The 141,180-nt window shown below is 50.4% G+C and overlaps 4 protein-coding genes across 8 annotated transcripts in view; 2 read left to right on the forward strand and 2 right to left on the reverse strand.

The window, feature by feature from the left end:
- The first annotated feature begins 14,734 nt into the window (after positions 1–14,734).
- Positions 14,735–27,122, forward strand: ARID5A (AT-rich interaction domain 5A). 3 transcript variants are annotated; one of them, XM_054728222.1, is made up of 7 exons: positions 14,735–14,812; positions 21,701–21,816; positions 23,514–23,652; positions 23,949–24,001; positions 24,398–24,495; positions 24,760–24,940; positions 25,540–27,122. In XM_054728222.1, exons 1-7 carry the CDS (start codon positions 14,809–14,811, stop codon positions 26,773–26,775), a joined length of 1,827 nt encoding a protein of 608 aa, XP_054584197.1. In that variant the 5' UTR covers positions 14,735–14,808; the 3' UTR covers positions 26,776–27,122. The 3 variants fall into 3 exon arrangements, with proteins under 3 accessions (XP_054584197.1, XP_054584198.1, XP_027988427.2); XM_054728223.1 differs by having other exon boundaries at positions 24,760–24,913; XM_028132626.2 differs by lacking the exons at positions 14,735–14,812; positions 23,514–23,652 and having other exon boundaries at positions 21,752–21,816.
- Positions 27,123–35,467: 8,345 nt separating this feature from the next.
- Positions 35,468–76,705, reverse strand: KANSL3 (KAT8 regulatory NSL complex subunit 3). Of its 2 annotated transcripts, XM_054727842.1 has the most exons (22): positions 76,671–76,705; positions 75,502–75,766; positions 72,080–72,250; positions 61,912–62,002; positions 61,632–61,817; positions 56,312–56,443; positions 55,952–56,068; positions 55,608–55,709; positions 55,427–55,498; positions 54,393–54,467; positions 54,061–54,218; positions 52,444–52,507; positions 51,811–52,011; positions 51,437–51,593; positions 49,923–50,000; positions 48,138–48,329; positions 47,615–47,699; positions 47,072–47,202; positions 45,863–45,972; positions 45,238–45,457; positions 44,756–44,889; positions 35,468–37,872 (listed from the first exon to the last, which is right to left on the reverse strand). In XM_054727842.1, exons 2-22 carry the CDS (start codon positions 75,714–75,716, stop codon positions 37,852–37,854), a joined length of 2,712 nt encoding a protein of 903 aa, XP_054583817.1. In that variant the 5' UTR covers positions 75,717–75,766; positions 76,671–76,705; the 3' UTR covers positions 35,468–37,851. The 2 variants fall into 2 exon arrangements, with proteins under 2 accessions (XP_054583817.1, XP_054583818.1); XM_054727843.1 differs by lacking the exon at positions 49,923–50,000.
- A 9,819-nt stretch (positions 76,706–86,524) lies between these two features.
- FER1L5 (fer-1 like family member 5) lies at positions 86,525–137,592 on the forward strand. Its single transcript, XM_028132721.2, has 53 exons — positions 86,525–86,610; positions 92,059–92,111; positions 92,664–92,755; positions 93,472–93,580; positions 94,714–94,768; positions 95,217–95,326; positions 97,686–97,814; positions 98,466–98,528; positions 99,269–99,319; positions 105,165–105,195; positions 106,050–106,165; positions 106,351–106,474; positions 106,915–106,967; positions 108,086–108,154; positions 110,682–110,725; positions 110,819–110,901; positions 110,972–111,066; positions 112,598–112,726; positions 113,865–114,042; positions 119,659–119,783; positions 120,867–120,967; positions 121,627–121,804; positions 121,877–122,032; positions 123,098–123,229; positions 124,067–124,230; positions 124,545–124,659; positions 125,409–125,511; positions 126,066–126,274; positions 126,348–126,497; positions 126,726–126,873; positions 126,975–127,052; positions 127,953–128,134; positions 128,308–128,487; positions 128,820–128,906; positions 129,823–129,969; positions 130,046–130,208; positions 130,311–130,333; positions 130,948–130,998; positions 131,102–131,203; positions 131,512–131,631; positions 132,139–132,300; positions 132,521–132,612; positions 133,025–133,195; positions 133,362–133,510; positions 133,726–133,865; positions 134,979–135,067; positions 135,297–135,392; positions 135,588–135,729; positions 135,925–136,024; positions 136,100–136,293; positions 136,452–136,561; positions 136,822–136,969; positions 137,077–137,592. The coding sequence occupies exons 1-53, from the start codon at positions 86,526–86,528 to the stop codon at positions 137,281–137,283; spliced, it is 6,183 nt and encodes a 2,060-aa protein (XP_027988522.2). The 5' UTR covers position 86,525; the 3' UTR covers positions 137,284–137,592.
- Positions 137,593–137,994: 402 nt separating this feature from the next.
- LMAN2L (lectin, mannose binding 2 like) overlaps positions 137,995–141,180 on the reverse strand; it is a 27,019-nt gene continuing 23,833 nt past the window's right edge. For both annotated transcript variants that reach the window (XM_008156495.3, XM_028132637.2), the window contains 2 exons: positions 140,048–140,167; positions 137,995–139,735 (listed from right to left, as the gene is read on the reverse strand). In XM_008156495.3, coding sequence (XP_008154717.2) covers positions 139,593–139,735; positions 140,048–140,167 — 263 coding nt within the window. In that variant the 3' untranslated portion in view covers positions 137,995–139,592. The remainder of the gene's footprint in view (positions 139,736–140,047; positions 140,168–141,180) is intronic.

Below are 141,180 nucleotides of genomic sequence, written 5' to 3' on the forward strand. Positions count from 1 at the left end.
AGATCACCCCCTGGCTTGAAACCACTTGTAATAGTGACCGACTTCAATATCAGTGTTAGCTGCTGCTCCAGGCTCCTAGAGTGGCCTCGCCCTGTAAAGGGCCTGTGTGCGTGCTGGGGGGCCATCTGTGTCCTCCTCACACGCCCAGCTGACCCTGCACGCCCCTGACCTTGGCCATGCTCTGCACTTGTCCTTGTGAAGCAGGCCCGCCATGCCGCCTCGCCTCGCTGTCCATAGGGCTCTTCCACCTGAGAGCAGCTGCGCCCGTCCCGCCTGTGAGCTCACAACGGCCCTGCTGACAGGGCACATTTCGCGCTGAGTCAGCGAGCTGGGCCGAGGCCGCGGTGCAGTGGGCCCAGGTGTTCTGGGCAGCTCAGCAAGACGAGCCAGCAGCATCTCCTTTCTACACCTGTCCCGAGGTCAGAGTGAACTTGAGTCCAGCACGGTCCCTGAGAGTTTCTGTGACTGCAGAGGCCGGGCAGCTGGGTCAGGGTCTGGAGGGGTCAAATCCACACCTGTGTAAGGCTGGGCAAGTTGGTGAGGAAGCCCCGGGGCCCCCACCTGGGCAGTCAAGCCTGAAAACATGATTGGCTACTATGTATAGATCAATGCTTCTGTGAATGAGTGTCAGCTCACAGACACCCTGCTCGTTTGGGCCTCAGGAAGCTGGCGAGAGGGCTAAGGGGCCTGGGAGTGAAGTTGCTGGTAGGTCACTGTGTCCGGGATATTGAACCAACTGGGTGGTTCTTTTCAACTTTGTTTCAAGCAGGTCCCCATGATAGGAAGCCAGCTCTGTGCCCAGAAGGGTAGAGACCTCAGGAGTGTGACTATGAGAATTCGGGAAACTTTCTGAAAAGCTTCACACCTCCCCCGCCCTTCCCCCCACCCTCTATCCCCCAGAACGAGCGCGGGAATTTGCAAGCTGGTGGAGAGGAAGCAGAGGCTGGAACAGAGGGTGCAAATGCAGAGGCAGGAGGGGCTCTGGAAGGCGGAGAAGGGTGGGAACAGGCAGGTAGAGGGAGGCCCCAATCCTCGGGTCTCAAGGAGGGTCGGGGTCCCCCCCCCTCTCCCCCCCGGGCACTCAGCAGGGCCTGTGGGCTGCAGGAGGCATGTTCCCAGCCTCAGCTTTTCTGCCCTTGGCCCTCCTTGCCCCCTTGCTGGGGAAAAGAGGAACTGTGTGGGGACGCAGGGGATTTCATCGAGGCCCCAAGGACCAGCGGCGTGCCAGCCCTGGGGCTCCCTGCCTGGCAGTCACCTGGGCCCAGAGAAATATTGGCGGCTTTGGCTAACCGAATTGTTCTTTCGGTTTGAACCAGCTCCTCATTTTGACTCAAATCCGGCGGGGAAAGGAAAGCGCTTCTCCGGCTCAGCTCGGCGAGCCCAGGGGGCAGGGGCCGCGGTGCGCTGCTGGGACAGACTCCGCGCTCTCCCCTCCGCGCCCACGGGGGGTGTGAGGGGTGTGGGGGGGGGTGTGGGAATGGGGGGCGCTGGCTGCCTCCCTCTCCAGGGAAGGGGGTGTGGCCCTCTCCTCCCCCCTGGCGGTTGAGAACAGGGCGCGACTTGGTCCAGAAAGCACGAGCTTCAGGCACCAAAATAGAACCAGAAAAATGCTTGGAAAGAATTTGCTGTTTCCAAATGAGCGCCATAATCGCCGTGACGGGAAAAGTCGGTCTTGTGGGACTTCCTTACACGAAGTTAACAGTTCAGCCTGCTTTTATTCCAAATTCCCCGGGGCATGGGCATGGTGACCTTTTTTAGGGTATAGTGTCCCGCCCCCCACCCCACCCCCTCCCGGGCCCTCAGGCCTGGGTGCCTCTCCAGTGCACCCGAATAGTTTTGAGCCCCCTTTTCAAATCCCTGGGGCCACAGGGCAGCCAGCTGTTATTTTGCAGAATTTCTCTCACCGCATCCTCAGCAGTTCTGCTATTACTGCTGCCACTGACTCACAGGGAGGAGGGGATTTCTGAGCTGTTTCAGAACTTAACCAGAATATTAGGGGTTTCAAGCAGCCCTTGTTTATTTTTTTAAAAAAGCCCCCAAAACTAACAGTATGTGACACACGGGAAGAGAAGGAGGGAAGGTGGCGTGGGCAGGGGCCTTCCAGGACCCAATGGCCCCGTCTGCTGTGTGCTCTGCCCCCTCCCTGGCACGCTGGCCCACCCCGCACCCCGGCTCTGTCCTGGGCCGTGGGGAAGGGCTGGTGCTCACAGAGCTTTCTCCCCTTGGGCAGGCGCTAAGCCCTTTAGAAGAAACAGCTCATCTAGTGCGCACACTGCACCAGGAGGTGACGGCCGTTGTGCCGCCCTCGTTCAATAGACAGGGAAACCGACAGGAAGGACTTCGCAGAGGACCTGTGGATGTCTGCTTCCGCTGGAGCTCGGAGGACGAACAGACTCACCAGGTGGACCTGCTTACCCAGGGAAGGGCTCTCAGGCACAGAGGGAACAGCACATGCAAACACAGTGTCAGGAACAGAGCGTGGGCATGGAGAGGACAGGTTTCTCAAGGCGGGTCGAGGCCAAGCATGGCTGTGCCAGGAGCTGGTGCTCGCCCAGGCCCAGCACCCGGAGAAGCACCTCCATGCAGCCCTCTGCCTTCAGCTGGGCCAGTGTCAGGCAGGCAGGTCTGTGCGGGCCTACGGAGTCCAAGGCAGGGCGGGAAGGCAGTTGTCACTCAGCGACCAGCCTCGTGGCTGAAGGCACAAGGATGGGCAGCTGGGGAGACAGAGGTGCCTCACGTCTGTCCCCTTCAGGGCGTCCAAGGCTCAAGGTGATGCTGGAGGTGGAGAAGGAAGCCTCGGAGGTGTGGCCTCTTTGAGGAGTTCTAGGGGAGTGTATACATGTGTGTTTCTGTGCGTGAGCTGTAGGCTCCTCTGCAAGCAGGGTGCGTGTGCAAACACACAGCTGTGTGTCCACAGGTCTGCACACGCGTGTCTGGTGTGCAGGGACAGACAATGTCCACCAGGTGTGGGAAGAATTTGAGCTCCTGGAAGGAGGGCCTGGGTGTAGACAGGCCTGTTTAGACCCGAGTTCCCCTGAGCTCTCCCTGCCCAGTGCTCTTTCAAACACACCTTGTTGGGATGTCAGGGGGGGAGGGCAGCCCCCCACCTCCAGGCGTGGCAGTCACCGGGGATAATGCCCAGGTGACTGATGACAGCAGAGACCTGGACTTCAGGTGTGGGGCTGAGTGTGGGTAGAGGTGGAGCCAATGGGCCCAGATAACTCCACGCCTGGAAGCTTTAGGTTTGATATCAGCCAAGTCCCATGAGTGCACCGGGGAGCAGGGACTAGAGCAGTACCCCCAAATCCTGGCTTCCAGTATTGAAGGGGTTCATGGGGCCCACTCGGGCTGGAGCTGAATCACTTGCCCACAATCCTTCCCAGCATCTTAGTACCATGGTCAGGCCTTAACCCTTTGCACTCGCTTGCTTTTTTCTCGATTCCTTTATTCTACTCGGGATTTAATTTTTTAAATACCCCAGATTTTACAAAGCGCGGCAGTAGAATAAAAAACTGGAGTTTCTTTTCATACAAACTTATTTATTTGGATTTTTTATATTTCAAATTATTGATACATTCACAGAGTAATTTTAATCTCTATAATTTTTCATGGTGTGATATTTTTTGAAACATTCACCCACATGAAGACCTGGTTTACATTCACATGTTTCACAAATATAAATCGTCTCTCTTCTTCCTCCTTTGATTTTTCTGTTAGAACAAACAACACAATCTTTGTGTCTTTTGTTAGGGTGAGGTGTGATTATATGGAGCTTTCCATCTAAACGTTGCTCTAAGTTAGTGGATAATAATCTACCCCTGGCAGTTAGTGTACCATCTATGAATTCTCCAACAAGATCATGTACTAGTTTCCTAATAAATTTCACATGCGTTATCGGTTTTTCATTTTTTCTTTTTTGGCATCAGTTGAGACGGCATTTACATTTTACTTGTCCTTTCATGCTAATGAAAACAAGAAAAGATACTGGAAAAATAGACAAAAATCCCACTTCCCCCCGAGATGAAACTACGTGTCAAGTGTGGCTCGACATACGAGCTGCTACCGATGCTAACCGTGTCGAGTCACACTCGACATCCGAGTGCAAAAGGTTAAAATCCCACCAGCCTGAGAACCTGGAAAACCTGATAGGGAGGGAATCTTAGGATCCAAGCCACTGAGACCGGGGCCTGGGCAGCTCAGCCTGGCCTCCCTGTGGTGCACACAGGGCAGGCTGTGCAGAGGGCGTGGCGGCCAAGGCTCAGGCCCCTGATAAAGGAAAGATGCCTGTGTGCTAGGAGATATTTGAGTCTGTGATGGGTTTTTAAGTCTCAGCTTCTTCTTCTTTTTTTTTTAATCTGAACAATAAAGATTTATTAAATTAAAAAACAAAGAGTGATAGATAATCATCATCCTATCCCAATACAGCACAGTGCCTGGTGCACAGTGAGCTCTCACTATATTTAGCCTTTTTATTTTTATTACCTCAAATTATTATTAGTAAGCAAGATTCCAAAAAAAGCACAAGCCACAGCATAATAGTATATTTCAAGGAAGGCTAATGGGGGAAAAAAAAAGGATTTTTTTTAAAAGACTAAATTCAAAATAATCAAACTTGTCAAACAAGTCATTGGTTAAAAAAAAAAAAAGTATAGCTGATCAAAGAATGTCTATTGCCTGCCTTACAAACACCAACATCCAAACATAGATGAATGCTTTTAAACCTGGAATTTTAGCTGCTCTGTTTCTAATCTCAGGTTTTTAAAAAAATTCCATTATTTGTTAAAGTCTCTGAGAGAGATAGGAAACATTTAATTAAGTAGAGAATAAGGATGCATGTCAGGTCTTTTTTCTGTTTTGTTTTTACTGATTTCAGAGAGGGGATAGGAGAGGGAGAGGGAGAGGGAGAGAGAAACAATGATGAGAGAGAAACATCAGTGAGCTGCCTCCTGCACAATGCCTACTGGGAATGGAGCCCACAACCAGGGCCTGTGCCCTGACTGGGAATCGAACCTTGACCTCCTGGTTCATGGGTTGAGGCCCAACCACTGAGCCACACAAGCCAGGCAGTATCTACTTCTTTACTTATTTCTCCCACAGGCTCAGAAGCACACAGAATCTGCTCAGTTTTCACAACAGAATGACCATTTGTTGAAGGCCTATGTGAATTCTAACCCGCACAGCAATCTTGCAAAGTAGCTATGGCTAACCCCGTTTTACACGCGGGGAGTTGAGGGTTAGAGATGACGAGTAACTTTTTTATGGTCACCTGCAAGTGAGGGTGCCTGGCTGTGAGCCTGGGAGGGGCCTGTTCCATGGACTGGCTGAGAGTGAGTACAGCCTCCTGGGAAGTTGTGAGCCTCTGTGCCTCCCCCTGCCCTTCAGTGAAAAGGGAATTTAAAAAGTACCGAAGTCTGCGCTGGACGTGTGGCTCAGTTGCTCGGAGCATTGTCCCGTACACCAAAAGGTGGTGCGTTCGATCCCTGGTCCCAGCGCCTACGGAGCCAAGCAATCAGTGTTTCTCTCTCACATAGATGTCTCTCTCTCTCTCTCTCTCTCTCTCTCTCTCTCTCTCTCTCTCTCTCTCTCTCTCTCTCCCCTGAGATCAATAAACATATCCCTGGGTGAGGATTTTTTTTAAAATATATATTTTATTGATTTTTTACAGAGAGGAAGGAAGAGGGATAGAGAGTTAGAAACATCTATCAGAGAGAAACATCAATCAGCTGCCTCCTGCACACCCCCTACTGGGGATGTGCCAGCAACCAAGGTACATGCCCTTGACCGGAATCGAACCCGGGACCCCTCAGTCCACAGGCCGACGCTCTATCCACTGAGCCAAACCGGTTTCGGCGGTGAGGATATTTTTTAAAGTAAAGAAAAAGAAAATATTTTCGAATTGCATAAGTCTGCCCTGGCTGGGTGGCTCGGTTGGTTGGATAATCCTCCCGATGCGCCAGGGTTGCAGGTTCGATCCCCAGTCAGCACACATACCAAGACTTAACCAATGAATGCATAAATAAGTGGAATGACTCAATGTTCTCTCTCTCTCTCTCCCTCCCCCCCTCTCTTTAGTTTTAAAAACTAAAATTAAATTTAAAAAATTTAAGTCATTGCAAGAATGAATGTGTGTAAGGTGCTTAGAGCTGGGCCTGGTCTGCCTTGAGGGCTCAGCCACTGTAAACCTGAGTTATTCCGTTCTGCCTTGGGGACCAGCGTGAGGAGCCGGCGGGGAGTGTCAGGGCCCCAGTAGCCTTTTCTGCCAAGGGCCACCGAGGATGAGATGACACCTGTGTCTGGCTCACAGCTGGGGTCCAACTCATGTTGGCCCTGGAGGGGGTTTAAGGGACAGGTTCTAGCGGCCAAGAGGCAGCTTCTATTTTTATTTTTTTTTATTTTTATTGAGGTATTATATGTGTACATATCTTACCATTGCCCCACCCCACCCCACACCCATACATGCCCTCACCCCCCAGAGTTTTGCGTCCATTGGTTATGCTTATATGCATGCATACAAGTCCTTCGTTTGATTTCTTATCTCCCCCCCCCCAAGAGGCAGCTTCTAGATCAGCTTGCCCTCCCAGTTCAGCACAATCCTGCCCTCAGGACTTCCCTGCAAGTCTAGAGGAAACCTGGCACATTCCAGGAGGTTTGGGTCCTCCCTCTCCTCTCTCGGTGTCAGGTGGGTCTCCAGCCCTTCACTCAGACGGTGGGACTGCAGCGGTCAAGATATGAACTCTGGAATCCAGGAGAAAGGGGAACACTGAAGAAAGGGGGCCCTGGTCCCCTCTAGCATCGTCCCCTCCCCTGCATTCACATCGAGGGTCACCCCCATTAGGGACACTGAGAAGGCAGCTCCAAACTTTCCTGACGCCCTTAACAACGAGGTAAACTGAGGCCTGGCTGCCGATACTGCTCGAGCCCATGGCCCAGCTGGCAGGCCCTGGCACCCTGCCCTTCCTGGCTGTGCTCCAGCCAGAGCCCGCCTCTGCCCCTCTGATGTAAGGTGATATTTTAATTTTCTTACAAGGAACAGTGTTTAGAGAAATGACTTAACCAGATTACTCATCGCTTATAATGACTTGGCTTGACTCCGAGACTATTCCTAGACGTGACGCCCAAGGCTTTGATTCTTACTCTCTTTCTAATACCAAGAAATGACAGCCTGTTGCCGCCGGCGGCCCCGCCCCCACGCCCGGTGCAGCATGCTGGGAGACGTAGTTCTCACCCCCCCCCCCCACCACACACACACACACATACACACGTCCAGGGCATCTCTGCGGCGTGCGGGTTTGGGGCGGGGTCCTGGGAACCTGATGTGATGAGGAACCCTACAGCCAAAACCGCGGTGCGGTCAGGTGACAAGTCATTTAAGTCTGCATGCCTTGGTTTACTCACATGTAATGGGAGACAGTCATAGAATACAGGGTTGAAGGGTCAGCTAAGACTTTACGTAAGAGCGCTACACAGACCCCAATTTTAAAGAAGTCTTTGTCCAGGCCATTTGTACTGACCTCCAGCCTAGACTTACCACTAGGTGTCACAAAGCGGCACACAGGCCAGACGTGAGTTTTCAGGGCCTCCAGGACGGACAGGGCCAGGGCGGGCGCACAGCGGCCTTTCCTCACTCCTGGCTGTCCCGCACGTACTCTCGGCTCCTCCACGCCCTCAGCTGGAAGGGAATATGGGGGTCAACAGCCTAGTGCCCACTTCGCAGGGCTGGGGTGACACTAGCGAAATAATCCTCTAAGATGTGTGGCGCGGTGTCTGATAGAGGAAACACCGGGCAGGGCGCCGGCACCCTTCCCAGCACCGGGCAGCTCGGTGACTGTCTGAAGGAGGAATGGCTGATGCCCTGCGGCCTGTGAGGTTGGCAAGGGCTACACCCTCTGCATCTTTGCCTGGTCGTGACTATGTCCCCAGGACCTAGCCCAGTGCTGGCACATAGTAGGATCACAGCAGATGTTGGATGAGTGAATAAATGAAGCATTACCCCTGCCTTCCAGATGAGGGACCTGAGGCTCCGAGAGGTCAAGTGACTGCCCGAGGCCACACAGCTGGGCTGTCTGAGTGGAGGTAAACACCACATTTTCTCTCCTCGTCACCATCACACACACACACACAAAGGAATGGGACTTTCACCCTTCAGGCTCAGGAAGTGCAGAATTTTGGGTGCCAGCCTGCTGGCACCTTGGTGAGAGGAGGTGCTCCCAGCCCATCCCAGCCTAACAAAGAAAGTGGGTCCAGATTCAGCAGAAGGGCAGGGCTGAGGGGGTCGGAGGGGAGAGGAAAGAGACGGCCAGTTGTGGACTGGCGCCCAATGTGGACAAAGCTGAGAAGCGAGTTTTCACATCTCATGGGGCAAGGCCTTGGCCGTCTGGGCTGGAACCCTACCCTAGCACCACGCCTCTCCACTCTCTCACCCCCAGCGGTTCCCCAACGGCCCTACACTATTCTTGGCTTTTTCTAAAAGAGGCATTTGAGCCATGAGCCAATTTTTTCCATTCCTGAGCGGGGTATCTCTATTTTGGGCGTTTGTTGTTTTCCATGAGTGGCGAATGCTGCTGTGAAGCCGGCCTTTCCTGGACAGCTAGCGTGAGGGAGCCGGGCAGGAGCAAGGCGGGCCAGCGGTTAAAAATACTTCCCGCTTCATTTCTCCTTTGAAAACAAAGCCCTGGGGGCCTTGTGCAACAGCTGAGCCTGGAAACAGTTTCCCAGGGCAGAAAACTGTGCTGTTTCCTGAATGCACTGGGTCCCAGAAGAAGCCACTGACAGTGACTTGCTGTGTGACCTCTGGCAACTTGCTTAACATCTCTGGGCCTGGTGGCCTTCTCTCTAAAATGAGGCCAGGGGAGAAGAAGACCTTGAATGATCCCCCAGGTCTGAGAGCTCCAGAATAAGAACCACCCCCAGGGCCAGGTTTTCTTCTTAGAACTGAGCCAGCAAGGGGTGCTAGGACTCAGAGACAGGCGTTATGAGAAGGCAGTCTTTAGCTTGGACTCTGGGAACATTTTGTGAGCTCCTGAGCCCTGAGAGTATTCTATGGGTTCCAGAATGTTCTCAGAGGATTCATGTGATTGTAAAAAGGTTAAGCACCACCTAGCCGGTTTTGCTCAGTGGATAGAGCGTCAGCCTGCGGACTGAAGGGTCCCAGGTTTGATTCTGGTCAAGGGCACGTACCTCAGTTGTAGGCTTCCTGCCCTGGTTGGGACCATGTGGGAGGCAACCAATCGATGTGTCTCTCTCACTTCGGTGTTTCTGTCTCTCCCTCTCCCTTCCACTCTCTAAAAATAAATGGAACAGAAACCAAGATGGTGGCATAGGTAAAAACCTGAACTTGCTGCCTCACACAACTACTTCAAAACTACAACTAAAAGAAAATGGGTATCATCCAGAATCACGGGAAGGCTGGCTGAGTGGAAATTCTACAACTAGAAGGAAAGAGGAAAGCACACTGAGACTCGGAGGAGGAGCAGAGGTGCAGAAGTAAAGTGCAGAAGTACGGAGGCGCGCGCAGGGAAAGGGCTGGCAACTGAGTATGCAGTTGTCTTTTTCAATCGGGAGGGAGACACAAGCTCCCAACTACTCTGAACTCCAGTTCCGGGCGGGACTCTGGGGACCCAGACTTATACAGGGAGAAACTGGACTGTCTGGCCTCGAGGGCGGCTTTCTCTCAGAGGTGTTTGCAGCCATCATTGTTCCTGCACAGTGCCACGGGACATAGAGACACAGGACCTCTTCCAGGCAGGGCTGACGGTTAGCCATTGCTGTTTGCTCCACCCTGGTGATTCCCTGAGACCCCGCCCCACCCAATTTGTGCGCAGAGGCTTTTGCATATGAATGGCCTGGCCCTTTGCAATCTGAAACCTAATGTACTGCAGCTAGGTCAAAGAGCCCCAGAGCCTCCAAAGAAGACCCAAGGCCCTACAGCAGCTTGCATTGCTTCACAGCTGGGCCTCATCTGGCACCTCCAAACCCCAAACAAAGAGAAGGAATCTTCAGATCTCTCTGTAGCTCTTGCTGGGTGGCCTCTCCTTGGAGATCCAAGAGCCGATGTACCCAGTGGTCAGAGAGAGACCATCCAGATTACAACTCTTCAGATCCATAAGAGACACACTCAGGGGGCAGACTCAGTGAGCACCAAAGCCCCACTGAAGCAAGTCTTGCCCCATAAGGGTGTCTCCAGCACAGAAGTTCTCCCATCATAGACACAACTGATCCTCACAGCCAATTGGCCTGGAGGTCAATTCCTTCCAGTGATACCAACAACAATCAAGGCTTAACCACAAGACTGTGCACACATCCCACAAAGGGGTGCACCAAGACTGTCCACCTCAGGTAATTAGGGAGGCTGAGCCACTGGGCCCTATAGGACACCTAGCACACAAAGCCACTCTATCAACACAGGGAAGCAGCAAAATGCGGAGACAAAGAAACAGGTCACAAATGAAAGAAATGGAGGAAAGCAAACGACTGGATATAGAGTTCAAAACCATGGTTATAAGGTTACTCAAGAATCTTCTAGAAACCGCCAATAAATTTAGTGAGACCCTTGAGGATATGAAAAAGGACCAACTAGAAATTAAGCATACACTGACTGAAATAAAGAATAATATACAGAGATCCAACAGGAGACTAGAGGATCCCAAGAATCAAGTCAAAGGTTTGAAATATGAAGAAGCAAAATACACCCAACTGGAAAAGAAAAAAGAATCCAAAAATATGAATGTAGTGTAAGGAGCCTCTGGGACAACTTCAAGTGTACCAACACCCAAATTATGGGGGTGCCAGAATAAGAGAGAGAGCAAGATATTGAAAACCTATTTGAAGAAATAATGACAGAAAACTTCGCCTACCTGGTGAAAGAAATACTTACAAGTCCAGGAAGCACAGAGAACCCCAAACAAAAGGAATCCAAAGAGGACCACACCAAGACACATCATAATTAAAATGCCAAGAGCAAAAGACAAAGAGAGAATCTTAAAAGCAGCAAGAGAAAAACAGTTAGTTACCTGCAAGGGAGCACCCATACGACTGTCAGCTGATTTCTCAACAGAAACTTTGCAGGCCAGAAGGGAGTGGCAAGAAATATTCAAAGTGATGAACAGCAAGAACCTACAACCAAGATTACTCTACCCAGCAAAGCTATTATTTAGAATTGAAGGTCAGATAAAGAGCTTCCCAGATAAGAATAAGCTAAAGGAGTTCATCACCACCAAACCAGTATTATATGAAATGCTGAAGGGTATTCTTTAAGAAGCGGAAGAAGAAGAAAAAGGTAAAGACAAAAACTATGAACAACAAAGTGACAACAAATACATATCTGTCAACAAGTGAATATAAAAATCAAGTGAATAAAAAATCTGATGAACAGAATAAACTGGTGAATATAATAGAGCCAGGGGCATAGAATGGGAGTGGACTGACAATTCTCTGGGGAAAGGGGTGTGGGGGGTGTGAGAAGAGACTGGACAAAAATTGTACACCTATGGATGAGGACAGTGGGGGAGCGGTAATGGCAGAGGGTGGGGTGTGGGGGGGGCGGGTAATGGCAGAGGGTGGGGTGGGAACGGGGTGGAGGGGAGCTATGGGGGGAAAAAAGAGGAACAACTGTAATAATCTGAACAAAGATTTATTAGTAAAAAAAAAAATCAATGGAAAACATGTCCTCCAGTGAGGATTAAAAAAACAAAAAAGAACTGTGTAAAAAAAAAAAAAAAAAAAAGGTTAAGCACCATTTTAGGGGGATTAAATAAAGACATTGTGGTAACCACACCAAGTCACACAGCCTGTCTCATTCGAGAAGCAGATGTGTTCTGAAGTGGAGGAATCTCCAAAATATACTGATGGGGGAAAAGCAAGTTGCAGAGTGCAACAATTACAATGGCATCATTTATTTTAAAATACGTACTCATAAAACAAAGTTACATATTTTTCTACACCATGGATGCATGTATTTATGAAAACACCTCGGGAAAATTCTGGAAGATTTCACCCAATCTGATAACAGTCCTTATCTCTGGGGCAGGGAGGAAACTGAATTTGGAGTGATGCCAGAGAGCACTGACTGAATGTTTTTATAGGAAGAATGCATTTATTAGTGGCATGTGGTGGTTGTGTGTGTGTGTGTGTGTGTGTGTGTGTGCGTGTGTGTGTGTGTGCGTGTGCGTGTGCGTGTGTGTGTGCGCGCGTGTGTGTGTGCGTGTGTGTGTGCACGCGCGCGTGTGTGTGTGTGTGTGTGTGTGTGTGTGTGTATTGAGACATACAGAGAGACACCAAGACAATAAGGGCCAAGGCAACTGCTCTCTAGCGGGATCTGGTGGTTGGAGGCTGGCTGTGGGCGGGAAGTAGAGGTATGTTAGTGGCTGAAGCAATGAAGTGTTTATGCCTTTAGGGAAGCAAATGAAGATGTCATTCCTAGGCGAGATTTATTGGCCGTTGTAAATTACTTTCTACTGCGAACAGTTTCCTCAGGAGACAATTAAGTTTCGATGGTATTGTTCCCAGGTTGGCACAAGCAGTGTTGCCTCTGAGGCTTTGCACAACAGTCACTGTCTGTAAGAGTGTGCTTGGCTGTTTGGATGGCAGAATAACTCCATCCCATGTGGGATGAGCTGCTGCTGTGTAAGGTTGTGAGTTCCTCATAAGAGGGGGTATCCAATCCAGGAGGGAGGAGTTGGTCGAGACTCTGACCCGGAGGGCAGCAGCCATGTCTCCATCCAGAACCGTAGGCAATTGAACTTTATAGAATGGATAAAGGCAGGACTAGGAGTCTGTTAAGCTTTCTGATAGCATTTCATCGTAGTGTCTGCCACCACAGTCTCAGCTCTCTCGGACAACTTGTAAACGGGGAAGTGGGTGCACTATTTATCATGATCACCATTACAATGACTATTGGGGCAGTTAGTAAATATCGTCAGTGATGCTTCTGCTACCAAATCTGCTGGTGCTGCCTCTTACAAACCAACCCATCCAACCCATTAGGAGGTAGTAGGCCCCAGTGTCACCCACTCTGGGCTGAGCCTGGAGAGGTCTTCCATCCTAGGGCCAGAGAGTGAGGCAAGGGCTCCAGGATCTCCAACCTGCAGCCAAGGTCCTTTGTTTAGGGTGACGGCTGGGCGGAAATAGTTGCAAACAGAGTTGATGGATGCCTGGGTATGAGGGCTCCTTAGCCATCTGTAATTGCAGTCTGTGCTTGCTCCTGTATTCCAGGCCTCAGTTCCAGCTACCAACTGTACATCTAACTGGCTCCCCGCTTCCTCACCAGGGCTCAGGGTTCCCCCTTATGCTCTCCTCCTCCTCCTCAGGCCGTGATCCTGATTCTATTCCCAGCACTGCCAGGAGATGCCTGAGGGGAGTGGTTAAGGAGGCCTCTTCTGGAGCCGCAATGCTGGGTGTAGCTCAGGCTCCACCACTTACCAGCTGTGCCAGCTGAGCTAATGAACCTCCCAGAACCTCAGTTTACCCTATAAAATGAAGACAGTGATGGTGTGGAAGGCATAGAACTGTTGTTTCAAAACTAATCAACAAAAAATTGTGAGTGCTTGTGTTGGGGAACAAAGTTCAAGTCCTAGCTGGCCACACGCTGAGACCTTAGGCTCTTTTTCATAATTGTGGTAAAGTAAATATCACATAAAATTTACCACTTTAACCATTTTTAAGTGTACAGTTCGGTGGCATTAAGTACATTCACATTGTTGTGCAACCATCACCACCATCTGTCTCCAGAACTTTTTCATGTGGCAAAACTGAAACTATACTTATTAAACGCCCCGTTTTTCCCTCCCCCAGCCCCTGGCAAATCACCATTCTATTATTTGTCTCTATGAGTTTGACTTTAATACTTCATATAAGTGGGATCATACAGTATTAGTCCCTTTGTGTCTCGTTTATTTCACTCAGCATAATGTCTTTGAGGTTCATTCATGTTGTAGCATATGTGTTCCTTTTAAAACTGAGTAATATTCCATAACATTGTCTACATATACACCAGTTTACCCATTCACCCATCAGTGGACACTGGGTTGCTCCCTCTTTTGGTTTTTGTGGATGGTGCTGCGAGACCAGGGCTCTCAGACCCGAGCCTCAGTTTCCTCTTCTGTGATGTGCACATGGCCAGTGCACATGCCAGGCAAGTTGCCCTCCTCAGCTGGCTCCGCATCTCCTCTGGCTCCCCTCCCCCAACTAAACCTCATCCTCACTTCTCCAAGCAAGGGCCATGGCACATGTAGCTGACACGCTCTGTCTTCATGACATATGTGGACATTGGCCACCAAAGGCAGGTTTCCTGTTCTAGGCATTTCTAGGACCCCACAGAGCTTTGGCAAGGACTTGCTAGTTTGGGCTGGGGTCCTTGTTGAGCTAACTAACACTCACCACCTCTACTTCAATGTTGAGCTGGACCCAGTTCAAGTCAGTCAGCAGCACTTTGCTTACGCCGCCCACCCCGCAGTGGTCTGCTGACAGGAGGACTTTCCCAAGCCTCCAGATGTGCCTCTACAAGCAGCAGTGACACCGGGGTCCTGCTGTAAGGTGAGGCGCCTGGAGAGAGAGCACACTACAACTCCCAGAGTACTCCGGGCTCAGGGGGCGGCCCCTGCTCCTCGCGGAGACTCGGACCCACCAACCAGAGTCGGAGAGGGGAGGGGGTCAGTGCGGTGTTGGGGGCGGGGCCGGGCCGGAGGGGCGGAGCCGGCCGTGGGGGGCGGAGCCGGCCGGGGCGGGGCGGCGAGGCGGCCAGTGCGCCGGGAGCGCGGGGTTCGGGAGCCGCGCGTGTGGAGGGCTCGGCGCACCGCGGGACCCGGCGGGGCCATGGGTAAGCCGCTCGCGGCCGGCGGGAACGGGCTGGCGGCCCGCGGGGAGCGCGGGGCTGCTGCTCTGGGTCTGCCCGGGCCTCGCGGCGTGGGCGCCACTTCGGGGAGCAGAGCGGAGCGGGGCTGGGGCGTGGGGACCCCGCCGGCCCCGGGACTAAGCCTGCCCGGGGCGCCAGCGCCTCCGCCCGCCCGGGAGGGAGGCCGGGTGTCGGCGCGTGCTCTTCGAAAAAGGAAAGACAAAAAGTTCTGGCGGCGGGGCTTCCCGGCCGTTTATCTCGAAACTCTTCTCGCCGTCTCCTGACCGAGACGTGCAGTCCTCACGCTGTCATCCCACTTCCTGCTGCGGTTTCAATCTCGCGCTGGCCTCAGCTAATTTGTTGTGACAGCTGTCCGCGCCGTCTCCGCTCCCCGCCCCCGTCTGCGCCCCCATCTGCCCCCCCCCATCTGCTCCGGGACCCCATTTGTCCGCGCTCCCCACTCCCCCCCCCTTCCATCGCTCCCCGTCTGCCCCCGCCCTCCTATCTGCCCCCGCCCGGCCTCCCACCTGCCCCCCACCGCCCCCGCCCCCGGCCCCCCCTACCCGCCGGCCCCAGTTCTCAGAACCCGCCGCGCGGCCGGGAAAGGCTCGGGTCCGAGGCGCGCTGCCCGCCGCGCCCGCCGTTTCCTGAAAGTGACGCTGCGCGGGTTTTGAAGAACTCGCTCGGCGCACTTTGAAGAATCGCTGGTTCCTCTTTCCGCCGGGCCGCGCGGGTCCCCGGCGCTCGCCTGCTCGCCCACCCTTTCTCTCGCTTTCCCCTTTCCTTTCCGGGGCTCCCGTCGGCCCCCGTCCACCCTCCTCGTCCCCGCGGCGGCCAGGGGGTCGCCGCCCTCCGCCCTCCGCCCTCCTGTTCTCTCTCCTCTTTACCCCCCTCGGGTCTCCGGAGGGAAAGGCTGCCGGGAGGGATCGGGTTCCTCCGCTGCGTCCAGGGGCGCCACCTACACCCCCAATCCTGCAGACCCCCGAGGGCCCCGGGTGCGGGTCGGAGGCGCCGCGCTGGCCAGGCCCGCGTCCCTTTGCGGAGTCGTCGGCCGGCGGGGAGGGTCTCGGGTCGAAGGGAGGAGAACCGACATTTCTTACCACCGTGCGCCTGCAGGGCACGGGAGGGGTGGGGATGGCGGCCAGAAGGTCGGCCCGCGGAGTTCCAGAGCCGCTAGGAACTTGGAGTCGCAGAGATCACTCCAAGGCCTCGGAGAGACACCCCTCCTTTGATTTAGCCTGGAGACCACGGGGGTCCCGCAACGAGGAGGACAGCGCCCCCCCCCCCCCAAGCTGCCCCTCCCTCCCCTGTCTCCTGTCTCCCGTGGGAGACCGGCTGGCTGGGATAGCCCGCGCTCCCGCCTGGTTCCCGCACCTCCCGCGGGGTCAGGCGGTGCCTGTCCTGTTGGCCACGACTTGACAAGCCCCTGGCTGCTCTGGTTCTCGCGGGCACAGGAAACAGGCCGGGGCTGGAGCTGCAACTGTTCTCATCAGATGTCACCCAGACGGGGGACAGGGGCCTGGGGATGCAGCCCTGTCCTGGAATAGGGCCCCAGGACAAGGCAGAGCTGCTAAGAGGGACCTCGTCCTGATGGGGCCTGGGAGGTGGTCCCACATTCGGTGCCCCACACCTCTCCCTTGTATGCTCTCCAGGCTGTCATGCTGGAGCCAGCAGCTGGCAGGCCTGTCCCCAGCTGGGACACTGAGGCAAGGCTGTGGCAGAAGCTGCACGCTGAGCCTTCGGGGTCCATGTCCAGCTGTCTGTCCTCAGTGCTGGCTGGAGAGCAGCCCTCCAGAAACCGCCCCCTGGAGCAGTGCCACACAGGACTCGGCCAGGCTCCTGGGCCACGCAGTGGACTGGCTGCTTCAAAGGCTGCCTTTGTATGGGCTCCAGCTGAAGCTAAGGACAAGCCACACATCTCAGAAGGGATGGGGCCATGTCTGCGGGCTGTTGTTTGGGCTGCTGGTACCATTATTGTTAAGTTGACACAGTGCTCTCAGCAGGTGACTTTTCATGAAAGGAAGTGTCACTTCCATCACACCACGTGTGAATTGGGTGGGGCTGGAGTGGGAGGGGTGGGGGGGTTGGGCAGAGGTAGTGTGGCCTGGCACTGACTGGTTGTATGGCCTTGAACTCGTCACAGCCCAAGCCCCTCTCTGGGCATCAGGAGTGTCTGTGATCAGGTGGCTCGTGCTGGTCTCTGGGGCTGATGTCTGTGGAGCACGGGTCCTGCCATACACTGCTCTGGGCCGTGGAACATGGGAGCAAGCAGGACACAGACCTCAAACCTTGCAGAGGGGTGTGTACTCACACTCATGCACACATGCACTCACACTCATGCACACAGGCCCTCACACACACAGTTGCATAGTTACACATGTACACACAGTCATACACACAATCCACTATACACTCTCATAGTCACATTCATACACACAGTCTCACATGCACATTCTCATACACTCACACTGAACATGCCACACACACTCACACGCACATCCATGCTCTCACAAGCTCACACACACGGTTGGCTGTGGTTTGTGGGGAAGCTCATTTCTCACTTTGTTCTGCTCAGCACCGTGGGCCTCTGGGGTCTAGCACAGCCACTTGATAGATGGGGACACCAAGACACAGAAGCTGTGACTGGCTTGATAAAGATGTGCCTATATGGTGGCAGAGTCCCCTCCCCGTCACTCCTCTGCACCTCATCTGATTTCAGCAGGCTCTTGTCAGCACATTACAGCATGATGGCATGGGAGGCTGCAGACTGCTCAGGGAATGCAGGCAGCTTTGCACCCCTGAGCACAGATAAGGAACTTGGGTCTCCCTGCTCCTGTTAACAAAAACCTCCAGACCTCAGGGTTCAGTGTCTTGGGACAGTCCAACTGCTCTGGTTCTGAACCCCACCTGTGTGCCCCAGGCAAGTTACTGAGCCTTTCTGAGCCTTAGGTATTGTGTCTGTAAAGAGGGAAAATATCCACTGGTGGCTGGGAATCATCGTGAGGTCATGTGCCAGAAGGCCGAGTGCCAGGCCGGCCAGGGCACTGACGAGCTGCTGGAACGCAGAGTGTGGAAAGGGAGGAGGGAATGGCTGCAGGGAGTACCCTCTGTTGGAGTCGGAGGCTGAAACCACCTTCTGCATGGCTGTGGTTTAGGTTCTGGGATGAACTCAGATTCCTACACGGGGAGGGTCTTGAGCGGCCCCCTGCCCAGTGAGGCCAGGTTCACCTGGCCCAGCCTTCCTCTGTCCTCTGCTCAACCGGGGAGCGAGGGCTGTCGGGGATTGTGGAGCCAAGTCCTACCCTCGATTATCAAGGCTTTCCTCACACTAGCATCTCGCTTCAGGAAACGGGAGGAATACGCTTAAAAGGGAGGACACACAGGGCCTTTTACCAGGACCATCTGAGGCCCGCAAAGGGAGCCCGCCCGCCTCTGGGTCCTGAAAAGGAAGAGGCAACCCCCAAAGGTGTTACTTCTCCTCAAAGTTGTTTCTAGAGTTAAATGCAATTCCATCAAACCCAGTGGGTATTGTGTTTTTCTTAAGGGAATGTGACAAAATTATCCTGAAGTTCAGATGGAACCTCTTGTAAACAGAAGGATAATGCCGGGGACATGCCCTCTGGATAGTAAGTGGTTCCACCAAGCCACAAAAATGGCAACAGTGTGCACGGGTCCCAGCATTCCACAGTCAATGGGACAGAATTGAAAGCCCAAACCCGTCCCAGATATCCTCCCTGGAAGCCTTTAGATCGTGGGAAAAGCAGCATTTCAAATTATTGGGGGGAAGGAGGTCACTCAGTCACTACTGGGACCACCTAACCAGTGGGGAGAGGACTATGGTTAGGGCCTGATTTCATACCTTATAGATTCCAGATGTATTCAAAGTAAACAGTGAGGCCACCATCACCATTATTGTCATTATTGCTTCCTGGTGGAAAAAGCAGGGTCCTGTGGGGGGCGGGGCTGTGGTCCTTGAATCTGCCTCCTCTGTTACAATAGGGCATCGAGCTTTGTGCTCAGAGGGGTCTGTGCCTGTTACAAGCTCAGAGCAAGACAGCCATGCAGGGGCTCCCTGGCCGCAGCGTCCCTCAGGGCAGGTGGGCGCTGCCTCTGCAGCGGGATGTGGCTGGGAGACCCATGGCCCTGCATTGGGAAGTGTGAGAACTGGAAGCTGGGCAGGTAGGAGGGCTCGCCCAGCACCATGGCAGGGGAGTTTAAACTTTCTTTTTGCAGCAGAACCCTTTTTGCAAATGCAGTTTTCCTGGAGCCCCGGTCTACAAATGACTGGGAAGGAAGTGATTAGGGCAGCCGGCCAGGGCCAGGCACCCTGGACTCTCCCTCCACCATCCAAGGCTGCGGCAGCCACAGCCGGGCCCTGCCGGGAAGGGAGACGTACAGGCCCTGGTTGGGGGAGAATGGAGGCCGAGTTCATGTGGGGACTCAGCTGGACACAGAGGTAAAGAGAGTCCCTTTGTGGCTCTCGGCAGGCGCTCTATCCCTTTGCCACCTGGGGTTGAACAGCTCAGGTTGGTGACCTCCTTTCCAGGTAACCGGAGCACCCGCCTCCAGGTGTCTTTCTGAGTGTGGCCCAGGCAGAGCACCAACACTGAACCCCAAAGAGGGGACTAGAGATCCTCTGGCCAGGGGGCTCAACCTGACTGCCCCCCCCACCCCCGTCCCTTGGGGAGCTTTAAACTCCAATGCCCCCGGCAGGACCTTGAATCAAACAGGTGGGGGTGGGCAGACAGGCATGGGTGTCTTTGGAATGCGCCCCAGGTGATTCTAACGGTCCCTGTTCCCACCACCCGTTTCTCTGAGCCCAGGGCAGCAACTGGCCAGGGTCACAGAGCCAACTGCAGGGGCTCCCATGAGAAGCCCAGGCCCCTGGCCAGAGGGGAGGGGCCTGTGATCCTGAGGATCTGAGCCCGCAGGACAGAAGGGAGAGGACTCGCCAGCAGAGTGGAGAGGCGGGAGGGGAAAGGAGAGAAGCTGCTGGCAGCAGGTGCTCCCGTGACCCGGAGACTTCGGGAATTCACGGACAGCTGGCGGAGGATTTGAATCCGGAGGGAAGACAGGCACAGAGTGGCCTGAGGAAAAGTATCAGTCTGGGGGGCGGGGGTGTCATTGTTGTTGTTTAATCCTCACCCGAGGACATGTTTAGAGAGAGAGAGAGAAACATCAATGTGAGTGAGAAACATCAGTTGGTTGACTCCCATAAGAACCCTGATGGAGGATCAAACCTGCAACCTGGGTATGTGCCCTAACTGGGAATTGAGCCCACAACCTTTTTATTTTAAAATATTTTTTAAGTCATTATATTTTTATTGACTTTAAAGGGAGAGGACGGGAAGGGGATAGAGAAATAGAAATACTGACGGGAGAGAAACACAGACTGGCTGCCTCCTGCGCGCCCAGTAGCGGGGCTGGAGCCACAACCTGGCATGTGTCCTGACCAGGAATCAAACCCATGACCTCTTGCTTCATGGGTCACCGAGCCACCTGGCCAGGGCTAGGGTTGGGGTGTCATTGTTAGCAACTGGTTGTTTCTGGAGATCAGCCCTGGCTCTGGTGGTCGGAAGCCAGCCCGAGGGGAGGGCTGTGTCCCTTTCTGACAAGCATTAGGACGGTGTCTTTCCCAGGCCTCGTTAGGCTCCTCCTCAAGGCTTTGCAAACGGCGGAGGCAACCACAGCAGCCACAGTGGTGGCCAGGTCAGTGGTGGGTGGGGTTCAGCCAGACCTTGTCTGAATTCTGGTTTCCATCTCGGCTTCCGCTTTCTCCTCTTTAAAATGAGATTCCTTCTGGGACTGAATGGGAGAGCCAGGGGCCACAGAGCCGAGGACCCACGCAGTGAATGACGGCAGGCGTGAGGCGTAGCGGCCCTTCGGTGAACAGCCCGGAGGGGACAGCATCCAGTGGCCAAAGGTTCTAGTAGCCTGTGCTCTGGGGGCCCGGCCTCGTGGGCCCAGTTGGCGTGGGTCTGTTGTTAAGGAGACGTGCTAGCCTCACAGGTTCCCAGCAGTCCCTGGAGCGGACCAGGACTACGGAGCAGTTACATTAGAGAAACGAAAAGAAAAAAGGAAAGGAAAAAAAGGAAGGAAGGGTGGTCAGAAGATGTGGCTTCCTGGTCTCGGGGCTGCTGCCAGCCTGCCACGTGGTTCGGGGCAGTCTCCATGGCGGTGTTTTGGCAGTGGCAGGGGGGTTGAGGTTCTGCACCCGTCAGCTCTCGGCTGTCCTGAGTGAAGGGTCCGTGGCTCCCCCTGCATTCACCCTCACCGGCCGCCCGGCGCCAGTTAGGACGGTGGTGAGGAGTGAGGAGGCCAGACAGAAGCAGGAGACTGAGCTTGGCTGGGAAGGGCCGGGCAGAGGACGTGATTATCGGGAAACCGAAGGGTCGCCAGGACCCTTGCAGGTGCGGGAAAGGCCGGGGGGGGGGGGGGGGCGCCTGCAGAGGCTCCGGGAAAGGCCCAAAGCGGCACAAACGGGAACTTACTCTTTCCTGAACTATTCTTGGAGGACTACGGGCCCAGCACCCCTGTGATGCTTTGGGGGCCCACAAACACGGCAGCTCAGCTGAGCTGCTGGGAGAACCTCCGGCCTGCGTGTGGGGCAGACCTTGGAGACAGGTTTCCCCAGTGCCGGGGCCCAGCCTCTCCGACTGCATCCCCAGCTGGTTAGGGTTTCCGTCGGAGATGTGGGGAGATGTGGAACAAGGAGGGACGAGTGGCAGGTGTCTGATGGGGTGAACCGGGAGAGCAGAGGGTCAGCCGAGGAGGGAGAGGACCTTCAAATCCGGCGCCTGCCCTCGCCGCCTGCTCCTCCCTGCCTGCATCTCATGTGTCCCCTCCCTCTCCCTCTTCTCCCTCTCCTCACAGCATCTCCTGCCGAAGGGAAAAGGAAACAGTCAGAGGGGGACGACGCCCTAGACACACCTGTGTCCCCTCAACCCAATGGTGAGCAGAGCAGGAGCCAGAGCCCAATCCAGCTGGAGGTGAGTCAGGTGATTCCCCGGGTCCTTTCAGGTGAACTTGGAGACCCCCGAGTTCTCAGGAGGGAGGTGTGCTCCCTCCCCCAATGCTGCCGAGCCAGGAGAGGCCCGGCCCTGCCTGGGCGGCGTGGGAGCCAGGCGGGCAGGAGGGCTCGCCCTCACCAGGGCGGTTGTCAGGCTTCTTTTTCATGGCGGACCCCTGTGCCAAACGAAGCTGGCCTGGAGCTCTGATCAGACGACAGATAAAAGCACTGTCCTACGATGTAGAACTGCATTCACACCCACCCGTCCGCCCACACGTGTAACGGGGACATGGCGTCACTGGGTGAGGTCAGGGCGGCTGAGGAGCTGCGGGGCCACGGCAGAGGGGCCAGCTCGGCACCCGCTCACCTCGGCTGTTTGCGGTGGTGGCAGGCGGGAGTGAGAACCCTACTCCACGGAGAAAAGTGGTCCCAGTTTAATGGCTGCGTGGAGTTCAGAGAAGCACAGATGCATGTGACGAGCTTCTTTCTGGGGCAGCACCACCCAGAGCCTTGGTCTCCAGTATGTTAGTTTCATAGGTAACGCGTGAGCTAGCGTGTTTTTATCAAGAACACGGCAACGGCACTTGGTGGAGTGTCTGGGGAACCCATGGCTCTCTGTGCTCTTCCAGGTCCTTCTGGTATTTGGGGCCTCCCACCCACGACCTGGGAGCTGTTCCCTGAGCCCCAGCCCCAGCCCCGCCGCGCCCCTGCCCTGAGCCACTAGCCAGGGGCACAGCACCAGCAGAAACGCACCTCTGAGAGCAGACGCCAGAGGTCCCGTGTGTTGGACAGTGTGCCAGGAGCCCAGGGCGCGCTCCTCCGCCCTGAGGTCGGCACAGACTGGCGGGTCAGGGAGGGAGGCACCACGCAAAGGCCGGCTGGGCACAGGCCCGGCTAAGCAGCCCCGGTGCCGGGAAGCACAAGCACCTTTGTCCCTTTACCTTTTTTTATTTTTAATCCTCAGCCAATATGTTTATTGATTAGAGAAAGGAGTGGGGAGAGAGAAACATTAAGCTGCTGCCTCCTGTGTGCACATCCTTTTGGTGTTCGGGACGATGCTCAACCATCGGAGCCACCCGGCCAGGCTGCCCCTCAGCTGTGACCCCGGGGCCACTGGGGGCCGAGGGACACAAGCCTGTCTCCAGGAACTCAGTTTGGTGGAGGAGCTGAGACAGATGTAACCGATCTAGAGCCAGATAAAGAGGTGATCTGGCCTGGCCAGCGTGGCTCAGTGGTTGAGCATCGACCTATGAACCAAGAAGTCACGGTTAGATTCCGAGTCAGGGCACATGCCGGGCTGTGGGCTTGATCCCACACCGGGAGGCAGCTGGTCCATGATTCTCTCTCATCACGGATGTTTCTATCTCTCTCTGCTCCCTTCCTCTCTGAAATCAATAAAAATACACGGTTTTAAAAAAGACAGAGGTGACCTGTGCCTGGAGAGAGGCCTGGAGAAGGTGCGAGGCCACGGCCGTCTGGGGAGCAGCCTCCGTGGACCTGGCCCGGGGCTGGGCAGCAGCATCTTTCTGGCACCAGAACAGTCATCCAGCCCGAGCAATAGGCTGGCTGCGAGGGGCCGGCTCCCTCCTGTGGGGCCTGGGGTTGGGGCCCAGTGGTTCAGCCTGTTCCCAGCCACCCACCGGGGGCTGATCCCTATGCCTCCTGCTCTTTCCCTAGGACTCCCCCGAGGCAGGCGGGGAGCGGGAGGAGGCGCAGGAGCGGGAGGAGGAGCAGGCCTTCCTGGTCAGCCTCTACAAGTTCATGAAGGAGCGACACACGCCCATCGAGAGGGTGCCCCATCTTGGCTTCAAGCAGAGTGCGTCCCTGGGGTGCAGGCAGGGAGGGCGGGCCCGGCAGGGGACCCCAGCTAGGCAGGGCGTTGGGGCAGGCACCTCCACTCCGGTGACCCTGACACTACCAGCCCACAGGGTTACACATAGGGGTACCCCCTTCCCGGTGCTGGGCTGGCAACGGGCGGGCCTGGATCTCCACCCTCACCGGCCACTGGGCAGCAGTGCCCAGGGCCCGCCCAGCCTGCTGTCCATCGCAGTGGCCCTGGTTCTGTGCCTCCTGTGGCAGAGACTGACAGCGCCTCCCCTGTCTTTCCTCCAGTTAACCTGTGGAAGATCTACAAGGCCGTGGAGAAGCTGGGGGCCTATGAGATGGTAAGGAAGGCACCTCTGAGTCCTCAGCAGGCTGGTCTCCCGCACATCCCAGCCGCACCCAGGGGCAGCTGGGAAAGAGGACGAGCCCAGTGGAGCTGCCCTTGCCTCCAGACAGGAGGAGGCAGGGCCCGGGTCCTGCCCCTCCCCAGCGCCCCTGCATGCAGAGGGAGGGAGGGAGGGAGGGCTCGTCTTGCCCGCTGGTACTTTGCTGCTCAAAGCAAGTTTCCTCTTTCCCCATCTGTTCTGCCTTCCCGAGCTCAGAAAGCTGCTTGGGCCAGCAGTCCGGTGGCAGGGGTGGGGGATGGGGTGCTGGCCTGCCGCCAGATGAGCCCCTGCAATAACCTCAACCTGGCCCCACTGCTAGCGGGCACCCTGCCTCACCTGGTGCCCTTGCAGGTGACCGGCCGCCGCCTCTGGAAGAACGTGTATGACGAGCTGGGGGGCAGCCCAGGCAGCACCAGCGCGGCCACGTGCACGCGGCGCCACTACGAGAGGTGCGGCCGGGGCAGTTCCAGGACGGCCCTGCCCTCAGGGTGTGGTGCAGGGGTGGGGGCCCGGGAATATACTGTGGACAGGGGTGGGGCAGGATGAGCAGTGGGGTGTGGGGCGTGCGCCCTGCCGCTCAGGGGAGCCCCGGCCGGCGGGCAGGAAGAGGCGGCCCCGGGCTGCCGCGCTGCCCACAGCAGGGTGCGAGGCTGGGGGAGGGACGAGGGGTGCCTGCGGCCCGGCCTCCTGGTGGACGTGCCGCTCCTCCTCAGGCTGGTCCTCCCATACGTGCGGCACCTGAAGGGGGAGGATGACAAGCCGCTGCCCCCCTCCAAGCCCAGGAAGCAATACAAGATGGCCAAGGAGCCTCGAGGGGACGACGGGGCCACTGAGAGGCTGAAGGCCAAGGAGGAGCAGCTGGGCCAGGTGAGCCCCGAGCCCCAGGGCCACCAGGTGAGCCAGGGCCTCCCTGTCCTGCCTCTCAGCTGCCCCCCCCCCCGCCCCCCCGCCCCCGGCCCCTGTCCTCACTGTGCATGGCCGCACAGCTCCCTGCCCGGGACACCGAATCTGTTGGTGTAAGTTCTCTGTTTGAGGCCCGTGGGGTCTGACTCCAAACTCCACTCTCCGGGCCCTGTGTCTGGACACCAGGCTGCGTCCATTCCGAGACCCGGGCACCTTTTGAAAACGTCGTAAGAGCCCTGGCCGGTCTGACTCAGTGATTAGAGGGTCAGCCCATGGAATGAAGGGTCTCAGGGTTGATTCCGGTCAGGGGCACGTACCTCAGTTGCTGGCTCGATTCCCGGCCCCTGTTGGGGCGCCTGTGGGAGGCAACCAGTTCATGTGTCTCTCTCACACTGATGTTTCTCCCTCTCTGTCTCTCCCCCTCCCTCTCTGAAAATCAATGGAAAAAATATCCACAGGCGAGGATTAACAGAACAACAAAAAAGGGGTGCACAGAGGCTGCTGGGTACCCTGGGCCCTGCCAGCACCACTCCCCCAGCACAGGATGCATGGCTCACGCCCAGCCTGAGGCCTCCCTTTTCTCATTTTAGATGATGCCAGGAAGGACCAAGATTGACCCCATCGACCTGGCGAGGCCCCCCAGCCAGGAGCCACCGCAGGACAGAACCGAACAGCCAGGCCCAGCTCCCGGGCCCCCCCTGCCCTTCGTGGGTGCCAGCGTCTGCCCTGAGGCCTACAAGCGGCTCCTGTCCAGTTTTTACTGCAAAGAGACACATGGCATCATGTCACCACTGGCCAAAAAGAAGCTCCTGGCCCAGGTGAGCAAGGCGGAGGCCTTGCAGTGCCAGGCGGAGCGCTGTCGCCACGGGGCAGGCAGCCCTAATGGGGAGCCCCGGGCGTCCCCGGCTGCTGGCCCCCCCGAGAGTCCCCGGAGCCCAGGAGGGTCACCTGAGGACCACAGGCACCAGCTGGCCCCTCAGGAGGGATCACAGGGCCCTGGTGGCAGCCTCAGGGAGGAGGCTCAGGCGGCCCCCCACCCGCCAGCCCCCACCTTCACCGGCTGTTTCCACGCCTACCCCACCAAGGTGCTCAAGCCCATCAGCCAGCACCCCCGGGACTTCTTCCCCCATCTCAAAGATGGGGTGCTCTTGGGGTCCCCTGGCAAAGAGGAGGGGCTGCCAGTCAAAGAGTCGGCGCTGGTGTGGGGCGGGGATGTCAACCGTCCCTCTGCATTCCACAGAGGTGGCTCCAGAAAAGGCAGCCTCTGCCCCAGGCCCAAAGCCTGCTGGGTGTCCCCCATGGCCAAGGTTCCTGCCGAGAGCCCCGTGCCCCTGCCCGCTTTCCCTGGCAGCCCAGGCCTCAGCAAGCGCAGCCGGGAGGAAGAGGGCTTTGTCCCTGGCGGCAAAAAACTGCAGGCAGTGCCTCCCTTTCTCAAGGAGGCGGATGCCAAGGAGTGTGGGGCCAAGTCTGTGGGGCCTGGCTTGGCTGTCTCCTGCTTGCTGGGCCCAGCCCTGGGGCCTGCCCTCCCAGAGGCCTACAGGGGCACCATGATGCGCTGCCCACTGAACTTCACCGGCACCCCGGACCCCTTAAAGGGCCAGGCTACGTTCCCCTTCAGCCCCCTGGTCATCCCAGCCTTCCCGGCTCACTTCCTGGCCACTACAGCCCCCTCGCCCGTGGCCGCTGGCCTCATGCACTTCTCCCCAGCACCCTTCGACAGTGCCCTCCGCCACAGACATTGCCCAGCCTCATCTGCGTGGCACGTGCCACCTGCCACAACCTATGCAGCACCCCACTTCTCTTTCCACCTTAATACCAAGCTGTAGGTTGGAGCCCACAGCTCTGCGCTACGCTGTGGAGTCTGATGCAGCCCGAGATGCCAGCGGGCTTCCAGCTCATTCCTCAGGAGAGCTGGCTGTGCCCAATGCAAGAACGGGCCCAGCCGTGGGGGGCAGCCTGGCCCAGAGGGTGGCAGTGGGGTTTGTCTTGGTAGCCTGGGGCCTGGGGGTCCAGTTGTAGGAAGGCCTTAGGAGAAGCTGGTGCAGGGCAGGGCTGGCAGCACCCCGCTGGACCCCAGAGTGGAGGCCAAGAATAGGGTGAGGGGCTGAGAAGCCAGCTAGTAGCTTGAGGCATCCAGATCCCCACAGCAAATCCAATAAAATGCCCGTGTGAATCCACTGCCCTGAGGTGTACATGGCGTGACTTCTCAAGGGCTGGTGAGGCAGGGACGTGTTTGTGGGTGGGGCTGCCAGTGGGAAGGCAGTGCCCCTCTTGGGCAGAGAGGTGGACACCGGGGTAGCAGATTCCTGACTTCTGGCCTCAGATTGGTCAATGGGTGGCCTTTCCTAGCTCCCCTGGGACTCACCCTGCCCTCTGGGGTGCTTATAACCTCAGACCTTGGGAGGGGCAGTTAGTGTGACCACCCCTGTTACCAGGTGAGAAGGCCAGGAATACAAGACCACTGAGTATGACAAACCCGGACAGGGCACACTCAACATGGCTGGCAGCAGGGGGTGGCTGCCAGGGCTGAAGGCCATCCTGCCCAGCCTCCAACTCAAGTAGCTCAGATGGCACAGGTGAGGCACCTGCCCTCCAAGCTGTGGATGGCGATGGGGAAGCGGGGGGCGGGATGGGCACGGCTGTTGGGAACACTCTCAGGCTCTGCAGGGGGGAATGTCCCAATTCTCCACCCCCTCCTGGGAGCTGCCGGATGCCAGCCCAGGTACCTGTGAGTAGCTGCGTGAGCTCCAGCTCCCGCGCACACCCACGTAACGCCTACCTCTCCAAGCTTCTGGAGTCTCAGTGGTTGAGAAAGTGGGGTGCTGGGTCAAGTCCCCTGGTAAGGAGGGGTGTGAGAGCTACCTGTTGTGTGCAGGGTCCCCTTCATCTGCAAAGCCACAGCAGCCTCTCGTGGCATCCACTGGCAGTGGTACTTGGGTACAGGCTTCTCAGAGCTGTGGTAGCGGCGCCCTCTGGAGGCTGCTCTGGGGGTTACACCTATCCACTTGGAGCTGGACACAGCACTGTGCCTTGCTTGGGTGTCAGCAAGAGCCCAGGGCTAAATGTGAGCGTGCTGCCACGAAAACCTCCGAGCTCTGCCCTGCAGCTCCACTCTGCACGATTTCCTCCTCACAATCCCGGAGGAGGGACTGACCTCATTTACAAATGGGGAAACAGCCCTGAGCTCTGGAACTTCAGACACTGCGCTGGGCTGAGCGGGAGCGCTGGCTCCTGCAGGGGCAGCCTGCACGCCCTCTGAGTTTGGAGCAGAGTGCGGGAGGGTGGGGCTGACCGGGCACTGAGGCTGTGTATATAGAGCCTTTCAGATCTCAGAGTGAGCTGGGAGCAGACGAGGGGCCTGGCCTGGCCTGGCCTAACAAGAGCCCTGAGCTTTTGGGCACAGAGAGGCTGGCAATGGGAGGGAGAGGAAGGGGTAGCTGGGGCCCCCACAGGTGAGAGATTTGCGTGGCTCAGGAGAATTTAGGCTCAAGACAATGGCCTGAACATGTATTTGGTTTGATCCGTGAGGTTTTTTTAAAAAAAGTTTCTGTAACGTTGCCAGCACTTAAAAATCGAACGATTGCACATAAAATTTTGGATATTGGGCTGCTCTTTAGAAACCAGAATTTCTGGCCACGTGGTACGACTGCCAGGAGCTGGGTAGTAGCTGCTACCCCTTGGACGGGGGTACCTGCCCATCCGCTTCAGTCCCCACTTGGCCCCATTGGTCCCCAACCCTGAAGGACTCGGCCAGAGTCCTTGAGCTTCCGAGTGTCGCTGGCTCCCCATGGCTCATCTCTTCCAGGTCAGCATTTAGTGGTGCCACGCTGGTAGCTTGAACAGGGCCAAAGTGAGAGCACTCACACCCTCAGCGAATCAGCTGCAAATAAGAGGTGCCCTCCCTCTTCCCTGGCTCCCAGCCTGAGCAGCGCCCCCTCCTCCCAGCGGGTGCAGCTCCAGGACACATTTTCAGGAGGATCTGGTCTGTCCTGTGCTACCTGTGTTCCCGAGGAAGTGTCCCTCCGAGGAAGTGTGTGCATGTGGACCACCTGGTGACATCAGGCGAAAACACGTCCCAGGCCCCCATGACCTGTGGCATGGAGATGAGTGACTCCTGCATCAAGAGCTATGGGCACTCTCTAGTGACAGTGCTTGGCAAATGAGCCCTGGATGAATGTGCATCACCGGCTCGTTCCGCGGTCCTCGTGGCCAGCCTGCCCTGCCCTCACCTTGCAGCTTCTGAAGTTCCATCATGTGACGCTGTTGCTGTCCTATCTGGCTGACTCGGCCTAACCCTGACCCAGGTACCAGCTCTGAGCCGCCTTGGTGTGAAACTGGTGCCATTGATTGGCAATGTCTGCCAAGGCAGCCCCAGCTCTGCTGCCAGCCCCGCCATGCTGACTAGCTGGTGACCGCCTGATGACGGCGGCGGGCCTGGCCTCAGTGCCACACCTCAGCCCCAGGTCCCGTGCAGAGCTGTCTGGTTTCCCACCCAGAGGAAGGCTGTGGGGGAGCAGGACCTGGGTGGGATCACTTGCCCGTGAGCTACCGAGTTGAATGCCTGGGTACTAATTAGGGAGGCAACTTCTCTGGAGAAAATCCAGGTAGGCTGCCTCCCCCGCCCCCCAAGTGGTCTTTCCTCCTGGCTGTGAGGATAGGACTGGTCTGTGATTGACACCAAGGGTAGAGTGGGAATGGGACAATTGCAGTCTCATTTGTAAACTGCAATGCCTGTGGCTTTGGGTGTGGGGGAAGCAATAGATGACGAATGAAAAGAAATCATTCCAAATCTCTCTTTGTCCTGTGGGCAGCTGGGAGCCCTGACCTAGCCCTGTCACCCCCCAATTCATATGTAAAGCCCTAACCTCCAGATGTGACTGTATTTAGAATTAGGGACTTTAAGGAGATAATTAGGATTAAATGAGGTCATAATAATGTGGCCCAGCCCTCACCAGTTTGGCTCCGTGGATAGAGCATCAGCCCTCCGATTGAAGGGTCCCGGGTTCGATTCAGGTCAGGGGCATATGTCTTGGTTACAGGTTCGATCCCTGGTGGTGGTGGTGGTGGGGGTGTTGAAGACAACCAATCAGCATGACTCTGTCACATCAATGTTTCTCTCCCCCGCCCCCACTCTCTAAAAATTAATGAAAAAATATCCTCGGGTAAGGATTAAAAATAAATAAGGATGGGGCCCAAATCAAATATGACTGGTATCCTTATAAGGGACACACTGTGCCCTTTTGGGGAAAAGGGGGTCACCACGGCAGCCTTCCAAGTAACTTGCAAACTTGTTCTTGACAAATGGGGCTGCGAACAGTGGCCCAGTCTGTCTTCAGCGGAGTCCAGCCTCTGTGTCCAGTGCCCCCCAGTGCCCCCCAGTGCCGCCCAGTGCCGCCCAGCCCCGGACTGCCACCCTATGCCACGTCTCCTGCCTGAGTTCCTGGAGGGCTGCTGGCCGTAGGATTCCTAGTGTTCAAGCTCTGAACCGGTAACAGTTCCTGCCTGGCTTTGTGTGAATTTGCATCACCTGGCTGTAGACTTGAGACATGCTCCCCTTCACATGCAGATGCCGAGCCTTGGTCATGATGATCGCACGCTCTCGTGACTGTTGACATCCGTGTGGCTGCAACAGACAGCTCACGGCCACCTCCAGAAGGTCCAGCACAACCTATCCCCTGCCAGGGCCGGCACAACCTAATTGGACTCACGAAGCGGAGTCAGTTATGGCGATGGTCCAGGAGACCCTGCATGTCCTGGGCACCCCAAATCTTCCTTGGAGTCTGAAGCATTCCCAGAGCCTTCCCCAGGAGTCCCTCTTTGATTGTAAGCCAGCTGACGCAATGTTTGCTGCCTGCCACTCCAACACCATCAGCCGTCCAGGTGTCCTTCCTTCATGGTGAACATCCAGGGCGCCAGCCAGTCCCAGGCGGCAGAGCCACGTCTAGCTGACATTATAAGCCATCTTCCCGCGGTACAAGCTAGACGTGGCTCGGCCGCCTGCGACTCTGGATAGTCACCACGAAGGACACCTGGACGGCTGGTGGTGTGGGGCTGAGCTTGCTGCCCTGCCACGTCAGCAGTGACTGAGAGGACTCACTGGACCTTGTGCTTAGCTGGGGGCCACCAAGCAGGTCGGCATAACAGCTTCCATGACCCACGCAAGGGTACTGATCTTTGGGGGCCAGCACCTCTACTCCCTCACTTTTGGATGGGAACAGCCCTGAGGGCCAGGAGCTCACAGCCCTGAGCTTCCTCTCACTGGGAAGTGAAGGGCTCTGTCCCAACCGGAAGGCAGGCCCCTGATTTGTGATAAGGGCAGGAAGGCTTGCCAGGTAGGATATCTGAATCACTCCGGAATTTTCAGGAAATAGTTGAGTTCAGCTGCATTCAAGAATAGACCACGGATGTGAGGGCGATCTGGCTGCGACATCTGTCACCCGTTGATCGCCAGGGTTGGTTCGGCTGCTCTGGCTGGCTGGGCGGGTGCCCCCTCCTCCCTCACCGATCCATGTGGGTCCCTCCGGAAGCTGCGTGCTCCGTTGAAGAGGACAACCTTCCCCGCAGAGGAGAGGACCGGTCTTGGGTCAAGGGTGTACGAGTAGCTGCGCTCCCCTGCTAGAACCTTCAAACAAGAACTGGGACCAAGGAGACGGACTGGTGCTCTCCAGAAAAGCCTAGCGTGGTTTGTCTGCAAACAGTGCTGGCAGCTGCAGGCAGTCCTGCAGGCTCCTTGACCCCATTGTCTTGCCTGGTCAAGCTTATGCTTGTACAGGAGGCAGGGGAAGTCACATCGGACACAGTGGAATCTGGAGTCTAAGTCAGACAGAGGGAGTGGGGGAGACAGATGAGACCTGCCCCCCGCCCCTGAAGAGGTTTCCACTGACCAGCGAGGAACGAGGGAAGGTGATCACGAACACCCAGAGGGTGTGCAGGGAGTCTGGCTACCCAACATTCTTCCAAGTCATCTGGGCCCCTTTGCTTTGGTCCTCTCACATTATAAACCATCTTCCCAAGGCAAAAGCTAGAAAAAATCATATTCACAAAGGCCCTTGCTGTCCCAAGCAGCCATGTGACTGACCTAGGTGCCACCAATCAGACAGGACACCCGGATGGGCGAGGCAGCCGTGGGAGGAGGGACCAAAGGGATGTGCTGGTTTACAGAGGTCGTGCTGCTGTTGGCGAAAGACCGGAGCATCTAGTTTGTCGCTCTTCGGTTTGGGCGCCGTGAGCTCAATCAATTAAGCATTCAGACCCACTGGGAAGAGAACAAACGGCTCATTGAAATGTTTAAAGCCGAGTTTTGTTTTTCTGTGTGTTCTTCACATATGGTTGAAATTCTAGAGGCAAAGCTGTAAGGCCTGTTTGTATGTTTACGTGTCTGAGTATATAGTATTTTCTTACCTTCAGATTAGATTAGATTAAATTAGGTTAGATAACAGATCTCTTAAAGAACCTCTATTCTCATTGAGATTTATTTATTTTAGAGCTAAGAAAAAATATTGAAAGCACAAAGAAAGAAACACCACCTTTTCTATAGGGAAAACTTTTTTTGAATGATAGATTTCTCATTAGAAACCAAGGAAGTAGGCTAACATTTTTCAAGTGCTAAAAGAAAAGAATGGTTAACCCAGAATTATATACAGGGTGTCCCAAAAAAATGTATACACACTCTAACAGCTGATAGTTCAATTTTGAAAATGAAATGTATTTTAATGAACACTGCATTTGTTTATTCAAAGTGCGTGTGCACATTTTGAGGGGCACCTTGTATATCCAGTGAAGACATCCTTCAGTAATAAAAGGGAAGTTAAGTCATTGCCAGATGAAGGAAAATTAAAAACATTTATTGACAGCTGACCTCTATAAGACTGCTAACAGGAAGTCCTCTAAACAGAAAGGAAATAATAAAAGCAGGAATCTTGGAGCATCAGGAAGGAAGGAAGAACATTGTAAAGAATAAAAATATGGGTCCATACAATAGATTTTCCTTCTCCTTTTGAGTTTTCTAAATTACATTTGAAACAAAACTTATAACACTGTCTAATGTGCTTCTCAACGTACAGACAATTATACCAGAAATGGGGGAGGGGGAGGGTAAAGGAACAGAAAGGGAGGCGAGGCTTCTCCACCTCAAACTACTAAGTGTGGACACCAGTAGACGGGTAAGTTCCGTGTATACATAATGCAACATCTAGAGCGACCACTAAAAGCTGTCCAAACAAGCAGACACTCAAAAACACTACAGAGAGCCCTGGCCGGCATGCCTCAGTGGTTAGCGTGTCGGTCCGCGCACTGGAGGGTCTCGGGTTCGATACCCAGTCAAAGGCATGTACCTGGGTTGCAGGTTTAATCCCTATCCCCAGTTGGGGCACATGTGGGAGGCAATCAGTTGATGTGTCTCTCTCACATGGATATTTCTCTCTCTCCATCTCCCTTCCACTCTCTCTAAAAATCAATGGAAAAAATATCCTCACTCCTCAAGTGAGGATTAAAAGCAAACAAACAAACACTACAGATAAATCAAAATGGCATCCTAAAAAAATGTTCAAGTTAGGCATTTGAAGGCAGGAAAAAAACAAAAACAAAAGCAAACAGAAAACAAAAACTAAAATGAATGATAGATTTCTCATTAGAAACCAAGGAAGTAGGCTAACATTTTTCAAGTGCTAAAAGAAAAGAATGGTTAACCCAGAATTATATACAGGGTGTCCCAAAAAAATGTATACACACTCTAACAGCTGAGAGTTCAATTTTTGTAGCTATGTTAGGGCTTGCCCCACGTAAGCCCTAACATAGCTACAGGGTGGAGCAAAAATAAAGTCTACAGTTATTTGTATGGAAAATAATAAATAATTACTAAATAAAATACAAGAATAAACTGTTTTATGTGCTCACAACTGTAAACCTACTTCTGCCCCACCCTGTGTAATTACATTAAATGGAGACAGTCTAAACACACCAATTAAAAGACAAGAGATTGACATCAGAGCTGACATCAGAATGTCAGATAAAATAAACTGCAGGGTCAAGAAAATTAGCAGGTAAAGAGACATTACATAATGACAACCCACAAGACACAGGCATCTTCGCTGTGTACCATGCACCAGATGACAGAACCGCCAGCTCTGTGGCCCAAGCACGGACAGAGCTGGAGGAGCACAGCGGGTCACACAGTTAGTGTCAGAGTTCAACACCACGCTCAATGCAACTGTCAGAACGACTCAGCTGGGTCAGCAAGCGTGAGGCCCGGCCATAGTGGGCTGCGCAGTCAGGGACTGAGAGGCGGCCATCGTCGACGAAGGGCGGCCATAGTGGAAAGCCTGTAAAACAGGGCCACACTGGTCCTCTGAGAACGCCCACCGAGAGAAGGCGTTTCCCTTCACAAACTAATTTGGGTGGTGAATGGTTTCTGCTTCCTGCAACCACTAATCCTAACATGCTTTAAGAAAGGGAGCTAAGCCCTGGCTGGTGTGCTCAATGGTTAGAGCATTGGTCTGAACACTGAAGGTTGACTGACATTCCCAGCCAAGGGCATGTAAATGGGTTGCAGGTTCAATCCCCGACCCTGGCTAGGGCGCATGTGATCCATGTGTTTCTCTCACATCGATGTTTCTCTCTCTCTCGCTCCCACTCTCTCTGAAAATTCAATGGGAAAAATATCTTCAGGTGAGGATTACAAAAAATTTAAAAAGGGAGCTAAAGATACCAAAGATTTTTCTGCATCACAATTTGCTGTGGCCCTCTCCCTCCACTCCTGAAGTTTAAGACAGCTATCATCTGACACCTAGTCCTCATCTCTCACTTCATCTGACTCCCCCAAGTCAGTGAGACTAGATTTGGAAGGGAGGGGAAGAACACCTAAGTCTCCACCACGGATGGTGACAGATGAGCCCACCGTACAGGACCCACGCGGCCCACCACACCATGGCTTCCTCCCACAGAGGGTGCCAATGCAAGCACAGGGGCCTGGAATTTAAGGGTCGGCAGGAAGGTCCTCTTGAATACAAGCTTACAAATAATCTGGTGGTTGGAATCCATTTATTCACCTCACTACTTATTGGAGGGGGTGGAGGTATAGGATGTGAAAAGGGATTTCAATTTCTCAGGACCAAGGGCAAGGAACCCCACCTACTGAGTCAGGCCCAGTCAAGAGTCCCGCCATGCCAGCAGCAGTCACTGTAGACCTGGTGGGACGTAAACCGAAAAGGGTCACATGAAGGCCAAGCCACCGTCTCCTCACCTCCTGGCCTAACCTCCACTCTGGCCTCCCATCTCAGAACCCCGGCAAGTGCACAGAAGACACTGGCAGCAGACTGCCTGGGTTCTAGTCCTGCTCTGCCACTTCCTACTGTGTGACTTTCCTGTGCCTCAGTTTCCTCACCTCTAAAGGAAGTACAGTACCTACCCCATGGCACTGGGCGTCAATGAGATGAACTCGGGCATTACCACAGGATCTTAGCTTTCATTTCCTGGGTAGTCACCAGAACAAACACAAGAAGCCAACTGAAAACGAGCTGGAGCGATGCAAAGTTGTTTTTATTTCTGTAACTGTTCTTACTAATGTGAACAGAACCGTCACAGGGGCTCAGTCTGTAACCATCCAGCCCAAGATTGTTCCTGTGGGAGGGCCCCAAGAACAGACAGAAGGTCTTCCTCCATCTTCTCCCACAGGGCATCAACATACACCTGTCATCCAAGAATTTACCCAGAGCCTTTTTGATCCTTCTACGTTTCGGCCAGCAGTATCCCATCTGAGGTTACAGACCCAGGTCTGCTAGATGATGGGTAGAAGAAAGCTTCCTTTTACATTTCAAGCAGTGTGGTTGGAGAAGACATGTGGAACCGGCGCACATGACTCTATGGACTTCAACGACGTCTCCCTTTAGCCTGTCCCTCTGGGGTGAAGAATCCATGTCCTTACAACTCCCCTTCTCCAGTCTGGCATTCTTCGGGGTGTGCAACCCAAGCCTCAGGAAGTCATCCGTGGGAAGGACTAGGACTCGCGTGACAGCAGGAAGGTGCGTTAGTTGTTGCTCTGGCCCCAGCACACACCAAGCCAGCATCTTTCAGGAGCAGCCCTGCCTGCGCTGTCCAGGCGGCACTGCTACGTCACGAATGGCTGTTCAGGACCCTCTGCCTGTCCCAAATGATTCCTAAAAGCTTCACATATTCACACAGTCCCACTAGCCTCAGGTCCTGTTGGTATGTTATTATTCTACCTGTAAAGTTATCAATCCCCTGACCTATGGATGCCTCTTTCAGATTTCATATCTTCTTCAAACTTACTAAATGCCTCCTGAATTTCAGAAAGCAGTTACCTACCAGCTGATGCAAGAATATAGCGCCATTCTATGAGTCACCAGAGACCAGCTCTGCGGGAGTCAGGGCATGATGTTTAAGATGCCCTCTCCACTCCTATTTTACACATGCCCAGATCTGTCTCCCGACTCCTGCACACTGTGCACCCCCTCCTGGGTGCCACTCAGACTGGAAGGGTGACACTCCTGAATTGAATGCAGGTTGTCTGGTTTGGGTCAGGACCCTGGACCACAGTTCCAGCCATGGCATGCTGTGGGTCCTCCCTGCCTACAGATACTGCACAGAGTCCCATTGGGTGCCTGACTCATCACCATAGCTGGAAACATTCTAGAGTATGAAAGGGAAGGGAGGCTGCTGTGGACAATGTGTTCTAAGCCAAATCTAAAACTACCTTTGTACAAAAGTACTGTGAGGAGGGAAGGAGGGACTCCAAGCTCCATCTTCAGCGATTACTTGTCCAGGAACTTGCTCCTCTCGGGCTCAGGCTGGCACCAAGAGCAGGAGTGCTGCACAGGAGCGTCAGTGCCAGCGATTCCCCCACTTCTGAGCAAGAAGGCAAATTGCATGGGAAACAGAAACAGAAACACGGAAGCACGGCCTTTGTAGTCTTAATGCCTAGGCTTCCTGGGACGGCCCAGATGTTAACTGGTTATCCCTGTTTCACCTCCAAGCACTGGGCAGAGAGGTTTTGGGGGTAGGGCTTTCTTCCCCCTGACCTTGCAAATTCTTCTCATCTCTAGTTGACTCTGCAGCTCCTTAGGACCAAGAGGCAAAGCCTCAAGCCCGAATCGTTTTAGCAGCAGGACTTATTGACTCATCCTTGAAGCTACTTCCTTTGCTGGTCATTGGTCTTCTTCGACCTTTCTGGACCCGCAGGCTTTCTGCATAGAGGAAGTGCCCAACCCATGATAAAAAAGGGGGCCTGTTTTCATCTCTTAGCTACTGCTGCTCTCCACATGTACAGCGGCCAAAGGGACTGAGAGAGGACAGCCCCGTCTGCTCTGCCCTCTCATGGATCTGAGTTAGGTATTCTCAGTCGCAGCAGACTACTGATGTGATTCCTACGAGGGAGCGGCATGGGGAGCACTCTCCCATGCTACTCAGTGAAGGCAGCAGAATGTCCAAAACAAGTCCTTTTAATACTGACCAGCCAGCTGGTGGGCCAGGATGACCCTGGCCCTCAGCAAGGGCTCGCAATCTGAACCCCCGCAGCCCTAGACCACAAGGACGTCTCCTCCCAACTTGGCATAGGGTAGCACAGACTTCCAAAAGGCTCCTTCATGAAATGCTGCCCGGGGCAAGTCACAGCTAGTACTGGTGATCTGCCAATGTCCCGACCTGCTGAGGAGCCAGTGGTTCTGGGAACCAGACCTGTAGATGCTGAAGGACGATGCTCCCTTTGCTGGCACCATGTCACTTAGCCTAACAGTTTCACAGGACCCACAGGCCCAACCCCGAAGACAGCTGGCAGAGAGGCAAAAATGAGTGTCTTAAAGGGGTCTTCAGACAAGTGGACAGCTCAGCAGGACAGCACACGTGCCCGGGGTTCCCTGCAGCAGCCATCACCAACCTCACGTGCATCTTCAGGGAGCTGGAGGCAGGCGCTACGGCAGGAGAGGTAGTGAACAAGGGTCAGAACTTGGCCAGTTAACACTTCCAGATCCTCCGGCCCCTCATCCCATGCCTGAGAATTTATGCCAAAGAGACTCTCAATAGAGAAAAAGCTGGGTGCACGTCCTTGTGCGTTCTGGCAGCCAATGGTTCACACAGCATGGATGCTGCACTCAGAGACCCCCGCCACTTCCTAGGACCAGTGACCACGCTCTCTGAGCTGCCTTTTCCTCATCTTATGATGACAGCACACCCCCCCCAGGCACTTGTGAGGTTAAATGAGACAAGCGGCATAAATCACCGAGAGCATACTTGTTTGACTACAAAGGTGAGCTCTTACTACACACGAGGACAGGGTAAATGCAGGAAAGGAGCCGGGTGAATGTTAGGGTGACAGCACTGAGAGAAGTTTTCCATGCTTGTGCTGCCGAATCCTTTTTCAGGTCTCCCCATGCTTTATGTGTTGTGGAGGGCGCCCTGAATTGCTGAGCCTTACAGCTCAGGAAGAATGAAGCAAGGCTGAGAGAACTGGCCTTTTCTCACCAAGGTTCTCCCGCTTCTCTAGATTTCACCTTGGACAAGCAGCACAGAGGGGGCCAGAGGGGCGGGAGAGGAGGAGTGAGGAGGGTCTGACATTCAGAATCGGAAAGGATGCACCTCCCATGTGCTCACCCCACCCAAAGACAGGCTGCGCACCGACGCTTCCTCTGTCCTGGTTAGTAATACACCTGACAATGGCCCACTCCCAGGGGCCGCCACGGCCAGTGTGGCCACAGAGGTATGGCCAGGCAGGAGGAAAGCCTGGTGACCACAGGCAAGGACGCACTCAGGACGTGGATGCAGGCACAGCAGTCTCTGTCCCCACTCCCCTTCAGCTTCTCAGGACCACACCGCAGCTCAGCTCCATGAGGGAACTCACAGTAAGCACCCTTCAGTGCCAGAAACAAAGCAGACATTCGTGCTTGCACAACCTCAGAGCCGTCTAGCTGGTGCTAACACTGCCTTTCTTTGTAAATTCATTCTATCCAAAAATACCGCAGTATGGAACCCGAAAATAGGAAGGGGATATTGTTTCAAACTTTTAAACACCATTATTACACACAAAAAGGTTAATAATTCCTTCATATCAATAATTATCCAGTCAGTGTTCAAATTTTCAAATGTATTATAAATGTCATAAATGGGTGGATTGTTTCTCAACCTTTGGAAATTCATCTTCCAAAGCCTGAGGAGATCCTGAGACGGGTCCTACTAATCCCAGCACCACAACAATCACCGCCTCACTGGACTAGACGAGAAAACCAAAGTCCAGAGAGGTTGGGTGATTTGCCCAGGATCACACAGCTTGCTGAAGACAGAGGGCCTGACCACTGTCTGGCAGTCTGAACACTATAAGGTAATTGTTAGAAGCTTTCAAGTCAGCAAGTCTGAATCTAATAATATCTCCTTTGTAAGAAAACAATCATCACCAGAACCTTCCTAGTAATTACCCATTTTACTGAGATAAAAACTAAGCTCTCAAGTTAATTTCCCTAGGTAGAAGTAATATATTATCTTTATTCTGGGTTTCCATTTAGCCAGGAAGAGGATTCCCAACGACGCTAATCTCTTCAACACTAACCAGCTCCCCAATGCACAGCAGCCCAAAGGACCACCTAACAGAGAGGAGGGCATCGTGTGGGGACCTATTTCTAGCTGTGCCTCAAGGCGGCATCAGCAAGGGTTAGAACTGCCTGAAAATAAGCCCGATGGCTTAGAGGTCATTTCCATCAAACCACCTAGGAACTGGTCATTTCTATGACATATAAATGTTTGAGAAGATGAGAAAAACATAAAATACTTCTCATCTCATATTATAAGATAGGAAAGCACACACAAAAGCAGAGGTGACTGAAAGAAAGCTACAGGCCAATACCACTAATAAGCAGAGGCCAAAACCTTTACTAAAATAAAAGCAAATCAGAAGAGTGCCTTTCTCTGAAACACTTGGCTTTTTTCTTTCTATTGTGGTTTTTTTCCTATTATGTTTTGTTCCTTTTTGATAGGGTCTTCTTTCCCATGTGTGCAACATAAAAATAAATGTGGACATGTGAAAAAAAAGAATAGGACATACTGGACAAACTCCTGAATCTGAAAATATGATAGCTCAATATTAGGAAATCTATTGAAGTAATTCATTAGTTTAACTAATTACAAGGAACTATTTATGCTCATTCATCTCATTTGATTCCAAAAGGGCAATGGACAAAATTAAAAACCCATTATTTATCAAGAGAAAGGAAAAGGATAAAGATATTAGCAAACTAGAAACACAACTAATACTCCCTTAATTGGAGGACCTGCGTTACCAAACAATAGAAAGCCAGTGTAGGAACAGACAGGTCGAGGGGCACAAAACTGGCCCCTGTGTGCACAGTCATCTAGAATGTGAGAGCAGCGGATGTCGAACAACAAAAAATGAATGGACTACTCTATAGTTAGATCCTTATCTCACTTAGCATATAGAAATAAATTTTAAAAAAATAAATAAAATAAACAAATTTCAAGTGGACTGAAACCTAAAGGTAAACAAACAAGCACGTTAAGAAAACAGTTTCCAGCCGAAACCGGTTTGGCTCAGTGGATGGAGCGTCGATGGGGTCCCAGGTTCGATTCCGGTCAAGGGCATGTACATTGGTTGCGGGCACATCCCTGGTGGGGGGTGTGCAGGAGGCAGCTGGTCGATGTTTCTCTCTCATCGATGTTTCTAGCTCTCTGTCCCTCTCCTTTCCTCTCTGTAAAAAGTCAATAAAATATATTTAAAAAGAAAAAAGAAGAAAGAAAACAGTTTCCAGTATGGAGTTTCCTCAAAAAACTGAAAATGGAACTCCCATTTGACCCAGGAATCCCACTCCTGGGAATATATCCGAAGAAACTAGAAACACCAATCAGAAAGGATATATGCACCCCTATGTTCATAGCTGCACAATTCACCATAGCTAAGATTTGGAAACAGCCTAGGTGCCCGTCAGCAGATGACTGGATCAGAAAACTGTGGTACATCTACACAATGGAATACTATGCTGCCATAAAAAAGAAGGAATTCTCATCATTTGTAGCAACCTGGATGGAATTGGAGAACATTATGTTAAGTGAAATAAGCCAGTCAATGAAAGAAAAATACCACATGATCTCACTCATTTATGGATAATAAAGAACATTATAAACTTGAACAAAAAGATAGATACAGAGACAGTAAAGCATCAAACAGACTGTCAAATTACAGGGGGAAGGTTAGGGAGAGGTAGGGGAGATAAGAGATCAATCAAAGGACTTGTATGCATGCATATAAGCATAACCAATGGATGCAAAACTCTGGGGGGTGAGGGCATATATGGGAGTGGGGTGGGGGGTGGCAATGGTAAGATATGTACACATATAATACCTTAATAAAAAAATTGGAAAAAAAAACAACAGTTTCAATATGGGATGATGGGGAAGTTCTAGAGGTGAATTGTGGTAATGGTTGCACAACAATGTGAGCGTGCTTTATGCCACTCAATTGGGGCTAAAAAAGGGTAAAATGGTAACTTGTATGTATGTATATTTTACCACAATCCTAAAAAGAAAATATATTAAAAAACAAAATGCAGTAAGATTATAATCTTGCAATGGGAAGAGCATAAAGGAAAAGATTTGAAGACCTTACTGTATAAAATTTTTTAATGTCTGCATGATAAAAGATCCAGAAACAAAAGTTAAAAGACATTAACTTAATATGTCAATAGAAAAGAAAAAAAGCAACTGACTGGAATAAAGTATATGCAACTTGTATAATAGATAAAGGATTAACACTGGAATATTTAAAGCTGCTATAAAATAAACAGACACAGAATATAACAGGTAATTCATAAAAGACATACAACCTCATAAATAATCAGAAAAATGCACATTAAAACAATTTCACTTCTCACCCTTGAGAAGATGAGAAAAACATAAAATACTTAATCAATAAAATTAAAAATACTGATTTCCACACCTGACAATGGTATAAACAAACAGATATTCTCATCACTGTGTCTTGACTTGTAAATTAGCAAAACATTGTGAAGGACAATTAGCAGCTAGCAGGTGGTAGATGCATATACCCTCCACGCACTGGTCTCCAGCCTGTAGAAGTTCCCCGAGGTAAACAAACATCATGACGAGGGTGTGCACTGCACCATTACTTATGATGTCAAAAAACAAAACATAACCCAACTCTCTATCAGCGGGGGTGAAGCCCACTTTCTTACACCCACCTTGTCAGAACATAGATAGGTCTGAATCTAATAATATCTCCTTTGTCAGAGCATAGATAGGTCTCTCTGTAATCAACAGGGAGACACATCATAATGTGTTTTGTAAACAAAGATAGCTACAAAAGTCCATATTTTGTGATCTCATTTTTGTCAAAAAGTAAAATTAAAGTAATACACTTTGCATACAAAGAAAAATCTAGAAGAATGAAAATCAAGCTACTAACAGTGGATATCCTCTCTGGGAATGGTATCATGGGAAATTTGCACTTTATAAATGTACCAATGGGGTCCCTCAGCCTGGCCTGCTCCCTCTCGCAATCCGGGACCCTGGCACTCACACTGTGGGAGCGCACTGACCACCAGGGGGCAGCTCCTCATTTAGCGTCTGCCCCCGGTGGTCAGTGTGCGGCATAGAGACCGATAGATGGGTCGTTCGGTCACTTAGGCTTTTATATCCTATCTAATAATAGACAAATATGCAAATTGACCACACCTCCGACACACCCACAAGCCACGCCCACCATCCAATCAGAGCGAGTATGCAAATTAACCCAAACCAAGATGGCTACAGCCACAGAGAGCAAGGTTTCCCAGGTAACAGAGGAAGCCAAGCTTTCTGCCAGCCGTTGCAGGCCTAAGCCTCCACTCAAGCTACAAAGTTTCAATTATAGAAGGTAAACAAATTCAAACAAATGGCGGCAGAATGGAGCTTGAGAGAGCAGGCCAGGGTTGCCGCTGGCAACAGGGGAAGCAAAGCTTTTCGCACACCCTGGCCGGGCCCACCCGCTTAAGGCAACCAAGTTTCAATTATAACCCCAACACAAATGGCTGCCGGCCTCGGCCTCGGAGGGAGCCCCAGGCTTGGCTCCACTCCAGGCTACAAAGTTTCAATTGTAGAAGGAAAATAAATTCCAGATACCAGGGCCTCTGCTTGGGTTGCCAGGGGACGTGGCCGGCCTGCAAACCACCACAGGCCCCTCGCTCAGGCTGCCCCACGCCCCAAGGGAACCCCCACCTGATCCGGGACGCCCTTCAGGGCAAACCAGCTGGCCCCCACCCCTGTACCAGGCCTCTATCCTATCTAATAAAAGAGTAATATGCAGATTGATCATCACTGCAACACACAATATAGCTGCGCCCATGTGGTCAAAGATCCTGCCCCCATGTGGACACAAGATGGCCACCACAAGATGGCCAGCAGGAGAGGGCAGTTGGGAGGCACCCGGCCTGCAAGGGAGGGCAGTTGAAGGTGATCAACCCTGCAGGAGAGGGCAGTTAGGGGTGACCAGGCCGGCAGAGGAGGGAAGTTGGGGGCAAACAGGCTGGCAGCAGAGTGGTTAAGGGGTGATCAGGCTGGCAGGCAGAAGCGGTTAGGGGCAATCAGGAAGGCAGGCAGGCAAGCAGTTGGGAGCCAGCAGTCCTGGATTGTGAGAGAGATGTCCGACTGCCCGGTGGGATCGGGCCTAAACGGGCAGTCGGACATCCCTCCAGGGGTCCCATATTGGTCCAGGCTGGGCTGAGGGACAACCCCCCTCCATGCACAAATTTTGTGCACTGGGCCTCTAGTATATAGATAAGCATAATCACTCTGTGACTGAAAAAATAATGAATAAAATAATGAGAACACCTCCACCTCTCTGCAGATGGCAGGGGTAGCTCTGACCCCAGCAGGGCCAGGAACAACCTCTGTGCAGAGGAGCTTCTGGTCCAGTCAGCAGCGGTCCCCTGCCAAGCATGCCCAGCCCCCGTTCCCAGGCAAAGCCTGTGTGGGAATGCCAGGCTCAGGGCCAGCTTGTGCCACGCAGCTGGCACAGCACCGTTCCTGCGTGGAAGGCCTTGCTGGAATGGTGGGCACTGAAGTAAGCACACTCCACACTGGGCACAAACGACTGTTCTCTTTCATCTCTGGCCTTTGGGTGGCTCTCAGATCACCATTTAAGATTAGAAACATTTCACTGGAAAAGGTCATAAAGGAAATAAGATCAGCTAAGAGGACTAGGAGGTGACTTCTTGTAAGAGCTATAAAAAACCTAGTTGTGGCCCAGCCGGCATGGCTCAGTTGTTGAGCATTAACCTATGTACCAGGAGGTCATGGTTTGATTCCTGGTCAGGGCACAAGCCCACGTTGTGTGGGCTTGATCCCTAGTGCAGGGTGTGTAGGAAGCAGCCGATCAATGATTCTCTATAATCATTGATATTTCTATATCTCTCCCTCTCCCTTCCTCTCTGAAATCAATAAAAGTATATATTAAAAAAAAAAAAAAAAAACCTAGTTGTGCCCGAAAAAGATGGCAATGAGTGCCCAGATCTGGAAGGGCACAATGCTGGAAAGCCTGTGCCACAACCGATGCATGACAGAACTGAGCAGAGAAAAAAATGGGGAGGGAAAGTAAACCAGAACATGAAACACAGGCACTAGGACACACGGGGACACTACACATTTAACCTCACAACGGTCCAGGGAGTGTGACAGAAAAGGAGGCTCAAAGTTTCAAAGCTACAAGCCCCGGTTCTGGATTTGAATCTGACCTAACTACAAGCCCAGTACATTGAAACTGCTAGAGCCTGTCTCCTCCATCTTCCCGGGCCGACTCACCTGTGAGTTGGAGGGCAGCACCTGGGAGGTGGGCTCCTCGGATGGGGCCACTCCTGGGCCCATGGGGCTCAGTGTGGTGATTCGGCTTGGTTGCCCTCGTAGGGTCAGAGTAATGGTGGTGGGGACCTTCAAGCCTGAGAGGAGAAGTAGGGTGTGTGTGTTTTTTTGTCACACCCCTATTTCCTTTCCTGGGGAGTTTCTTCCCCACAGCACACCCTGCTTGGCCTCCCGCCTTGGCCTCCTCCCAGCTGGGTCATCTACACCCCATCAGTCATTCTGAAAGGCAGCAGAAAACAGCCTGTGTTCTCTCAACCTCTCTGGGGGATGGACCCCTGCCCCAAACACACACACAGCTAAATCCCTGAGGGTGGGTGCCAAGACCCTGGTTGGGTTCAATAGCATCCCTAGCCCTTGTGAGACAAGAAGGTCCTGGGGGAAGATCCCATATCTGGGAATCCCCATGGTTCTCAAGAAAGACTCACCTGATTGGTTGGAGATCTGAGCCAGGCCAGGGAGGCTGCTTGCCAGCTTGGCGAGGCCCCCATTGGTCAGCAGCTGGTGGATGGCTGTGGGCTTTCCACCAGGAGCGGCACCCAAGGATGAGAGAGTGGTGGCAACAGGAATGGTACGGACAATGGTGCTGGTGCCCGTGGTGATGGCACCCAGGCTCTGTATGGGAGTGGGCAACTTCACACTGGTGGCCTGTGGGACACACACGCCCAGGTGATCAGAAGCTGTTGCCCAACAGCCATGTACAAGTGTGTCGTGCCCACAGCATGTTATTAAAGGCTGCATGTACTGAGTGCCCACCACATGCAAGGGCTCTTTCAGGCATTCCCCACATATTTCGCCCTCAAAACAGCTCTGTGAGGGATAGACTACTATCCTCATTTTACAGACAAGGAAACAAAGATACAGAGAGGTCAAGAAATTTGCCCAGTGTCTCACAGTAAGTGATGAAGCCTTAACCTTTGGTAGCTCCCAGCTGAGAAGTCAGAGGCTATTTGTCCTTGACCCAGACTCCAGACCCAGTCTCCCTACCAAAAACAACCAAGCTGAGGCTTCCTCCCCACACCTGCCCAGCCCAAAAGGAAGGCAGATGTGCACCTGTGGGGATGGTCCTGGGGAGGGACTTGCTGGGAGGCCCGAGGTCTTGCTGCTGATATCCTGTAAGCTGAAGCTGAGGCCTTGGAGGAGGCTGCTGGCGGATGTGGCCCCTAGGAAATGGTATGACAGACATCAGTACAAGCTCCACCATTTATTCGAGAGCAATCATGTCCGTCCACCCTCAACAACCCAGCCAACACCATGCGTGCTCTTTCCCCTGGACACTCCTCACTCTCAGGAAGCCAGCAAGTCCCCCGGCATGCCCACTGAAGGCCCATGTGAGGAAGGGTCTATGCAGATGCACGCCTTCCATTCCTTCTGCACGTCCCAACCTGCTCCAAACCACCTGTCCTATAGTTTGGACAGTTTTAGGAAAACCAGAGAGGTTGAATCCCACTGTTCAGAACTCTAAATTCCCTCACTTCTTTCTAGGGAAGAGAAAGGACTTTTTAAAAAATGTAATTTAATCTTCACCCGAGAACATGCTGAGAGGGAGAGAGTAAGGGGGAGAGGGAGAGAACCATTGATGTGAGAAACATCGATCAATTGCCTTCTGTACATACCCCGAATGGGGATCAAACCTGCAACCCAGGTATGTGCCCTGACTTGGAGTCAAACCAGCAACGTTTTGTTGCACGGGATGATTCTCAACCAACTGAACCACACCAGCTGGGCGAGAAAGGACGTTTTAAGCCAAAAGAATTCTAAGCACTTGATTTACACCACACTTTACACACAGCCCAGTGGCCTCAAAGCAAAGAGAAAGGTCCTCTTGAAGGAGAAGCGTGTATGACTTGGCCCTGCTGGGCTCAGGCAATCAGCATTTCAGTGTCGGGTGGAGGTGGAGAAGGTGAGGAGACATGCATAGCCAGAAATGTCTCAATAAAACCCAACATGGCACCATTTCCAGTTTTATTCAAACTTAAAAACACCGAAATAAAACACAATACCTACATCTCCTACCAGCAATTTCTCCTCCTTACAGAATAGGATGCACTGCCTGCAGACTGTGATGTTCACTCATTGTACATATTAAGGCCAAGAACTTCATACCCCTTGAAGCTAATTCCAGCTTCTTGTCAAACTTCCCTGACATGCCTGAGACCTGAGGAATGTCCTCCGGATTCAGCTCCAGGCTGCTTTGCCAGGACCACCCTCCAACAGCTGCCCAGACTCTGCTGGGAGGTCGGGATGCTGTGCCCCAGATACCTGGGAGGGAGCTGCTAGGGGAGGTGGCCACCAGGCGGCTCTGGAGTGTGTGCAAAGGGCTGGGTGCGGTGCTGCTGGAGGCCACGGAGGAGGCTGGGCTGGCTGACACACCCGCTTCAGAAGCACTGGGCCTGGATATAAAGACAGGAGCTCCGTTACACAAAGGCTGGAGGGCAGCAGGCCCTAGCAGCACAGGGAGGGGCCGGAATGGAGCCCAGCAAGGTTTCCGCAATGGACACGAGGCAAGAGACTTTGGTTTCTTCATTCCACTTCTGAATCGGCCACTAGTCCTTCTAGAAATTATACCTAAAGTGAAGACTTCAGGCCTTGAAGCAAGAGCTACAGGATGCTTTGCAAACTTTAGGTGAAAATGAACTGAACTCTTGAGTTGGTCTAAAAGAAAAATAAATATCCCACCCAAAATGAAGTTACACTCCTCAGACGGTCAGAACCCAGAATCCACCATCTGCCCAAAGCATATGTGGACCAGAAGAAAGGTGAAGAGAAAGAAGGGGACAGACACAGACCAAGAAGCAGACTCACCTGGCTGTGGTGAGAAGCCCTGTGAGCTCCTTGGCACCTGCTGCCGTCTGGCCCAGGGTCATCATGATGGGCTTTCCTCCCCCAGCTGCAAAACAAAGCCCCCAAGCCGCCAGTCAGTCCTGACCGGCTCACTTTTCACCCTCCACCGCCAGGCTAAATGCAAGGTATTATGGACAAAGACTGGAAAAGGAAAAATGAAGAATAACTACATGGGAATAGGAAGAGCTGGAGTTATTTTTTCTCCTTCTGTTGCCTAAACTTTCTAGAATATTTTATTTTTAATTGAAACAAACAAACAAAAACCCCAGATATATGATGCCTTGCATGAACCCAGAGCTTCCTCTGGTCTTCGTCCTGCCTCCCTGACGCTAGTGTAGATCAGGTCACGGCCCCCCTTCCTGTGGACCACCTCAAGGCCCCTGCTCAGGCACCCCTCGCACTGCAGTTGAGGCTGAGTGCCAGCAAGCAGCCCCAAGAGGGCAAAGTTACAAGCCCGGTGAAAGCTCAGTCAAGGGAAACTCACCTTCTGGGGTTCCTCCTTGGGAAGGAGTACAAGGCCCTCCAGCTGGGTCCCCTTGGGAGATGAGGGACACCTTGATCTTGGGTCGCTTGGAGGCCTTACTGCTAGACAGAGGACTGGAGGGATGGTGCCGCTTTAGCTGTACCCTAAGGTCCTCTTTCTCTGCTTCCTCCGCTTGTTCTGATGAGATGGGAACTAAGAGAGAGAGCTGAGTAAGGTCCTCCACAGTTCCCAGACACGGACAGTCAGGACCAGTACGGGTACAGCTGTCTGTGGGAACACACAGGAGTGCCAGCCACACACGGAGCCACACTCCAAAGACAACGGCCTCTGTGTTAGTCCCACCGCGCTCAGCCCCCGCCGTGGTGGAACTGCACCTTGCCCCTCTCAGGGCATGGCGCCATCCCCATTCCTCACTCTGTCCTGGAGTTGGAAAGACAGGGGCTCTGAGTTGGAACAAAAAGAAAGGAGAAGACACTGCAGCCCTGCCTAGCAAAGGCCAACCAAAGGCCTCATCACAGTGAATCTAAACAGCACTTCCCAGACTCAAAAACTGTGATCCTTTTCCTGTTTCAAGCCCAGCCCACATGACACAGCTGATGGGCAGGAAACATTCCAGGAAGAAGCAATGGGGGAGCAGGCTACACAGTCTTCCCTACACAGCAGGTTTTCACAGGGCTCCGAGTCCCCCTGCCCTAGGAGCCCAGGCTGAGGGTTTGCTTGCCACACAGAGGACTGCCACCAGGACTTCAGTCTGGCTTTAGGAGCTCCTCGGCAAGGAAGCACCTCAGCCAAGGTACCTTTATAGCTCCTGTCCCAAAGTAACAGGGCAACAGTGGCCCATGTCACAACCTAGTCCCCAGGTCCCTTCTCCCAGGTACAGAGAGAAGCTACCTGTTCACACATAGGCTTTTCCCTCCATTGATTCAAACAGATTCACCCTGCATACGGCCAAGCCTGGGTATCATTCAGGCTTCTTCACAGATCCTCTCTTTACACCCAGAGCCCCCCAGCTCCAGTCCCTCATCTTAGCATAGGCAATCAGGGTTGGGAGGAGAAGGCAGCAGTCACAGGAGGGTGGGGGAGATGGCATGGGCCATAAGGAGTTATTCCAGACCATAGTCAGGGCACAAACAGCTTGGAAGGTTTGCTCAAGGGACTAGCCCAGTCAGTGTGGCTCAGTGGTTGAGTATCGACCCAGGAACCAAGAGGTCACGGGTTCACTTCTGGTCAGGGCACATGTCTGGGTTGCAGGCTCAGTCCCCAGTAGGGGGCATGCAGGAGGCAGCCAAAGATGTTTCTCTCTCATAGACATTTCTATCTCTCTATCCCTTTCCGTTCCTCTCTCTAAAAGTTAATTTAGAAAACGTACTTAAAAAAAGGCATTAATTAAAATCTGCATTGGAAAGAGGTAATGAAAGGAAAAGGAGTTACAGTTTTATGACGGTAAGTGGCTTGCATCGGCCAGGATGGAGGGAGGAAACCACTGGCAGGGAGAAAAACACCCAAGGAAACGCAGGCTCACAGGCAATGGCCACAGGCACTCATGGGAGAAGCAGAGCTAAGAACTATAATAAGAAACAAAAAGAGAAAAACACCATGAGAGGCAAACAGAAAGAATGGAGAAAAAGCAAAGAAAATGGAGCAATAAGCAAAAGGAGTCAGGGGGGAAAAATCAAAAGATAGAAAAAGGCAGAGAGAAAAGAACAGGAGGAAACCAAACAGGGACAAATGAGAGGCCGGGGTGGGGGAGTGGAGAGGGAGGAGGTGAGGAAGAGTAATACTCACCAAAGAGACAGGAGGAGGTGCCGGGAGGAAGAGCTTTCCTCACCAGCATATTTTGTTTCAGAAAAGCAGCAAACTGTGCTGGAATGAATCAGAAAGAATTATAGAATCACAGCTAGCCAGAAAAAGGAGAGAAAGAGAGGGAGTAAGATAAAGATATGAGAATGTTCTAGAAAATAGTCAACAGGGGCTTTCTCTGGAATTACTGCTTTTAGCAGCTCCATGAAATCATCTATAAACTGAAAATACAAACGCACCTGCCCCGTGGGGCCACTGCCAAGATTCACTGAGCCACAGCAAGTCAAGCACCAGAAGAGGCCCGAGCACGTAGTGAGGGCTCTATAACACTAGCTATTACCCTCCCCTTTGTCTATGAGCTCAGTCAAAGCAGCTACAGCTGCTGCCCCATGATACTCTGGGTTCCATTTCGAACCCAGCTCACCAACCAGCCTTCCAAAACTCCTTGGATTCTCAAGCAATTACCCCCTCCAGAGGCACCACAGACCACTGGCTCTCTCTTCATCAAAAGCCTGAGTGGATACCGCCCATCTAGAACTTGGCTCTGGCCACCACTTAAGAAAGCCCAGGTCACAGAGCATCCACATGACCCGAGCGTCTGGCCTTTTTGCCTTCATCTAACCACTCGCACTTCTGCTCCTTGTCAGCACCTCCCTCAATGGCAACTTCCTAAGAGGCCTGGGTTTTAAGTCCTTACCCTTGGCTTCACTGAAGGAAACACAGGGGAAGTGAGGGGCCTGCTGTCACCTCCACCTCTCTCTACCTGACCACCAGCGCTGGCTACTGCCTCCTCCCTGAACCTCAGTTGATACGTGCTCCTGGCTACATCATCAAACACCAATGCCTAAGAGACCTCATCTCAGAGCCACCCAACTGGATCAAAGTGGGAGAGGGATAGAGCCGCTGCATCTCCTTCTCTCCCTATCCACTGAACTCTCCCTTGCCTAGAGCTTCTTCTGTAGCACTCACTGATCTCCAAACCCTAATTTCAATCATACCAATATTTCACAGCCTAATCTAAAACCTATCTGACAAACCTCACTGAAAGTCCCAGTGTGGAAATCTTAACTCTTCAAGAGCAACACAAAGAAAGGGCATGACCCAGTTAAGCTGCCCTGGAATCTGATGAACAAGCCCAGCACCTTGGAGAGCACCCTGGCTGCAGGAGTGGCTGGGCAGGGCCTGAAGCAGCTGTAGCTCCCCCAACAGGGAGTTAGAAAAGCACCTGAGGCCAGTATACGTGCAGTCAGCCCACACAGCCTAACTGCCCAGAACACCAAGACAAAGCTGTAGCCAGTGGAATGCTGCAGCCCCTACACACAGACCTCAAGTGATGTTTCACCCTGAAAACAGCCCTCGGTATTCATTTTGCCTGGTCAGGACTGTGGGAAAGGTGCTTCTCACATGCCCCTGGGAAAAGCTGCAGATGCCAATACATTCCAATTGCCACATGTCAACTGCAGAGCACAGAGAGGGGCCACCGGGCCAGGCACCGATACCTTGGGCTTGTTTGTGGGTCAGCACAGCTTCTGTCCGCTGCACGTGTCTCTTCAGCAGCTGAGAGCTCCCAATCTGACTGGACTTCTGGGCAGAGGCCACTGTGGTCACTTTGGTCTTAGGACTGGAGGTGGGGCTGCTGGACACACTGGAGAGATCCTGAGCAGGGTGAGAAGGGCAAGAGCTGAGCCAACATTGTCTAGGTTTCACCACCTATCGGCATGTCTCCTAGAATTCCCTGGTCAGGAATTCACCCTGTAGGATCTCACAGGCCTACAAGCACTGGCCCCCAGCACATAGGTGACCCCAAGAAGCCAAAACACCAGCTCTGTGGTCCTCGTTCCCCTGCAAAAGTGGCCCTTCCCTGCCACATTACCTCGGAGCCTGAAGGGGAGGCTGGAAGCCTGGCAGCTGGTGAGGCAGGTCGACTGCCCCTTTCGGGGACCTCAAAGGCCAGGTCTCTGCGGGCCACATCCCGGGGCTTCTTCTTCTTCTCAGCATCCTGGTCCCGAGGCTCAGCACCCACATGCCCCTCTGTGCGAGTGAGCACTCCAGTCAGAAAGTCTACAATCTCATCCTGGTGTAAAGAAAGGCCAGCATAGAGTCCTCGGCTGGAGAACGGGGACTGCCCCATAGTTCCAACTAAAACTGATTACCTTGGCTTTGGCATCTGAGGTGCCAGTCCCTCCCCATGTGCACAAAACCTGGCACAAACCCCAACCTCAGCCAGAGGCCAGAGGAACCTGAGAGGTGGTGCCCTGGGGTGATCATGCACTACCATTCCCCCTGTGAACCCATTCTTCCCTGATACTTTTTCCACATTTTAGCTCATTACTCTCCTTTCCCCTTCTTCTCCCTCTTTTCTCTTTGCTTGTGATTTAGGCTACTAGAGGCCCCAGGGGATATACCCCTTACTCTTCAGAGACAAAAGGGCTGTTACTGACAAGACTACGCCGAAAAGGCTGCAGAAAGGAAGCCTAGCTGAGAAAACGCAAAAGCAACTGTGTACCTGGATACACCTGTCCACCATGCTCTGTGTCAACCCTTCTGATTTCTTCTTTGCTTTACTTATCCTAAGAGACAAAAAGGAGGAAATGTTCACTTTCTAAATATTCCATGGCATCAAGTGGAGGTTATTTTCAAGGCCTGGGGAGGAAGACTATGTTAGTGCTTAGGCAGGTGTTGCAACCTGTCTGAACCTCAGTTTCCACATCTGCAAAACGGAGAACCATAATACCTCACTTATAGAGTTGGGGGATTGCACAAAAGAGCATAAGGAAAGTGCTGGAACTACACACTCCTATGTCCTCATGAACTTTTTACAAGACCCCCAACAAAGGCCCAAATCCTGAGAAGTTGTCAAATGACCAAGACCAAAAGGAATTCTCCCAAACCTCTCTGGGTAAGAAACCGACAAGACAGGTGCGAGCAGGCACCCGCTTTAAGCTCTCTAGTTAAAGCACACAAATGACTGAATCGCTCCGAGTGAGCATATAGAAAAAGGAGGCTCCATACATGACACATTCAATATGTTTCATGGAAATGTAACTAAAGGCCCAAAAGGGAGCTGGCCTTGTAAGGGAGTAGACATCTCAAGAACTAAAGGTGCCTTCATAAAACTCTTTCAAACTTTGGCAGTTTATCCTCCAAAATATGTAAAAGGTACTTTATACAAATTAAATGTGTTCATAGTCATCCTGAGGAAGGAACAAAATGTAAAGAAATGCCTATCCCACACAGACAGTAGGGTGGTGAAGGCCTGGGTGGGCTGGAGGGGTCAATGAGGGGAAAAAGGGGACATATGTAATATTCAACAATAAAGAACTATTAAAAAAAGAAGAAGAAATGCCTACCCCAGTAATCCCATGATGACAAAGACTATATTTACAGGGTCTCAAAGTATCTTCTCCCCACAAGATAACTACTAGTTACAAAGGGAAAATAGTAACTTTACTGTAGAGAAACCTGGCAGAGGCCCCGTAACCCGTGACCAAGGATAACATCACCAGTGATAAGACATGTCAACGTCATGTATCCTCGGAGGAGGTGCAGTGACGGTACCTTCCTTGCCTTTGGGGCATTACTGCCAAAAATACATATCTTCAACCTACTCATAAAAAAATGTCAAACACCTACACTGAGGGACAGTCTACAAAATAACTGGCCAAAAGTCTTTACAAGTGTCAAGGTCATGGAAGACAAAAACGGACTGAGCGGTATCAAATGAATCAAATTAAAGGAGACAGGGATGCCATGGCACCAACAGCAACATGTGATCCTGGATCCTGAACCAGAGACAACTGATGCAATCTAAGTCTGTAGATTAGATAACAGTATCATATTGAAGTTAATTTCTTGACTTTGATAATTATACACTGGTTATGTAAGATGTTAATATTTGAGAAATCCAGGTGAGGGGTATACAGGAATTTTTTGTACTATCTTTGCAACATTTTATAAATCTGAATTAGTTAAAAATGTAAAACCATTTTTTAAAAAAAGTTTTTAATGCCCCCTTTCAGATGTAGTCTGAACAGATTAGCCTATACAGCTAGCTACCTCACCACCTCGCAGGCCTCTCTCCAACACCACAGCATGGGTCTCTCAGCCCTGGTGGCCTACCCACCTGAGGTTATCATCAGCTCCCCCAACCACCACCAAACTGTTCTCGGCCCGAATCTTCTCCCGGAAGTCCTCCATGGCTTCAGGGTGACACTGAAGGGAATTCTGACCAATGACAAAGAGGACTGGAGTCTTCATATCCAAGAGGGGATCATCCACATCCTAAAACAAGTGCAGGGTTCACAATCAGCCAGTCCATAGTCACTGAGCACTGCCCTGGCCGGTCGGCTCAGGAAGCCAGCTGGGCCGCTGAAGTCACTGCGCACCAAACTGGGCGAGGCACGCACTCCCTACTCTCTCTCACCTGCCCAGCAATCAATGGTGCCCCACGCTTACCCCTCTGGGGCCATCCACGGTAAGCAGAGGGAACCCAAGGCAGACAACCGCAGTGACGTACTCCATCACCGACACCTAGAAATAATGGAAGTTTGTCTCAAGGTCAACTGCCTTCCTACCCAGAACTCAGAACTGGTCCAGAGCTACCAGCTAGTCCCATCTACTCCTCCCCATCCAACCCCCAGGAGTACCAGCCACGGTGGCAGCAGTAACACAGAACACAGATGTGCCATTCCACAAGCAGCCACCACCTGGAACACTGGGTCCTGGGAGGACACCAGCTGAACCACAGGATGGGAGGTTTAATATTTCCATCCTGTCAATTCCCTAGACTACAGGCCTCCTGCTCACTCCCCACCCGTCCATACTCCAGGCACTCCAATTTCTTAGAGAATTTGCTATCCTGGGACCAGGGTTATGAGGAGACAGCCTTCCCCTCTCATGGCCCAAGATGTCATATTTGACTAGATCATAGCAAGCAGCACAGATTTCACTCAGTTTATCCACTTGAGAACTGGGGCTCTGGACAGGTCAGGGACACTTATGCAAACTAATATGCATGCAAATGGTATGTAAAGTAACAAAGGAAAGGTTCTTTAATGTCTTGGAAAGGGGCAGAACATGAACACAACAGCAAATTCCAGAGCTATTAAAAATTTTGACTGCTAGCATTGTTTTGTTTTAGGTGGAAGAACAGTGCTTGTGTTTGCTGGCGGGGGCGGGGGGGGGGGAGCCTGGAGAGGAATTTGTTTCACAGAAACATGCTGAAATAAATATGAATGAAATATTTGGGATTTTCTTCAAAATATTGACAGAGAAAACAGATGGTGCAAAAGCCTTGTTGTGAGTTGATCACTGGTAAAGCTGGGTGAGGGCCCAAGGGGTTTACTTTTACGTTTAAAATGTAATTATGTAGGTCCAGCATCCAGCACTGTGCCTGGAACATAAAAGGGGACTCGGGCGGTGGCTGGTGGCAACGGCGGCAGCAGTATTCTACCCCGGGACAACCTCCAAGTAAGGTGGGAATTACTCACATGACAGGCCACCAGAGCTCCTGTATTCCAGCCAATCAAGATGATGGGTTTGTGGGGAAAATGGCTGTGAATCTTTGTGGAAAGAGAAAGACGACAAGACAGTTACACAGGAGGCTAACGATGGGAGCAGAAGCCCGGAGACTGGGTGTGCCTCAGTGAACTCAGGCAGGGGCAGTCTCACCTCCAGCACTTTGCTTCTCACTGCCCCAATCATATGCTCAAGACACTGCAGAACTCCTACCCCACTTCCATTGTTCAGCAGATGGGTGGCTACAGGGATGACCTAACGAAAGGAAGTGGCAGTCATGCCAGCAAAGGTTAAGTTTCAAGTCTTTGCTCAAATCCGCTTAACCTACCCTAGAATCCATCAACCCTGGATAAGCACCATTCGAATTCCAAATGAAAAGAGTTGGGAAGCTCCATATCTAAGTTCATTCATTTTGGCCCCCTGCTGCATTTTGTCTGCTCAATCCTCCAAGACTATATTCCCACCCAGGACAGAGTCCCTCTTGTCCCCACACATACCTTGCCTAAGCAGGAGAGTTGAGACTGCCAGAAGCGGTGGCGGCGTGAGGTGGGAAACACGGAACTGGAGGGCCCGGAGGAGGCAATGAGAATGAGTGGAGAGCCAGGGAGCTTGCTCTATGGAAAAAACGCCACCAGAGAACCAAGGCATGAGAGGGTTCCTCCACGAAATCCCAGGTGTCCCCACACCTTCTTATCCCAACCAATGCTGATCTGCTTTTGAAACAGTTAAGCATTATACACAACTAGTTATCAATGAAAAAAGTTAAACATCCCACTTACTATCCTCTTGCCAAAGTTCTGAGACCAGATTCTAAAAATTCCATGGGCCACAGGTAAGTCCTGAGCTGCCCGACTTACTGGTTTGTTATGAGAAAGCACTCCCACAGCAGGGTCCCAGGGCCTCTTCAGCAGGAGGGACAAGGCCTCAGCTCCTGCAGCCCCAGTCTTCGTGTTGGATGATACAAGCATCCGGTCAATCAAGGTAGGGATCTAGAAGCAAGGAAGAACAAAGGTGCTCCACCGGGAAGCAGGAGACCTGCCCCCAGCAGCAATCAGGCAGAGCACAGAGCCCCACTATGAGCCAGACAGACCTTAACTATGCCCCTTGAACTTACCTCAGGAGCAAAGATACAATTACATGGATGGCCTCCCACCATTAAAGGTAAGTGGGTACAATCCTTTGGAAAGACACCTGGTGATATGCATCAGGAAACTTAAATGTATTCCTACCTCTTCCCCAAAGGAGTCTGTTTCTGAGAACCTTTCCTAACAAAATATATGAGATACACGTGTGTGCGTACTCCCACGTGATTCCACAAAAGACAAATTCACTCTCAATAATACCCAAAAAAGCAGAAACAATATAAATGCATACGTAAGAGAGGAGTTAAGCAAATTATCTACATAATTCGATATCATGAGTTAATATTAAATGTTTTTAAAAATTTGTAGTAACATAAGGAAATCATTTTGCTAAAATGTTAAAGATAAAACAGAAAATGTGAAAACTATCTCTATTCAGAAAAAGACGTTACTATACCAAAATGTTAACAGTAATCTTTATGGAGTAATGGCCAACAGACACATGAAAATATACTCAATATCTCTTATCACCAGAGAAATGCAAATCAAAACTACAATGAGATATCACCTCACACCTGTCAGAATGGCTATCATCAATAAATCAACATACAAGTGGTGGCAAGAATGTGGAGAAAGGGGAACCCTTGTACACTGTTGGGGAACTGTAAATTGGTGTAGCCACTATGGAAAACAGTATAGAACTATCACATGATCCAGAAATTCCACTTCTGGGTATTTATTCAAAAAAATCCAAAACACTCATTCAAAAAGATATATGCACCCCTATGTTCACTGCAGCATTATTTACAACTAGAGGCCCAGTGCACAGATTTGTGCACCAGTGGGGTCCCTCGGCCTGGCCTGCGGGGATTGGTCAAAAACAGCTCTCTGACATCCCCTGAGGGGTCCTGGATTACAAGAGGGCACAGGCCAGGCCAAGGGACCCACTGGTGCATAAATCCGTGCACTGGGTCTCTAGTACGCATATAAAATCTTTGATTAATCTCATCCCTCCCTCCCCCTTCCCCTTTCCCTCTGAGATTCATCAGTCTGTTCCATGTTTCCATGCCTGTGGTTTCTGCTCCTACATTGAGCGTCTACCCCCTGGTGGTCAGTGCGTGTCATAGCTACCGGCTAGTTGGCCAGTTGTTTAGGCTTTTATATATTTAGATAACCAAGATATGGAAGCAACCTGAGTGTCCATCAATAAACAAATGGATAGCCCTACCCAGTTTGGCTCAGTGGATAGAGCATTGGCCTGCGGACCGAAGGGTCCTAGGTTTGATTCCGATCAAGGGCATGTTCCTCAGTTGCAGGCTTCTCCCTGGCTTGGGCCCTGGTCGGGGCTCGAGCAGGAGGCAATCAATCGATGTGTTTCTCTCACATCACTATTTCTCTCTGTCTTTCCCTCTCTTTGCCACTCTCTCTAAAAATCAATGGAAAAATATCCGTGGGTGAGGATTAAAAAAATAGACAAATGGATAAAGATGTGGTATGTATATACAATAAAATATTACTAAACCACAAAAAGAATGAAATCTTGCTATTTACAAAACATGGATGGGCCTGAGTAAAAGAAGTTATTCAGAGAAAGACTAACATGATTTCACTTATATGTGGAATCTAAAAAACAGAATGAATAAAATCAAAACAAACTCATATACAGAGAACAAATTTATGATCCCAGAAAGGTGGAGGATTGGGGGATGGGTGAAAAAGAGGAAGAGATTAATAAGTACAAATTGCCAATCATAAAAACAGTAGTAGGGATGTAAAGTACAGCATAGGGAGCAGAGTCAAAAATATCGTAATGACTATGTACGGAGTCAAATGGGTAGTGCTAGACTTTTCCGGGTGATTCTTTGAAAGATATATAAATGTCTAATCTCTATGTTGTACACCTGAAACAATCATAATTTTAAAAATATAAAAATAAATAAAAAAGGATGTGAAGAGCTTATTTTAGGCACAGATGGCCCCAAGTCAAAGATTCAAGTACGGAATAAGGACTCAAGGATAGTAACAAAGGCTAGGACCAAACTGAAAAAAATCTTCACCCCCAAAATGGCCCTTCCTTCCTTCCTTCCTTCCTTCCTTCCTTCCTTCCTTCCTTCCTTCCTTCCTTCCTTTTTCTTTCCTTTCCTTTCCCCCTCCCTCCCTCCCTTCTTCCCTCCCTTTAAATCCTCACTTGAGGATAGCTTTTATTGATTTTAAAGATAGGGGAAGGAAGAAAGAGAAACAAGGATGGAAGAAGAAATATTGATCAGTTGCCTCCTGTACATGCCCTCGACTGGGGATTGAACCCAAAACCTAGGTATGTGCCCTGACCAGGAATCGAACCTGCAACCTTTTTGGTGTATGGGGTGATGCTCCAACCAATTGAGCCACCTAGTCTGGGCCATGTTTTTGTAAGTTACTCTATAACTCTAAGCCACTCAACATCTTGAGGAAGAGGATCTGATCTGGTTAGACTTTAAAGCTTTCATCTGGCAGTGGAGCACAGCTTTGAAACTCACCTTCTGTCAAGACAGAATGTTTAGCCCTAACTAGTTTGGCTCAGTGGATAGAGCATCGGCCTGCGAACTGAAAGGTCCCAGGATCGATTCCGGTCAAGGGCACATGCCCGGGTTATAGGCTCGATCCCCAGTGGGGGACTTGCAGGAGGTAGCCGATCCATGATTCTCTCTCATCATGAATGTTTCTCTCTCTCTCTCTCTCTCCCCCTCTTCCTTCCTCTCTGAAATCAATAAATATATATATTTTAAAAAAAAAGACAATGTTTAGAAACCATAATCAACAACCGCCTTCTCTGCTGGAACTGGGTTGACCAAGCTCCCCCGGTCCTTCCACCACTGCATCTTTTTCAACAGGCAATGAAGAGGCTAGGTCTAGCCCTGATTGGTTTGGCTCAGTGGATAGAGCGTCGGCCTGCGTACTGAGGGGTCCCAGGTTTGATTCCGGTCAAGGGCATGTACCTTGGTTGTGGGCACATTCCCAGTGGGGGGGGGGGGGGGGGTGCAGGAGGCAGCTGATCGATGTTTCTCTCTCATCGATGTTTCTAACTCTCTATCCCTCCCTCTCCCTTCCTCTCTGTAAAAAATTAATAAAATATATTTTTTTAAAAAAAGAGGCTGGGTCTATATCCTCTCTGTTCCCTTCACAAGGGATCTGATGGTGGCATAGTTACCCTAAGAGCAAGATAACATTCACTTACATTTTCATTCAGCAGGTAACATTAAAAGTTTTGGGAAGCAGGCAAAATATTTATTGTGAATCTGACAGTCATGGGAAAGCAGGAGTCTGATGGAACCACTGCTGAGAGCACAGCCTGGAGTGGACAGCACCTCAAACCGGGCTGATGGGTACTAGCATGTCCTCTGCCCTTCCTGCTAACCTGCACAGTGACCTGGCTGCAACTGTGCACACCTGTGGGGTCTCCCCAAAGTCTAACGCTCATAAAACCTGAACACCACCCCGTTCACTTGGGAATGTTCAGATGGTAACTTAAATAAGGAAGCAACGCAAACTTCCTTACAAGGGGAATTACACTGCAGTCACACTGCCACACAGAGGACGGCAGAGTCACTGGAAAACGGGACTTGGCACTACCAGCACTCATCTGAGAGCACAGGTACCAGTGCTGCACTCTTACATGGGTAGAGACTGTGGAGAACATTGAAAATGCTTGAAATACTCTCAGGCTGCCATTCTCTGCCGGGTCTTATCATGGGCCCACCCGCCACCCACCATTCACCTCCTGGGCCCAGGATTCTACTTGCGGAGCAGCAGCAAAGGAGACGTCTGGGGCTACCTTTTCATTTGTCTCTTTCTCCACTAGAAAATAGGTTCTATCAGAGTAGGGGGTATTTCTGCTTTGCCCACCCCAATGCCTGACACATTATAGGCACAAAATAAATTATTTGTTGAATAAATAAACTAATATCAAATTTCCTACCATGAATATCATTATTGTATCTAGTCCTGAATTTTATTTCTGTACTAAATCAGTCTACTTTTGTTTTCAAACAAACTCAGCATCCTTCTACTGAAAAACAGGCAGGAAACAATGAGTCTGAAAATTTGGGGGTAGGGCTGGGGAAGCTGCTGGCCAGGCAAATTATACCAACAAAATGGGCAGCTTCTCACAAAGGAGAAGAAAGAAAAACTTAAGGCAAAAAAAAAAAAGTCAAGAACTGAATTAACCAAGTTGTCTAGGGCCATTTTGTATCAGAGCAAAATGCTCTATAAATTTCAAGAGCCTATAAACTTATACAACCGTTAACAGTTGTTGTGGGCTTACTTGGCCAAATTTTGTGCCAAGCATTTTATCTGGCTCAACTAATTTAATTTTCACAAAAAAACTAGATAGGTATTATTACTAGCCATGTATTAGAGATGAGGAAAGTGAGACACATCCGAGATTACACAGTTGACTAGTGATTGAGATGAGATGAGCCAGGCTATCTGCCCCAAAACCCATAATCTACCACACTGAACACAGCCCAGGCAGTAACTGAAATCACAACAAACTGGAATCATGAAAACAAACCAGTTTAACTTTGTGCAATACTGTCTCAGTGAGAAAGCAGAAAAATATAGATGTTTTATAGAGAATTATTAAAATCAAAGTGTTGCTACTGAAGGCTCACCCGATGAGGAGAGACTGAGGCATGAATCTCCCTCCCTGCTCTGGACACCTCCCCCTCCCCCATCCCTGCACTCTTAAGTTCACAGGTCTGCTTCTGGCCCCTTCTCAACACCCCTGCCTGGTAAACCCTTCATCTTCTGCATGATAATTCAATTCTCCTCTCACCTCACCTCAGAGGTGACTCAAACCACAAGCTGCAAGGCTGGAGAGGCTACAAGTGTATTCTGGTTTCCAAGCCCACACCTCATCCTGGAGCCAGCAGGGCTGAAGACGTTTACACCAGACAAAAATGTGAAGTGATACCATGTCTCCTATTTTAATAGCAAACCTGCCATTCAGTCATGCCCTCCTGGCTGACCAAGCAATGACCTTGCTAAGCCCCACTTCCTGAACCCACAGCAGAGGCTGGCTACCCCAGCACAAGACAGATACCAATCACAGCCTTACCTTCCCTTTTAGTGTCTGCAAGGCATCCAGGTAGGCCGCCAGCATGGGCAGACTCAAAGTCTCCACCAGGGTGGTATGCAGCCACTGGATCAGCTTGGTGTCCCAGCTTACACTTGCCAGAGCCTGCCGCACTCTCCTTGCACACTTGTCCACCGCAACTCGACGTAGCACTGGCTCATTGCAAGCCTGAAAGATGGACATGGAGCGATAAAACATGAGGTCCACCTTGTCAGCAATGGGGTGGGGGGCACACACCGTGGGCAGCTTTCTGGAGTCTCACCCCTTCGTTGGCCAAGCGGGCAAGCCGGTCAGACTGCAGCGCTTTGAGGATCTTGTTGAATAGCTTGTTCTGGGCCATTGTCCAGCCCGTTCTGTAGGGAAAACTCCGAGGAATTAAAGTCAAGCCCTGGGAGCACTCCTCATACATGTACACTGCACAAGGATTATGACATGTCTTTTGTTCCCACTGTGGAACAGCATACCTTGAAGTAGCTTAGTCTAAGACCATGGAGCTAAAGCACAAGACCGAGATTCTGGTCCCAGTCCTGCCAACAAGCCACCTCAGCATACACTTGTATTGATATATACACTACAAGTCAAAATCAGTCACAATGAAGTCTTTCTAGTGCCAGCCAAGCTAATTATTTACCTAGTGGCTAAAATAATCCATGAGTAAATAAAAGCATGGCTCCATTGCACAAACATATTTGAATTTCACAAGGCTAATCTTTCACACAAAGAGGAAGACAAGATGAGCAAGCATTTTAGTGTACTAGAACCTCAAACTACACTAACAGGCCTATTTAAATTAGCTTCAGGAACAGAAATATAACAAGTGAAGTGGCTATTCTCCCACTTCTCTCCCTTTTTCACCATGAATTTTTTTTTATTTCCGTAATCACTCAGTTAACAAATTTAGTTCTGAATGCCTGTTCCATGTGAGTTAACACTGTGTCATCTCAGCACAGACACAGGCACACTTCTACCCTGCTGTGGATGGCGGGATGTGCCCCCCTCCAACTCAGCTGGCACACTTAGAAACCCTGCAATTAGAAACCCATCCTACTGCCCTGTACCCACTTGTTATACCCTGCACAGTGAAATGGAGCTTATTAAAGTCCCCCTCCATCCCACTCATGTCAATCTTTATTACTCTGAGACCCCAACTCTGGTCAATAATCTTCCTAAAGACATTGAGAGAAAGGTAATAGAAGATACCCAATATTTGTTTACCAAATCTCCCAGCTATAAATTAAACTGGTGGTAAGATTACCTTAAAAAAATGTTTTAAAGTAGGTCCCAGATTCAAAAGAGAACCTGGAATGAAACCAAGGTAGCAGTTCAAACCAGTGGGGATAAAGGAAGCAGGGCTGAAACAAGCAGTAACCACCTGGAAAAAGAAATGCTGCCCGGTTGGTGTGGTTCATAATTGAGAGTCCACCTACGAACCAGGAGGTCACAGTTAGATTCCTGGTCAGGGCACATGCCGGAGTGGTAGATTTGATCCCCAGTAAGGGGCATGCAGGAGGCAGCTGATTGATGATTCTCCCTCATCATTGATGTTTCTATCTATCTCTCCTTCTCCCTTCCTCTCTGAAATAAATAAAAATACATTTTTTAAAAAGGCACCCGGGCCGAAACCGGTTTGGCTCAGTGGATAGAGCATTGGCCTGTGGACTCAAGGGTCCCAGGTTCGATTCCGGTCAAGGGCATGTACCTTGGTTGCGGGCACATCCCCAGTAGGGGGTGTGCAAGAGGCAGCTGATCGATGTTTCTCTCTCATCGATGTTTCTAATTCTCTATCCCTCTCTCTTCCTCTCTGTAAAAAATCAATAATATATATATATATATATATATATGTATATATATATATATATATATATACATATATATATATATATATAAAAATAAAATAAAAAGGCACCCGGGACTCGTACAAAAATAAATTTCAAGTGGAATAAAAAGTTAAATATAAAAAAATAAAGTTACCAAAGTACTAGAAGAAATAGTGATATCTATCTATCAATCATCTATCTTAAAATACGTAAGGCCTTAAGTATGACCTAAAACCTAAAAGCTACAAAAGGGAGAAAGAGAAATATAACTACGTAAGTATTTCAAACTTCTGTAAAGGAGAAAAGTGACGTATCATAAACAAAGTCAAAACACCTGCTATTTCATTAAAGTAGAAAAAGCCACTAGAAAATTAAGAAAAAGACAACATACTCAAAACAATGGATAAAGAACATGAAAAGGCAGTTCACAAAAAAGTATAGTCAACCCTGTTCAAAATCAAATATGCAAATCCTATCTAATAAAAGAGTAATATGTAAATTGACCATCACTCCAACACAAAGATGGCTGCCCCCATGTGGACACAAGATGGCTGCCACAAGATGGCCGGCAGGGAGGGCTGTTGGGGCAATCAGGCCTGCAGGGGAGGGCATTTGGGGGGGCACCAGGCCTGCAGGGGAGGGCAGTTTGGGGGCACCAGGCCTGCAAGGGAGGGCATTTGGGGGCAACCAGGCCTGCAGGGGAGGGTAGTTGGGGGTAACCAGGCCAGCAGGGGAGAGCAGTTAGGGGTGACCAGGCAGGCAGGGGAGGGCAGTTAGGGATGACCAGGCCTGCAGGGCAGGACAGTTGTGGGGGACCAGGCCTGCAAAGGAGCAGTTAGGCATCGATCAGGCTGGCAGGGGAGTGGTTAGGGGGTGATCAGGCTGGCAGGCAAAAACGGTTAGGGTCAATCAGGCAGGCAGGCAGGCAGGCGAGCGGTTAGGAGCCAGCAGTCCCGGATTGTGAATCCCGGTGGGATCAGGCCTAAACGGGCAGTCAGACATCCATCAAGGGGTCCCAGATTGGAGAGGGTGCAGGCTGGGCTGAGTGACCGCCCCCCACCTCACCCCGTGCACGAATTTCATGCACCGGGCCTCTAGTTAAAATAATAAAATATTATTTTTCAGCTATCAAATGGGTAAAAATTAACAAGTTTAATACTACTCTGTGTTGTGGGAGTGTAAGAAGATAGGTGTCTCCTTACTTCGCTGATGGAAATATAAGTTAGTACAACCTTTGGAAAGTAATTTTGGAAAGAAATCAATCAAAAAATCTAAGTCAGCCCTGACCGGTTTGGTTCAGTGAATAGAGTGTCAGCCTGCGGACTGAAGGGTCCCAGGTTCGATTCCAGTTAAGGGCATGTACCTTGGTTGCAGGCACATTCCCAGTAGGGGGTGTGCAGGAGGCAGCTGATTGATGTTTCTCTCTCATCGATGTTTCTAACTCTCTATCCTTCTCCCTTCCTCTTTGTAAAAAAAAATCAATAAAATATATTAAAAAAACAAAACAAAAATCAGATCATGTCACTCTGCTCAAAGCCCTTTGGTGGCCACATAGCAACCTATTAAAAGCCAAAGTCATTGCCATAGGCTGTATGGACCCTACTCCCTGCCTCCCAAGTCCCAAATCTCTGAATATCAAACTACAACAAAACCCGACTGGATTCTGATGAAGTAGCAGGAATAAGCCACATCATCATACATGACTGCCCCTGACTTCTGTGGCTTCACCACACTGCCCTCCCAAACCCAATTCTGCATGCTCCCACATCACAGCTGGGCCCCAGTTGTCCATTCCCTCCCTGGAACAATGGCTCTCTTTCTACCTCCTTCATGTCATTGCTCAGATGTCAACCTCCACTGTTGCTTTCCTGACTAATCCCTACTTATAAAACCGCCAATACCGATTCCCTATCCTCCTTCCAGCCATATCATCATCTCACATTCTATCCGTTTTGTTTATTTCTTTAGTCCATCTCCCTCTGCTGAATGTAGAGGCCAAGATGGCAGGGACTTTTTTTGCTAGATCCCCAGCACATAAAACAGTATCTGACCCATAGCAGGGACTTGACATCTGCTAAATACATGGATAAATTGTGTGTATAGACATTCTACACCCTGATAACAGCTGAGCACAAAATCAAACCTTTATACTCCTCACCACACTAAGCCCCTGGCAACTGAGCAGCAGAAGACACTGAAACATGAGTTAGGTGAAACTAACTTGAGCCTTTCACCATACCAGGGTGGTCAAACAATTCCAAACACTTCTTACTTTACAGCAGACCAGCATCCTTCCCATCACAACCCACCATGAAGGTACCTTATTTTCTATAGATCACCTCTTTAAGAATACCAATAACATGGCCAAGTCACCATGAAGGGGGAGGACAAATTGTCCTTTGTAATTCACTTTGTACAACTATCTCACTGTCCTTGGAAAGAGTAAATACCCTCTACAAAGGAGGAAAATATGGTTCAACTTCTTTTCCTTCTGCAAAATAAAATCTCACCTATGTTTTACAACTGACCAGTTACACAGTCCAGGAGAACACTAACTCAGAGCCGCAACTCTAACCAGCTCTGCAGTGTAGAGCAAGATGTGTGCATCAGTTTCCTTGACTGTAAAATAAACATGGATCTCTAAGGTTCCTCTCGCAATAAAAACTCAGATGAGCTATGATTACAGATGGAAGCAAAAGTTGAAGGAAAGCAGCTCAAGTCCATGATCACAGAATTCTTCAAAAGCTTTCCTTACTCCAATAAATCCCTTCTCAACCTCCAAACCTCCCCACTTTGTAACACTCTTGTGGGGACCAGAAGCAGTCTTGGGTTCCTGAGAATTGTCCTTTTTCTTATTTTCCACTAGTTCTCTTGGTTTATTTCTGCTACTTCATCAGGATCCAGTCAGGTTTGGTTGTAGTTTTATATCAGAGATTTTAGACGTGGGAGGAGGGGAGTGGAAGCTTCAATTTAAGTGTTGGGACTCAGCACACCCTGAATCCAGGAAGGCTTATGGGAACGGCTGGTTCACATTATTAGCAGTATCTCTCTCATGTACAGTGAGTCTCGAGTGGGCTCGGGGATCTGGTGGCAGGGGGAGGAGACAGGATGTTCACAAGCAGTTTGAAAAACTCTCTGGAGATACGTGGATCTATTTCCATATTAACACACCTCTTTGTTTTTACTGGCTGGTTTTGTCCTACTGGTGGGCATTTAGGTTGTGTCCTTTTAACTGCTCTTATGGACAGGTGCAGTGCCCACCCCTCCTTTCCCCCAACACACACATCTATCTCCAACTTTATATGGCTGTGTGAGTATCTCTGAAGGATAAATTTCTTGAGATGGAAATGAAAGACCAAAGGCTATAAAATTTTCAAATTTCTAGTTCTGTGAAAATACGTGTAAAGAACTTGCAACATCATGGAAGCATTATTAAACTTCAGCCTTATCCCCAGCAATACTGTTCATTTATAGGTTAGACAACAACAGTTTCTTCAGGTTCAACAATCTCTTAAGCTTTCTCAAAGTCTACTGATCATGTTGCAAGGACAGTGAATGAGGCATAATTTATAAGGCACCAGTAACATTTCCAAAATTATCCTGTTATTATATAACAGGATGCTTTCTCTATTTGTTTGTTTTACTCTATATTTATTCTGAAACCCAAAATGATGACAGCAAGGAAAATGATGTGAACAAAATGGGAAGGGGGTGAGAAAGCTATTTAGAAGTTACTCCTACATTGAAGTTACATCAATGACAGCTACAATTAAATTTAAAAACCACAATGTTGGGAGTCTAAAATCCCTGAAAAAGTTCTTAGGATTATTGCTGGATATACAAAAAGTGACTCCAAGAACTGAAATATGTTCTCTATATTTTGTCAACTTTGTGGAAGGCTGGAAAATTTAGTGGGCAGGAAAAAAAAGATCTAACCTAAGATTAAGATAAAGAGCATGCAAAAGATATAATTAAGGAAAAATTTAAAAACAGGAGACAGAATTTTAAATACAAGTTTAAACAGTCAAATAGCTGATGGGAACTACAGTGAGTCAACCAGTCCCTCCACCTAAACCTATTCCATTTTCACAAGTGCAGAAACGCCTACTCTCCATTTCTTAGATGAGATCAGATAATCTCATGGTCCCCATGCTCTGATCCTGAATGACGTGACCTCTGGATCATCTTATCCAAAGCAGCCAAAAAGTCACATTGGTCCTAGACCAATTTTCAAAGGTAATTATTCTTTCTCTGATACTTATTTTTCAAGGGAGATGAATTCAATATTAAAATGTCTACAGGACTTTTTATTTTAAACCAGAAGTCAAACAGAGAGACAAAGAACATCCAGAGAGACAGAATGTCACACTTACTTTTTCAGATGATAAAATTTTTTTCTTAAACACCAGGAGAAAGGAAGAAAAGAATGAAGGGGAAGGAGAGAGGGAAAATAAACAACACAAAGATCTTGGACTCAAAATTTCAAACATTGATTAGAGCAAATTTAGAAAAGGAGAATGGTTTTCTTTTGGCTGAATTAAGAGAAGTTTTGATTTCTAAGATAAGACAACCTGCTTTAGGACACTAGACTCTTTTACTGAAGTATTGGAAATGTCCTAAAATCCATTTGAGCAATGCTGAGACATATCATGTATCGAGTATTTTATTGAATGTCTTTTAAAAGCTGTGCATCTAATTAAACTCGACATTTAAGAAACATTTTTTGGGGAAAAAGCTGGTCCAACTTCTTCAGGACATTACTACCCCAACAAAATGTAAATCGTTTTCAAAGTTCTTCAAGTCACACAACTTTGGCATGCAGACACAGGAGGTCAGCAAACTTTTCCTATAATGGACTGGATAGTACATATTTGCTTTTGTGAGCCATATGGTCTGTCACAACTATTCAATTCTGCAGTCGTAATGCAAAAGCAGCCATGAACAATACCTAAAAGTGGGCATGACTGGGGTCCAATAAAGCTGCTTATGGACACTGACATTTGAATAGCATGTGTCTTTTTAAAAATATATTTTTTTTAATTGATTTTAGAAAGGAAGGGAAAGGGAGAGAGAGACAGAAACATCAATGATGAGAGACAATCATTGATTGGCTGCCTCCTGCACGCCCCCTACTGGGGATCGAGCCTGCAACCCAGGCATGTGCCCTTGACAGGAATCAAACCTGGGACCCTTCAGTCCGCAGGCTGGCACTCTATCCTGAGGCAAACCAGCTTAGGCTCATGTGTCTTCTTTTGATTTTTTTTAACCACTTAAAAATGTGAAAACTATTCTTAGTTCAAGAGCTGTGTAACAACAATCACTGGGCTCTAGGTGGTTCCTGGGCACTGGCTTGCTCACCCTCATCTAGACAATTTAATCAGTCAGAGAAGATTTTTAAACTGTTTCACAAAATATCAGGCATTACTACAGCAGAAAGCCAGAGTCAGTTGGGGAGCTTCAATTTCTATACACAGAAAGTTATCTGAAGGCAGTTACTACTGAAATAATTCAAGAGGGGAACCTGGGGCACTAACAAAGAAAATTAAGTTTCTGACACCACTGAAAGATCTCTGAGGAAAAATAAATTTCTGGTCCTATAGACCATGAATTTTTGATATGGGAAACTATAATTTTACATTATTTTATACAAGAAGAAAAGAATCAGCAATTTAACAATCAAGTCAAGGGAAAGAGTGGCAACAAGTTGATTATAATCAGAATAGAGGGACCTAACTGCAAGCTCCAAACAGGTTACAGATCCAGAGTTCGGGAACAAGGTCAGAGTTCGGGAACAAGGTCAGAGTTCGGTGACCTCTGCAAGTGAAGCAAGTATCATCAAATAATAAAATTAGCTATGTGCAAAAGTGACCTACCTGAAGAGATGGTTTGTAAGCCTGTTGCTAATGAGAAGGACGCCTCCAAAATTTCATCAGACACTAAAAAAACAAATAATCTGAGATAAACTGAGCGCTAATTAACCATATCAATCTATGGTAATGTCATAACAGAAGGATGGAGGTCCCCATGGAGAAAGACAAGCCAAAGATAAGAATCTGTCAGTGTTTTTCTGCAGGGCAGGTGAAGGTGTGCCCTGGCCTAATCGGGAGCCCTTCTTGCCTTGAGGAAAGATGGGTGCATCCAGCTACCTTGTTGAAAGAGGAAGCCTCCAGGGCAGACTCTGTACTTGCCATCCACTCTGGAATAGAAGGGCTTCCCAGACTCTCCCACTGGGAATCGATGCTCTGGCCAGGCCACTCCAGTGTCTCATCTGCCTTATAGATATAGCTGTCCTTGTAAATTAAGAAACCAGTATTCATATGTGTTACTAAGTGTCTGATGATTTTGGTAAGTATAAAAAGTCCCCCCAAATCTCTCAATCATGTCCATGGTGAATTGATAAAAAAACTTCATGCAGTTCTCCCATGCAGTTTCTGAAACTGCACACAGAGGACACCACAGAGGGATACCTAACCATGAGGGGTCGCCTTGTTCAGCTACTGACTGCCCTTAAGAAGCAGGTAGAATAGTTGAGAACACTGGGCTCTGGAGATGTACTGTCTGCTCTGAATAAATTCCTGCTCCATCACTTCCTAACTAAGATTTTTTAACCATCCTGAGCTCAGTTTCTCCATCCTGTAAAATAGAGACGAAGAAGGGCTATACCTTGAAGAGTTGCTGTGAGGAGTAAGAGATCATGGGCATGAAGCGCTTGGCACAATGCCTGGCACCCAGAAAGCACTTGACAAATGATAGGTGTTTTGTTTTGTTTTTTGTTACTACCACTGTCACTATTTTTTATTATTAACTGTAACAACAATGATAACCATTTTGCTGAATTCACTGACTCTGGGAATATTCCAGCAGTTGATCTTCACTCACAGCAGAGTTTTCCTCTGTATCTGAAGCTTTGGAGAGCATTTTCCCCTTCTTAGGGCACAACGTTCATTCCAATTCAAGATCCTAAACAACTTATTCACAAGCTCTTCAAAGTGCAGAGCTGCTCCTCCTTTAAGAGCTCCCTCCTTGATCACAGGGCACACCTGCTCAACCTCATTCCCGACTTCAGACCAGACTCATAAATCATTACAATTGCCTCAAACTTCCTATCCTTTTTCCTACAGTGTCCTTTTTCTCTTCCATGATTATAAAATAAGATCTCTCCAACATTATGGCAAGGGTACCAGCTACCAACTCCTGTGTAAGCATTTTAATATTCCCTTACATATGGCAGATAGACAGAGAGCCACCAGGGAAATGCAAATTAAAACCACACTGGCTGTCACTTCACAACCTCTAGAACAGTCATAGTAAAAAAACCAGATAATAAATGTTGGCAAAGATGTAGAGAAATTAGAACTCTCTTACACTGCTGGTGGGAATGTGAAATTGTGTAGTCCCTTTGAAAATCAGTTTAGAAAGCCCCCAAAACTTAAATATGAAGTTATCATATGACCCAGCCATTCCACTTCTAGGTAAATATTCAAGAGAACTGAAAACATAGGGCCACACAAAAGCAAGTACATGAATATTCAAAGCAGCATATTCATAACAGCCAGAAAGTGTTAGCAACCCAAATATCCACCAACAGATGAATGGATAAACAAAACGTGGTACAATGAAATATCAGTTGGCTATAAAAAGGAATGAAGTACTGACTCATGCTACAATACACTTGAACCTGAAAAACCTCCTGAGAGAAGCCAGACACAAAAGCCACATATTGTATGATTCCGTTTATATAAAATGTTCAGAATAGGCAAACTTAGACAGAAAGGAAATTAGTGGTTGCCAGAGATTGAAGGGGTTGGGAGGAAATGGGAAGTGACTTTAATGGATATGAAGTTTCTTTTTGGGGTGCTGAAAATGTTCATCAAATTGATTGTGGTGATGAATATACTAAAATGTACACATTAAATAGGTGAGTTATATGGTATGTAAATTTTATCTTCATAAGGTTGTTATGCAATAAGCAAAAGATAAATATTTGCCAAAAGAACAATGACAAATGACCTGGAGAGGAGTGTGGAGTCCCTGGGTCAGTAGGAACCATGGTAGTAAGATGGGCAATTCATGAAAATGGACTGAAGTATTCCCTCAAAATCACAGACTGCAAATATGTATTTAACAGCCACTCAAATCAAACATCTGTTAGCTTTTCATGTGATTCCAAAACATTTTCATGACCTAGCTACAGACCTTATAAGATAGTATCTTACAAATATACATTTATTTAATGTTTTGGGGGGTTGTTTTTTTGGAGTCTGGGAAACTCTCATATCAAATCTTATACTACATAAGCTACAGAGTTAGTTATAACTATCAAATTTAATTCATTTATTTATTTGATAAACATTTATCATATGCCTACTATGTGCCAGGCAGTGTCCTAGGTGTCAGGGATGCAAAGACGGCTGGGATGCAAACCCTCCTCTCAAGGAGCTCACTGCACACAGTGAGCTGAGACTTACAAAGCAGAGTTAGAAGAACATGTGTGTGGCTGCAAATGAAATAAGTGCCTAATAAATGTGTTTCAATGCAGATGACGGTACAAAACATTTACAGGGCAGTGAGCATCAACCCTGTAGTGACCAGTCTTCCTGCAGAGTAGCCTACCTGTTGACATGCTCCTCCCAGTCCTCTGGTGGGGGAGGGGCGTCTGCATCAGTCCTGGCGAAGATGACATGCCTTTCACACTCGTTCATCACGCTGCGTGCCTTCTGATTGTCGTAGAGTGGCATGGGGGTTGATGTGACTGTCTCCACATCTATTGGGACGTCTGACTCGCTGTAAACAGGTGAGAAGATTGGACCAGGCCACATGTACTGTATACAACACAGATGTTTAACAATCATCTGGTTGCCAAAAATGTCTCTTTAATATAATCAGCTTTAAAATATGCACAAGCACATTATATCCACAAGAAAATTATGGTTCAAAGTCATCTTTCCCACACTTGTCAAGTCTCTGCCCTCTGACACACTCTGATGTGCTAGGGGACATTAAATCGTTTTTAAATGACTATATGCAAAAAATAACGAATAGTTATTTTTTAAAAAAGACAAACATATTCCATAAGCAAATAGTTGAATGCCCATATGTGCTTTCCAATACAACAACTATAGGCCACATGAAACTATTTAAAGTAAGAAAAATTACACAGCATTAAAAATTCAGTTTCTCAGTCAGACTAACCACATTTCAAGTGTGCAACAGACATATGTGACTGGTGGCTACCATATCAGATGCACAGGTATTGAGCATTTCTATCACTGCAGAAAGTTCTGTTGGACAGTACTGATCTGAGTTTTAACTATTCATACAAACTTCCCCTTCACTAGCAAGTCAACTGGTAGTAACTATATGCTGTAAAAGCCCATGATGGTCTAAGATCACTTGGAATGTAGACACCTCAGCGATTTAACTCACTGTGAAAAGGGCCTAGAACAGAAACTAATAGAAATGGACATCTAAAGAATCTTTCATATTTTATTTTTTATATTTATATATATATATATATTAAGATACTCTTTTCAGTTTTCTTGTACTTTATTAAAGTGTCCTCTTTTTTTTCTTTTTATTGATTTCAGAGAGGAAGGGAGAGGAAGAGAGAGACAGAAACATCAATGATGAAAATCATTGATCGGCTGCCTCCTGCAAGCCCCACACCAGGGATGGAACCCACAACCCAGGCATGTGCCCTGACCAGGAATCAAACCGTGACCTCCTGGTTCATAAGTCAATACTAAACCACTCAGCCACGCAGGCCGGACTGAAGAACCTTTCATATTTTAAAATGTTAATGAAATCCTAGTACCATAAGGGTCCTTCACTGCACCAACTGTCACCCTAAATACTATGCCAATCAAACTGGCCTATGATTGTCTACCAAACATCACTTTAACTTTCTGACGTCCATGATTTTACTGCATCCATTCCCAATGGCTGGGATAATTACACCATTCTGAAATGAAGAGAAATCATGTGCAGCTAGATTGGGTGGTGAGTGAAAGAGCTGATTATCTTCTCTGGACCAGGCAATTAGACCTGTGTGCCTCATAAAGAACTCTTGATTTCATCATTTCAACATATCCTCCCTGAGCTTTCCCCAACTCAGGGCACCACCCAGCTGCTCAAGCCAGAAATCTAAAAGTCATCCTAATATCACCTTAGGCCTTAACCCTGGTCCCTTTCCAATGCAGCACAGCAGGTCCTGTTGACTCTACCTACAAAATAAATCTCAAAGCCATCCATTTTTCTCCATCTGTACTATTGCTGCCCCTATCCAAGTTATCATGACCTCTGGCCCCCTCTATTGCAATGGCCTCCTAGCAAAAATTCAACAAAAATTCAAAGTGACCTTTTAAAAATATAAATCCAACTTCTCCCCTAGCTCCCACTTACATCCCCATTGCAACTATACTCCAGACACAATAGCCTAAAATGAGTTCACAGAACATGCCAAACTCTCACTTTCAAGGGCTATATATATGGAGACGGTTTATAAGAGGAAATAATTTTCTAAGGATTGAAATAGCCAAGTCCACAGAGCCTCACTTTTAAAAAATACAAGATACAAACACAGGAGTTTCAATGTTAGCAAGAAGCTATTACATAACTAGAAAACAGGAAAAAATTTCAAGTTCTACATAAAGGAGCTCCTGAGTTATGCCCCAAGCCAGAGGCATCAAGATTATGCTGAATAATTCCCTAAAGTCAGAGATCCTGTGCTCTGTACAACAAAAAAAGCCAACACAATGCTGCCATCCTTAGGAAATGAAACAAAAACCACTATTCTGTATGTGTTTAAAACACATATCATAGTAACTCTAGCTCATTAAGGCTCAATGGGGGATCTAAGGAAGCAAAATATAAGATCTCTACTCCCCAACAAACCTAAAACCTGTGCTAGAGGAAAGATGAGACATTAGATCAGATTAAAACAAACAAACAAAGCCCTGGCTGCCGGGCAGCTCAGGTGGTTACAGCATTGTCCTAACATGCCAAGGTTGCTGGTTTGGTCAGGGGCACACAAAAATCAACCAATGAATGCAATAAGAGGAATCAATGTTTCTCTCTCCCTCCCCTCCCCCCAAAATCAATAAATAAAATTAAAAAGAAACAAAAGCTCCTCCCCAAAACAATTTATAAGATTACTAAGGGTGTGATTTGGTCATCAAAATATATCAACAAATCTTAAAATATAATTAGAACACCTTAAAGCTCCAAAGAATTGCTAAATAGGTTTATTTAAGCCAAATGTAACTATATCATCTATTACATACTAAATTTATGAAAAAAATTTCTGCCCTAGCTGGACTGGCTCAGTGGATAGAGCATTGGCCTTCGGACTGATAGGTCCTGGGTTCGATTCTGGTCAGGGGAACATCCCCAGTAGGGGGCATGCAGGAGACAACTGATCAATAATTCTCTCTCATCACTGATATTCCTATCTCTCTCCCTTTCCCTTCCTCTCTGAAATAAATAAAAATATATTTTTAAAAATTCCTTATCCTGTAATTAGTCTGGCTGAAAATACAACCAGACCTAAGAAAGGTTTAGATCACCCATGGGTGACAGTTCTGAAACAGCTATGGGAGAAAGCAAGGTCTTGGGAATATACTCCTACCAAACTTCTTGGGTGAAACCAGGAAAAGTTTATTGTTGCCAGTGTTTGGGCAAGCCAGCACACTGGACTAAAGGAATGAGTCTAATCCTGTGTGGCAGTTTCTAAGTCAACTACCCTTCAGTCAGTCTTATTCTTCATCAGTTAAATAATCCTCTTCCATTTCCTCTTTCCATACGTCCTATCACCTAAATGGAATAGGCTGTTTACTTTCTTTGGAACATCCTGCTTTCCTGTCAGATGTCTTGAATGCTGATGTCCATTCAGGCCTGATATCCTCGAACTGCTTACCAGAGATGCCCGAATTAAACATCCGAACCCCCACAATCCCCACAGTAAAGTCCTCTTTAATCCATCTGACCACGGCCCAGGGAGGGCAACCGCAGCCCTTAGGAGAGGAGCCCCAACTCACATGGTACTTTCATGCTGCCTCCGGGGAGTAACAAAGAGCATGCGGGTGGGCCGGGCACTACTGGCATCTGGGTGGGCACTCCAGGGCTTGGCATAGCTATGATCCAGAAAAACCAGATCCAGCTCCCGTTCGTGCACTGAAAGCTGGAAGAGCAGTGAGGTGCCCATGCGCCGCGCTGAAGACTGGAAGTCCCTCTCCACACCGCGGTGGGCCATGTCAGTGGAGGGGCAGCCGGTCAGCGAGCAGCTGTCCGCATGCTGGCCACCTGCAGCGGAAAGGGTGTCAATTCAAATATCCTAAACCTCTCCCAACCAGGAACATCTCACATGCTCCCGACTTTTGTGACCTTCTATCATGCACATTTGAGACGTCATTGCACTGCGCACCCTCACCGCCACCGGGAGGGTCCTGAGGTCCCACTCCGCCCTCAGAAAGCTCGGGCACCGCGAGTGCTCCACGCAGGCTCCGTTCGCTGGAGGCCGGAGGCGGCACGGGCGCAAAGCTCCCTCCGACAGACGCTGACTTGCTTGGCCGGCGCCTCCCTTTCTTAAGAGCCAGAAGGGCTGGAGCCAACAACGCCAATCACAAGTGTTAATCTTCCCGAGCGGAGTTAGGGTCTTACCGCTCCTCACCGTCCCCTACGCTTCAAGGCGCCACTACAGCGGGCAGCACGGGCCTCAGGAGGCCTCTGAAGTCTGCTCTATGTTCAGTAAAAGTTTTGCAACAACTTCCTAATACTCCGGAGTTTTTAAACGAACAAATGAGGGCTCCTTCGCGAAGCCCGTAACGAAACGCCACCCCAGGAGGAACTCGTCCATACCCGGGTGGGCGGTCCCCGCAAACCGCCCGGGACTGCGGCCGTCCCTGGGGTCTCGCCACGGCACCTCCAAAACACCCCGTGCAGTAGGCGGGGCTTATCGTTCTCACTTCACGGATGAAGACGCCGGTTCGGAGGGGATGGAGCGACTAGGCCAAGGTCACCGAGAGTTCGCGACCAGGAGGCGCCGCCTCGCACCCGCCCGGCCCAGTGGCCCAACACGACCGGCCGCCCCGGCTCGGGATCCAGCCCCGGGTCCCCGAATGCCGGGGAGCCCCGAGGCTCTCGCTGGGCCCCCGCCTGCCCAGCCCCTGGCCGCGACCCCCAAGGCCCGCCACCCCAGCGGTCCTACCTCCCTCACCCGCAATCCGCGGGCCGCGCGCTAGGCCCGGGCGGCTCTCAGGGCGCGTGCGCGTTACCGCCCCCAAGCTCGGCTCTCCGGGCTCCAAGCAAAACGCGGAAACGGATTATAGCCTGAGAGGGAGGACCGGGGAGCGGGAAAACCCGGAGTGGATGACTGCGCCACAAAGGCGGGAAGCGGAGAGCCTGCAATGCGCGGATCTCTGAGGCAGGTAACCACCCAGTCCTGGATCCGCCTCCAGCGTTTTCAGTGGGAGCGGAGGACCGAGGAGGACGCTGGCTCTTGCAGCAGCAATCCTGCTGCCCGCACCCCAAGTCCCTTCACCCCATACCTCTGCCAGAGCAGGCCCCCTGAATGTGCTCGTCAGGAATTTTACTCTTTTTTTTCCCCACTTTTTTTTATTTAGGTATTATATGTGTACATATCTTACCATTTCCCCCACCACCCCACACCCATACATGCCCTTACCCCCCAGAGTTTTGTGTCCATTGGTTATGCTTATATGCATGCATACAAGTCCTTCGGTTGATCTTATCTCCCCCACCTCTCCCTAACCTTCCCCCTGTAATTTGACAGTCTGTTTGATGCTTTACTGTCTCTGTATCTATATTTTTGTTCATCAGTTTATAATGTTCTTTATTATCCATAAATGAGTGAGATCATGTGGTAGTTTTCTTTCATTGACTGGCTTGTTTCACTTAGCATAATGTCCTCCAATTCCATCCAGGTTGCTGCAAATGATGAGAAGAAACAACCATGCCTTGCCGGTGTGGCTAAGTGGTTGAGCATTGACCTATGAATCAGAAGGTCACGGTTCCCTTCACAATCAGGTTACATGCCTGGGTTGTGGGCTCCAAGCCCAGTGTGGGGCGTTCAGGAGGCAGCTGGTCAAATATTCTTTCTCAACATTGAGGGTTTTTTTCTCTCTCTCTCCCCTTCCTCTCTGAAATCAATTTAAAAATATGTTTTTAAAAAGAAGAAACAACCACAAGAAAAACAAATAGAAAGGTAAAAAGTTGCTGTGAGCTAGTCCATTAACCCCTGGCCAGTGTTGCTCAGTGGTTGGAGCATCAGCCCAGGCACGGAAGGGTCAGGAGTTTTATTCCCCGTCAAGGGCAAGTACTTGGGTTGTGGTTGGTTGCCCGGCCAAGCTGGAGACAATCCCTGTATGTGTCTCTTTCACATTGTTTATCTCTCTCTCTCTCTCTCTCTCTCTCTCTCTCTCCTTTCCTCCCTCCCTTCCATTCTCTCTGAAAAAGTAATGGAAACCCAATAAGGATTAACAACAACAAAAATAGTCTATCCTACCTAATAATAGACAAATATGCAAATTGACCGTACCTTCGCTATGCCCGTGATTGGCCAGGAGGCGCGGGGGGGCGGGACTCGGGGTGGCCGGGGTAGCCGATTGGGCCCGCGGGATGCTGAGCTCGCGTCACCAGCGGCGGCTCGAGCTCAGCGTCTGCGCCATGGCTGTGCTGCGGCACAGAAGGGGCCTCAGGGGCAGCGAGCTCACGTCCCACCACGGACCATCAAAAGCGGGGGAGTTGGGTGCCTGTCCGCTCAGGCACCAGGCCTTTCAGAAGCCTTCGCCGCGCTGGAGGCTTCTGAAAGGCCTGGTGCACCAGTGGACAGGCACCCAGATCCCCTGTGATCGAAAGCGAAAGCATGTAGGGGACCCTACACGTGCATGATTCAATCATGCACTGGGCCTCTAGTTAAGAATAAAGAAAAAAAGAGTACTGCTTGTGACAAGATTAAAAATGGCAGCAGAGTAGGAAGATGCTGCATGGACATGCTCCCAGGAACAAGCTGGAATTACAACTGAAATACTGAAAGGCTTCCTGAATAATCAGTGGGAAACTCACAGGAGAGAATCCTGATACCCAAGGACCGAAGGTGGAGCCGCATAGAGACTGGTAGGAGGGGTGGAGGTGTGAAAGGGTTGGCCAGGCACCCACAGACGGCAACTGAAGTCCCAGAGAGATGTCTCAGCTTAGGGGGGTGCCACTGAGAATTCTGGGATCTAATCCCAGAGCTGGGCTCCCCAGCAGAGATCACCAAACTGAGGAGGGTACCCACATAACATCTAGCTGTGAAAAGCAGTGGGGTGCTCTCTGCCAGGGAGTGGCAGCTAAAAGTTCGGGCACCCTCTTAAAGGGCTAATGCACAAAAATTCCCTGTGGAGCCACCCACCTTGTGCTCTGGCAGAGGGAGGGTGAAGTGGACTGGAGCTGTGAGAGCAGAACCCAGGACTGGGGACTCGGGGGATAGAGCTCAGAAGGCAGACACCCCAAGTTTCTTGGGCTTAGTCATTCCCTCATATAGCCAGAGGACATCTTTCCTACATAGACATCTGCCTTGCCTGAGGGGAAGACAGTCGACACACCCTATTAGAAAACACCTTGCCCTGAGGCCACTTAAGAGATTAAAAGTAACAATTAGCCTCCAGTCAGAAGCAACTGCCCCACCCTGTTGAAAAAACTCTCGACACACCTAAGGACAATTGCCTGGGAGCAATTCAAGTCAGAATCCTATTAGTCTGTAGACAGAGCCAGTCTCTGGAGGCTTTGAGTCTTTGCCTGATCCAATTAATCAGAAACAGCTTTTAACACTGTCCTGCACTAGAGATTGAGAGGTGTAGAGGATCTATCTAATACATAGTCACAAACCCAAACAGACAAACAAAATGAGGAAACAAAGAAACAACCCCCAAATGAAAGAACTATCAAATTCTCCAGAAGAGATAAATGAACCAGAGATAAGAAATTTATCTGAAACAGAGTTCAGAGTAATGATGTTAAAACTGCTCAACACTATGAAAAAAGATATAGTAACTATGAAAAAGAACAGTCTGAGATAAAGAATGACATAACACAAAGAACACATTGGAAGGAATAAGCAGCAGATTAAGGGAATCTGAGGATCGGATCAGTGAATTAGAAGACAGAGTTGAAAATATCACTCAATTAGAGAACGAAAAAGAAAAAACAATAAAAAAACAGGAGGACAGCTTAAGGGAGCTGTGGGACAATGTGAAATGTAACAATATTAGAATAGCAGGTGTGCCAGAAGAAGCAGAAAGGGAGAAGGGAATAGAGAAGGTGTTGAAGAAATAATGGCAGAAAACTTCCGTAACCTGGTAGTGTAAAAAGTCACACAAGTTCAGGAGGCACAGAGAACCCCAAACAAGAAGAATCCAAACAGACCCACGCCCAGACACATCATAATTAAAATACCAAAAATTAAAGACAAAGAGAGAATCTTAAAAGCAGCAAGAGAAAAGAAAACTGTTACCTACAAAGGAGTTCCCATAATGCTGACACCTGATTTCTCATCAGAAACTCTACAGGCCAGAAGGAATGACTTGAAGCACTCAAGGTAATGGAAAGCAAGGATCTGAGACCTAGATTACTATATCCAGCAAGGCTATCATTCAAAATAGACAGTCAAATAAAGAGCTTCCCAGACCAAAAAAAAAAAAGCTAAAGGAGTTCATTACCACCAAGCCAGCATTAGAAGAAATGCTAAAGGGATTACTGAGAGGAAGAAACAGAGAGAAACCTAGCTATACAGAATTAAAATGGCTATAAATAAGTACCTCTCAATAATAACCCTAAATGTAAATAGATTAAATGCTCCAATCAAAAGGTGCAGGGTAGCTGAATGGATATAAAAACATGACCCAACTATATGCTGTCTACAAGAGACCCACCTCAAAACAAAAGACACACACAGGATGAAAGTGGAGGGATGGGAAAAAATTTTCCATGCAAATGGAAAAGAAAAAAAGCTGGAGTAGCAATATTCATATTTGACAAAATACACTGAGTGGCCAGATTATTATGATCTCTGAACACATAATAATCTGGCCACTCTGTGTGTGTGTGTGTGTGTGTGTGTGTGTGTGTGTGTGTGTGTGTGTGTATTAGAGGCCCGATGCATGAATTCATGCATGGGTGGGGTCCAGCCAGCCTGGCCAGGGGGAGGGAACATGGGCGGTTGACTGGCCTGCCTGCTGGTTGAACTCCTGGTCAAGGAGACAATTTGCATATTAGCCTTTTATTATATAGGATATACACTGAGTGGCCAGATTATTATGCGTTTAGAGATCATAATAATCTGGCCACTCAGTGTATACTTTAAAAGCATCATGCTAAGTGAAATAAGCCAGTTGGAGAAAGATAAATGTCATATGATCTCACTCATTTGTGGAATATAATGAACAACATAAACTGATGAACAAAAATAGAGCCAGAGGGGAAAAATATTCTAGAACATAATAGAAATAATCCTATTATTTTCAGATTTTTAATAAATCCTACAACTTTTGTGATATCATACTATGTTAGTACAGTTTTGGTAATCCTATATAATAAAACCCTAATATGCAAATCGACCGAACGGCAGAACTACCGGTGGCTATGACACACACTGACCACTAGGGGGCAGACACTCAATGCAGGAGCTGCCCCCTGGTGGTCAGTGTGCTCCCACAGGGGGAACACCGCTCAGCCAGAAGCCAGACTCACGCTGGCAAGCACAGCAGCGGTGGCAGGTGCTGCTCCAGCCTTCATGGCAGCACTAAGGACCCCTCGGGAGATGTCTGAATGCCAGCTATGGGGAGTGGGCCTAAGCCAGCAGGTGGATATCCCCCCAGGGGTCCCAGACTAAGAGAGGGTGCAGGCTGGGTTGAGGGACCATCCCCCCAGTGCAAGAATGTCGTGCACCAGGCCTCTAATATTACTATACTTAAAATCCTTTTATTCTTGAAATATTAATGTTTATTGCATGTAATATTATTATATGTAAGATCATTTTTTGAATAATTGTTTATTGCATGTAACATATTTAAAATTGTTTTTCTTGAAATATTAATGTTTATTGCATGTAACATTATTATATTTAAAAGTTTTTTTTTAATAAAAAAAAACCTGGAAAAAAAAGAATAAAGAAAAGAAAAATAAAAGAAACATTTATCCAGAGTGGTGTTGAAACGGGATAATAATGGCACTTGGCAAGAACACAAATAATTACCGTGAGGGACCCTAGAATGTTCCAGAAGAAGAAAGATTTCCTGATGAGGGGGTTGGGGTGGTCATGAAGGGAAGCCACCTGAGGCTGGGCTCTGAAGGACCAGGCCATTGCAGAAGGGCTGGAAAGGGTGGTAAGGGCCCATACAGAGATAGCAAATGCACCAAGTACAACCCAACACCAATTTCTTTGGCCTTCACATTACTATCTTAAATTTTTATTTAATTGTAAACATTTTAAATTTGGGAGACTTCATGTAAAAATCAAGATTTCTGGATTCTCTTGAAAAAACTGGAGTCTGTGGCAGCACTGGGCTCACCTGGTGTGGCAGGCGTGGGGTCTGCATATGCCCACCCTCTAGGCAGCCTCGCTGGCCTCAGTGGCCCTTGGGGGATCTGATTCACCACCCACCCCTACATCACACACTCACACACCATCCCTGGGCTAGAATCAAACGCAGATGCCCCTGGAATGGAAAACACAATCAGAGTCAAGTCCAGTCATTTTGGGGTGATTAGTGGATTGGTTAATTCTGGTCCCCTACCAGGGCAGGAGTGACACTAATGACTTGTAATGCTGATGGAAATAGGGTAGCCCAGAGGAAGGGACACAGTGCTCCAGACAGACTGCCTGCCTGTGCAATGCCACGAGGAATCCTGAGGGTCTAGAGGAAAGGTGGGGTGGGAGTGGAGTTAGGCAGGGCAGAGAAAGGAGGCAAATTGTCACTTCACAATTCTGGACTGTTTCCAACTAACAGAAAGCCTTCTCTGTAGCGGGATGTTAAAACCATAGTGCCTGCCCTGCAATGGCAAACATGGTTCATTAATAACAGTCCACTCTCCCTCTGAACCCAGATGCAACTTCACAATCCAAGACATCCAATGGATTAGAGTTGGCCATCTCTTCTCTATAACGCCTCTCCTTCCTGTGATATCCTGTAGGATACACTTGGCCTTCATTTATTCACAAATATTTCTTAAGTCCCTACTATGTGATATAAGCACTGTGCTAGGTGCTGAGGATATAACCTACTTCTTTATAATCTACACTAGTGGCCTGGTGCACAGATTCGTGCACATTGAAAGGAAATTAATTAGAAAAAATAAAAACATGATATAACAACAACAAAGACATGATATAAAAACAACAAAAACATGATATAAAAACAAAAACATGATATGAAATATTGATAAAAACAATGACTGATAAATTGATTAAACTTATTCTAATCTCCTTGCATACCACATTAAGAGTAAAAACATTTTGAGAGCGCTTGACTAATTTCCTTTGTGATGAAGTATTTACAACTTTAATGTCACACATTTTTCGAACTCAAGAGAAAGCAACATATAACTGATGATGTCCGAAAACAGGTTCAGGTAGGAATATCCCTACTCTGTCTAGACTGGCACCAGCAAGAGCTTTACTAGTGTATGTATCGTGCACGTGTGAGTCAATGTTTATTTTTAAATTGCCAGTGCTGTCATATGTGAGTCATATGTACCGGCCGGACGGTCAGTCAGACAGTCAGACAGTCAGTCACTTAGCCTTTTATATATATAGATAAATAATTATTTAATTTATAATTGTGATAGTAAGGGCTAACATTTAGAGAATGCCAAATAAGCTCTAAGTGACATAAATTATTTACTTCATTTAACCTTCTCAACTCCTACGTTCTATTATAGTCATGTCCAGAGAGGTAAATTATCTTTCCCAAGGTCACACAGCTAGTTAGTATCAAAGGCAGAACTGGTACCCGACAGCATGGCTCCTAGGCATTTAATGCACCTAGGCATTTAATCCCTCACAACTCCTATGGCAATAAGGAAAAGTACAAGGTAATGAAAGAGAGTAAAACAGTAATCCAGCCTTGGCTTGGGTGATGGGGAAGATGTCCCTGTGAAGGTGACATTGAAGCTGAAACCAAAAGAGGAGAACGAGTGACATGGTAGAAGCTGTGAGAAAAGCTCCCCAGGAGCAGAACAGCAAAGACAAAGCCACTGAGGTACAAAGGAGCTTGATAACAACAACAAAAACGGTGAGGACATTGTAGCTTGGAAGCAGTGGTCAGTGAGTGGAGGAGTGGAGAGAGCCGAAGTTGGAGAGACAGACTTAGACCAGAGCCTGCAGGGCCCTAGATGTTCCAGTAAGAACTGTGGTACCAGCCCTGGCTGGGTAGCTCAGTTGGTTAGAGTGTCGTCCCAGTATGACAAGGTTGCAGGTTCCATCCCTGGTCAGGGCATATACAAGAATCAGCCAATGAATGCATAAATAGGTGAAACAACAAACCAATGTTTCTCTCGCGCGCAAATCAATAATTTTTTTTAAATAAAAAGAATTTCGGTATGACTGTAGACTGCTTTGTGTTAACTTTCCTTTTTGTTCTGTAAAGAGAGCATAAATCCTCAAAGTCAGCGATTCTTTGTGTCCTTCATAGAACATAGCTCAGGATATAGTGGCCGTTTCCTGTGTTGACTGATTCATGATTGATGAATTGGTTGACACCAACATGAGACATAGTTCAAGATGAAAAATAAATCTTTACTGCTTTACATACACTAAGATGGCTAAAAAATCATCTTCAACAACAACAAAAAATGATAAAAAGTATTGGCAAGTATGTGGAGAAATTAAAATCCGTATATGGCCCTGGCCAGCGTGGCTCAGTTGGTTGGAGCATTATCCCATGCACCGAAGGGTGGCAGGTTTGATTCCCAGTTGGGGTGCGTGTGGGAGGCAGCCGATCAATGTTTCCCTCTCCCTCGCTCTCTCTCTCTCTCTCTCTTTCTCTCCCTTCCTCTGAATAAAAGCAATTAAAAAAAAATTGGGGGAGAAAAAAGAATGCCATATATATATTTTTAAATCCTCATACATTGCTGGTTGGATTGTAGAATGGTACAGCCACTTTGTTTTTTTGTTGTTGTTTTTTAAAATATATTTTATTGATTTTTTACAGAGAGGAAGGGAGAGTTAGAAACATCGATGAGAGAGAAACATCAATCAGCTGCCTCCTGCACACCCCATCCTGGGGATATGCCCGCAACCAAGGTACATGCCCTTGACTGGAATCGAACCCAGGACCCTTCAGTCCACAGGCTGATGCTCTATCCACTGAGCCAAACTGGCCAGGGCTGGTACAGCCACTTTGGAAAACAATCTGGCAATGACCCAGCAATTCCACTCCTAGGTATGTGCTCAAGATAATTAAAAACATATATCCAAGTATACAAATGTTCAGGGCAGCATTACTAATAATAACCAAAGATTGTTAACTACCTAAATGTCCATCAGCAGATGAATGGATAAACAAAATGTGGTATACAATGGATTTATTAAGCCATAAAAAGGAATGAAATGCTGGTACATGTTACAACATGGATGAACACTGAAAACATTATGCCAGTCACAAAGACCACATATTGTAGCCCTGGCCAGGTAGCTCAGTTGGTTAGAGCATTGTCTGGATATGCCAAGGTTGTGGTCGATCTCCAATCAGGGCTCATACAAGAAGCAACCAATGAATGCATAAAGAAGTAGAACAACAAATCTCTCTCTCTCTCTCTCTCTCTCTCTCTCTCTCTCTCTCTCTCTCTCTCCCTCTCTCTCTCTCTCTGAAACCAATTAAAAATATTTTTAAATGACCATATATTATATGATTCCATGTATATGAAGTGTCCAGATTAAACACATGTATAGAGACAAAAAGTGGATTCATGGTTTCCAGAGAGAAATGAGCAATGACTGTGATGGATATGAGGTTTTATTTTCAGGGCAATGAAATGTTCTAGAATTAAATAGTGGTGATACTTGCACAGCCTTGTGAATATACTGAAAGCCTGAATTATATAGTTTAAAAGACAGAATTTATGGTATGTGAATTATACCTTAGTAATGCTGCTCTAAAAAAAAAAAAGCTTTATTGTTTTGAGCCACTGAGATTTTGGGTTTGTATGTTTGTTACCTCAGCATAACAGAGTCCATCCTGACTGACACACCCAGCCAGATTATCAATCAAATGCAAGGGCAGAATAAAGACACGTTCAGACCTGCAAAGGCTCAAGTGGTTTCATCAACTAATGTGCATTTTTAAACATGCATTAATTTTCACACTAATCACTGACTGGATAAGATGTAACTTATCTAATGTTCAAGCAGAAAAAGCCTTCACGTGGAAGACAAGAGCAAATGACACAACTCCATCCTCAGCCAAGAGGCCTTGAAAGCAGTCAAAATTGCAATGGCATTGACACTTTTCTTTAACTTTACAAACCCAGAGGGCATAAGAGCTAATTTCCTTTGTTAAAGAGAGACTCATATCTGAACTTAGGTTTCCTTCTGAAGAAAGAAGGCCTAAATGTTTGCTTACACATTAGGCAGGACTTCTCCTAAAACATGATTGAAATAGTCTTTTACTTTCCTATCACTTTGCTCAGATTGCCTCGCTTCTCTTATTTTCTCATCTGAATTGTAAGACCTTGGCAACAATTCACTGCAGATAACTTGCTTGTATAAAGAGAAAATATTATCCTTATATCTGATCTTGAAACCAGAAGGATAGAATAAAAGGATAAAGAAAAGAAAGAGGAAATGAAAAGTCATATTGTTTTGTTGGTAGGGGCCTAGTCACCTCAAGCCCCTGACTTCATGCCCTGATTTCTTCCTCCTCTCATTCCCCTTGATTCCTCCCCAGAACGGGGAACTATCCATCTTTGTGACATCACCTCTATTGCTAAGCAACAGACTCAGGGGTCCACTAGCCCGGACAAAGGTGCTCGAAGAAGGAAGCTTTGGAGGAAAGAAGTCGCCAACATGTTGCGTGTTGTAGTGAAGTCTGCCAAGATTAACCCGCCCCTAACCCCCCCACCCAGACCCTGTGTGTCTGTCTACTTCAGAGGTAAGCACCAGGAGTCTGGATGGGAGAGAGACGCCCCAAGAGGCAACACGTATTCAATGAAAAAAAATAGGATTATTGGTGCCCTATTATGTGAAAGATGCTCTGTCTGACAGAAAGCTAAGGTGGACACCCTCCAGTTCTTTCATAACTTATCTTTATTACCATTATTTCTTTTATTCTGACATTTTTACTAAGGCATGGTTATGGAAAAAAGAGAAGATTAATACTTTTCTCAAATTATTACTCTCAAGCTTCTATGAAATAGGGTTATGCCACAAACTCAAGTTTAAAGAAAAAAAAGTACCTGCTTCATAGGATCAATGTGAGGATTTTATCTTATTATTTTTTAAATCACTTTTTATTTTCAATTACAGTTGACATACATTATTGTATTTGTTTCAGGTGTATACCCCAGTGATTAGACATTACATACTTAATAAGTGATCATCCTGATAAATCTCACATCCACCTGACAACATACATAGTTATTATACGACTAGGGGCCCGAGGGCACAAATCCTTGAAAGGAACTGTGGGCCGAGAGGCTGTGGTGGGCACAGGGGCAGGTCTTGGCCCATCCTCCGTGCCCCTACCCGGTCCCTCCCCCCATGGCCCCCAGTCCCCTGTCTGCCTGCAGCCAGTGGGACCACAGCGTGCAGGAGCAAAGAATTTTCAGTAAGCAACAGAGGCTTGCCCCATGACAGCGACCAGCACCCTGCCTTGGTCTGGTGCCCCCGCTCACTTGCTCCACCATCCTGCCGCCGATGCCCGCCACATTCCGTGCGCACCCTCTGGTGGTCAGGCATGTCATAGCGACTGGTTGTTTGGTTGTTCCACGGTTTGATCTATTTGCATATTAGGGCTTTATATATATATAGATTATTGACTATATCCCCTATGCTTTACATTCCCATGACTATTCTGTAACAACTAATTTGTATTTCTTAATCCCTTCACCTTTTTCACCCATCCCCTCCCAACACCCCTCTCATCTGGCAACTGTCAAAACATTCTCTGTATCTATGATTCTATTTCTGTTCTGCTTGTTAGTTTATCTTGTTTTTTAGATTCAATTGTTGGTAGATATTTATTTATTGCCATTTTATTGTTCATATTTTTTTTATCTTCTTCATCCTGTAACACAGACCCAGAGCTGTCTCTAGGCAAGTTACTGTCCAATAACTGAGCCAGAATGGGTCCAGTGGTTCCTACCAGAATGTTTCTCAGTTCTTCCTTCTCATCAATAGTTTTTAACTCGAGGTTATCAAATGGGTCTTCTTCACACTCAAAGTGAGCAGACTTGAAATCTGCCTTTGTGTGGGGTGGGCTGAGAACTTTCTGTTTCATGGCACTGCTGCTGACCCAAGTCGGGTGATGCTGCTATTGTGTGGTGAGGTGGCAAGGATGGGGCTAATAGGAGGTGGCATTGTGGCTGTGCTGTGAGTGTTGGAGAAGCTCATTTTGTTATGGCCCTCTGGGGCCACTCTTAGAATTCACTTCAGCTTCTGCTTCCTCAGCCTTACACTCTGCTTCCCACTGGGTTTCTTGGATTTTCTTAATATCTTCAGCCCACTCAATGGTTTTCTTGTCCAAGGAGAAGTCATACTATTCTTCTCTGACAACCTGCAAACAATCAGGCAGGGAGAAGCCAATAGGTAGACCCACTTTAGCTGGTGTTTTGAATTTGTCTCCTATTTTAAATGGGACATCATTAAGGTAACTGAAAGTCCCATGGAAATCCTCATCCAACTTCTTAGAAGCCATTTAGAACCTGAATGCCGCTGCCGCCACTGACCACGGTTCTGGCTGACGGCTCTTAGGGAGAGCGAACACCACCCTCTTCAACTCGCCCGCCCCAGGCCAGGCCGTCACCTTAGAAGCCAGTACCACAGCCGCCATGTTGAAGTCCTACTTCCCTCTCATTGAGCATTCTTATGGCCAGTGTTTTGAACTCTTCATCTAGTAGATTGCTGGCCTCCATTTTAGTTAATTGTTTTTCTGGCATTTCGTTCTGTTCTTTCATTTGGGCCATGTTTCTTTGTCTCCTCATTTTGGCAGCTGCCCTGTGTTTGTTTTTATGTATTAGGTGGAGCTGCTACATCTCCCAGGCTTGGTAGAATGGCCTAATGTGGCAGGTGTCTGTTAGGGTCCAGTGGCACAGCCTCCTCGAAGCTGAGTACTTGAGGTGTACCCTGCCCCTGTGTGGGTTATACACCCTCCTCTTGTAGCTGAGCTCTGATTGCTATTGGCATGTCAATGAAAAGTATTTATCCAGGCCAATCAGCTGCAAGGACTGGCTGTGACTACTGACCACCGACTTCCACCCACCTTGCTGTGCAAGGGTCCACCCTACAGAGCAAGACTTATTTCAGCAGGACACTGATGCCCACTGAGTCCACCCCTTGAGTGTCTTGCTTGTGGAAGTGGTTGGTGATGGTGCTTCAACGTGATCTGAAGCTGTCCACTGGGTGTGCTGGCTCTGGGGCCCCCAGGATGTGCAGGCCAAGGTCAGCCGCTGCCTGTGTCCTGCTTAGAGCCACATGGCATGAGCTAAAAAGCAATCTGCAAATGGCTGCCACTTGTGCTGGGCTTGGAGGTACCCAGGGGAGATCAAGCTGGGAACCAAGACTGGCTGCTGCTAGTGCCAGGCCTGGGGCCACTTAGCTAGAGGTACAGGGCTCTCTGAGACCAGATGCTGCTTGTTTTAGAGAATTTAGGAAAATCTGAAGCATGAGCCAAGATAGGCCATTTGTATGGAAAAGCCACTGGAAATAGCATGGGTGGGCTTGAAATTTGGGTGGGGCAGGGCCTCAGGGAATCACCAGTGTGTGTGTGGAGGGAGATAGTGTTAACAAGGTTGATGGAGTCTCAGATGTGGCATCTGCCTGCTCTGTTGGGGGAGGGCTCATCAAAGGAAAAGGCCTCTGCCAGCACTTCTGCCTGGGAGAAAGCTATCCCTCCAGCTCTCACCCTGATACCAGACAATTAAGTTCCTCCCCATAAGTCTCTGGTGCCTTTCAAGCTGCTGCCTGCCACCCCCACCCTACCACTTTCTCCCTGCCCCAGCTCAGAGGAAGTGAGTCAGAGTAAGGCAGTGTGTGAGCCCTTTAAGAGGAATGCTGTGGACTCCAGCAGCCTCTGTCTCACTCAGTTTCAATCCCCACTGGTTTTTACAGTCAGAAGTTATGGGGACTTCTCTTCTCAGCACTGGAACGCTGGGCTGAGGGGCCTGGTGTGGGGCTGGGACCCCTCGCCCCTCAGGGGTGACCTCCACAGCCAAGATATTCCTTCAGGTTTTTATCTGCCACATTTGTGTGTGGGACCAGCCTGTTCTGAGTCTCTGGCCCTCCGATCAGTCTCGATGGGGCTTCTTTATATCCTTACCTGTAGGACTTCCATTCAGCTCAATTTCAGGCAGTTCCCAATGATGGTTGTTCCGTAGTTTAGTTGTAATTTTGATGTGGTTGTGGGACAAGGCGAGATTGTGTGTACTGGAAGTCCCAATGTAAGGACTTTAATAGATAATATATGAACAACTCTTTCTACAACTTTTGAAAATTGCCCAAGAATATTAATTACTTTTATAATCAACAAAAATTTATATTTTCATAAATATAATGATTTTTGCTCCTCACAACAAATGCATGAGGCAAATAAGGGAAGTTTTATTGTCTCCATTTTTAATAGATAAGGAAAAAAGTCCAAGAAAGGTGGGAGGGAGGGCGTTAAAGGGTTATGAGAGAGAATGAAAGCGTTTATCTATATATGTAAAAGGCTAAGCAACCATCCGACCGTCCGACGGGCCGGTAGGTATGATGAACACTGACCACCAGGGGGCAGACACTCAATGCAGGAGCTCTTGAGCTGCGGTGACTTGGCAGCGGCAGTTCTCGGGTGACACACCCCAGAACCAGAGAGGAGGGAGCCAGATTCTTGCGTCACCCAAGAACTGCCCTCTTGCATCTGGGACCCCTCGGGGGATGTCAGAGAGCCGGGTTCAGCCCAATCCCTGCAGGCCAGGTTGAGGGACCCCACCTACTGCAGGGACCCTGCTCACTCTGCAGATGCCCTTCAAGCTGCAGCACCGCCCCAGGTGCAGCCGGCTGGGAAGGGACCATGGGAAGTTGGCTCCAGGGTATGTCCGGCCCGTCTCGCCCAGTCCTGCCCTGCCGGCCACCTTCTAATTAATTTTCTTTCCATGTGCACAAATCCGTGCACCAGGACACCAGTATCTTCATAACAAAGAGCTGGGATTAAAAGAGGAAGAAGAAAAAGAAAAATGAACCATCTATTGGTGAAGAGTATAGAAAGATGGTTTTCCAGGGTACGTGGGGAGTGAGAAGACTGGGGCCAAAAACAAAGGACAGTACTTTCTAAGAGAGACATGAGGCAAGCATGCGATTCCTTCCATTTATCTTTCTCTCTTTCTCTTTCTCTCTCTCTCCCCACAGCCCCCACCATGAGAAGAATCTTAAAGTAATGTAACAAGTAATGTAACAACGTAGAGGTTCTTTTCAGGGCCACAGACTGTTCTTTGCTAAAGATATTTCTGGAGGAGGGGGATTTAGCAGATAAAGAGCTTTTAACCCATTATCAGCGTGTTGGGATGTCTCTTTGGGTACACTAGGCTTTGCTCTGAGAATAAATAAACCCTTGCATCTCAGTGCCAGAACACAATAAAAGTTGATTTCTTGCTGTAAGCCCTGTGTGGATGGCACTGTCAGGCAGCTCTGCTGAGTGGTTTAGAGACCAGCTGCTTGCTTCTGTGGCTGCAAAGTCCCCCTGCCAGCAGGTGGTGAGTGTGGATTTGGGCAGTAGGGAGAAGGAGAATGGAGAGCCTCGTGGGAGGTTTTAGGAGCCAGGCCTGGCAGTGGTGAACGTGTCTCCCATGCCCCTTTGGCCAGTACATGGCCCCACCTGGCTGCAAGATGGCTGGGAACTATGTACTCAGGAAGAGACAGAAACAAACACAAAACATTATCTGTCACCAGGGCTGATGTCACGCTTATAAAAAGTGAGAAATTCTGAAACCCCCGAGGAAGAAGGAATCAGTGCCATTTCACACCTGCCATTATAGACTTGAAGATTTATCTTTTGTGTGTTTTTTTAATCCTCACAATGTCCACCTGAGGACATGCTTTTATTAATGTTATAGAAAAAGGAAGGGAGAGGGAGAGAGAGAGAGAAACATTGATGTGAGAGTGAAACATCAATTGGTTGCTTCCCACATGTGCTGGACTAGGGATCTAACCAGCAACCTGGGTATGTGCTCTGACCGGGAATCAAACCCGTGACTTTTTGGTGTACAAGACAACCCTCCAACCAGCTAAGCCACACTGCCAGGGTGACTCGAAGATTTTTAGAGCTTCCCACCTCTCTTTACCCCACTGGAACCTAGACTTTGAAATATTTCCTGTCCCCAATACCAGCCACTTCATGTCTTTGCAGATGTCAAGAAGAAAACTTCTGAGGGGGAAGGAAATAACCCCACATGGAACGAAGTAAGATGTACCAGGGCGAGCCCAGAGGAGGCAGTGACACCCAATAGTGAGGGAGAGGACATGGAGCCTCACCAGCTTTTCCCAAGGCTGGGCATCTTGGCCTGGGAGTAGCCTCTCAGCCGACAAGGCTGTGAAGGCCTGAGGGCCGCAGCAGCCACATCTGCCCACCGCTGCTCTGGCCCTTCTTCCCCACTCTGGGGATGGACCATGGTGTAGTCCGTCCTGTCCAACCTGGCCACCCTGATGTCCCCAGAAACCTGAAGCAGAGACAAGGCTGCCTGTGCAGGATCTCTGCTCACTTTCCATCCATCCACGTTCCCACTACCCCTTGGTCCCCAAACCTCTTAACTAACATGCCCACGACACTGCTGTTCAAGCTATGGAGGCCCAGGGAGGATGCCCAGCACCCTGGTAGCAAATGCCATCCTCTGAGGAAATTAGACTTGAGGGAGGGTCCTCAGCTTGAGAGAAACACTGTGCTAGCCTATTGTCCTGGAAGGATGGGAAGGGGAGGGTAGAGAAGGGATGCTGACTTCTCTGTGCCTCCCACAGACCCTAATTTGGCACCTCTGGGACCACCCCCTACAGAATGACTCTGTCCTGCAAGTCATCCTTCAGGACTTGTGCTCAGAAAAGAAAGGAAGGTAAGATGGAGAGCGGCACAGGAGCCTGACTCCCTAACAAAGCTACAGCAAGTCTCCTGCCTCTAATCCATAATTCAGGCACACGGACCAGAACCCACCCCAGCCAGCTACTTCAAAAAAAAAGGGGGGGGGGGGGGGACTTGTGGAAGGGTAGTGAGGCTAGGAGTGAAGATCAACTAGAACTAGGAAGGAGCCTAGGAGCTCAGGAGCAGCCTGTCTCTTCTGAAGCCACAGGACTCCCAAACCTCTGCGTCTCTTTGTCTATCCCATCAAGGCCCCATGCAGCTGAGACTGACATCCACTGAGATGGAAGCTATGGTATCCTAGGTCAATATTTCTACAAGAAAGAATCTAATTGGCCTAGTTTCAGTCAGGTGTCCACCCCCAGTCCAATCAGTTGCCCAATCAGCTGTTATTTGGCATAGTTCCCATTCAGGATGAGTGTGGGAGCAGAGCTTCTGGGAAGGGTGGGTTGGCAGGCAGAGCCAGTAACTAGGGTGCCCAATGCCCAGGGAGCCCCAAAGCCAATTCCCAGAGACTCGAGATCCTGGGTCCTCTCATGGCTGCTCCCCATCACTGCGTTCTTCCTTCGGCCCCTCTATGGGAAACACAGCCTCTAGGAGAGAAAACCATCTCTAGATAAAGGCCTGCTTGGGACAGGGAAGGACACCCCTTCCCCTGGCTCAGGCTCCCATACCTGCTCCTTATCTCCCCAGGTTCATTGGCTTGGTCACAATACTGCTCAAGCCCTTGGTGGTAAAACCAAGAGAAGTTCTTTTTGTGAAGGACCTGACCCTCCTCAACCATTCCATGAAGCCCACAGATGTGAGTTGGGTCCCAGGAAGGGTGGTTGGAGGATTGGTGACAACCTGAGAAACTGGACTACTCTGCTCCAGCAGAGGGCCCGTGACCTCATCCAGAGACTGCGTCCTGCCCTCAGGGGTCCCATCACACTGCCACCTTCTCCCTGACTTCCCTACTCGCCCGCCCACCCACTTAGACTATCTAGGTGATCATCTGCTGGGTGTCTGCGACTGTGCTAGGCCTGGGATACTAAAATGAATGAAACCCACAGTCTATTGGAGTAGGCACCACTCACGATCACAAGTGCTACAGCACAGTGCACAGGAGTGAAAAGAGCTAGGTCACTGAGGTCAAGAGGGGATGAATGATTCTGCTTGGAGGTCGTGGAAGGCTTTACAGAGGAGGTGGCTAAGCCACGTGGAAACAGACGAAGACCAACCAGATGAGAGCCAGCAAAGGCTATGTATTCAGAACTGGCTACAGCAAGGGAGTCAGCCACCATCACGTGGGTTTGGCAGAGACTCGAAGGCAGGCAGAGGAGAGGGAAAACTCTACAGCAGAAAAAGGGGAGACTCCCGGTGCGTGTGGATGGGTTGTTGTTGGCCTGGGAAAGCTGTAAGTGATGTCACTAGAAGCTGGGCATCCTATGTGATTGGTTAGGGTGCACATTTGGCTTTCTCCGATTAGTCCTAAGCTGGAAGTGGGGACAAAAATTAGGGCAGTTGCAGTTATTAATCAAGTCCTGGCCATTTGGGGCTGATCACTGTTGTTTGCTTCCTGGATTGTTGCTAGAGCTAGTGGTCTGGCTTCCTGTCAGTCTGATTTATAGCACACTGCGTCTGGGCTGGTTTCTGTAGACACTGGTTTGGTTTCCTGGGCTGCGTGCTGCAGATGGTGGGCAGAGTTCTGTTTTTCTATATGCTCTGGCTATTGTCCATTTGCCTATTCCGTTTCTCAGTATATAACCACCAGTTTATAACCTCCCTGCACCCCAGACTGCACAAGGCCCCATGGTGTGGCATTGCAATATGGCCAGCACCACTCCACCCTGGAGAACTGGGCATGAGCCCACCAGTCTGGGCTGGGTTTCAGTGCTGGCACTTGGCCAAGGGTTGCATGGTCTGGCGTATAGCTCCCTTGTCTTTGCCTTGTAGTGCACTATCACCCTACATGTGGCCCATATGACCAACCAGGATATTGAGAAGACAGGTATGGCTTTTCATGGAGCTTACCCCTGCCTTTCCCCAAGCTATAGCTGGATGGGCATTTTGGGACCTTCAAGACCCAACCCTTGAGGCCTACAGAAGGATTGTGACCAGGTTAGGGTCTAGAGGCCAGATCCCCAGACACAGCTGAGGCTATCTGTCCCCTCAATATGTCCATTTGTCATCTCTACACATGCATCCTCTATGGGATGCAGGGAGAGCTAAGGATGGCCATTTCCAAGAGCCCGCACGTGTGGAGAGTAGGGCCCGGGGTTACTAAGGATAGGTGGGGGGGGTCCATGGAATGTTCTGGGGCAGACATGTGTCCCTATCAGGTCTTGGCCATATTTTCAGTCAGAAACTAGTCTTTGTGGATAGAATAATAAAATGGGGGAAATACCTCCATGTCCTGAGCCAGCCCTGAGAGCTCACCCTGGACTGTGTTTCCCCAGGGGATGAAGACCTCCTGGGCGTAACGGCACTAGAAGCAGCCAGGCAGAAGCTGATGGTCCCCAGCTACGCTGTGCACAAGGAGCTGTCCTCAAAGCCGCAGCACTTTCAGGTTGAAAGCCCATGCAATCTGCATGACACCTCATGGTGTTCCCAAGTTATCCCACCTCTCCACAAGGTTGTGGCAGAGGGTTGGAGCTTCAGACCGGGCTACAGGTCCTTAGATTCTCACCGCATCCCTGCTCATCCAGGGGCCACTCTGGAGAACGTCTGCACATAGCTGAAGCTAGAGCCAGTCCCAGTGGAGCAATAGGAGGCACTGATGGCTGTGTACCGGCAGGTCCTGGCAGGTGCCGGGGAGACAGCAGAACGAGTCCACGGGATTCTTGACAACATAGGGCTAGCCACATCCAAGGTCAAATGAGCTGAAGGGGAGAGGTTGAAGGGAGTTTGAGTGGATCTGTGGGAAGGTCCATGGGTTCTACTGTGAATTCTGCAACCCCCAACTTCCCTTCAATCTGAAGCCTGTGACCTGACATTTCTGCCACGGTTTTGCCTGCCTCAGCCTGCCACTGGCTCAGGAGGCTGGGATTCCACCTTGACGACTCCTCTTCCTCACCCCACTCCCTGCATCCAGCCGCTGGCCAAGGCCAACGCTAACTTAATGCCACCCGACTGCTCCTACTTCTCCGTCGCCACTTCCATTCCTTGGCTTGAGCCATCACTTCCCTGGACCAAACACCAGGCTCCCAGCTCTCTCCTGTCCGTTCTTCAGTCAAAGCGGTCTTTCAGAGATGTCATTCTCATCAGCCACCCACCTGCTTAAAAATGTCCTTAAAAATAAGTACACCCCAATGTCCCCAGGACAAAAGCCAAACTCCTTACAATGGCTTCCCAGCTCCTAGATACACCAAGCCTGCCCCTCCAAGCTACCCTCTCTCTCCCCTGCCCCTGCCACGCTGCTCTAACATCCTGAACAACTCACCGTCCCCATCTCAAGCCTCTCTCTAGCCGCCAGGCCTTTGCACGTGCTGCCTTTGAAACTCCTTCCCTCTCCCTGCTGGCCCCATCCGTTTTCACCAGGCTAGTTTACCACAGGAGAGAAGAATATCAGTGTGCCTGTCACTCCCCTCCCTATGGCATAGTGATAAGGACAAGATGCTGGCATGAGGACTGGTAGCCTGGTTTGGCCCACTCTTGTCTCTGGTGCTCAGGTAGTTGCGGATGTGTTAGTCCTGGAGTTGATGGAGACACAGGCGATCTCATGGAGAGTGATCGGACCCACAGCCTGGTCTGGGAGCCCTGTATACTATTTACTACCTATAGTCAGGGGGCAAGCTCCCAAGACTGTGCACTGCTCTCCACTGCCATCACTATTTCCTCCCACCCCGGCTCCGCCAGCCTGGATCTTATGTGGCTCCAAGTTGCTCCTATCCCTCCTGCTTCTAATTCTAGGCTCAGATGTCACAGTCTCTTTACTGAGTCTTGGTAAAGTACATAAAAGCAGAGATTACACCACAGATTGTAGATTCAACTACATGAAACTTAAAATTTTTAAATTCCTTAAAAAGATCATAGATAAATAAAATCAGCCCTGGCCAGTGTGGCTCAGCTGGTTAAGCATTGTCCCATGCACTAAAGAGTCACCAGTTCGATTCCCAGGCAGGGCACATAACCCAGATTGTGGGTTAGATGCCTGGCCTGGGCGTGTATGGGAGGCAACCAATCAATGTTTCTCTTTTGCATTGATCTCTCTCTTTCTCTCTCTCTCTCTCTCTCTCTCTCTCTCTCTCTCTCTCTCTCTCTTTTCCTCCCTCCTTCCCTCCCTCTCCATCCTCTCTCTCAAATCAATAAAAAATTATAAAAAAGAAAAATAAATAAGTAAAAATCAACAAACAGAGCCCTAGCTGGTTTGTCTCAGTGGTTAGGGCATCTGCCTGCAGACCAAAGCGTCCCGGGTTCGATTACAGTCAAGGGCATGTACCTTTGTTGCAGGCTCCTCCCCGGCCCAGGCCCTGTTTGGGACACATGCAGGAGGCAATTAATCAATGTGTTTCTCTCACATCACTGTTTCTCTCTGTCTTTCCCCTCTCTCTTTCACTCTCCCTAAAAATCAATGGAAAAATATCCTCGGGTGAGGATTAATGAAAAACAACAACACACAGAAACATTAGACTGTTTTTCTTATTCTGTAACAAGCCCCTTACCAGTGGATAAGAAAAACGAAATCCACACAAGATGACCAGGACAAAGCAGTGGAGGTGACAGTTCCCAGAAGGAAACAGAGTCACGGCCATCGCCAGGCTTGTCTCCAGGCAGGCGGGTCCAGCTCCTGCCAGCCTTCTCCCTGTGGGCTCTCCTCTCCACAGCAGATGTTTCTCATCACAACATTTGGATCTTTTAGAGAGAACCCCTGTGGGAGAAGGGGAGCCCAAGTCCCCAACATCAGGGTCTCGTTTTGTCCCCGGCAGGTCCAAGTGAAGGTGTTTGAAGCCCGCCAGCTCATGGGCAACGACCTCAAGCCATTGGTGAAGGTGGTCATTGGAGGCCATCAAAACCACACACGCACCAAGATGGGGAACAACCCTTTCTTCAACGAGGTGGGCTGCACGGGCCCTTCAGGGCTGAATGGGGCACTTCGGCCAACTGAGCCTGGCGCGCTGGGCATTTCCTGCAGGCAGGCAGCCAGCTTGCTCCTTGACTGGAGTGTTTTCCTGTTTTCCACACACACTCACTGAGCACCTACAGAGTGGGGGGGGGAGCACTGTGCTTGGCACTGGGACCACCGATGGACAATTTGCGGGAATGATTGATAGAACTGTAGATGAGGGGAGGGAAGCCTGCACAATGCACTGGGGTCTGTCATGAATGGCACTTGGGAGCCACAGAGGGACTGAAGCAGGAGAGTGACAGAGCCAGGTTTGCATTGGGAAAGGAAGTTCTCACTGCAGCGGGGAGTGGTGGTGGAGAGGACTGACAGGGCAATCTGGAAGGAGACAGAGGTTCCACTCTCCACTCCAGGGCCCTAGCTGGGCCTCCGGCTGCTCACAACAGGTTCTCTGGAACCCCCACCCCGCCCTTTATCCAGGCAGGAAACCCTCCAGGAGCCGGCAGGCCCCTGCTTCCTGAGGAGGAGCGGGAGGGCAGTACACGCAGAGGGATACGGAAATGGGCACCTGACAGGAAGAAGCCCACCACTCTGAGCCTTTGGGCTCACTGAGAACCAACTCCATCCCCATCCTGTCCTTCAGATCTTCTTCCAGAATTTCCATGAAGTTCCTGCAAAGTTCTTCGATTACACCATCTTAATCCAGGTAAAGAACCAGAAAAGATGGGTCCACTCTCTCGTCCCACCTCAATCCAGGGAAGCACTTCAGTCCCCCCAGCCCCACCCTTAGAGCCAGAGTCACTGCAGATGGTCTTTCTGACCCCAGGGCAGCATCTCCACCACCTTCTTCACTCTCCTGCGGCCCAGACCCACATTCATTCATTCATTCATTCATTCATTCAGCAACTATGGAATGCCAACTGCTAGGCCCTGACCTGGACACTGAGGTAAACAAAGCAGCATCTCCCCATGTGCCAGGGCTCTCTCATGCCACCAGAGGACCCCCTAATATCCTCTCGAGGGGGCACATTCCACTCTTCTACCAGAGGGAGCCCGGGAACAGTGGTGAACATGTGTTTATCAGATGCCTCGTATGTCCCAGCACAGAGCTGAGGAGAAGGAGGAGGCCACCCCTCAAAGAGTTTCCACGTTGGTGGGAACACAGGCACACAGGAAACACCAGGACAGCAGGTGGTGAGAGTCGAGTGCCACACCTGGCTTTGTGTTGATCTTTGGGTTGAGCAAGTGAATTGGCCTCTTTAATCCATTTCCTCATCAGGAAAATGGAGCTAAAAACCGGAACCCCACAGGGTTTCTCTGACAACGAGAAGAAACCTGTGTGGATGTGCAGAACCAGCTACTGGGATGTGCCCTTGCAGGTCCTGCCCTGGGCGCGGAGGACACTGGGCTGTGTGAACTGACCTCTTTCTGGCCCTTCCCCTGCAGGTGCAGAACGCCTCAGCGATAAGAGCCAATTCGGAGATCGGCAGATTCCAAGTGAGCACTGGAGGAAGGGGGAGGTTTGGGGAAGGGTCACAGAGACCCACCCACCCTGGGCTCCACCCACAAGGCCAGGAAAGGACTTGGATTCTCGAGCGAAAGATCCAGCTTTGAATCCATCTACCTACTGGGTGACTTAGACAAGGCATTCTGAGCCTCTGCTTCCTGTAAATGAGGATGATAACTTCCTCAGCCACAGGGTTGCTGTGAGGATTAAAGCACATCACATTCCTGAGAACGCTGGGTGCCATGTTGACGTCCCCACACTTATAATGAGATACAGGTCAAGCCTCTGTCTCCAGGAAATGGAAGCAGAGGATCCAAAAAGGCCAACCTAATTGTCGGAGAAACCGGAAAGGCTGCTACCTGTGAGGACAGAGCGAAAGGTTTGCTTTGGAAAGACACAGGCTGAGATGAGGAAAGTTTGCACATCACAAAGGGCTGCGCAAAGATTCCCCAAATCCAGGAAGATCAGAAGAGGTAGGATTGCCAGGTTAAAGACAGGATGCCCATTAAATCTGAGTGTTAAACAGCAGGCACTTTGTAAATAGAAGTATGTCCCAAACACTGCATGGCTCCTCACAAAATATTGCAGGGGACAAACGTATACTGAAAAGTAGTCATTGTGTACGTGCAATTCAAATTTAAGCAGGCATCTGTATTTTTATTCAAATTTAAGCAGGCATCTGTATTAAACCTGGCAACCCACAAAAAGCGCTTCACCTGTTAGTGTCGCTGCAGGAGGAACACATGAGGCCGGAAGTGGTAAAGATTCTAAATTTATTGTTACATTTGTGACAGAAGGGCTGAGAACAAAATGCCATCAGCAGGCCAGAGGAAGGGGAGTGGGATATTTATGTCTACCGCAAAGGTCAGAGTAACCGGTACGACCAGGTGCAGGTGGGAGGGCGGGTGTAGGTGGTCCTTTGGAAACTGGGTAAGGCTATTGATGTCTTTTGAAATCTGTAATGAGAATAACAGGAAAACAGCCGGGAGGGGCGAGAGCCGTAAGCTGACTATAATGGAGCACAGAATAAAGAATGTGCCTAACATTCCAGCCGGTCTTGTTTTTTCCTGTAAGCTGGGCTTCCTATAAGCTGAGGTTGATGGAGGAGGCCGATCTCGCTCTTCTGTAACTTCTTCGTGGTTAGGTGGGATGTACTAGTAGCAATGTCCCTATTTAATCGGTGATTGAGGAAGGGGATGATATCTAGTGTAGGTCTGGAATAGCATCATTTTCCCTATATATCTGTTGGCAATTGCCTGAATGTGGTTTTGGAGGAAGGAAGAAAAGGCTCTTAGGATGCCTGGGCCAAAGATGAGTGCCAGGAAGAGCATTAAGAGGGTCCGACTAGAGGGAGAAGCCAGGAGGTCCAGTTAAGGTCTGTAGCCGGCTGCCCAGGATTCCGAAAGTTGTTGTCGGACTTTTGAGGCCCTGTCAACTAATTTCTTGGCTCCATCCCTTACTCTGCCAGACTGGTTGGCATAAAAACAGCATTTTTAAAGTACTAAGTACAGGGGAAAGATAGAGAATATGCCCAACATCACCCTTGGAAAAGGCCAACTTAGGACAAATTAAAGTTAAGTTACTTTCTCACTACTTGTAATAAGCACATGAACAGTCATGAACTGCCTCCTCCCCCTCCCCCCCACCCGCCCCCCATCTTACTCTCCAAGCCACAGTGCAGGCTTTTGACAAAGGTAAGGTGACCAGATTTTAACATTGGTAAAGCGGGACACCATTGACCGGGGGGCGGGGGGGGGGTTCCTTTTTTTTTTTTTTAAATATATTTTATTGATTTTTTTACAGAGAGGAAGAGAGAGGGATAGAGAGTTAGAAACATTGATGAGAAACATCCATCAGCTGCCTCTTGCACACCCCCTACTGGGGATGTGCCCGCAACCAAGGCACATGCCCTTGACCGGAATCGAATCTGGTACCCTTGAGTCCGCAGGCCAACGCTCTATCCACTGAGCCAAACCGGTTTCGGCCCGGTGGGGGGGGGGGGGGGGGGCGGGGTGTAATCGCTTTTGGTTTTTTTAATAAAAGGAAATTCACTTCTTAGATCATCGTTGAATTTGCATCCTCTTTTCTTACTCATTATGTTAAAAATCTAAAAAAAATAATTTAAAATTATATTATAAATTATTATATACATATTGCTTAAAAACACAGTAAGTAGGTACATAATTACATGAACATATTTTATTGTTAGTTTATAAATTAAATTAATTTGATTGTTATAAAGTAACTATATTTTAAAAATTATTTTAATCCTATATTTCTTTCTAAATAATAACAATACTAACTTGTATTATTTTTCCTCTGAATTTGCCGTAACGTAAGTCGTGTCACTTTCAAGGCCGGCGCTAGACTTTTTGCCGCTACTATAAAATATAAATAATACGAGTACTGTCTGCTAAATTCAAGAGAATTTATGTATTTATGAAATAAATAAGTAAATTACTTACCTAAATTATCTGAATAGCTGACTTGTAATGACATCACTTGTTTAACTAGCTCACTAGCACGCAGTACGATGTGTATCGTCTGAGAGACAGTTACAAAATGTTTTCGTCGTTGCCAATCCCAAAATATGCCATTGTTCATTAAGTCCAAACAATGGTGGTCGAATTCTAACAACTGATCAACAATGCGAACTTTGATAAGCAGTTCTCAACAATTATTTGTTATTATTAAAGTTTAACATTATAAAATTAACAAAAATAATATAAAACTCATATTCTGGCTAAATAGCCACATGGCCGCCAAAAACCGTATATTCCCTTCCCGTTCTCCCGCCGTTCCCTAGCTTGTCGTGCATTCTTTCCAAAAATCGGGACTTTTTTAAAACGCCGCGGTACGCGGGACAAATTGTTAAAAATCGGGACTGTCCCGCCAAAAGCGGGACGTCTGGTCACCTTAGACAAAGGCCACTGTGAAATTTTCAGAGGATAACCAATCATATGAATTGCTGAGTAAAATACAGAGGGCAGAAAAAAACCTGAGCTTTTTTAAAAAAATAGGTCACTTTTTTGGAAATTTTCAACATACGCACAAGTAGAGAGAATAGTATAAATTCCACCTCCCCATCACTCAGCTTCACCGATTCATTGCAATCGGTTTTTATCCACACCCAGCCCGTTGCTCCAGCCCCACTGAATTACTTTGAATCAGATCTCAGACATGACAGTTTAATTTCAAACATTTCAGTGTGTAGTTCTAAAACATACCTTATTAAGCATAACAAATATGACTATCACATCTAATTAAAAACCTTTCTAATTTGGAGTTCAAATTCCCCTAATTGTCTTGTGAATTCCTTTTACAGTTTGCTCAAACCAGGAACCAAACCAGGTGCATACATTGCAGTTGCTTAAAATGTATTATCAGGACTCTTTTATCCTGTCGGTCCCATCCCCCCTTTTCCTTTCAATTTATTTATTAAAGAAACAAATTTGTCCTATAGAGTCCCCCTCCCGCTGCCCCTTCTGGATTTTGCTGATTGCATCTCCAGAGCATCAGTTCTCAGGTCCCTCTGCCCAGGGAGGGAGGCTTCACCAGACTTGGGTCAATTATTTGGCAAGATGACTTCAGCAGGAGGCACAGAATGTCTGTTGGTCTCTCTTTTTATGTTGGTAACAGCTATTGATGACCACTGCCTAGATCTACTGCTTCATTAGGGATGACTGAAGTTTTGGGTGTTTTTCTAGGGGTGACTGAGTTTTGTTTCCTTCCAGCTTTATTGAGGTATAATTGACATATAATGAATTATACACATTTAAAATATATAATTTGATACATTAAATAATACATATACATCCGTGAAACCACCGTCATAATCAAGATAATGAACATACCTGTCACATCAATCATCCCCAAAAGTTTCCTTGTGTCCCTTTGTAGTTTTTGCCTCTAACCCCCAACTCACCCCCTCCCATCCCCAGGCAACCAATGCTCTGCTTTCTGTAACTACAGATTGCTTTGTACTTTCTATAACTTCATATAAATGGAATCATACAGCATGCACTTTTTTTTTGTTTGACTACTTTCACTCAGCATAATTATTTTGAGATTCATCCACATTGCATATATCAATAGTTCATTTCTTTTTATTGCTGAGTAGTATTCCATTGTATGGATATACCACAGTTTGTTTATCCATTCATCTGTTGATGAACATTTAGATTATTTTCAGTTTTTGGCTATTACAATAAAGCTGCTATAATATATATAAAAGTCTAAGTGACCATTATGACCAGTCAACTGAACAACCAGTTGACCGGTTGCTATGATGCACACTGACCAACAGGGGGCAGATGATCAATGCAGGAGCTGCTCCCTGGTGGTCAGTGTGCTCCCAAGCTAACCTCCTGCGGTCCCTCCCCTGGCTGACCAGCCCAATCGACCACAATCGGCCACAATCGCCGGTCAGGCTGAGAGACCCCACCCATGCACGAATTCATGCACCAGGCCTCTAGTTGATGTATAAATCTTAGAGTGGACATATGCTTTAATTTCTCTGGAGTAGATATATAGAAGTAAAATGACTAGCTCTAATGGTAGGTGTATGGTTAACTTTGTTGTTGTTTTTGTTAATCCTGACTCGAGGATATTTTTCCATTGATTTTTAGAGAGAGTGGAAGGGAGGGGGAGAAACAGAGAGAGAAACATCATTGTGAGAGAACACATCTATTGGTTGCTTCTTGCACATGCCCCAACCAGGGCTGCAATCGAGATATGTACACTTGACCAGGACCCTTCAGTCCACAGGCCGATGCTCTATCCACTGAGCCAAACTGGGTAGGGCTAAAGAAAATTCTTAATGGTGTTTTTCTAAAATTCCAAACAAGCTTTATCATTTTATATTCCCATCAGAGGTATATTAGAGTTCCAGTTGCTCCACATTCTCATCAACACTTGATATAGTACATCTTATTTTTTTTTTTAGTCATTCTAATTATGTGTAGTTGTTTCTCATGGTGATACACTTCCCTGATGACTAATTATGTTGAGCATCTTTTCATGTGCTTATTTGTCTTGAATATATCTTCTTTATCTGTTCAAAATGTCTGTTCAAATTTTTTGCTTGTTTTCATTGGGTTGTTTTCTTACTATTGAGTCTTGAAATTGTCTTCTATATTCTTAAGTCCATTATCAGATATACGATTTGGAAATATTTTCTGCCAGTATATGACTTGTCCTTTCATTTGTTTGATAGTGTCTTTCAGAGAGCAGAAGATTTTTAAATTTCAATGAAGCCCAATTTATCAGATTTCTTTTATGAATTGTGCTTTTGTTGTTGCATCTAAGAAATCTTTGCCTACTCGATCCAAGGGGGTATGGTTTTAAAGCAGGCCTAACATGCAGGATCTGGGGACTGCTCTGTGGACCCTTTAGATGTGAGCTACAGGGGTGGCCTTGCTCCATAGTACATCAGTGCTGTACCACATCCTCCAGCCTCAGTCAGAAACCTTCTCACAGGAAAAGGGAAAACTCATAGTCTCTCTGCCAACAACTCTCTTGACCATTCTCTTCCCCAGACAAGAGGAGCCCTTCCCACACCCAGGGCCAATGCTGTGTTGCCAGGCAGTGCTGCGTGGTGGTTAAGTGTCCTTCCAATCCAGGCCTCCCCATTTACCAGCTGGAAGACTGATCACTTCCCTCAAACTCACTATCTTCCTCGGTAGAATAGAGGAGACATGGACCAACTTCTAGCTTGTTGCAAAGACTTAAAAAGTTAGGGCAGGTCAAGTGGCTAATATTGTCATCAGCGTAGCTGGTATTACAAATCTTGGCGGGAGGTGCTAATTAATCTTTATTCCACTCTTGTCTTTTCAGACAGATATTGGTTTTATCTACCATTCTCCAGGTAGGTAAATAGTTGTTGCAAATATGTGTGCCTTCCAAGAAAGACCAGGCCATGTGTCAAAACATCACAAAATCTCTGTATGTTCAACATATGGGGAGAGTATTCAAGGGTGTGAATTATCTTCCATACTTGATAATATTTTATGGTACTTCATGGCATCTTATCTTGTTTTATAAGAACATCTTTCTCTTTAAAACTGAAGAAATCCCTTTGGGTCAAACGCTAATATTTTAATGCAGCCTTGGGCTGACTTTTTTTAAATTTTTATTTATTTATTTATTGATGAGAGAGAGAGAGAGAGAGAGAGAGAGAGAGAGAGAGAGAGAGAGAGAGAGAGACATTGATTTGTTGTTCCATTTATGTATTCATTGGTTGATTCTTATATGTGCCCTGACCAGGGATTGAACCTGCAACCTTGGAGTATCGGGATGACGCTCCAACCAACTGAGCTACCTGGCCAGGGCCAGCCTTGGACTGACTTTCTATTTTTGAGTTCATTGGGGAATTGAAGTTTGAGCAGAGATTTCCTCTGTGACCTGGCCATAACATACCAGGTTAACGTTGGGACTTAAAGTTGGGGAGAATTCTTGTCTTTCTCAGACCAGGATAGTAACAACTGTATGTTCCCAGAATGAGAAAGAGGGGTCCCTGTTTTCTAACGGCATTAGCAGGCAGCCTGGTGAGTGCACTATCTTGGCTTAATGGTAGGAGTGACTCTCATTGTCCTACTACTGGATAGCAACCAATATATGAGACATGTTTGCACACCCCTCTCCCACACAAACAAAGCTTGGTTTCAGGGGAGAATAATGGAGACTGGAAGCTGGTCTCCCATGGACCCTCTGCCTCTCCAGGTCACGCACTCCACAGGAGGTGGTTAGGCCTCTGCCAGCCAAATGAACCCAACAGTGGTGTGAGAGGCTACCTGAAGGTCACCATCTGTGCTCTCGGTGTGGGAGACCAAGCCCTGGTGAGGCTGCCCCCCATACCCAAGTAACACTTCCTACCCTGACTGCTTCTGTGGGGCACCCCTGGGCCTTCACATGCTTTCATTTGTCCACGGTGTCACTTCAGACTTGTCCACTTATTCCCCCCAGTGGCCTTGGCCGTGACCTCCCTGCAACTTTGACCCTGTCAGCTCTCTGGTCTCTCTAGGTAGATCAAAAGCTGCCCTATGATGCTGATGACACCAAAATTCACATCTTGAAGTCAACAATGGTCCCGATGAACCTGGCCTACTTACAGTTCTTCATCTACTGTGCAGAGGACCTTCACCTCAGTGAGAGTCAGGGTGGCAGGGAGGAAGCAATTCTGAGGTGCCCTACGTGGTGGCACCCTAGGTCCCCATGGGGTTTGCCTGTTCCATATGGACACTAATCTAAGACCTGGGGTGAAGGAGAGGGTGAAGCTAAAATCCACCAAGAGTAGTTTTATGGAGGCCCCATCACACCCATTAAATTGGGCTGTATATTCCTGACCTGTCTTTGATACTCAGGAGCAGAAGTTCACTATGCCAGCCCCATCCCTCTGCCTTTATGGGTCATGACACAGAACAGCACACACAGAGACAATGAAAATGGGAGAGGTCCTGCCAGGGGGCGCCAAACCACATTATGGGGGAGGGTTTTACGTTGTTCTATCACCTCTCCATTTCCTTGTCCTCAAAAAAAAAAAAAAAAAAAATGCTGTCTCAGAAATCTTTTAACTTCTTGTTTACAGAGAAACACCATTTAGTGAGTCCAATGTTGGAAGTGGAACTAATTGGGGAAAAGGTAAGTGTAGAAAGGGTGTGTGGCTTAGAGAAATGGTCACCTAGAAAGAAATAGTGTGGGGGTAAGACTCGGTTGGTAGGCAGGACCCCAGGAATCATCTCCCAGTTCTTCCATTAAAGGGCCATGTGATCCCACTGGACCAGGAACTCTGTGAAGGTGGAGCCATGGCTTAGCCACTGCCTCCCAGAGCTGTGCCCAGTGCCCAGCGTGGAGAAGATGCCCCCTGAAAACCAAAGATACAAATGCCTGATGAGTGAGTGACTGAATGAAGCAACATGCTGCAAATGAGCCTCACTGAACCCGGCGCCATCCCTTCTGAGCCTCTGTCCCTTCATTTATAAACTGAGGGTTCTAGCAAGAGAGTTGCTGACATTCCATGGACCTCTATGAACAGAGTAGCATTTTCCAAAGTGTGCTGATGGATGCTTTGTGCAAAAAGGATCCTATGTTCAAATTCGGTGAATGCTGGGCTAACGTTAAATAGGCTTGTCTCAGAATTTAAAAACCATCATTTCCACCATGTTCTACCTATTAGAAGTCATTAAATCCAGCCTATATATAAGGGGAGGGGTTAGTTAGTGTTCACCTTTTGAAGAAAGTGGTGCCAACAAACTGGTGGACATACCTTAGAACCACCACTCTGAGCATGGTTTGGATTCAGGATCTAGATAAGATGATCTTGTGCGATAGATGAAACATATTTTCAAAATTTTTAATATGTCAGTGTTTTTCTGAGTGTGTATTACAAAGTTTAACCAGTCCAACTACCCTTTGAGTCCTCTGACATGACTGCTTAGATTAACACTAGATTTTAAAATGATGCTTCGAGAAGAGGGGCCATGTGTGCTGCTGCTGTTGGGGCTGTTTTGACCACTTTTCTGTTGGGATCTTAGAGTTTATCTAACACAATCTAAGTGTTAAGGAATCGGAACCTGGGTAGGTGCACAAAGGACTAAAGTTGTAGCTGATGAGAAGTTGTCCAAGTGTCTTTAGGCCAAGGGAGTCCCATGGGCTACAGACAGCGTCCTTCTGTGGGCAGACCCGAAGGGCTGGAAGGTGAGGCCTGTGGAGGGAGCAGGGGACAGATTGGCGCTGACACTGCTTTGGGATATTCCCAGCTGAAGACACAGGTGAAGACCCAAACCGAGAACCCGATCTGGAACCAGATCCTGACCTTACAGATTCAGGTATTACCATCCCATCATGCCTGCCCTCCTCCCCTGCCCCACAAACGGAAAGGATGTTTGGATGTTGGTGTGTGTATCAGTGTGGTGGAAGGGGGGGCCAAGAAGCACGTGAGGGGGGAGGGCTCTGCCTGATAGGGAGCACGAGGAAGCCCAGGACTATTGTGGAAAACCTTACTACATCCAGGATTAATAAATAAGTGGGCCATTCAACTGACCGTGCCAGAAAACTTAAATGTGTCCTTTCACTTACATTAAATAACAAAACAACCGTGAAGATTGTTTTGTTATTTAATGTAAGACTCGTTCTAAACTGTGGTATGAATTATCTCCTAGGCCAAATGCCCAGAATAGAATGTCAGCTCTTTGTTGATGGCCTAGAGGTACCATGGGCCCATATTCTGGGCTACATGTGGTTGGGCTATTGGTTCCTACACTAAATGCCCAAGAGGCTCTTCTGTGTGGCGTTCTGAGGCCTGATTTTTATAGCCTTGCAGTCCTTCTCGGTCACTTGTCAATGGTGTGGATGCCGGTTCTCTTCAAGCCCTGGCAGCCAGGCTTCCAAGAGCCGTGTGCACAACGAGGGGAGGCAAGTCTGAGGGAACCTGAGCACTCTCATGAGCGCAAGGCACAGAACTCAGGGCGCCATCTATTCGGCCACCCAGAGAGTGTTTGGGTTCCTTATCTTACATTTGTGAGACAAAATTAACTAAAGAACTCCCCTCTTCCCTCCTTTGGAACCTCCTCCTCACTCTCTTAGAAGCTTCCCCAGTCTGCCTCCTAGTGAGTCATCATTTTTAACCATTCCACGTAATCCCTACCTCCTTAGGTGATTTTATAGTCTCTTAAAGTAGGATGAGAGTTTAGAGGGCCAAGTTCATCCCCCACCCTTGTCAAGCTCACCCTCACCTGTGATGAGGCAGGAGCCTCAGATGCTCAGCTGCCATTAGGCTCAGAGCCAGCGGCCCAGGCCAGGCCTCCTCCATCCCTGAAGAGGCCTTCCAACAGTTAAAGGCATCCATGCATCCCCTGGGCCCTCACCCATTTCTGACAGGACACGATGTCCAGGACTGGGACCGCTTGGATGCAGGCCTGATTATTACTGGTCCTCTGGAAATGCAGCAGAAAGGTGTGAGCCTCACTCTGATGTGGCAGGATGTAGTCACCCTGCACAAACGGTAGCCTCTGAGGCCAGCTGGTCAGGGCCCCAGCAAGGCAGACAGCAGGGGGAGCGCTACTGAAATGGGGGGGGGGGCACTTTATAGTCCAGGGGCCCCCGGACAGGAGGGGAGCCAAGGCAAGGAAGTGAGAGGAGAATTTCCAACAGGGAAGCTGGAAAGGTAGTTTACCCATGAATTTGAATTTGGTGGATTCATAACTTTGGAAGACCTGGGTGCCTGCTGGTGCGCATGTCTCCACTTCAACATCCTTCCTTCACCTGGGTAATTTCCTCATTTCTTAATGCCCAGCTGTTCAACTGGAAAGCCTTTCCCTACCTCGCCTTGGCCCCCAGCCTGCACAGCAAAGGGGGAATGCACGAGGAGAATGGAGAACTGGAAGGATCCCAGCAGGGCCCCAGGAACTGCTATGGGGGAAGAGGAGGCCTTGGCTGAGAAGATAGGGGACCTACTCAGGCCTCAACCTGACAGCTGTTTTAAACATGGACTTTTTTGTTGTCTTAATTAAAGGAACCCGGTAGCAGAGTAGAGCTATGACTCAGAAGCATGGATTCCAATCCTGACTCCACCCCTTACTGTGTGACCTTGAACAAGTCCCTCTGCTTCTCTGGGCCTCATTTCCTGTCTGCAAATAGGGACAGTCCCAGCCCTCACTGGGCTTAGGCAGTGTTGTTAGGAGCTCTGAGGCTGCCTCGGCCCTCACACCTAACGTGAGAACTTCAGGAACTCAGCTTCTCTGTGCCTCAGTTTTCCTGTCTGAAAATGGGACTAAGAATAGCACCTAGCTAATGGGGTTGTTGGGACTCAGTTGGTACAGGAGATCATTCAGTACAGGTCGGGGGACATGGGACACCCCCCCCCCCCTTCCATGGATAGCCATTGTTGTTTACTCTTTATGGAGATAGATGACCCACTGGTTGAAGTTAACTGCTGACATGATGGAGATATTCTAGGCTCAAGACTTCCCCCTTGAGAGGGTTTGGTATTTATACTATGCCGGGCTGTGTGAGGACTGTACTCATGAAATCCACAGTCCCAGAGGCCCCAGGTCTCCCGGGTCCTGAGCTTAAGCAATTAGGGGGCCATTTGAAGAACAATAATACAAAATGATCATGAGACACAGCCCTAGCCTCTCCCAGGGCTTTGCAATGACCCATGCAAGAAGGGGTCCTAAAGCTTAGGGTCCAGAAGCTCCCGTGGTAAATCCATCTTGGCTGTAGTTAATGGCTTGTTGGTAACTAAGCCAGGCCTTGGACCTGGACCCAGGACTTCCAAGTGCGTGTGGTCTCTGTGAGGACTGGACCCTCCAAGCATGAACACACACCCACTGTGTCTCTCGCCTCCCCCTGCAGCTCCCCTGCCTCTCCAGCTACATCAAGTTCAGAGTCTGGGACTGGTGAGCAACCAGGTGGAGGCTGGAAAACATGCCGGGGAGGGGGAAATTGGAGCTGGGTCAGGGGCTCAGCCAGCAGTCTGCGTTTCTCTCCAGCCCCAAGGGCAAATTCTGGAGTGAAATCGGGACTGTCAGCCTGATACTCAACCAGATCTCGTCCACCGGAGCAGAAATGGAAGGCAAGCAACCCCCCTGCCCCCCTCCAGTGCCTCTCGCACCTGGCCGCCCTCTCACCCTCTCTTCTTGCAGGAATGTACTCTGGTTTCCTACCCTGCTTTGGCCCCAGCTTTCTGACTCTCCATGGGGGTAAAAAGGCCCCTTTCCAGATCCAAGAAGAAGGCGCTGTAAGCCTCTCATGTCAACTCTAGGGAACAGAGGAGGTAAAACCGACCATGTGTGAGGCACTGGGGCCTGGGAGATGCCTGGGGAGGATCCAGCCCTGGTTTCTGTCCACCACATGCTGGTAGAGAACATGAAGCCTGTATGTAAATGGCCGTGAATGTGTGGGACGCGTGCCATGGCACAAGAAAGGAACAGATGGAGGGCACTGAGATGGGATCCTGGGTAAGATTTTCAACAGGTGGAAAGGACCTATGAGACAAAAGAAGCAGCAAAGGTAAATGTAGAAATGCACTGGGGTTATTTAGACCTGGTGACAAATGCCAGAAAACCAAGTCCAATTGACTTACAAGAGGGAATGGGGCTGGAAGGCCTCTGAGTGAGGAAGAGGCAGGCGCCAGAACCTCAATGCCATCAGAAGACTCTCCCGCTCTCTCCATCTCTCATCTCCGCTGCTGTCTAGCCCTGGCCTCATTCTTTCCCACTGCAGTCAGGTTTCCATGCTGGTACTGTGTTCCCGGGACTCTCTAACAGGGCCAGGGAAGCATTCTCATTGGTGTCCTTAGGTCACATGTGCTTCCCCTGGGCCAATCACTGTGGCCAAGGCACAGGACATGCTCTGATTGGCCAGGCAGGGAGAACACAGACTAGTTATCACAGTACCCTTCCAGCAGGAAGCATTTATGGGATCTGCAGGCCAAATGCATGAGGGGGAGGAGCAAGCTAAAAGGTGCAGAAGAAGAGTCAGGGCCTGAAGCAAGCATGTCAAACTCACGGCCGGCGGGCCACATGCTGCCCACAACGAATATTTTTGGGGCCAGCCAATATAACGGTATGTAAGAAATGTTTTAATAAAAATTTCATAACTTAATTTTTACAATATCCTGTTATACAAAATTATTAATATCGAACTACAACGTTCACTAATGACTGATTACTATAAACATGTTGCATTCATTTCCCTTATGCATCTTAGGCACAGGCGAACCATTTCCCTCCCTTAATACTAGCAGCGAATGTTTTAGCAGCCAATGGCCATGTCATTAGTCTTGGACTGACTTGTTTGGTGTGCACAACAGGAAATATTTTGCTTTCAGAGAACAAGAAAAACAGGCTTATTTGCGTTACACTTATTAATTTGTGCAGTTATTCAGTGTCTGGTAAGTTAATGTTCAAGAAAAAATATTAATTTTTATTAAAATGTTCTCTGATTTTATGTTAATGGTGACTCATTTATTTCAGCCCTTTGTATTCAGCATGTCTCTATCGAAATAAACCTACATTTCTATGAAAATTGAAGCTTTTGCTTTTTTGTGGCCCACATAAACTTCAACCTTGTTTATTTGGCCCGTGTTAGCCTTTGAGTTTGACATGCTTGGCCTAGAGGTTTCCAGGAACACTGTGTCTGGGGTCTGGAATTCCTCCCTGGGGTTGAAGTTACTGGACAATTGTGTCTTTAATGCAGAGGTGTTGGGAGATTGGCCTGCTCTGTTTCTCTCATCCCCTCTCTCCCCACTTTCCTCTCTCTTATCTTAGAGTATCCCCAGCTCTGTTAAGGACGGTTTGGAGTATCGAGGTCGGGTCTTCCTGGAGTTAGTCACCAACATCAAGTCCCAGCCAGACACTAGGATAAAGGACCTCTCCCAGGAAGTGACCAGTGTAGAGGTAACCCAGGAAGAAAGGGGCCCTCTGCCCACCCCAATCAGTGGCCACAAGCTGAATGTGGTAATGGGTGCATGAGGATGGTGGTCAATCCACCTGAGTCTTTCCTGAGCCGCTAGAGCATCCTGCTGTGCCAAATCCCAGGTGGCCAGGGGACCTAGTAAAGACAAGATAAGGCTTTGGCTTAAGGAAAGTGTCATCTAGTTAAGCAGGAAGATTCTAAGAAGTATTCCAAGAAGCTTGGATTTCTTCCTGAAGGCAGGGGAAGGCCATTGAGGCAGCAAAGTGTTGAGAATAGGAGGGAGTAAGGTAAGGCACTCACTCACTCACTCACTCAAGAGAAATGGTACAGTTACAGGGGAAGAGCTTTATAGGAGAGAGCTGGTTCCAAAGGGACTCTGAATGATCAGAGCCACCAACTAACAGGACATAAGAAGTGAAACCCATTCCCCTGAGCTGATGCCCATTTTCTGCCTCAGGTGGGAGAGAGAAGTTGCAGATGGTACTTGGAGACAAGTGCATAGCAACTTGGCTGGAAAGTGGAGGGAGACAAGATCAGGTGGTAGCTGAGGGGAGAAGGAGGGCTGTGTTTAAGACAGGGGAGACCTGAGCTAAGGAACAGACTGGGAATATGCAAGAGTAGGGCAGAGGTTGGCAACAGAAACAAGAGAGGAGCTAAGATGATAGAAAGAGGCCCCTGAGCAGATGGGAGGCTTGGTGGGAGGAGGGGGCTTGAGAAGGGGCAAGAAAGGATGTATGTGTGCAACTTCTCCATGCACCCCTGCCCACACTCAGTCTCATCTGAGAAGAGCATTCAGGCCCAAAGGAGAAGAGTGGTGTGGTCCAACACGGGTGTAGGTAGGTGGCCCAACCACAGCCTCACCTGACCATCAAGAAGACCCTCTTGCCCAGTTTCAGGAAGGGAAGGAACCAGGGTTGGCTGGGTGGGGGAGGGGCAGGTGATGGAGATCCTGGAAGGAACTGCCTCCTTGATCAGCCAGGTGAGTAGGAGTCAAGGCAAGGCATTGAGTGGGGGTGGGTTTCAGTGATGGTCTAGCTCACCTCATCCTTGCCCCTTCCTGTCTTTATAGCCTTGTTCATCTTGGCTTATGTGCTGGGGGGATGGGGGTTATTGTTTTAGAAGCACAAGAACCGCCAAAAGTATGGGCTGTGCATCATCTTCCTTTCCTGTACCATGATGCCCAACTTTAAGGACCTGATCCAATTCGAGGTCAGCATCGGCCACTATGGAAACAAGATGGACCAGAATTACAAGCCTCTCGTCTCAACTACACAGTATAGCCCAGTGATATATGATGGTAATAGTCAAATCCAGCCAAGAGGTGGAGAGCATCCCCTGCATGCCAGGCTCTGGACCTTGTAAGGGTATTAGCTCATGGAACATTCACAGGCATTGTTAACCCATGGTTCACACATTAGGAAAGTGAGCTTTACGGAGGTGAAGTCACCTGCCAAACATTGCACAACTACTGAGTGGTGAGCCCACAAGAGTTGAAACCAGGTCATGGCTTCAAGTTCTCCTCCACTACAACTCCCCCAATCCCATCTTCTCCCCCACTACCCTGAACTACTCCCATTCATCCATGCAACTTCCACCCACTGCTCATCTGCCTACCTGCTATCCATCCATTTCTCTTCATCCAATATCTACCTATTGAACACCCATATCGGGCACTAGAGAGAAACAGTCCTCAAAATACGGTGTCTAGGCAGCAGCATCAGTATTGCCTGGGAACTGTGAGAAATGCAGATTCTTGGCCCCACCCCAGTCCTAAAGAATCAGAATATCTGGGGATGCGGCCCCACAATCCGATTTAGCAAGCCCTCCAGGCGATTTGGATGCTAATGTTTGAGAATCGCTGCTCTGGAGGAATATGGGCTCCCTTTCACCTTCATCAGCTTCACCATCTCATCACCCATTGAGAGGCTTTCCTCTCAGCTGACAGTCACTGTATTCCTCTTCTCTGCCTGTTCTTTTAAGAACAGCTTTATATATGTGTGTGTGTGTGTGTGTGTGTGTGTGTGTGTGTGTGTGTGTGTATGTATATATGTATACACATATATATACATATATATACATATATATGGCTAATATGCAAAGTGCCCCTGCAGGAGTTTGACTGGGAGACAGGGAGTTCTATCGCTTACTATGACGTGTGCTGACCACCAGGGGGTGGCACAGAAAGAAGGAAGGCCCACAGCAGCCGGCAGCCAGGGAAGGGAGGCCCAGGTCCACAGCCAGAAGGCCCCAATCGGCCCTGATCACCAACCAGGCTTTAGAGACTCTACCTGTGCATGAATTTCTCACCAGTACTTGATGGTGCCCAGTTTGAACTTTTTGCCAATCTGGTGAATGTATGTTATAATTGAATTTATTTGGGTGTAAATTATATAGGTTTCAGGTGTATAATTCTATAATACATCATCTGTATATTGTATTGTGTGTTCACCACCCCAAGTAATCTGGTGGATGTAAAATGGTATCTTATAAGATCTTCATTTGCATTTTCCTGATTTACGAACGAAGGCTGAGCATCTTTTCACATATTTACAAACATTTGTTCTTCCTCATCTGTAAAAGCCTATATACCTTTTTATCCATTATTCTATTTGGCTGTATTTTTCTTACAGACTTATATATTACTAGAGGCCCGGTGCACGAAATTCGTGCACTGGGGGGGGGGGTGTCCCTCAGGCCAGCCTGCACCCTCTCCAATCTGGGACCCCTCGGAGGATGTCTGACTGCCAGTTTAGGCCCGATTGTGGGATCGGGCCTAAACCAGCAGTCGGACATCCCTCTCACAATCCGGGACTGCTGGCTCCCAACTGCTCACCTGCCTGCCTGCCTTATCACCCCCTAACCATTCCCCTGCCAGCCTGGTCACCCCTAACTGCCCTTCTCTGCTGACCTGGTCACCCGCAACTGCCCTCCCCTGCCAGCCTGGTTGCCCCTAACTGCCCTCCCTTGCTGGCCTGGTTGCCCACAACTGCCCTCCCCTGCCAGCCATTTTGGGGTGGCCATCTTTGACCACATGGGGGTGGCCATCTTGTGTGAGGGTGTGATGGTCAATTTGCATATTACCTCTTTATTACATAGGATTACTTGCAAACAGTCTGTGACTTCTTTTTTTTTTTTTCAGGTTTATAACTTTATTAGGCAGTCAGCAGTTAATTCTCATCCACATTAACTGTTTGCAGATTTTTATGCATTCATTGATTGATTCTTGTATGTGCCCTGACCAGGGAATGAAACCGCAACTTTCACACATCTGGACGATGCTCTAACCCACTGAGCTACCTGGCTAGGGCACTTTTTATTTTCTTAATGGTGTCTTTTGATGTGCAAACATTTAATTTGGAAGAAGTCCATTTTTTTTTCTTTTATGGTGTCATATCCAATCCAAGAATTGTTTGCTTAACTCAAGGTCATGTAGGTTTCCTCCTCTTTCTTCTTCTAAAAGTTTCACAGTTTTAAAGTTTTACAGTTTTAGTCTTACATTTAGCACTATGATCCATTTTGAATTCCTTTGCATTTCCCCCCAGTACCATTTGTTAAAAAGATTATCCTTCTCCCAATGTTCTATTGTTTAGGTTTTCTACTCAGGGGCCCCGTTTGGGTTCCACAGCTCTTGGTTTTCTTCTGTATCTGTCCTTTTCCACCAGTCCTTCTTGACGCTTTCCATTTCCTTCGGCCACTTTTCTTGTTTCTATGCTTCTGACTGCATTATCTGCAAGGTCTACTCTCTCCAGGGCTGCTTTTTCTACTCTGCTTCCTTTCTGCGATGCTTCTGTTTTCCTTTTACTTGTTTTCTGAGTTTTGCTGGCTCCCATTTCCTCGTCTGACTCCCCAGTTCCTTCTGGGAGTGTGTTTTTGCTGGCACTTTCTGCTCCCTGCTCTGTCAGGCTGGGCTCCCTGCTGTCTGTCTTGGTCCTCAGGTCTCCGCAGGTGACTTCTGCTGCACTTCACCCCTGGGGGCTCCTAGGGCCATCACAGTTGCTTTTGGCAGTCCTTGGGTGTATTTTGAGTCTGAAGATTATATCTGTCTCCTTGTTTTGCTGAAAATGGAGTTATTTTCCTTCTCCTTGTTGCTTTTGTACGCCATCCAAGAGTAGAAGAAGAAAATTGCCGTTTTGTGTCCTCATGCTCCTATCTGAAAACCCCAGCCTGGGATCTCTGCTTGTCTATCGTCCTAATCATTCCCTCAGTGCCAGGGTCTAAAGCTGGTGCCTTCCAACAATTCTGAAAAATTATACGATACTTTTCTTTGAAAATGACCCCCCCCCTTCTCTCTTGTATCTCCTTCTCAAATTCACTCTACCATCTGTGGAAGTTCTAATTTTATTCTTCATATTTTAAATCTCTCTTCCATATTTGACATATCTCTGGGCTGCATTCTACACCATTTCTTCTAGGGCTTCTAGAAAAGGCTGTAGGTGGCCATTTGATTGACCACTTTTTGGCAGCTCCTGTCCTCCTCTCCCCTCTTCTTCCACATAGCATTCTCCACCGTTTGACACACTGCATTTTATGTATTTATTTTGTCTTCTTTGCCCCCACTGTTTTTTTAAATTCTTAAGTAAACTTTGTATGTGAGTATAACATGTCTATGGAAAAGTACACAAACTGAAGTGTCCAGTTCAGCAAAGCAGACGTACCCCTGTCACGACATCCAGACCGTGGAAGAGCCCCGACACCCCAGAGGCCCCTGGACCCGCCAACCCCAAGGGCAGTCGCTCGCCTAGCCTCCAGTTCGTTTTGTCTGGTTCTTAACTTTATATCAAAGAAATCATATAGTATGTATTCTCATGTGTCTGGCACCTTTTGCCCATTATTTTGTTTGTGAAATGCATTCACAGACCCAGATGTTGCTGGGAGTAGTCACAGCTCATTCTCATTGCTGTGTAATGTTCCATTGTGCAAATAGACCATCATTTTTTAAATATACTTTATTGATTTTTTTTACAGAGAGGAAGGGAGAGGGAGAGAGAGTTAGAAACATCAATGAGAGAGAAATATCATGAGAGAGAAAAAAATTGATCAGCTGCCTCCTGCACACCCCCCTACTGGGAATGTGCCTGCAACCAAGGCACATGTCCTTGACTGGAATCGAACCTGGGACCCTTGAGTCCGCAGGCCAACGCTCTATCCACTAAGCCAAACCGGTTAGGGCTGTACTATCATTTATTTGTCCTTCTACTTCTGAGGGAGATTTCAGTGGTTTCCAATTTGGGGCTATGACGAATGGAGCTGTGATGAACATTTTCTGTCTTTTGATAATGCCGTGTGCGCCTTGCGGTTGGGTGTACACCAAGGAGCTGAACTGCTGGGTTAGAGAGCGTGCACTGGTTCTAAGCTGCTCATTTTCTTGGAACTTTACTTGTGGAACCCTTTGGGACTTGGATAAAGCGTCATGCCCCAGAGAGGGTTTGTCTTTTTTCCCTCTGGTTACTTGGGGCACTGCCAACCAGAGACCACTTTAAATTTTCCGCAGACCCTACAGGTGGCCTGAATGCAGAATGCAACCTGCATGAGGGCCCGCTTGTGGTAACAAATTTTGGGGAAATTTCCCTGTCCCCTTGCCCCAGAGCCATGCTGGAGGCAGGTATGTTTCCTCGCCGTGTTCTTCTGTGCTGTGGGTTATTTTTCATTGACTGAGGGTTTAGGTTTTGAGGTGCCAGCTCTACGTGGCGTATTACTTTGCTGGGGCTGCCATGACCAAGCACCACAGACTGGGTGGCTGATAGCATCCCAGTCCTGGAAGCTGGGCATCTGAAACCAAGGCGTCGGCAGAAGCGGCTCCTTCTGGTGGGTCTGAAGGGCAGGCTCCAGGCCCTCTCCCAGCCTCTGGTGGCTGCCTGCATGTTCGGTGTGCCTTGGCGTGTAGACACAGCACTGCATCTCTGCCTCTGTCTCCCTCTGTCTCTGTCTTCACAAGGCCACCATCCCCTCCTGTCTCTCCTCCTCTTATAAACACACCGGTCATATTGGGTTAAGGACCCAGCCCACTGCAGGATGACCTCATCTTAACTAATTACAGCTGCAATGAATGACCCTATTTCCAAATAAGGCCGCATTCTGAGGTACTGGAGGTTAGGACTTCAATTCAACCCATACCACATGGAGTCTCCTGCTAGACTGCCCACCGTGGCAGCGCTAGGCTTTCTCTCCCTGACCCCTGAGCCCGGGCAGTTGCCAAAAAGAAGTACAAGTTCTCCAAGATTTGCCAGAAACTCAGAGGACAGGAGCCAGCTTGCTTCCACTTGCCTCCGACATTCTGCTTTATTTTTGGCTTCTGTGGTTTTCTTCCTTTTGCGTCAACCCAACAACACACCTCAGAGAAAGATCCCTAACGTTTCATCTAGGTTCCTCCCCTCATTTCAATAAGAAACATGGCCAGGAACCCACTCATCGTGGGTTTAATCCCGACCCCCTCCTCCGCACTGGCAGGGCCTTTATGTTAGATGCCTGCCCGTCCCAGCCAAACCCTCGGTCTCCTCCTGAGCCCAGGGCCCACTCCTCCCCGGCCACCCAGAGGTAGACCTGCCTCCAGTCATGCCTCTTGCCTCAGTATCTCGCTTGAAGGTAAGGGCATGGGGCTGTGCAGCTAGACGCCTGCTTTATGGCCGCCTGGTGGTGCCACTTCAGGCAAACTACTTCCCAGCCACAGCCTGGCTTGTCCCACCTGCACACTGGGGGCTTTGAAAGGCTGCGTGACACCCCGAGCATGATGGGTACTCGATCAGGCGGCCCACCCTCTGGTGGGAGGGCTCCAGTTAGCATTCTTAGCAGATGGCATCCTGGAGGAATGAAGTAGCTCAGTTAAGGTCCTCTGAGGGACACACTGAGAGGAGACCTCCCAGAGACACTCAGACACACACCCCTCACCCCACCCCCGCTTATCTTTGTGTCTCAGGGAACATCTACAATTATGTGCCCTGGTACAACACCAAGCCGGTTGTGGCCCTGACCTCCTACTGGGAGGACGTCAGCTTCCGGGTGGACTGCCTCAACCTTCTGCACTTCACTCGGGACCGCCTGGTGAGTGGGGAGGACCTGTCACCGAGGGGAGGTTTGGGATAAGGAGTCACAGTCAGAGGGAACCGGTCCCTGGGCTCACGCATGCCCTCCACACCGAGTGAGATGGAAGTGCCTGACACGGGCTGGGCTCTGAAGACACCGAGATGAGTCAACACAGCCGCTGTCCTCGGCCTCGGCCTCGGGGAAGTCAGAGGTGCGCGTAGTCCGCCACGGCGCAGCCAGGGCTTCAGAGGCTGAGCAGGCACGGGCCACGGGGCAGAGACTGGGCGGGGGAGGGGAGATATGGAGGAGGTGTTCGAAAAGGAGGTGACACTTGAGCAGAGCCCTCAAGAATGAGGACTTTGCTGGGGGCATCGGGGGTTTAGAGAAGGGAACAATGTGCAAAGCCATGGAGATGTGAAGGTCGAGGGTGGTGGGGGCATGGAGGTGAGTGAGAATAAGGCCAGAAAGCTGGGAGAGGTCAGATCACAAAAGGTCTTAGGTGTCTGTTAAGAAAAGAAGCCACTGTGGTTTTAGACAGGAGAGCCACTCAGATATGACTGGTGCCTCCACTCAGATATGACTTCCTGGCACATGGGAAGGGAAGCCCACATCGGGATCTGTGCCCCTCCTCGGTCCATCTACCCTGGCTCCTTCCTGCTCCTCCTTCTCCTGTGGGAAGGTGGGAAGGGTGTGTGGGATCGTCACTCCGCAAGGGCCCATGACAGCCTTGGACTGGCATCCCCAGGTTGCCCATCACAGGTTCCCAAGTCTTGACTGAAAATGTCGGGCGAGCCGGGGCCGGTTTGGCTCAGTGGATAGAGCGTCGGCCTGCGGACTGAGGGGTCCCAGGTTCGATTCCGGTCAAGGGCATGTACATTGGTTGCGGGCACGTCCCCGGTGGGGGGTGTGCAGGGGGCAGCTGGTCGATGTTTCTCTCTCATCGATGTTTCTAGCTCTCTATTCCCTCTCCCTTCCTCTCTGTAAAAAATCAATAAAATATATTTTAAAAAGAAAAGAAAAGAAAAGAAAAGGTCGGGCGAATCAGCCCTGTAGCTGCCTGGGTGCCCCATGCTCACCTGCTCTCTTTCTCCTACTGGGCAGAAAGCCAACCTGGACACCCTGAAATCTATGCGGAACCCGAGGGACCCCGCCCTACTCCCCCAGTGGAGGAAACTGCTGAGGGACCTGGTGGAGGACTGCAAGTAGGAGCAGGGCACCTCATCTGAGCTGGGGTCCCCGACGGCGCCCTCCCCACGCTGACCCCACCTCCTCAGATCTCTCCCTGCCTTGAGACCCAAACCACAGAGCAGCTTCTCCTCCCCCATCAGGCCTTGCAGAAAATGGCCCTCACCTTCCCCACCTCCCCCGACCCCACCCTGAGCACTGTCCCTGCTGTCCCCACTCCGCACCTCGCGCTCCCACCAAACCAAGCCTCTCAGTGTTTCCAGACAAGCCCTGCCCGGCCCGGCCCCACCCCTTCCCCCTGCTGCTCCTCTCCACAAGGCCCTCTTCAGGGGTCTAACTGTTCCCGAAGATTCCTTGTGAGGCCTCTGCCTGCCCCGCACCCCATTTGGATCCCCACTGCTACACCTCGGGGTTTGGTTGCCTCACACCCCTCTGCAAGAGGTGTGAGCATAGGCCTGGCTCACTGCAGGGACTGGGAGGGTGGGGAGGGGGTGGGGGATGAGAAACTGGGGGCCAGGCCTGCGGTGAGCAGGCTACTCAGGAGGGGTGGGCCGGGCTCCCTGCGTTAGGCCAGCAGGGGCTGGGCAGGATCGCGAGTCCAGGGAGGGCACATTGGCCTCAAACAGGGCCCGAGGCCATGAATGGCCCAGCCCTCTCCTCCTGGTCCTGGCCACAGGCACCCTCTGCCCTGCATGATCGATCAGCCCAAAGCCACGGAACTGGACAGGAAGAGGTGGCAGCTCCGCAGCCTCCTCCTCAAGGAACTGGCCCAAAAGGCCAAGGAAGTCCAGCCCAGGGACATGGTGGCCACCGTGGAGGGCTGGCTGTACCGCCTCAACGCCGTGCTCCCCGAGGTGGGCGCGGGACCCCTGGCCGGGAGCAGGCCGCGGAGCCTGTGCGCGGGCCTGACTCTCCTGCCGCGGCAGCCCCAGGTGAGCATCCCGGACGTGATGATCTGGCTGATGGCCAAGGAGCAGAGAGTGGCCTACGCACAGGTGCCCGCCCACAGTGTCCTGTTCTCCCCGACGGGGGCTCTGCACTGCGGCAAGTTCTGCGGGAAGACACAGACTCTGCTCCTGCAGGTGCGGAAGTGGGAGTCCTTGGGCAGCTCCGATCCTGGTGGGGGGGAGGCCCAGAACACCCCAGGGAGACTCCCTGAGCTCTGGGGGGCTCCCATGAGCCTCCCCGAGGGCCGGCCCCTGCCTGCTCCCAGGCCCTTTACCAGGCAAGTGGGGTGGAAGTCTCCAGAGGAAGGAAAGCCCATCAGCATGAGGCCGATGCCCAGTCCGTGACCCTAACAGTGTCCCCAGATTGCCTCCTCCGTCATCTTCACACCACACGTAGTTCGTCCTGTTCTCTCTCCCCTGGACCACAGTTGGGTGCAGGCCAACATAGTCAATGACTGTAAGGTTTGGGCACCAGCCCATCACATCAGACATAAGCCATAAATAAGGCTCCCACCCCCTGACCACAGCCCTGCTTCCAGCCCGCCCCCGGCCCCGGAGGCAGGTGGGGGCGCGTACCTGGCTTCCCACTGCGTCCTAGAGAGGTTCAACCTCCCTGGCCTGACCCCAGTCACCTCTCCTCCTCCGCCCTCTCAGGCCCCATCCCCTCAACAGTCAGGCCATGCTGGGCTCCCCCCACACCGGCCTGCCCTCTGCCCTCCCGCCATCTCGAGGCCCCTCTTGTGCCCGCTGAGTCCTCCTCATCCTGCAAGAAGCACTGGCACTTGATCCCTGGCTGTACCACTCGCTGGATTGTATGTCCGTGGCCACTGTTGGCCGTGCCCAGCCTCAGTCTGTTCCTCTGTAGAATGGGCTGGTGACCGTGACACCCGCTCACGGTGGTGTGTGAGGGTCAGAGCACACTGAGCACCGAGCCGGCACACGGTGAGAACGCAATCAGGGATCGCTAGGACCACTGTCAGTGTCACCGTCATCCCTGCTCCCCCCGGGCGGCACTGCCCCTCCCCTCAGCCCCAACTAGCGTGGGGTCACATGTACAACCGTCGGCTAGCTCAGCTCCGTGTGGGGCCCCTACTCCCGGGGCTCAGGGTGAAGGAGCAGGTGTGTGTGTGCCCCTCCCTCACCTGCACCCCTGCCCCGGGGGGCCCACACCCCTGTGGGCTTGACCTGCCTCTGACTCAGTACCCAGAGGGTGAAGGGCGGAAGGACTCGCTCCCGGCCCATCTCCGGGTCTGCATGTGGCTGGGCAACGTCACAGACAGCTGGGACCTGCAGCTGCTCCGAGAGGGCGAGGTGGTCGTGTACGCGGAGACGGTGAGCGGCCGGGGGGGAGAGGGTGGACGGGGGGCGAGGGGGACAGAAGTGAGGGAACTGCAATGGCCCGGCCCCGAGAAAACGTTCCCCGAGAATCGGATTCTGAAGGTCTGATGGAGAAAGGCAGCAGGCATCGGAGCGACCGCGGACACTGCCCGCTTGGGGTCCCCGGTTGACCAGCCACAGGCCTGTGGTCACTGAGGGGTCCCCTGGGGCCGGTCACTCCTCCCTAGTGCAGTTACGGGACTTTCTCCCTGTTGGTTCCGAGCATGTGAGTGAGCGAGGCTCCGGCTTGCAGGGGCCTGTCCATCACCAGCCGGGCAGCCTGGGGCCCCACACCCCCAGCTGGGTCCTTCAGGCCAGGCCGGTGGTCCCAGGGAGGGGGAGGCCTGGCACTGTCAGAGGGACAAGAAACGGGGCGCCTTCCCACAGGGCAATGAACCCAGGGGGTGGGTGAGCAGGGCTTAGGCTAAACTGTGAAAGTGGAAGGGAAGTGGGTTTGAGTTTCAGGCTTTGTAATTTACTGAATTAAACCACATTTCATGGTTCCTGAGTTGTGTGTGGCAGGTGGATATATAACACGCGTAACCAGCTCCTTTGTAGGGCTTGGAGACGCTGAGATGGGGACCCCGGAGGAAGTGCAGGGACCGCACACCCAGCAGGGGAACCTGGAAGCAAGGCCCAGAGGTTGCACAGAGGAGGCAAACAGTGGAGCAGGAGGGGCCCCGGGGTCAGCAGTGACACGGCAGACTGGCCCCACTTAGGGCTCTGTGCTGTCCCACTGTGCGCTGGGGAGGCAGCAGATACTGACTGCCTGCCCTCCACTCCCATCCCCAGTATGAGAACCAGGCCAAGTACAAAGACCAGTGGGGGCAGCAGGGGCTGTACCAGTCCCCCAACTTCTCTGACGTCCTGGGCCACAAGGCTCTCCCCAAGGAGGATTTCAAGGAGCCCTCGGGATGGCACTGGGAGGGGAAGTGGACGGTGGAGCCGCAGAGGAGGTAAGTCTTGGGTGCAGGGCCTGGAGCCTGTGTGCCCTGGCCACGCAGCCTGGAGCCAACACTTCTTTCTTCCGGGAGGCCGGTCAGCAGCAGCCTAGACAGGCAGGCACACAGCCACTGGAGCCCAGCTCTAGGGTTGGGGTGCCCAGGCAGAAGCCCTGCCCACCAGCCTGCCCTGCATGCCGGCCCACTGCCCAGCCTTGCCAGAGCAGGCGGGGCTCGCAAGGAGGGAGCACTCGGCCAGCACAGGAGGACCCCAGGGGTCTGGGAGTTTGGGGAGACGTGTTGGGAACTCGAGGTGTCGCTGCCCCCAGACTCCTCCTGGACACAGACATCAACAAGAGCCAGGTGCTGGAGGAGGTGTACGAGAACCAGCAGCGGGACCTCGCGGGGGCCTGGGTGCCGGCAGCCACCCCCAACACCGACGTGGTGAGCAGGGCGAAGGCACCTCGGGGCGCGGGGCAGTGCAGCCAGATGGCCACCTTGGAGGCTGGGTTGTCCAAGTGGAAAGCGCACTAGGCCAGGGGTTGCTATCTGAGCCCGTCCCCTCTGTGTGGACCCTGGGCTAGCACTGATGATGGCTCCAATGAGACGGCCCCCTCCGAGGGAGGAGGGACGGGGGCTGGGGCCGGTCTAAGCAGAAGTTGCTGTCCAGCAGAACTTGCTGTGACAATGGGAACCGCCTATATCTGCGCTGCCCACGTGTGGCTATTGAGGACTTGAAACGTGGCGTTGTGAGGGGGACGAACTGCACTGAGTTTTGTTTCATTTAATTGATTTATCTGTAAGCGGCCCCGGGAGGCCGGCGACTGCTGCACGGGACGGGGCGGTCACCCCCTCACGCTGGGCTCCCCTGGGCAGGTGGCCGCTGGGCTGGGGCAGGCGGCAGATCCAGGTGGCAGCCACACTCAAGTTTGCTTTCGGTCATTGCCATGGTTATTTCCTATTTATGGGGAGTGATGCTGATTTTCCACTGAGAGTGGACATAGAGTTTCCTTTTAAAAATATATTTATTTATAGTTTGTAAAGGCGAGTCGGTAAAGGCATATTCAGTGACTGTGAGTGGCACTGGACGTAGCAAGTGCCCTCTGCTCCCGGTCGAGCAAATGTGCGGGCCGGTGAGTGAAGGCGGCCCCTAGCTCAGACACCCCTCAGCCCGCCCGCCTCTCCACCCGCAGGACGGACAGCCCGTGGAGGCGCGGGAGAACATGAAGTGCCCCCAAGGCTGGCACGTGAAGAAGAACTGGACGGTGGAGCTGAACCACGCGGTGGACAATGAGGGTCAGTGCTCTGCTCACTGGCCGCGGGCAGGAGGGCCTGGGGCTGCCAGGGTCTGACACTGCCCACAGCCTGAAAACAGCCAAGCTCCCGGGTGGGATGGGCCTGAATCCCTGGGGGCCCCCCAGCCTCCGGAGAGCAGGGCTTGACCCTTCCCACAGACCTGGGCCCAGTGCGGAGGCAGGGCGGGCTGGAAGCACCTCTCAGTGCCTGAGCAAGGATCTGGCTCTGGAGCCGGGGTTCCCCCCGGGGGCTGCAGGGAGGTGCCCTCAGCAGGAAGACCTGGGCTCAATACACAAACCCTGCTACTCATGAGCGGTGGGACCTTGTATGGGTCACATGACATCTGAGCCTCACCTTCCTCGTCTGTGAGATGGGCAGCTGGGCCCAGGCCACCGAGGTGACACAGTGTGACCACACCTTCCAGGGCCAGAGAGACCTGGACACGAGGGCAGTGCTGCCCCTGTAGCCTGCCCTCTGGGGCCCATCTCTCCGGCTCCTCCAAGCCCCCCAGCCTGTGGGGCCTGGGCACCCACGCCACGGCCCTGCTCCTGCAGGCTGGGAGTACGGCGTGGGGATCCAGCCCTCCGGCCTGCCTCCGGTCTGGAACTCAGTGGAGAAGACCTACTACTCCTGCCGCCGGCGGCGCTGGGCGCGTGTGCGCTGCCGGAACCACGGGAAGCTGAACCTGGAGCAGGAGACCCTGTCCTTCCTGCAGCTGGTGAGGGGGCCATCTGGGCAGGAACATGGCAGGACCGCTGGCAGGGTCCACCCCGGGCCATGGCAGGAGGCTGTCCCTGCTGTCCTCCCTGCAGGACCACCCCGGCCCGAGCCAGGAGGAGGAGGGCTGGGAATACGGCACCATGGGCTCCAAGTTCAACCTGGACCCTCAGCCCCAGAGCCGGTTCCGCCGCCGCTGCTGGCACCGCAGGCTGGCCCCCAACAAGGACAAGGGCATCGCACCCATATTCCTCCTGGAGGGATCCTTGGTAAAGCTCAGAGGGCCCAGTACCTCCTCCCAGCACCCCACCCCCTGGAGCCCGGGCCCATGGAAGCATGGCAGCAGCAGATGCCCTAGGTTGGGGCACTGACAGCTGAAGGGTGGGAGTCTGCGTCCTGGATCCACATTGTCAGGCGTTGGAGGGTGGAGCCCAGAAGGGCAAAAGGGGGACCTGGGCATGGGCACCCAAGAGCCTCAGGGAGACTGTGGTGGGCAGGGGAAGGATCTGAAAAAGCAGGCCGAGAAGGAAGAGAACAGGCCGCCGTCACGGGGTCTCAGCAGAACGTTCAGGGGCTCCTGGAAGCCTGCCCCGGAGGACACCCCGCCGCCGCCCCACCTGCCTTTCATCTACTGCATCTTCAAGAGTGAGCACTTATCTGAGGCCCCGTATCTAAGGGCAGGGGGAGGGGAGAGCTGGGGTAGAGTCCTGGGGGCAGGTGACAGACTCCACTCCTCTCTTACCCAGAGCCCCACTACTACCAGCTTTTCTGCTACATCTACCAGGCCCGGAACCTGATGGGCAACCAGATCCAGACATTCCAGGGTAGGTGGCAGCACCTCTTCGCCCCCAGCTCCCCATGATGTGCCCACTCATAGTATAAAAAATATGGCAAAGGAAGAGGGTGACCGATATGCAGACCACCCCCCACTCCCAGCAGCTCATGGCCCTGGGTCGGGGAAAAGACACAAAAACAAGGAATACAAGGCAAGGCTGTTCTTGAGGTGTGTCCCCAGTGCTGTGCAATTAGGAGGGGGAGTTGGGGAGGCATCACCTCGTGGAGCCTCTTAGCTGGCCTTGAACAGGGAGGAGTTCATGAGAGCAAAAGAGAGTGACCATTTGGAAACCAACCACATGTCCCTTGTGTTGGACAGACGAGGGGTAGGGAGGAGGGGTGGCGATTGCTGGTCCTGTGCAGGAGGAGCCTGTCCTTTGTCCTGTGAGGAGGACCCACGGAAGGTTCCAGGTGGGTGAGTGCTCCGCCCTGTCCTGCTGGTGGCTCTGTGCAGGGAGCCAGGTTGCTGGAGGAGGGGCTGAGCCGGGCAGTGTCCTTTGGGCATCCGCACCTGTACTGAGAGGGCTATTTGATATCTCCGATGCCAAGGCCACTTGCTGATGCTGTGAAAAGGCAGCCACGTGTAGCCTGGTCCTCAGAACTCCTCCGGAGGAGCCACTGGCCCCCCTCCTCTGTGCCACCCAGGCCCAACCATAGCAGTGTAAAACCGACGTGGGTGGGACCAATGACCCTTGGCCTCTGCTTATGTCCCTTTGCTCTGTGGCTTACCCTGAGGTGGCTCCGGCACAGCGGGCAGTGGTGGGCTGCCCCCCCTGGGCCTCCCTGGGAGACGCCCTAGGTTGGGGCCCTGACAGGTGGCCCGGTGGCGGCCGGAGAGGAGAGCTTCACTCAGCTCAACAGTGAGACCGCCCCCCTCCTCCACCCTCCAGAGCCCTTCGTCCGGTTGGTCTTCTTGAACCACAGCCAGTGCACCCAAACCCTGAGGAGCTCTGCAGCCCCCACGTGGGCCCAGACGCTCATCTTCCAGCACCTCCTCCTGTACGAGAGCCCTCACGACACCAGGGAGAGCCCGCCGCTCGTGGTGCTGGAACTGTGGCAGCGGGACTCCCGGGTACGCGGGCTGGGCTGGGCAGAGGGGAACGCGCTCCAATGGGCCTGGCTCGCAGGGCATCGTGTACACATACCTGTTAGCCCTTTCCCTCGACTCATGGGATCCCAGGGGAGGAGCCAGGAGCCAGAATCCGCTAGCTTGGCACCCTGTTCTGCAAATGTCCCTCCCTCTAGGGCAAGGAGAGCTTCCGGGGACGGAGCACGTGGCCCCCAGTGGTCTGGCTGGATGTCCAACATCGGGTCTTGCCCCCCATGAGGTGGCATCCCTTTGCAAAAGAGTTGGGGGAGAAAGAGGGCGAGATCTTGGCATCCTGTGAGCTGATCCTTGAGACTGAGGTACTGGGAGAGGGCCCTGCTGGGAGGTGTAGTGCTCAGTGCCCCACCTTGCCCCATGCCCCTGCGACATGTTCCCACAGCCAGTGGTCCCTGACTCCACCCCCTACTCCTCCCCCCCACACACACACACACACACTCAGAAAGGCCTGGGGCCTGGAACCAGAACTCGGGGCCTGGGGAACCCAGCCAGCCTGCCCCTCTAACCTAGCATCTGCCCATGGGCTCAGGGCTGCCTCAGTTGAGCTCTTAGGGACCTGCTTGAGTTGCGGATGGAGATCAGTAGGACCAGCCCAGTGGGGCCTCGTGCTCCCTGGTCTCCCACCTCATCCCTTCAGAGTCTCAGAAGGAAGCTGCCAATCTTAAGTGTTCCCTGGAAGAACGGGGTCTTCACACTCCCCAAGAGCATGCAGCCCACGCTAAGGAAAATGGCGGTGGAGGTGATGATGGTTGGGGTGGGGAGGGTGGGAGGGGGGCAGGGAACGTGGAGCTCTCTGGTGACCCCTCCTGGGGTGGTCCTGACCCCCTGATCCAAAGCTGAGATGAAGGGGGATGAGAGAATGAAGAGCAGAAGCTCTGAGAGGACATGTTCAATTATTTTATTGCACACTCGCTGCAGGGAGTAGACAGGGACTCACTCACTCCCCATGGTGGCATCTGAGCCGCGTGCTGCCCCTGTGGCAGGGCTGCTCTCAGAAGGAAATGGGGCTTTGAGACAGTGACATGGGCCCAGTGGCAGACCAGAATTGGGCCAGGCCCTGACTCCAAGGCCAGACGAGTCTCTTTTCTTTGAGAGTAGCATGGAAATCCCCACATGGGAACCTATGCACCCACCACAAACCTGGCAGAGCCAAAGATGGTCAGGCCTGCGGGCACTGGATTCTTCCCCCAGGTGAGGCCCCAGGCTGGTCCTGAGGGCCTGACCAGGAGGGGCATGGACATTTCCTAGGTGCTCAGTGTCTGCCAATTGAGAGCAATCACAGGGTGTGGGCCACTGAATGGCAAGGCATTCTATGGAAGACAGGTCAGCAATGAGCTAGCTGACATTAGGGAACCTGAGAAATCTGGGTACCCCCTGCTTGTGGGGACCTTCAAGGTAGCCAGCCTCAGGAACTTCCTCCTCAGAGGACTGATGGGAGGCCAGACAGGGCAGCCGGTGAGGAAGGACAATGCCTAAGAGCAGCGGAGGGCAGTGAAGGACAGTCACAGTGGCCAGAGGGCACCTCCCTCAGGAGGGAGGAGTATCCAGGCTGAGCTCAAGCACTGACCCCCAGGCCCTGCGTGCTCCCTGATGCACCGTCACTGCCAGCACAGGACCCCCTCACAGAGGCGCTGTCGCCCCTCCCTCTCTGGCAGATCCTGGTCTGGGGGCTCCGGAACATGAAGCAGGTGCGTTCCCCCCAGCTGCTGGTGGAGTGCTGGGAAGAGGCCCGGCAGACAGAGCCCATCAGGGACTTCAAGACCAACCCCAACTTTGCCCAGTCGGTCCTCTTCCTCACACTGGTAAGAAGGCCCCGGGCAAGGGCTGGGCAGCCCACTCCTCAAGCGCGGCCTCACGGGGCCTCTCTCTGGGCTGCAGTTCATGCCCACGGAGGAGGCCTACGCGCTGCCCCTCGTATTGAAGGTGGTGGACAATAAGGACTTCGGCCAGCAGACCCTGGTGGGTCAGGCCAACATTGACTCCCTGCAGCCCTACTTCTGTGACCCCTGGGCCTCAGACTACGTACCCCCACGGCTTCCAAGTACGTCCTTACTCAGCCCTTCCAGGCCTCACCAATAAGCAGGCACAGGGAGGGACAGGGCCCTCCCTCCCCCTCCTGAGATGCACGACGTTTTCTCCACAGAGTTGTCCCTGAACAAGCACCAGGTAGGTGATGAGCTCGAGGCCCCACCTCCTCCCACACCATTTCCAGGACCCAGCCCTTGTCCCTGAGGGGCTCTGCTATCTGCGCCCCCGGTGAGGCTAACTGTACACGAGAATTCTAAAGCAGTGAGTCTCACCTGGACTGCATATTCGAATTGCCCGTGAGATTTAAAAAATTCTGAGCCAGGCCACTGACCAACTCCATCAGAATTGCTGGGGGCAGGGTGTAGGGTCAGCATTTTTGTCAAGACTCCCCCCCGCCCCCAGTGATTACAATGTTCTTGGGGTTCAGAACCACTGCTCTAGAGCAGCGCTTGTCACCTGAACGCACAGGAATCCTTGGGACCTCTGGCACAAAAGCAGACTCTGAGGCAGGAGATGTGGGGTGGGCGCTGAGGTCCTGCTGTTCTGAGCCCTTCAAATTCAGTCTGAAGCTGTGGGTAATGAGAATAGGACCTGCGCACACCCCCCTCCTTGCCCCAATCCCACGTCTGACAACCTCAGAATGAAAGACCTGTGTGAGGTCAGCCCTGACCTCCACCCACTCCTCTCAGGAGGCAGGTGGTGGGTGGGCTGTGGGGTGCCCGGCTCTGCCTGACTCACGCCCTCTTTCACAGCTCCTAGATGACCTCGTTGAAAAGTTCTGCTTCAAGTCCAGCAAAGCCGAGGTGACGTGGGCTCAGCCCAGGGGAACAGGAGCAATCCCAGGTAGCTTGGGAGGCGGGGGAGCATGAGCCTGGCAGAGGAAGGCCAGCTGCCCCTCTCCCTCAGGATGAAGACGAGTATGAGGTGGACTGGTGGAGCAAGCTGTTCTGGGCCACAGGGGACGGCAAGTCCCTGAAGTACAGGGACAAAGACTACCACACCCTGGAGGTCTGGAAGCCCCAGGAGGGAGACTGCCGAGGTGGAATAAAACCTGCTGGGCAGCCAGCAGAACGAGCCCTGATTCCTCTGGGAACCACGGTGTTGGGGGGGGTTTCCTCATTACCACCCACTCCAGGCCACACCTCTACCAGCCTCACCCGTTCAGGGACCAGGGCTGCCCTGGGACCACTGAGTGGGCAGACGCTTGGGGACAAGACCGGCAGCTGGTGGTCCCTCAACCCCCGATCCCAGAAAGGCCCTCTGGTCAAACCCAGGCCTGCTCCCCAGCAGCCCGGGTCCCACGCACCCTCCTGCAGGTGTATGACTGTGAGCTGGAGGCTGTGCCAGCCTTCCAAGGCCTGCAGGACTTCTGCCAGACCTTCAAACTCTACCAGGAACAGCCCAAGTCAGACAGCCCTGTGGTCGGAGAGTTCAAGGTGGGTGTCTAGCCGGGCTTAGCTGCCCTTCTCCCCATGCCAGTCTGTCCACAAAAGACTAATAAAAGCCCTGGCTCTATATGCTCTCTGTAGGATGGGGCAGGGAGGGCTTGAAAAATCATTTCGGAAGTGGGGAAGCAGAGACTGACCTATGCAGGGTTCAGAGTGGCCTCCCCTTAACACGGGAAGGGGAAGGGCTGTCTCATCCCAGCTCTGGCCTATGCACTTTCCCAAGGCCCAGGAGCTTTAAAGAAGCTCAGACCTGAAGGGATGGGGCTGAGATGGGAGTTCCCATTAGCAGAGACTGGCAAGCACAATCCCTTTGCCCAGTGCCTCCTAACACAAGTGGTCCCTGTACAGCATCTCTGCTGTGCCTGCCTCTACCCGACCACGTGACTCCTGTCCCTGCCACCCTCACATGCTTGCTCTCCTGAGCTCAGCCAGGGCACCTCTTAGAGGGTTCTATAGAGCCGGCTGCCAACACTAATCTCGCCAAAACACACACAGGGCCTTTTCCGTGTCTACCCCTTCCCTGAGAACCCAAAAGCCCCCCAGCCCCCCCGCCAGTTCTTGGTTTGGCCTCATAAAGAAGACTTCCCTCAGCAATGCCTGGTGCGGGTGTACGTGGTACGAGCAATCAACCTGCAGCCCCAAGACTACAATGGCCTGGTAAGGAGCAGCCCAAACCTGCAGTGCCCACCTTCCAGGGCCCCACCCAGCCCTGACACCTCCCACACCCGCCTACACCCCATGTCCTAGAGCTCCCTCAGGCTGCTACCACCCAGACTGCCGCCTCCCCACAAGCTCGGTCTGTGCAAGGGGCTCATTTCTGCCTCCCTGGCCTGACTCTCCATTTCCTGTCCTTCCCTCTCTTGTGCCTAACCCCCAGTGTGACCCTTATGTGATCCTGAAGCTGGGACAGATAAAACTTGGCAGCCGAGACATGTACCAGCCCAACACTCTGAATCCCATCTTTGGCACGTGAGCTGCCCCAACTTGCCCAACCCCACTCCTCCACTCCCATCCATGCAGCCAGGAGAAAGCCAGAAGTAAAGAACTTGCACTCCCTTCTAGCCGCCCAAATCCTACCATGGAGCCTTACGCACCAAAGGTGCTCACCAGATGGGAGAGGAACGGGTGGGTGGCCCGGTCTCTCCTCCCTCTCACACGCTCTTTGGGAAGGGAGCCAAGTCCCACACCCAGGCCCATCAACGCTTGTTTCCTGCCATACTTGGCGATGGTTATTAGCAGACAACAGCCATCCGGGCTCTGTTCTCCACGGTCACAGGACCAAACCAGGGGCTGGAGCATGGCCCGAGGGGCAGAGATGCTAGAGGGGAAGCATGTAGGTAACATGGTCGCGGTCTCTGCGGTCTCCAACGCCACCCACCAGGATGTTTGAACTGAGCTGCACCATCCCCCTGGAGAAGGACCTAGAGATTGAGCTGTATGACTTTGACCTGTTTTCACCTGATGATAAGATTGGCACCACAGTCATCGACCTCGAAAACCGACTCCTGTCTGGCTTTGGAGCTCGCTGTGGGCTCTCCCAATCATACTGCCAGTAAGAGCGGGCCTGACCAAAGGCCAGGGCAGAGAGAAGGGTGGAGGAGGGAGCCCAAAGCTGGGAGCCAGGGCCTGAACCTGTCTCTCCCGGCCCCCACTGCTGGTCATCCTGCAGCCGAAAGCTCTCCAGGCCCCACACCTTTTCCTCCCACACATCCCCACAGGACAGGACCCTTCAGGTGGCGGGATCAGGTGCCCCCAAGCTTCCTCCTGGAACACTACGCCATGCGGAAAGGATTGCTTCCTCCTCTGTTCAACCCTGATGGTGACTCTGTTTTTTACAATGGGAAAAAATTCAAGCTGCAGCACTTTGGTGAGTACTGCTCGCGGCCAGAAAGCACAGGCCCAGGCCTCAGAAACCAGGGAGGCTCCAGGATGGAAGAGCTGCCAGAGGGCACATCTTTCCCCTCCCTCCTGTAGAGGGCAACTATGGCTATCATTCAGGCTGGGCATGAGGAAGGTGGGGGCCTACCTGGGAGAAGGGAAGACTACTGACCTCAGGATCCCCTCCTGTCCCTTCCAATCTAGAGCCCCAGCCCCCTACTGCTCGTTACTTGGGCCCCAAAAAGGAGCGCCTTGCACTGTACCTCCTGCATGCCCAGGGGCTGGTACCCGAGCACCTAGAGACCCGCATGCTGTACAGCAGCAGCCAGCCAGGCATTGACCAGGTATGAGGCCGGAGGGTCTGGAGTGGGAGACAGAAGCACACCCATCTAAGAGACAGCCCAGGAGGGAAAGGAGAGGCTGGGCTTTCAAAGATGCACAGGGCAGAAGACATGCACGCCTGCATGTTAGTAAGCAAGAAGTTCCAGTGATGCCACTTAGAACGGAGGGTCAGAGCTGGAAAAGTCACGTACAGGAAACGGAGGCTGTGCGTCCACTGCAGGACGTGCTGAGGCGCCCTGGCAGCCGAGGCCAACCCTGCCTCAGTCTCTCCTGAGGGAGGGCAGGGCAGCAGCACCAGGTTTGGTGTGCAGACATCACAAATCTGGTTTGGCTATTAGCTGCCGGAACCCAGAGCAGAAGGAATAAAAATCCCAGGGGCCCTATTACCATCCACCCTCTAGCCACCAGAATGGCTCCCTTCACTCTTTACATTTCTCAAGCTGATACCACATTCTAGACAAAGTGCTCTACTGAGCATTTTTTAAAAAGCATTCTCACTAAACCTGTTTAAAAAAAAAAAATTAGGTCAACTTCAAAAAAATAAAAATGAGGTCAGACAGTTTGAAAGAATGTGTTTATCTTTCTCCCAGTGTTGGCAGTCCCATCTCTCCTTTTCCCCACCAGCCTCATCCCTTAGACCTCTGTGCTTTGTGATAGCTTCATGCCCTCGGGAGGTGGTTGCACATCCTAAAACAATCTGGAAATCTGGCCTGGCAATCTAGATCACTCTGACTCAGGGCCACTAAGCTGGCTAATAAATAAAAGCCCAACGCCATTCTGGAGCTTTCCAGAAGATTCTAGCATCACCTGCTAAATGGCATTAACCCTCAAGACCCGTTACAAGAGACGTCCCAGCCCCATGACCATCAGCCTCAAAGTCATCATACCTACCAACCTGGCTGCATCTTCTCCCGGCCAAAGAAAGGAAAAGGGGGAAGCTGGTGGGCAGTTGCCTGACTTCCTGTCTGAAGTCTTTCCACCTCAGATACTGTACCCCACCTCTCAGTGCTGGGAACATGGCCTCCACAGACCTAAGAACCTGGAACAGGGCTCCCCAGGTCAGCACAGAGGACAGAGGCTAGGAACCCCTGCCAGCTAACCCATCTCTGCTCCAGGGAAAGATACAAATGTGGGTGGACATCTTCCCCACGAAACTGGGGTCTCCTGGCCCCCCAGTCAACATCAGGCCCAGGCAGCCTAAAAGGTGAGTGTGGGTGCACTTCCCTATCTCCGCACTTCCTGGGGGCAGGGCACCAGGGCTCCCAGTACTGAGCAGCGGGCATCTCCCCTCTGCTGGGAATCCTGGGCACTCCCTTCCCACCAGTGCAGCATCAGTGTGGGCATGGAGGGCGGCCACCCAGTCCAGTCTCCCTCACCGAGGCTGCCGCTGGGCAGCGAGTCCTTGGCAAAGACTCAGGGTGCCACGGCCGCAGGTATGAGCTGCGCTGCATTATCTGGAAAACTGCCCACGTGGACCTGAAGAGCGTCAATTTGAGTAACGAGAAGATGAGTGACATCTACGTCAAAGGGTGAGGCAGAGGCGCAGGGCTCCAGCACAGCTCCCCAAGTCCTGTTCTAGCTTTCCTGTGGGTCCTCCTCATCCTGGGGTGACATCTCTCCACTTCCACTGCACCGGGCGTCCACGGGCGGCCCTTCTCAAAAGGCTCCAGCTCGGAACTGGGGACAGTGCACATGAGCCCCAGGTGAGAGGACTCTGACCCCAGGTGGCTATTCGGGCTAGAGAAGGACATGCAGAAGACAGACATCCACTACCAATCCCTGACTGGCGAGGGCATCTTCAACTGGCGGTTCATCTTCACCTTGGACTACCTGGTGGCTGAGCAAATGTGCGTCCTGAGCAAGAAGGTAATGAACGTGGAGGTGGGCTTCTCTTCCTGCCCCTCCCTTCAAAGACTTGCAGTTGCACCAGAACACTTGGAATGAGGCCTCGGCAGAAGCCCTCTTCCTGGACAGTCCATCACGCTAGGTGTGGGCTCCTCAGAGGGCCAAGAGGACTCTCCTAAGAGAGTGGCGGTGACACGCTCCTTTGCCATCCTTCAGGACTACATATGGAGCTTAGACCCCATGGTGATGAAGTTTCCGGCCCGGCTCATCATCCAGATCTGGGACAATGACATCTTCACCACTGATGACTTCCTAGGTGAGCTCCTGGCCTAGGGCCCGTGACCGCAGGACAGGGAGCTCCTCTGTGCTGACTGCATTTCTCTGGGCTCAGGGGTCCTGGAGCTGGATCTGTCTGACATGCCCTTCCCGGCCCAGCACGCAAGCATGTGCTCCATCAGGATGATGGATACTGACCCCAAGTGGCCCCACTTCCTCCAGCACAAGCGCTTCTCCCTCTTTAAGAAGAGGACTGCAACCGGCTGGTGGCCTTGCCAGGTCCTCGAGGACGGCAAGTGGCGCTTGTCGGTAGGAGCTGGGGAAGGTGTCTACCGCACAGGACTGCTGTGTCCCATCCCTGGCTCTAAATCCCTGGGGGCCTTACCTAAATCCCTCTTCCTTTGGGGGTCCTGGGAAGAGGCTCCTGCGACCATAACTCAGCCTCCCACCCCCTGCGGTGTTTCTAGGGTAAAGTGAAGATGACACTGGAGATTCTGTCTGAGGAGGAAGCCTTAATCAGGGCAGCAGGACGTGGCCAGTCAGAGCCCAACCAATACCCTACACTCCACCCTCCCCCGTAAGGCTCCTTGTTCAGAAGGCTGAGCTCCTGAGCCTGGCAATATACCCAGGGTGGTGACCAGTAGCCACAAGTGGAGGGGTAGTTACTTCCCACCACCTCAGCTCAGTGCTGTCACCGTCGGGAGAGAACGGCCAAGGGGAGAGGGGGGAAAGGGGGCAGAACTTGCTTTTAAAAAAAGAAAGGTCTTTGCCTTGGAAAACTTGATCTGAAGATCCCCTCTGTCCTCCATTCTCGAACTCAACTCTGCTCATGGACAGGCGCACCAACACCTTGCTCTCATGGTTTCAGTCACCTGTTAGAAACTTCTGCTATGTTTTCTGGAAACGCTACCGCTTTAAAATCATAGTCATCTCAATCATATTGATTGTCGGGCTTATGCTGTTCAGCTTCATGTACTCAGCTCCGGTGAGTGATCCCCTGGGGACAGGGACAGAAGCACTGGTTGCTCTGGGCTGCCTCTGGGGAGAGCCTCCGGTTGCTACCGTCAGCTGACTGCTGCCTGTTCTCTCTAGGGCTATTTGGCCATGAGATGGGTCAAACCTGAGCTTCGGCTGACTGCACCTAAGGATATGTTCACCAATATCATCAATTCACTGAACACCAGCAAGGCCAGCTCTTCCAACCTCACTACCCCACGTCCTACCCTAGAGTCTAAAACAGGCCATCAGCTGAAACTCCTGCGACATATTTTTCCAGAACTCCCAGCCCCACAAGGCTAATTTGGCCAGGTTTGCCTGGCTTCTCTTTGCCCACTGTCAACCCTATCCTAGAGCTTCTTGCCAATTCCTTATTTCTATCTTCTAGGACAGCAAGGGGCTAGGGATATTCTGGCCCTTCTGCTGAGAAACCACTTCCAGCAAGAAAGGCAAAGTTGTAATTTTCCACTAAAATAAACAAGCTTTGTAACAAAGCCGCTTTGTAATTTGGGGGGAGGGGGGTTTGAAGACCATATGAATGGCCAGCCTTTCGGACAAGACTCCCAGGGACAGGAAGCAGTGTCACCTTTGGCACTACCTCCGTCTTCTGTCTCTTCCACGCGAAGAGGCTCTGAAGTCAGAGGGAAACAGAAGGAAAGGGTGGCAGTGAGGAGAGAGCGGCCCCATGGGGTGAGCCGCTAGAGCCACACCACGAGCCCTCCTCCAGGACACACCTGCGGGGCCGTGGCCAGAACAATATCCAGCCCCATTCACGGAGGCAAACATTTGTTTCCAGGACAAAATACAAGAGCTAGGACAGAACACACCATGTCTAGTCAGATGGCGTCCCTGGGCCTGAGCTGAAATCACACAAAACCCACAAATCTGCACTCACACATGCTTCCCCTCAAGAGCCCACCTAGGTCCTCCACCACAGGGGCCTATCCAATCTCCCCTTGACCTCAAATAAGACAAAAGAACCATTTGCTTTTTCAGTTCTACCTGGTCCTAAGGCCAAGCTCTCGATCGGCTGGTCCCCTGGCACTTTGGAGCTGCTCTACTGTGGTGGGGAAGGGTTATGCAGATCCCACCTTAATCCTGCCTGCAGGAGAGTATTACTGCCCATGATGCTAATTAAGCACCTGGAAGGCTATAAGCAAGCCCAAGAGGATAGAGACCATACCAGGTCAAGGTGACCCTCCTTTCCTTGTGGGTTGAGCTGAGGATTTCACAATGGAGGAAAGGCAGAGCAAGGACTGACGGGCTCAGCAAAAAGGCCTGGAGCCTTCCTAAACCCACGCCTAGAAGGAAGAACACGAGTCAGAAGCTCATGCTGGGTTTCCATCAGCCATTTTACGAATTTCCCTTAGGCTACAGAAGCACAGGCTAGGAGAGCTCAGCTCTGGGCCCTCTATCAACCAATCTCATCACAGGCAGATAGGTGAGTGGAGCGGTGTGTGACCCCTTGTCCAATAGGCAGTGAATAAGGGCTGACCCCTGGAGGATGACACTCAGGCTCTATTGCTCAATGACAACAAACTCTTCCAGGCACAGATGATGAGAGCCTATTGACCCCAGAGAACAGCAACTTTCTTATCCATTAAGAAAAAGAAGCCCGATTTCCTCCTGGGGAGTATCCAGGCCGAGGCTATAAGAAAAAGTTTTCTTACATTTTGAACACTCAAAGATTCCAAAGACCATGACAGACACAAAACATGCAGCTAAGCAGGCTCCGGTTGGTCCAGAAACATCTCCATGTGGCCGGGTCACTCAGCAAATGTTGCTTCTGGTGTCAAAACCTGTAGCAGGTCTGTGTCAGTTAATCCCACTCATCCACGAGATCTTCCAAGCTTCTCTTGACTTGCACACCAACTTCCAGCCAAACAAGACTGAGGGCCGAATGGAAGAGCCTCATTGGGAAGATCACAAACACGCCAACAGAACCAGGATCCACGCTGACAAGGAAAGGCTAGAGCAGCGGGCCAAAGCAGAAAGCCTTCCCTGCGGACACCTAATGAGGATCAGTGCAACATGTTTGTTCTGCAGCCCTGGCTCCAACAGACAGGCATGGAAGGTCTTCTCGATCTCAGGCTGCATGTGAAGAGGACGGTAAAAGGAGGGAGAAGTTTCCTCCCAGATTTCCAAGGAGAGCTGCTCAGGTGGACAGAGGCTTAGACCAAAAGCAAAAACGAATGAATGGATGGCGGGAAGGTATGAGGAGTGTTCCATTCTTTGCAGATTTAATCGAGAAGCACGGGGGTCCTGAGTCCAACACCAAGGCATCCTGGGCTATGAAGTTCTTTTCTGTGATCTTGGCATCATACCAGGAGATCCTATCTCCACCCTCTGAGCTCCCGGTGGACGGACTGCAGGGAAAGGCACATCACAGCAGCATTGCCCTGCGGTGGGTGGGCTTCCTGAACCAGAGTCAGAGGTCCTCACAGATGACCATGGGAATACAGTGTCCCTGAACTCAAAGCTCCAGTGACAGAACATAGTCCCTGACCAGCTGCTGGAGAATGGAGAAGACCACTGGGCTGTGTGGTCAGGCCAGCGCCCGTTCCTCCCACACCTCACGGAAACAGCCACAGTGGGGGTGGCGGCAGGAGGGCTCAGTAGAAACGCTTTCGGCTCTGTTCCTGCCACTTGTTGTACAGTATGATCCCAATGACAATGGCAAACACGGAAAACACCAGCGAGAAGAAGACAATGAGGAAGAGGGCCAGGCCACTTAGGGGCGGCAGCGGGGCTGTCACTGAGGAAGCAAGAGAGAAGCAAGTCAGCCCTGGGAGCCTACCCATTAGAAAGACCACCAACAAGCTAAAGCCCCAGGTTCCAGTGCCCATTCTGGGAGACAGAACTCAGACTCTCCCTTTCCAGATGATTTAATCCAAAAATGAAGCTGCCGCCTCCTGCCCATCTGTAATCTGAAGACAAGTGACAAGAGGTGCCAGTGCTCCATATCCCTCCGGGGAAGGACAAAGGAGACAGCCCTGCGAGCTGAGGGTGAGGTCCCAGCATTGCGACCCTCCCACCGTGGGCCGCTTCCCAGGGTCCCCATGCTCACGCTCAGGCAGCTTCATGTTGTCCACCGAGGGCAAGAACACGTCTCGATGCAGCTTCTCCTCTTCTGGGGTTCTCTCCACTGTCAGCTCAAATAGCTTCAGGGAAATGATGTCATGGTTGTCTAAAGGAAAAAGTACTGCTCAAGCCCCCTCAAAAAGAGGTATCTTGGAGTATCTTGGCTCAAGCTTCCGACTCCACAGCTAACTAGCAGTGACCTTAAAAAAAATAATTGCAACCTCTGTTTCTCATCTAAAAATAAGGAAGGATAAGAAACGGGAATGTTCTATATTATTCTACAACATTATATATATTTCAGAGCGATATAAACATCAATGATGAGATTCATTGATTGGCTCCTCCTGTACGCCCACACTGGGGATCGAGCCCACAACTCAGACATGTACCCTGACTGGGAATTGAACCCTGACTTACTGGTTCATAGGTCGACACTCAACCATTGAGCCATGCTGGGCGAGCTCTCTCTTTTTAAAGCATCGTTATAAACTCATCAATTCAAACACATTTGACATGTTTCAATACACCGAGGTTATACATCTTACTGATGCTCAACTCCACCCATTTTGTTCCAGTGGGAGCCAATGCAAGTTGGTTTCTGAGTCTTTTTTCATGAATCCAGAAGTTTTTTAAGATTTTTTTAAATTTTATTGACTTTTTTTTCTTTTTCTTTTTCTTTTTTTAAGAGAGGAAAGGAGAAGCAGGGAGAGAAACGGATGTGAGAGCATACCCTCTACGGGGGATCGAGCCTACAAGCCAGGCATGTGCCTTGACTGGGAATTGAACCAGCAACCTTATAGTGCACAGGATGACGTTCAACCAACTGAGCCACACTGGCCAGGGCCCAGTAATTCTTGATATCTTCCTTGCTTTTCTGGAAAGTTCCCACTTGTACACTTCTTGCCATAGATCTGCCATTTCTTCAAGAAGCTCTTGTTCCTCTCAGTGGAGACTCGTATTAAGAGACCACAAATCTGAATGCCATGGAAGTTATGGCTACTTGGTTGGATTTCTTGCCATTTCTATGACTAGGATGACACCTACACCTGCTTAGACTTAGAATGTTAGCAGACCCTTAGCAAACCCTGAAAAACTGGATTTGCCTTCAATGCGGTGTTT

The sequence above is a fragment of the Eptesicus fuscus genome, chromosome 16, assembly GCF_027574615.1.
Source record: "Eptesicus fuscus isolate TK198812 chromosome 16, DD_ASM_mEF_20220401, whole genome shotgun sequence".
Lineage (NCBI taxonomy): Eukaryota > Metazoa > Chordata > Mammalia > Chiroptera > Vespertilionidae > Eptesicus > Eptesicus fuscus.

Coding starts and splice junctions, on each gene's coding strand:
- FER1L5 (XM_028132721.2), top strand. CDS start 86,526: ATGTTGCGTGTTGTAGTGAAGTCTGCCAAGATTAACCCGCCCCTAACC. Junction 124,231..124,544: donor ACGGTGGAGCCGCAGAGGAG/GTAAGTCTTGGG, acceptor CGCTGCCCCCAG/ACTCCTCCTGGACACAGACA. Junction 135,068..135,296: donor AGGCCCAGGCAGCCTAAAAG/GTGAGTGTGGGT, acceptor CCACGGCCGCAG/GTATGAGCTGCGCTGCATTA.
- KANSL3 (XM_054727842.1), bottom strand. CDS start 75,716: ATGGCCCACCGCGGTGTGGAGAGGGACTTCCAGTCTTCAGCGCGGCGC. Junction 56,444..61,631: donor TGCAGACACTAAAAGGGAAG/GTAAGGCTGTGA, acceptor CCTTGCTTCTAG/ATCCCTACCTTGATTGACCG. Junction 52,508..54,060: donor GGAGCTGATGATAACCTCAG/GTGGGTAGGCCA, acceptor TTTGTCTCTTAG/GATAAGTAAAGCAAAGAAGA.
- ARID5A (XM_054728222.1), top strand. Junction 23,653..23,948: donor CCATCTTGGCTTCAAGCAGA/GTGCGTCCCTGG, acceptor TCTTTCCTCCAG/TTAACCTGTGGAAGATCTAC. Junction 24,002..24,397: donor AGCTGGGGGCCTATGAGATG/GTAAGGAAGGCA, acceptor GTGCCCTTGCAG/GTGACCGGCCGCCGCCTCTG.